At 46.1% G+C, this 120,131-nt stretch overlaps 5 protein-coding genes across 5 annotated transcripts; 2 read left to right on the forward strand and 3 right to left on the reverse strand.

Annotated features, from left to right (window-relative positions):
• Window positions 1-20,850: 20,850 nt before the first annotated feature.
• Window positions 20,851-31,077, reverse strand: CFAP20 (cilia and flagella associated protein 20). Its single transcript, XM_056862320.1, has 6 exons — window positions 30,891-31,077; window positions 26,384-26,463; window positions 25,378-25,489; window positions 24,190-24,378; window positions 22,206-22,316; window positions 20,851-20,856 (listed from the first exon to the last, which is right to left on the reverse strand). The coding sequence occupies exons 1-6, from the start codon at window positions 30,972-30,974 to the stop codon at window positions 20,851-20,853; spliced, it is 582 nt and encodes a 193-aa protein (XP_056718298.1). The 5' UTR covers window positions 30,975-31,077.
• A 9,610-nt stretch (window positions 31,078-40,687) lies between these two features.
• CSNK2A2 (casein kinase 2 alpha 2) lies at window positions 40,688-78,320 on the reverse strand. The gene is made up of 12 exons (XM_056862618.1): window positions 78,212-78,320; window positions 75,317-75,428; window positions 64,011-64,112; window positions 63,410-63,460; window positions 59,007-59,066; window positions 56,131-56,214; window positions 54,701-54,811; window positions 52,128-52,229; window positions 49,338-49,438; window positions 47,101-47,249; window positions 45,208-45,301; window positions 40,688-41,121 (listed from the first exon to the last, which is right to left on the reverse strand). Exons 1-11 carry the CDS (start codon window positions 78,313-78,315, stop codon window positions 45,225-45,227), a joined length of 1,053 nt encoding a protein of 350 aa, XP_056718596.1. The 5' UTR covers window positions 78,316-78,320; the 3' UTR covers window positions 40,688-41,121; window positions 45,208-45,224.
• A 712-nt stretch (window positions 78,321-79,032) lies between these two features.
• Window positions 79,033-97,470, forward strand: CCDC113 (coiled-coil domain containing 113). Its single transcript, XM_056862260.1, has 9 exons — window positions 79,033-79,178; window positions 84,209-84,338; window positions 85,201-85,362; window positions 86,913-87,068; window positions 88,498-88,578; window positions 91,191-91,346; window positions 92,691-92,798; window positions 94,365-94,520; window positions 97,365-97,470. The coding sequence occupies exons 1-9, from the start codon at window positions 79,033-79,035 to the stop codon at window positions 97,455-97,457; spliced, it is 1,188 nt and encodes a 395-aa protein (XP_056718238.1). The 3' UTR covers window positions 97,458-97,470.
• A 373-nt stretch (window positions 97,471-97,843) lies between these two features.
• On the reverse strand, window positions 97,844-109,484 carry PRSS54 (serine protease 54). Its single transcript, XM_056862321.1, has 7 exons — window positions 109,180-109,484; window positions 104,154-104,175; window positions 103,935-104,036; window positions 102,055-102,146; window positions 100,547-100,808; window positions 99,646-99,765; window positions 97,844-98,341 (listed from the first exon to the last, which is right to left on the reverse strand). Exons 1-7 carry the CDS (start codon window positions 109,482-109,484, stop codon window positions 97,844-97,846), a joined length of 1,401 nt encoding a protein of 466 aa, XP_056718299.1.
• Window positions 109,485-114,243: 4,759 nt separating this feature from the next.
• GINS3 (GINS complex subunit 3) lies at window positions 114,244-119,318 on the forward strand. The gene is made up of 3 exons (XM_056862261.1): window positions 114,244-114,450; window positions 116,200-116,433; window positions 119,043-119,318. The coding sequence occupies exons 1-3, from the start codon at window positions 114,274-114,276 to the stop codon at window positions 119,271-119,273; spliced, it is 642 nt and encodes a 213-aa protein (XP_056718239.1). The 5' UTR covers window positions 114,244-114,273; the 3' UTR covers window positions 119,274-119,318.
• The last annotated feature ends 813 nt before the right edge of the window (window positions 119,319-120,131 follow it).

Consider the following 120,131-nt stretch of genomic DNA (forward strand, 5'->3'; position numbering starts at 1 on the left):
CGGGGCCCCTACCTACACAGCCACTCACAGGAATAACAATGTAAATGGTTGATAAAAATTAAAGGTATATTTATTGGTGCTTCCACCATTAACAAAGTCCTTTCTTACATTATACTTCAATATTTATTCTTAATCCAAGCCCAACTTAACATTAATATTGTTCATTATCTTTAGTAATGCAAGTCACAACATAGAAGAAGAGTTGGTTTTTATACGCCGACTTTCTCTACCACTTACAATCACCTTCCCCTCCCCACAACAGACACCCTGTGAGGTAGGAGAGGCTGAGAGAGTGTGACTAGCCCAAGGTCGCCCAGCTGGCTTCATGTGGAGGAATGGGGAAACAAATCCAGTTCACCAGATTATCCTCCGCCGCTCATGTGGAGGAGTGGGGAATCAAACCAAACCCGGTTCTCCAGATCAGAGTCCACCGCTCTTAACCACTACACCACACTAGCTCTCCATACATAGACTCCATACCCAGACTAACATGGGGCCTCTATACTTGTAGGGGGCCTGGGCAACTGCCCAGCGTGGCCATGCATTAAGATGGCCCTGGTCACTTGCCACAACTAGCAGTCTTTCTGGAGTTTAAGCAGGGTTTACGTTTTGCTGCTCTAAAGGTATGGAAGAGCCTGCAGGGGAAAGTGGTCTTCAGAGCCGGCCTGTTTTATACAGAGGGTCATCTGGACAAAGTGGAACAGTCAGTCCTGGGGGAAAAGGGAGTTACAAGGAAGTTTTAAAAGGTCTGACTCTCTGCAGAGTACATTTCCCCCATTAAATACACACACCCGGGTTTAGGAGGCCTCTAGCTCACACATGGCTTCCCATAAAGGGGAGTCACAGAACCACTCTTGTGCTAAAGACTGAGGCCTGAATCGGCTGCCAGGATGCCCAAAGCCAGTTTTCCAGCCCAGCCACTCAAACGAATGCTTTTTAAACCTGTGGGCACCTTGGGAACTCTGACATAGGGCGGTGGGGGCAACTGCAAAAGGGTGTTTCACATGTGTTAGGTGTCCCTGGAACAAGACCTGTGTCTGGCAGCATCACCATGGTCATCCAAACAATTCATGCGCAACCAGTAGCCAGAGCTAAAGGAACCGAAGAAGAAGATTTGGTTTTTATTCGCTGACTTTCTCTACCACTTAAGGCAGAATCAAATGGGCTTACAATTGCCTTCACCTACCCCTACCCGCAATAGACATCCTGTGAGGTAAGTGGAGCTGAGAGCTCAAAGAGAGCTGTGACTAGCTCAAGGTCACCCAGCTGGTTTCATGCATAGGAGTGGGAAAGCAAATCCAGTTCACCAGATTAGCCTCTGCTGCTCATGTAGAGGAGTGGGGAACCAAACCCGGTTCTCCAGATCAGAGTCCACTGCTCTTAACCACTACAACACGCTGGCTCTAGGCAAGAACGTTAACCACTGAGCCACAGCCCCTCCCCAAGGCAGCACTTTGCAAGCTCAAGAGCCCAGCCCGCTTACTGCCAGTTTTTGCAAGCTTATTTTGGGGCGCCGAGGGCATGCAGTTGCCATGGTTCCTTATTCAGGACATCATCTAATTTAATCAGGGAGGCTTCCTGGGAGCATCCCAAATGGAATCTCTTGGGGAAGAGGGTATGATTTGGGGTGGTCCAAAGTTTATTTTGGGTACAGCTACCCCCCAGTTTCTTAATCTATTTTCCCCCAGGGGTAGCCTGGTTTGAAACAGCTGTTATATAGGTCCCCTTGCAGGATGGAGTCCCCTGAATGTGGAGGTCTATGATTTGTAGTGAACCAATCTTACGATTGGGCGTAAAGTCCTTTTTTGACGTTTCATCAATATTTGTGATTGAATACAATTCTTATCTCAATCAATGGATGACTCTTATCTTAATCAAATTACCTGCCACCGTAACAAAAGATAAAACAGTCCCCTTTTTGCTGGCAGATAGAGATCCGAGAACAACATTGGTGGTGGCCAAGTATCTCTCCACCATATTTTCCTTAAAAGAAATAAAGGCTCCCCATTTACTGCTCAAAACCTTTGGGTCAAGGGAGCTTGAATGACAGAAAGGAATATTTGTGATTGGATTTACAAGTGAAGAAGTAGGTTAAAGGTAAAGGTCCCCTGTGCAAGCACCGGGTCATTCCTGACCCATGGGGTGACATCACATCCCAACGTTTCCTAGGCAGACTTTGTTTACAGGGTGGTTTGCCAGTGCCTTCCCCAGTCATCTTCCCTTTACCCCCCGCGAGCTGGGTACTCATTTTACTGACCTTGGAAGGATGGAAGGCTGAGTCAATCTTGAGCCGGCTACCTGAAGCCAACTTCCGTCAGGATCGAGCTCAGGTCGTGAGCAGAGCTTGGACTGCAGTACTGCAGCTTACCACTGGGAACCAGCTTCAGTCTCCTCTGTCTGCAATTTGACAGGAGCTCTTTGGAACTTGAGAGCTACCATTTCTTGAAAAGCTGGTTGCAAGACGACAAAGTTACAGGTAGGAATGTTTGCCATTTGAATCGATGTAAAAACCACTCAACTACAATAATGACACCAAACATGATGTTCAAGAATCCAAGCAAAAACGTCCAATGAGCCAAACACAAATACAATTTCTGTGCACAGTTAATGTTTTGGAACACTAAGACCTTCCCCTCCTTTTGGGGGAAGGTTCAGCCTCTGTATTCGTCTGCAGGTCTCTGTGAGTTCTTCTGTCTGCATCCTAAATCGGCAAATTGGAAATCTGCCAAGTGAGTGCATGGAGTTAATATCTCCGGGTTTTGATACTCTTCTCCTCTACAGACACTGAAGTAGGGAGGAAATATTACACACATATATGCTGTGCCCAGGTGCCCAAGTAGGAAGTTCTTTGGGTGGTAGGAAATTACTGCAATTCTATCCCCCACCCCAAAAAAAATTTTTTTTCAACGTAAGGGCAACCGGCTTCAGCTATGACCTTAATGATAACAAAAATTAAAAGTTGCACTTTTTAGTTTTAGTGCCTAGTTCAAAAGGCCCTTGAAGAGGACAAGAATCCTGCTTTGGTTGTAGGTCTGATTCCTAAATGCCATGCTGAGCAGCCAATGTAGTGTTGTGCTTAAAGTGTTAGACTAGGATCTGGGAGAGCCTGCTTCAAATTCCCTCTCTGCCATGGAAGCTCGCTGGGTGTCCTTGGGCCAGTCACATGCTCTCAGCCCAACCTTACCCACCGGGTTGTTGTGAGGATAAAATGAAGGAGAAGAGAATGATGTTATAAGCAGCTTTGCTTCCCTATGGGGGAGAAAAGCAGAGTATAAATATCTAAAATAAAATACCTATAATGTATGCCTGCTTGGGATTTTGAGGATGGCACAGTATTAACTGGCAGAGCACTTCCTGATGGCGAGGGATCTTCAGCGGGAGAATATTTTGACTTCCGGGTGCATACTGTTGATGAAGTAAAAGTCGCCATTCTCCAGTAAAAATAAATTCAAAGGGAGACTCCAGCATTAAAATGCTAAATTAGAATTCATCCAGAGGTTTGGTACAATCTCCTGGAATTGCAGCTGATCTACAAACTACAGAGATCAGTTCCCCTGGAGATAAATGGCTGCTTTGGAGGTTGCGCTCTGTCTTTATACCCTGCTGACGTCCCTCTTAGGCTTCCATCAGGGTTGAACAAAACCTTCTGGGGTTTTTGGGGATGGGGTGGTTTGGTGTGCTTCCAAAGTTTGTCTCGAAGTAATGGGGGATTTTGGCAGTAGTGGATGGGATGAGATGCTCTCTCCTCAGATTCAGATTTATTAATATGGCAAAGCCATTAAAATGTTCATATCAGTTACAAATAGAATTAAAAGATAAAGTATCTAAAGCTATGGGATATATAATTCTTAAATAGATAAATAAATTAGCTAAAAACCTCAGATTAAAATAACATTCTCCATTTTAGGTTAGATTGCCTAGCCCCCGCTTTGCCTGGCGGATCTTGTATATTGCAGAGCAGAATTTAGCTACTTGTTTCATCGTCTGAGCTGACCCTTCCCAAAGGAGATTCCTCAGCCTCCCTTCCTCAGAGCTGTTCTTTGTTAGATTAAGGAGAGGGGGAATTAGCTTAAATCTTGCTTCCTCATAGAAAGAGCATCTGAAGAAAATGTGCGCAATATACTCAACTTCACCCGACTTACAGGTACACCCCCATTCTAATCTTGATAGCCTCTTGAATTTGGCTTCTAGCATTGCCAAAGGTAGGGCAGAAAAATCCCTTCTTTGTTTGTTTATTTCCAGGAATGACAGGTATTCTGCTGGCGCCAACATATACCTATTGCTGATTATGCTGTCTCCTCTGCCCCACAAACCTTGGGGGAGAAAGCAGGCCATTCTGCAGAACCGACCGCTTTCCATTAAAAATGTGAATGGCGATTCCCACGTTTCCTAGGCTCAGAAATGCGGCTTCAGCAGATTTAGCTGGCAACCCTCGGCACCTTTCACCGTGCCTTTGCCTCCATTCTAGCCCTGCCAAGCCGGCAACAGTTGCAAGCAGCATTAGCCACGCACAAGTGTCTTGGCTGGAGGATGCAAACTTGACTTGCTGTGTCGCCTTGGCCGGAGGCCATACTTTCCGGATCTGCAAGATTTGCTCGGCAGGTTTAAAGCCAAGATAAGTAGCCGTCAAAGAATCCGCCAGCTCAGCACAATCTGGCATGGAACGTTTAAAAGGGTAAATGAAACTGGGATTCCTTTGGATATCCTGTGGCTGTCTCCATCCTGCATGAGATTGGGTGGGGGAGGTGTGGGGACTGTGCCCCAGCTGATGTGATGGATGAGCTGGTGGAGGGGGAAGCTGAAATGGGAGAAAGTTTGGAGGTGAGGCAAGTCTTGACAAGTTTATTATTTAATCTTAATACAGAGAAGCCACATTCCCAGCTGGTGTGCTCAGAAGAAGGAGGAAGAGGAGGAGAAAGAACAGTTGGTTTTTATATGCCGACTTTCTCTGCCACTTAAGAGAGAATCAAACCGGCTTACAATCACCTTCCCTTGCCCTCCCCACAACAGACACCCTGTGAGGTAGGTGGAGCTGAGAGAGTGTGACTAGCCAAGGTCACCCAGCTGGCTTCATGTGTAGGAGTGGAGAAACAAATCCAGTTCACCAGATTAGCCTCCGCCGCTCATGTGGAGAAGTGAAGAATCAACCCCGGTTCTCCAGATCAGAGTCCACCGCTCCAAACCACCACTCTTAACCACTACACCACGCTGGCTCTACACCACACTGGCTTAACCACTACACCACGCAGGAAGCATGCAAAGCAGGGTGGGTGGGAGGTTTATCAATTTCCAGGCAGGGCCTAGAGTTCTCCTCAAATTGTAGCCGATCTACACACTACAGAGATCAGTTCCCCTGGAGATAAATGGCTGCTTTGGAGGTTGCACCCTGTCTTTATATCCTGCTGAGGTCCCTCTTAGGCTTCATCCCCAAATCTCAAGGAGTTTCCCAACTAGGAGTTGGTAACCCTACTGGGTAGGTGTTTTCAGATGAGAGTTGAGATTTCACGCCAGTGATTCCAGAAGGGGAGCCATGTTAGTCTGTTGTCACAAAAAGTAAAACAGGAATAACGTGCCACCTTCAAGGCTAACAAGTCCGTGAGAACATATTCGGGAATAATATATTGTTAGTCTTTCCACGGCCACAAGGATCCCTGTTTTATTTTTGATTTCATTGTGAAATCACATTGCTATTCCACCATCATCCAAATCTGCTGCCTTACATTGAGCATAGAGTGGGCTTTTCCTCTTTTGCACGCACATTCCTGCTCTTTCAACAGCATCTTGGGCTTTGAAAGCCAATCTGTGAAGTCATCACATTCTGCAAGCTGTTTCCCTAGAATTCCTGGCCGTGGGGAGAGAAGATAGAAGGCCTCCTTGTCTTGATGGGGTGACCTGCAGTCACTCTTTTTAGTGGAGACAGAAAGCGTTTTCTGTTGCTTCCCCCCTCGCGCTCCCGCCTGCTCATTCCGTTTCCCGCTGTTTGTCTTTTCCTCAGCCTCCATTGACTAAAAGTCCTTCAAGGAAGACCCTCTAGCTTTTAGGGGCTGGAAGAACATTGAGAAGATGAAACTCGGTAGGGGTGACGGGTGTGGTAGGAATGACACAGGCATTTATGCATAAGTAGCCAGATGGCATGGGGTGTGTGTGTGATAGAGCTGAGCTCGGGGGAAGGATATAGACTGGATTCCAGGACCGATTATTCCCTTTTGGGGAACAACAGAGTCCCCATTAATCGAGTCACTTGGAATGTATCCAAAGGAAGGAGGAATATTCTGCAGCAAACAATTCCACACTGTCTGGGCAGGAAGGGTTAGAGAAAAGGTCTCCGGATGAACCTTGCCCAATTTGGCGCTAATTTAGGTGGAAGGAGATATGCCTGAGGACAGCGAAGCGTCAAGCATCGATCCAGCTCAGCGAACCAAGGCTACATTCTGGTGCAAATTGTGTGATGGGAGCGCGGTTGTCAAGGGTGCCCACCAAAATAATTTGGAGGGGGTGGGTGAAGCCACGGAAAGAGGACAGTCCTCATGCTGAGCAGATGGAATGGTGAATGTGGCAGGGTATGTAAAAATCGGTACATTTGAGATTCCCCAAGGGGGGCAGGTGCCCCAGGTGTGTGTGTGTGCATATTCTACTTTTCCCCAACGTCCCAAAGCACCTTACAACAAATAGTACAGAGCCAGAATGGTGTAGTGCTTAAGAGCGGTGGAGTCTGATCTGGAGAACCGGGTTTGATTCCCCACTCCTCCACATGAGCAGTGGAGGCTAATCTGGTGAACTGGATTTTGCTTCCCCACTCCTACACACGAAGCCAGCTGGGTGACCTTGGGCTAGTCACACTCTCTCAGCCCCACCTACCTCACAGGGTGTCTGTTGTGGGGAGGGGAAGGGAAGGTGATTGTAAGCCGGTTTCATTCTCCCTTAAGTGGTAGAGAAAGTCAGCATATAAAAACCAACTCTTCTTCTACAACACAGGCAGTGGAACTTTCATTAAAAAGTAATCTGCCTTAAAAACGTGGAGCATTCAAGCACCTCCCAGTGCATCCATTCTAAAATGCCCTCGACGATATTTACAGAAAATGCCTTTGAATGCTGGCAACTCTAACCCTCTGAAACAAGGCTCTGTCAAAACACCGACCGAAGTGGCACCCTCCTAACCTTGGGGAAGGTTCCTGCTGTGACTGAAAGAAGAGGCCAAGGCAGTTCCAAGGCTCCTTTGGAGAAACGCAGAAAAGAAAGGGGGCGGATGCACAGTTGCTCTCCTGCCCCACTGGGGTTTCCATTGAGCTTCTGATTTACGAGATGCTGATGTTTGTCTGCTTTCCTCCCACCCCTCCAGCTTCCTGAAATTGCCAGCCAAATTAGATTTCTCTCTGTCTGGGAAGCCACTGCGCTGCTAGCTCTGACCCCCATTAGGAAGCTGATCAGCTACATTCATTATTGATTTTGCCTCCTGAGAACACTCTTTACTTTGTTCCGTGAATGAGGATGTGAGATCATGGGCTGTTCCATTCATGCACCCGGCCATTCCAACTGCACCTTCTTTTCCTCCCCTTGAACCGATCGTGGCCTTTTGGAGCAAGTGTCTTTCATAAAGGGCCTCTTTTGCCATATGCTGATTGTGTCCCCTCCCATAATGTTCTGATCCGAGGCCCTGGGTGGATCACACAGGAAAAGAGCTAGCACTCATCACAGGGTAGGGTTGCCAACCTCCAGGTAGTAGCTGGAGATCTCCTGCTATTACAACTAATCTCCAGCCAATAGAGATCAGTTCACCTGGAGAAAATGGCTGCCTTTGGCAATTGGACTCTATGGCATTGACGTCCCTCCCCTCCCCAAACCTCGCCCTCCTCAGGTTCCACCCAAAAAAACTCCCACCAGTTGTGAAGAGGGACCTGGCAACCCTATCACAGGGTTTTCCAACATGGGAATGCTTTTGCAATGAATACTAGAGGAATATATCAGACATGAACAACTAGGGTTGCCAACCTCTAGGTGATGGCTGGAGATCTCCCACTATTACAACTGATCTCCAGCAGATCAATACACCTGGAGAAAATGGCCGCGTTGGCAATTGGACTCTATGGCATTGAAGTCCTTCCCTTCTCCAAATCCTGCCTTCCTCAGGCTCCACCCCAATACCTCCAGGTATTTCCCAACAAGGACTTGGCAACCCTATGGTCAACCCATATGGCTTTTTAAAAAAGGGTGATCAGAGAAGCGAGAAAGTTGACTCCTACTTGCACACATGTGGAATAATGCACTTTCAATCCACTTTCAATGCACTTTAGCAAAATTGTTTGCAAGTGTAAGTATAATCCAGTTGCAAAGTGCATTGAAAATGCATAACTATGCACATGCAAAAGCACATGTGAATCACCCCAGATAACCAGCTGACCAGGTTCCAACAGTATAGCAGTGCCTGATCTGTGTGAATGGGGTTGGCCTATCAGAGCCAGGCCTCGACACAAATGTTTAATTTAATGCCTATATTTTAGGCAGTTTTATTGCATTGCTTGTTACACAGTTTTTATTGCATTTTAAAACAATTTGTAATCTGCCTTGAGCCTCAGTGGCCGAGTTACCAAGGAGACACTTTCTCCAGAACAACGCTTTATGACCCAAGCTCTGTCTTTCCACTGGAGTGAGTCAGCTGGGGTTGCCAAATATGGCTTGGGAAATTACTGGAGATGGAACCAGTGTAGGGTGAAGCTTTGGGAGGGGATGGACCTCAGCAGGATGTAATGCCATAGAGTCCACCCTTTAAAGCAGCTGTTTTCTCCAGGGGAACTGATCTCTGTAGTCTGGAGATCAGTTGTAATGCTTGGGAGAAATCCAGGCCTTACCTGGCCAGAACAGGCCTACGCGAACAAGAGCTTGTTGGGAAATTAGGTACCTGCAAACATTTTATAGCAGACAGGAGATTCTGCATGGGGGAAACAGCCCTACACTCTGATCCTATGCAAGATGACACTCAAGGCTGCATATGGCTGTCGCACCCAGGCTGGTCACGAACCCTCTGCACATCATGCCAGTGTGGAGTGGTGTTACAGCGCATGTTACAGTGAATGCTGTAACATCCTGCGTGTACCTGAGTATATCTATTTGTAAGAAAGCCAACATGTTCACATTACAAATGAAACCAGAAACCAGTACCTGGATAAATGTGGGGGTTCAATCACACGTTGGCTGTACATGTGTTGAATGTAACATGAGAATCACTCAAATATATAGAGGGGGGAAATTAAGGGTATGCTGTACACATGCATACACTTTAAGTTGTGAACAGGAATAGTGTCAGGCTGGGAGACCCAAGTTCTAATCTCTATGTATGAAAGCTCACTGGGTGACCTTGGGCCAGCCCCTCTCTCTCAGCCTGACCTACTTTACCAGGTTGTGGTGGTAAGGATAAAATAGAGGAGAGGAGAATTATATCATAAGCCTCTTTGGGTCCCCATTAGACGAAGGAGGTTTTTATATGCTGACTTTCTCTACCACTTAAGGAAGAATCAAACCAGTTTACGATCACCTTCCCTTCCCCACAACAAACACCCTGTGAGGTAGGTGAGGCTGAGAGAGCTTGAAGAGAACTGTGACTAGCCCAAGGTCACCCAGCTGGCCTTATGCGTAGGAGTGGGGAAACCAAACCGGTTCACCGGATTAGAGTCCGCCGCTCATGTGGAGGAGTGGGGAATCAAACTTGGTTCTCCAGATCAGAGTCCACCACTCCAAACCACCACTCTTAACCACTTCACCATGCTGGCTCCCATTAGGGAGAAAAGGTATAAACAGTAACTGGGTTCACTTTTTAGGTGGCTGAATCCTTATAACCAGTGTTGCCAGCTCCAGGTTGGGAAACGCCTGGAAATTTTTGGGGCAGAGCCTGAGAAGGGCAGGATTTGAGTAGGGGAGGGACATCAGTGGCATCCAAAGTAGCCATTTTATCCAGGTGAACTGATCACCGTTGCCAGGAGATCAGTTAAAATCCCAGGAGATCTCCAGCCATCACCTGAAGGTTGGGAACCCTAACTGATTCCAATTTAATGAAGCCAGCTCTCCAAGCCAGAAACTCCAGGCTCAGATTGCTGCCAAGTCTTGCCTTTTCCCCTTATACCCTTTCATTCTCTTCCTTCCTTTCCTTTCCTTTCCTTTCCTTTCCTTTCCTTTCCTTCCTTCCTTCCTTCCTTCCTTCCTTCCTTCCTTCCTTCCTTCCTTCCTTCCTTCCTTCCTTCCTTTGCCTGCCTGTCTTCTATTCCCTTGGCAACAGCTGGGACTGGAGCTGCTGCTGTCCAAGCAAGCTGTAAATCACTCCATCCCAGGGCTCTTTCTTTTCTGCGGTACAAAGGGAAGGGCCAGCTCAGCCTTTTCTTCCCCCCCAGCAAGCATTCCTGGTTTTCTGCTGAGAATCAGAGGGGGAAAGGCTTCCTTTCTTCCCCACCCCAGGCTCTCTCTCCTCTGTTACTCCTGTCCTTGCCAGGGCCTCAAGGGGACATTGTCTGCCTTTTCGGATGTGAGCCATCTGATAAAAGGAGCGCAGAACCAAGACGGCTTCAATTGCCATCTGGGGCTGGCTGCTCTCCATGGCGTGTGTGTTGTGAAGTGAGAAGGGGGTCACTAAGAACGAGCACGGGTACGAATTGCAGCCAGATGCTGAGGATTTGGGACAATTGGGGCCTTGTGCAGTTTCCACGTCCCCCTGCTGCACTTGTTCCAGAGAAAGGGCCAGCCGGCTGATTTGCCGCTGATAGACAAGCTGACTGCCAAGTGCAGGCACAATATGACTCTCCATCAGGAGATTGGCTCATGCAGTGCGGTTCTCAGAAAGTGACAGGCACAAGCAAAGGAAGGGGGCGTAGGGTTGCCAACCTCCAGGTACTCATCTAAAAAAAAATTGGACTCTAAGCGGCCATTTTTTCCAGGGGAACTGATCTCTATCAGCTGGAGAACAGTTGTAATAGCAGATCTCCAGCTACTACATGTAGGTTGGCAACCCTATTTCCAGTTATGCATTTCCAGTTGCACTGGTGCTCTAGGATTCATGAATCCTAGAGTGTTGTGAGGTGTGGTGCCATCACTTCTGGTTTTGTTCCAGAAGTGATATTGCGCACCATGCTGGCAAGCTCCCCCGCTCCCCACTGGCCTATCAAGTAGCACGTGCCGGTGAGGAATGGGGTTCCAAAGCCTCTTGTGAGACCCCCCCTGCTAGCTCTCCATTGCTGCTCAGCTGGGTGGCGGGGGGGGGGGGGAAATCAGCATCACCAGCAATGCCACAATGTAGCTTCCAGCATGACCTGGAAATGACCTCAATTAATATGGTGATGTTCTAGCCTACACTCAAAAGTACTCTGTGGTTAAACCAAAGAGTTTGGGGCGAATGCTAGAGCATCACTGGTGACATGATGTCATCATTTCTGGGTCACACTGGAAGTGCCCCTACATGGCTCTCCAGAGTAGACCTCTCGCTCAGCATCTAGCCAGGCCAACTCTGCATTCTCCTAGCCAAGGTAGGGAGCTTCACTTACTTTGAAAGGATAGCCCTCTAGCCAAAGCTCAAGGCTCCTTTGACCACCGGGGGGGCTTCTCTTTACCTTCCAAGAAAGAGCCTGTGGCTTGCCTAGCAGGCCTGGAGATTGCACAGCCGCCCTGCACCCCACAGAAAGTCTGCCCAGGAGATACCCACAGGTTGCCAAGACTTCCCGCCCTCCCATCTGTTGAGGGTGAAGGAAGTAAACAGCTGTGGTGAAATAAGAAGCCTGAGAAAGCCGATGGCATGGTGGGAAGGGAAAACACATTCTGGCACAGGTGTTGCCAGCAGCTAGCCTCTGAAAGCAGAAGCGAGAGCCCTTTCCCCAAGCCTTATATGCTGGGGTGGTGGACTGGGGGTGGGGGGTTTGCCATTGATTATTAAATGCAGGCATCAAGTTCTAGGCAACCGTGATTCCTGGAAAAAACAACAACCACCAAACACCCTGGCAACCAACTGGAGAGGCTCAAGAAAGTCCTACTCCACTTAGGCAGGGGACGTGCCCAAAGTCATGTTAAATGGGACATTAAATGAATGAGGACCTTTCTTAAAAGCCCACAAACTAAATGTTGTAAAGCAAATACTTTAAAACCGATCTTGCAGAGTGAATGAAAAATTCCCACCTGGCCATGCTCTCCCGTGAAATTCATCCTGCCCCTTCCCTGATCTTCTTTTGAAGGCGACAGACCATCCTGCCAGGCGTTGGAGTGAAAGTAAGACCGGCAATTGAGGATGGATCCCACTCTTTTAATGGGCCTTGTTTGGGATTGCTAGTTGTGTGTGTGTCACTGTTTTTAACTAATCTTATAAAGACCTTATTTTGGGGTTGTGGATATATACCTTGCCAAGAGCTCCATATCCTTCCACCGATCTCTATGAATAAACCTCCAAACGTTGCCATCTCTGTTTGGGCTTAGGTGCTTAAGCAGATGGGGAAGAACAAGGTAAAACTCATGCTGGACAAGACAGAGGTAATTCTCTTTGGTAAGGATGATGTTCCTGAGGGGGCTAAGCTACCCACAGTGTATGGACTTGATTTATCCCTGGCAGAATGCACAAGTGGAGCCTTCCTGAAGAGAGAGTCCTTCAGGGATGTGGGACCTAGGTCATGAAGGGCTTTAAATGTATGACCAGCACACTGAGATGAACTTGGAGACAGTAACCCTTGAAGATGTTTTAGGACAGGTGTTATCAGGATGGTCCTGGCTGCCTCATTTTGTACCACTTCTGGGGGGCTTAGTCACTGCAATGTAGTTAGGTGTCTTCTAGATGATGAAGCCATCCAGTCCCAAAGCTATGGACATTCTGGTTTCAAGCCCTAGCAGAAATTATACAGCACAGGCAGCTGAAGATCTTGCAGTACCCCAAGCAGTTGACACTGTGTCCCCCAATGCCCCTCGTTTGCCTCTGATCTAACAAAAACGACCAAAGCCACCAGAGCACTGTTGCCTTCACCCCTACTCTACTTTCCAAGCACCTCAACAAAACATAATGGGCAAGTTGGACAACCGTGTCAAAGGCAGCTGAGAGATTCAGCATTTCCCCTTATCTTTTTGCAGGCACAGGCTGTCCACAGGGATCAGGATGAATGATGTTGTCTCTGTTCCAAAGCCAAACTGAAATGGGTCAAGAGCAGATGCGTCATCAGGAACACCTGACGTTGATCCGCCACCGCCCACTGAATCACCTTTCCCCACCCCCAAAAAAACAGCAAATTAGAAGCGAGGCTGTAATTGGCCGCGGGATTTTTAGCTAGAGAAAGGTTTATTTTTCCAACAACAGCTCAATTATGGACACCTTTAAAGGTTTAGGGACTATTCCCTCAGCCAGAGATGTAATAATCCTGGACATAGGAACTGTTATTTTCTCCTGGCTTGATATCACTGCCCATGAAGGGTGGGGTATCTGTTTTGTAGGTGGGGGGCATCCTGTCTACATCATGAAAAATGACAAGACGGTACCAGTCGGGTTGGATCAGATAACCTGATCAGTTAAGAATTGTGCAAAAAAACCCTGCATAGCTAATAAATGAATCATCCTCATCAGAGGGGGTGGGGGGAGCTGGGCTGAAGTGCCATCAAATTCTAAACTACTCTGCAAATTGGGCTGGAGGAGATTCAGCTGATATAATAGTAATGCAGAATATGCCTTTCTTATGGCTGTCATAGTCACTTTGGAGGCCTCTGTGATGTTTTCTCTTTGATTTGGAGCCGGTCTTCCTAGCTCCTCTATGAACTATGGTGGGGTTGTGGCTCAGCGGTAGAGTATCTGCTTGGCATGCAGAAAGTCCCAGGTTCAATCCCCGGCATCTCCAGTTAAAGGGGCTAGGCAAGTAGGCGATGTGAAAGACCTCTGCCTGAGACCCTGGAGAGCTGCTGCTGATCTGAGTAGACAATACTGACTTTGATGGACCAAGGGTCTGATTCCGTATAAGGCAGCTTCATGTGTTCATGAACCCAGGGCTGTGCTAGAGAGAGGAAAAGGACACCTGGGTACAATCTGGAGTAGAGAAGTGAAGCAGGGTGTGTGCGGAAAAAATACTTTTTTGGGTGAAAGGGAGTATTTCCTGAAATGGGAAAATTGGAAACTGGGGGAGGTATCAGTTTTCATACAAGATTATATTCATTTCAAACATGCAGTGAGGCAAATAGGGTTGCCTGGTCCCCCTGGCCACCAGCGGGGAATGGGGGGTAGTGTTGCCAGATCCAGGTTGGGAAATGCCTGGAGATTTGGGGATGGAGCCTGGGCAGCACAGGGACCTCAGTGGGGTGCAATGCCACAGAGTCCACCCTCCAACGCATCCATTTTTTTCCAGGGCAACTGATATCTGTAGTCTGGAGATGAGCTGTAATTCCAGGGGATCTCCAGGTCCCACCTGGGGGCTTGCATCCCTACTCAGACAACTAATGATAACAATGATAATTCCTGTGTATTATATAGACCTATACAATATATTTTCAAGGATATGTTTATTGTTTCACGTGTAGCTAATTTTGTTCACAATTGATATAAAGTGTGTTATGATGATGATATGCCGTTGAAGACTTCAGTGTTTTCGATGTTGACAAAATTCAGCTTGATTTCCAAATACTGCATTTATTCAATAGGAAGATGAGCTTGCATGTAAGACCACCACTTTAAAAATATTATAGACAAAGAAAAAAAGTATTATTGAATATTACTGGAACAATTTAAGATCCCTTTCTTTTTTGCATGGCATATCTGTGAAAATAAACCAGCCATGCATTTGAATAAATACTATTATATACGAGACAACTTCTGTCCCAAGAATACTGTCTCTTTTCTTTGCTACAAAATTTGATTCCTATTTCTAACCTATTTCAATTTTTCCCCTAGTACATGTATTAAAGGGACGTAGGTCTTGGTCTCCCTCTCTCCCTTTTGTTTTGCTTGTCAAAAACATTTGAAATATGCCAAACAGTACAACTTTATATGGTGCCATATAAATTATTCATATTATTCATATTAGTTTAGGTTTTGATCAGTATTTCATATATTTCAATCTCCCCTCCCCCAATTTCCATTTTTTTCAAAAGGATTTGGAAAACTATGGCTTCAAAATTGCTGGAAATGTTACATCTCTGCCCCTGAGCATTTAGCGGCATTCCAAGGTGCTGCAAGAGAGCCAGTGTGGAGTAGTGGTTAAGAGTGGCGGACTCCAATTTGGAGAACTGGGTTTGATTCCCCAGTCCTCCACATGAAGCCAGCTGGGTGACCTTGGGCCAGTCACAGTTCTCGCAGCCCCACCTACTCCACAAAGTGCCTGTTGTGGGGGTGGAAAGCAATTGTAACCCACTTCAAGACTCCTGACAGTAAAGTGCTGTATAAAAACCAACTCTTCTTCTCTCCCCCAGAGTTACCATTCATATTCTCAAAAGCCCCCAGAGCCTTCTGGAATCCCACTGGATCCATTCCTCTGGGCTTCCTTTGTAGCTGCCTTACTTTGCCTGGTGCAGAAAAGCAGGCAGCGACACCTGCTGGCATCTAGAAGAACAACGCAGATTGTCACAGTTCTGGCACCACACATCATTAGTACTTCGGCTGCGACTTCCGGTGGTGCCGCTGGAGAGAGCACTCCATTTCCCCAGGCTGTCCTGGGAGAAATCCAAGTTTGCGTTATTTCTGGGGTACATAGATACCCCAATCCGACCCTTGCAAGTGGGTTGGAAAGCAGGAACTCCCTGCAGCCCGCAAACGCGGTTTGACCTCCTAGGTACTCTGAGGGGGCTTTTTTAAGCCCCTCGGAGTCCTGGACGCCGGTCCTGCGAGGGCACTAGGGAAGGACATCGCCAAAACGCAACTCTGGCCTCAAGCTCTACCCTCCACCACCTTATTACCAGCATAAGGACTACATAAAGAAAAGAACCTCACCTCTTGACACCCAAGTGAGTACAAAGAAATCTGCGTCTACTTACTGGAATATTTGAACAGACGGGGGGTTGATAAGAACATTTCTGAGACCCCCATTCCTCCTTAATTCGAACTGAAAAAGTTTGATCTGAGTTAGTCATCGGGATTAGCGACAGGACCTTTATCAAATTGATCAGCCTAAACCATAACAAAGAGTCGGAAGGATACCTTTTAGATTGACAAGAACTATCACCAATGAGAAGGTCCGAGGGAAGGGGAGGGTGATCTTTCTTCCTGATTTTCCGGCGAAAAGAATTTCCTGCCACGTTTGTAGTAAGGGAGCGCCTGGAACGGAAGACTCTCTATAACACCCTCTCTATCATCGGAACTAAAACAACAGGAAGTAGCTGTGGGACTGAATATACGTCGCACTCGAGTTACATTGAAATCATTCCTGAAGGAATAACCATCGAGAAGAGGCGGTAGAAGGTCCGCAGCACTTGCAACTTCCGGTATACTTCCTGATTAACCCGATCTAGAGCGACCGAAAAAATTCACTGGTATTTTAAAACTTTAAAATGCAATTTTAAAGCCAATTTCGACTCTTTTCAACCCGAAAAAATTATTAGGCTGATGTTTGAATTACCATCTTTTAATCAGCACCTTAAAGGCCCTGTCTGTGGACATGTATTTTACCAGCTTTTTTTGAATGTAAATGTCTCGACCCCGCTCTGGCTCACTACACAGCCCTGCCTATACTAAACTAAGGGACTCTTTACAAACCTCGACCATGGAAAAAAAGCTACAGGATATGCTAACTAAACAAACTGAGGCAACAAATAAACAGTTTGAACAGATGTCTACACAGATGGCACAGTTGACTTCTATGATGACAAATCTTGGTCAAGCATCCCAAGCTATTAACCATTAGTTGGATGTGGTCACTGGAGACTTGAAAGAAGTAAAAACTCAAATGACTGTTATGAAGACAGATATGCAAGCGATGGATGTATCAATTAAGAAAGTGATGGATGAGCACAAGGATACAAAGAAAAAATTAACAAGCCAAGAAAAACAGATTGAAACAATACAAACTGATCAGATGGCGGCAAAAAATCAAATGGCAATGATGAAATGTGGGACATGATATCGTTTTAAATAAATGGGAAAGACTATGGTCCAAAGATCTAAAAGGAATAAAAGCACAGTCAGTGCGAGAAAACATTTATAAAATGATGTATAGATGATACTTAACACCCAAGAAAATTGCAAAGATTTATAAAACGATGTCCCCTACTTGTTGGAAATGTAACAAAGAAATTGGTTCCTTTTATCACATGTGGTGGACCTGTGACAAAGCCAAAGACTTCTGGGACATGATCTATAATGAATTGAGATTAATACTACAAAAGAATATACCCAAAACACCAGAAATGATGCTACTGAGTATGATTCCAGACGACTTAGCAATACAAAGAACTTTTTTGATTTATGCCACAACAGCTGCGAGACTGCTTTATGCAGCGAAATGGAAAGGGCTAGAAACTCCTGAGAAAAAAGACTGGATTGTTAAAATGTTTGAAGTGGCAGAAATAGCAAAACTCACAGCTATTCTAAATGAAGAAAATGACGTTCGGTTTTTGGGGGAATGGGGGGCGTGGATGCATTATTGTGAATATGAGTTAAAAATGGGAAGAATGGAAGAATACTTTCTAATCTGATCCAGAGGATTATTTCTGATTTTCTTTATAATGATTAAGTATAAGTATATTTACTAACAGACTATGGTTTTTTTTTTCTATATATGGTATTGATAGTTTATTAAGATTAGATTACCTACGACGGGATGAACTTTTTATTAAGAGGCAGATAGAGGTGAAGGGGAAGTCAAAAAACTTTTCCATTTTTCTTTTTCCTTTTTTTATTATATGATATGGAACTATAACAACTTTAAGTTAGAATTGAAATTTGATATTGTTATAGATGTTGTTCAATGTAATGGAAAATTTCTAGTATAAAACCTAATAAAATTTATATTAAAAAAAAAAAAAGTACTTCGGCTGCGGCTTTTGAATTTGAAGCTATGGAAAAGCACAAGAACAGGAAAGCTCTTGCTGCTGATTTCAAGGCCTGGGCCAGAGCCAACCAGCCAGCCAACAGGCCCACTGGATGCGCTCCTTCATCCTGCAGGTTTTCCCTGCCAGGAACAGAGGCCTGCAGAATTCTGCTTACCCTGCAAACAAAGGGAAGAAACAGATCTAGCAAATTTGAGTCGCTGTACTGGTGAGTGCCATAGACTCAAAATTGGTATGGGAGGGGGGGATTGTGGGAGCAGCTTCGTGGCTCAGTATTGGAACACATGGATGTGGCGCCGGCCATGTCAAAGCTTAAAGGGTGGCAGAATACATAGGGCTTTTTTGGTCCCTGGAGGTACAGATTTACATTAGAACACCTGGGTTTTGTCTGCCCAGGTTTCTCTTCTTCCTGGGGCTATCTTCCTCCTCTCTTACCCAGAAACCTGGTCCCCAAACAAACCTCCTTGTATTTGATACACCTGGATCCATCTATCCTGGGTCCATCTATCCAAGATCCTTTTCCAGAAGGATCAGGGCTATAGAACAAACGAAGAAGCTAGCAACAACAGTTGAAGTGTGTTCATGCAAAATATGACTATGAATTTAAATGAAAATTTGGCTCTGGATAGGAAAGTTCTGGGGGGCGGGGGCGAGTTCCAAAATGTTTTGGACTTTGGAGTTCTATTTGACTTTGTATCTTCAGCCTGGCCAGGTAACATCTGATGAGAAGACTAAAGTCTGAATAAGTATACTAGAAGAGAATTCACAGTGGGTAGCCGTGTTAGTCTGTCTGCAGTAGTAAAAAAGAGCAAAAGTAGCACCTTAAAGACTAACAAAAATATTTTCTTTAAGGTGCTACTGGACGCTTGCTCTTTTCTACTAAGTATACTAGGTTAGCTATTTTGTTTTTATTATTTTCTTCCCTGTTTTGCACTGTTTCTGTATTTGTATACTTTTGGATATTTCTTTTAATAAATCTTATTAATTATACTCCTGTGGTATTATTTGGGTTTGGGGGCTTCAATCTAAACCCAGCATCTTGGCCTATTGTGGCTACAGCTACCAAATCAATTGCTTGTGGAACTCAACTTGCAAGTGTCCTACCTTGAAGGGCTGACTTTTTGATTGACACTCAGTAGGGCTACTTGGTCCCTTGGTCTCTCAGCTGAGGGTTTGCTTAGAGTGGCTGGTGGCAGCTTGTTACCCAGGGCAGTGAGGACTGCGCGTTTTGCTACTGACCTTCACCCCAAAGCCTTCTTGGGGAACCCGGGGGGCTTTGACAACATACAAATATGTCTGTTGCTTGGATTCAAGTTCACCCCCTTTTCTAGCACTGCAGCCCTGTAGACCTCACTCTCACACACACCCATGCACATCTTGGCCTTCTCAGGCTGAACACCATCCCTGGAAATCCAGTTGCAGACAAGTGCAGTTTTACTTTTATACATTTGTATTTCGCACACTTACTGCATTGAGAGACAGGCTGTGTGAACCCATAAAGGCAGGGAAATGCTCCTCATTGAAGGACTGCCTAACCTGCAGGGCAGCCATGCCTTGTCTGCATAGGCAAAAGTATCCCATTTAGGTAGCCCAGAGAGAGCATGGAGAAGCCAGACCTCGAGCAGCAAGAAGCTGCCAGAAGCACAAAGCCAGTGCCCGGACCAGCTACAGATTCAAAAGGCAAGGCAAAGCCCTCCATTGCCCACCTCCTCTACAATCTGGGCTCTGCATGGTGCAGTCCATAAACCAGTGAGTCAAGAATCATAGAGTTGGAAGGGATCACCAGGGTCATCTAGTCCAACCCCCTGCACAATGCAGGAAATTCACAACTACCTCCTCTCCACACATCCCCAGTGACCCCCTACTCCATGCCCAGAAGATGGCCAAGATGCCCTCCCTCTCATCATCTGCTTAACGTCATAGAATCAGCATTGCTGACAGATGGCCATCTAATCTCTTCTTAAAAACCTCCAGCCCTTCAAGTACTTGAAGATGGTTATCATATCCTCTCTGTCTTCTCTTCTTCAGGCTAAACATACCCAGCTCCTTCAACCTTTCCTCATAGGACTTGGTCTCTACACCCCTCACCATCTTTGTTGCCCTTCTCTGGACACATTCCAGCTTGTCTACATCTTTCTTAAATTGTGGGGCCCAAAACTGAACACAGTACTCTAGGTGAGGTCCAACCAGAGCAGAGAAAAGCGACACCATCACTTTGTGTGATCTGGACACTATACTTCTGTTGATACAACAAGATGGATGACACTGCAGATCTGAGGTCCCTTGCTTGGGGAACAGCTAAATTCTTACATCTGCAGCACAGGGCCCACTTGAATAAACTAGGACCAGAAATGAGACCAAGCTGATGAGAATGATGGCTCTCTCTTAACCCCCCCTTGGCAAGTGACCATATGGGGCATGCTGGCAGAGAGCAAAAGACCAGGCTTACGAGTCAGAGAAGAGCAGACACCATGGCCAGCCTTACAAAGAGAATCAAATATTTAATAATCGCTTCTGGAGGGAGAGCAGGCCACACACGTTTATAGCAGATATCAAACAACACATGAAGAGCAAAAAAAAATATTAAAAATAAAATAAAATGAGGAAGCAGTTGGCCTCCGAATAGGGCACAAGGGGTTCACCAAAGATCAGGTCCCGCAGATCCACAGGGGCTGACCTTAAACCAAAAGCCTGATCAGGGGTCATTCCTCACATCGAACAATGACATGGTTAGCGGGGTCCTGCCTCAGAGTTAGAGATAATAGCTTTATTAAATAACAGTTATTCTATGCAAATCAACACCTAAATATTGTAGAATTAAAAAAAAGGTTCCACCCGTCTTCAGAGTTCATCTCTTCGATGGCTTCCCAAAAAGTGTCATCATTGCTGCGAGCGGGGAAAGAGGGGGAGGGAGACAAGGTTAGCCGGGATTTCTGCAGGTTATTCTGAGGTATTCGGAATCCAAACCCTCCAGCCCTTCCCCTGGGACACAAACTACAACGCTCTCGATCATTTTTCTATGGGAATGGGAGTTGTGTGGTCCAGGGCTCTGGGGTCTGAAACCTGACTCTCCAGGTTCAACTGAGCCACAGTGATTTGCTGAAGGGTGTCCTCACAATAAATATAACAGCAGCGTCATTGCTGGTCCACGCACTTTTGGGTGAAAATAAGGGGATCAGCTAGGGTAGCCCAGGGCTCACGGCAGATAGTGGCAAGTAGCCACCTAGAGGGACTGGCTCAGCTGCTCACACTCCTTAGCATTTGCAACTATGTGTTCCTGTCCAAAGCACCTGGCATGGGACCACAGTCATCTTTACAACGGCCTTGTGAGGTAGGCCGGTATCATCCCCTCCATCTAGACCAGGCTTGTCCAAACTGCGGCCCCAGGGCCACATGCGGCCCAGGACGGCTATGAATGCGGCCCAACACAAAATCGTAAAATTACTTAAAACATTATGAATCAGCTATCGTTAGTGTTAGTGTATTTTATGTGTGGCCCAAGACAATTCTTCGTCTTCCAATGTGACCCAGGAAGCCAAAAGATTGGACACCCCTGGTCTAGACAGTGGCTTGCCTAAGGACCCCCTAATGATATCACGAGCAGAGGGAGCAAACAAGCTAAGGGGTTTAATGTGCCATTCAGGTCACACACCACACTTTCTTCAATTGAGTCCCATTGAGAACTGGAGAATCTGAGTTCCAGATCAGTTTTTAAAAATATGAAAGCAAGCATGCAAATTTTGGAAATGGCTGTCATCAGGAAAAAGTTTGGGGGTCATTTAAAGAATGCAGACATTTGAGAAAAGACAGTGGCCGGAACATTCCCAGAGGGGAGGGGGGGTCCCCCTTTTGGCACATATGGGACCTAAGTCCAATGCTAAGCCAAACTCTGCTTAGAGTGGAGCTTCCTACCCAAGCTAGCTTGGGGAATAATTCCTTTCCCATTCCAAAGATGACAACCAGTTAAAAGCACAACCACCCACACACACGCAAAAGACTTCTGGGCTTTGGGCAGAGAAACAGCCCAGCCAATGTCCAGATTTCCAGTGCCCAAGGAAAGGACTTGGAGGGTGGGGGGAGATGACCTTCCTGACCATACTAAGCTCCACCTAAAGCTCCAGGTTAAAGAAAATTTACTCAGCTGTCTCTACTCTGACAGAGCTATCTGATAAGGGTTATGCCAGATTAGATCCCTTTTCTCCAGGGCCCCTCTTCCCCCAAATACGCCCGCTCACCTTGGCCTTGTTTTGGACAGGGATGTACAACTTGAACTCAGCCGGAAGCTCATCCTCCGAGTACAGCCTGTCTGAGAAGTAAATTCTGCGGATGCGACAGTTTGCATGGATCTGAAAAGTTGATCGAGGTAAGAGAGGTGGCAGCAGCAGCCCCACACACCCCTTTTCAAAACAGCCTGGCAGACCTTGCTACACATCAAGGCAAACTGCAATATTCTTGTGCCAATTCATTTCAAGCAGCATCAGAAGGGGAAACTTTAACCGCATTGTCTGAGACGGCAACCCAACGTGGGCTGCAGTTCAGCCAAAGTGGCATCACTGAGGCAGCCATTGAAGAAGAAGAGTTGGTTTTTATATGCTGACTTTCTCTACCTTTAAGGAGTCTCATAGCAGCTTACAATTGCCTTGCCTTCCCCTCCCCACAACAGACAGCCTGAGGCAGGTGGGGCTGAGAGAGATCTCTGTGACTAGCTCAAGGTCACCCAGCTGACTTCATGAGTAGGAGTGGGGAAACAGACCCGGTTCACCAGATTAGCGTCCGCCACTCATGTGGAGGAGAGGGGAATCAAACCCGGTTCTCCAGATCAGAGTCCACCGCTCCAAGGCATGGAAAAGGTCCCCCCTATTCAGCGCTCATTTCAACACAGCAGGCCAAAGCTTGCCACTGGTCCACTGAGATCAGAGTGGCGGTAGCCCATCCATGCCTTTCCCAGATCCTTCTTCACTGGAACTGTCACGGCCTGGACCTGGGACCTTCTGCCTGCCAGAAATCGGCTCTGCCACTGAACTGGAGGCCCTTTCCCAATCCATCCTGGCAAGGACTTTGGCCTTGCCGAGGTTGAAAGCTGACCTAATGGCATGTATCCAAGCATGCAGCTTCCCCAGATAATTAACAATTCTCTTTATGGAGGAGGGAGTGGGGATTTCCGTTGATCCTCCCCTCCCACTGCAGACCCCCGCATTACCCCCTATGCTGTTCCTGACAATCTGCTGGCCACCAGAAAAATGCATTGGAGGGATTTTGTGGGCCAGCAAGCAGGGGAAACAGGTATGTCCCGCTCTACAAACTCCACAGTTGGCTGGATACAGGCCAATACAACTTCCAATTTAATAATCAAAATCAATCACTGATAGTTAGACAGAACACCTCTCCTTAATATTCTTATCACCTCTCTAATGTTCTTTTTGGTTACAAATCACACACCATACACAAAATAGCCTTAAGCGGATCCTTCACTAGCAATTCTCTCATCAATCAAGTAAAGCTTTAGTAGTTTAACTTACCAATTAATGCTTGCTGTCGTAAGAACATAAGAGGAGCCCTGCTGGATCAGGCCGGTGGTCCACCTAGGCCAGCATCCTGTCTCACACAATGGCCCACCAATTACTATGGATGGCCAGTGACAGAGAACTGATGCCAAGGCCTTCCCCTGATGCTGCCTCCTGGAATTGGTATTCAGAGGCTGACTGGCTCTGAATGTGGAGGTTCTCTTGAGGAACCTGGCTAGTAGCCACTGATAGGCCTATCTCCCATGGATCCGTGTAATCCCACTTTAAAAATCTACACCTGCGGCCATCACTATATCACTGGCAGGGAACATCACAGTTTAGCCACTCGTTGAGTAAAGAAGCATATCTGGGTTCCCTGCAGTCAGCTGATCTCCCCAGCATCTGAAACCTGACTCTGCAATGGGTCTTGATTACACGAAGTTGCCTTATACTGAATCAGACCCTTGGTCCATTGAAGTTAGTATTGTCTACTCAGACTGGCAGTGGCTCTCCATGGTCTCAAACAGAGTTCTTTCACATCGCCTACTTGCCTGGTCCCTTTTAACTAGAGATGCCGGGGACTGAACCTGGGACCTTCTGCATGCCAAGCAGATGCTCTACCACTGAGCCAAAGCCTTCCCTACCTCAGTGCAGGCATCTGAGCCAGTGACTGTAAAACAGCCTGGGAAAGGCCTCCAGGATTGAGGCTCCTCACCTGGACTCTCAGGGTCTCAATATAGTTGGTGCCGTATGCGCGGCGTGTGAAGTCAGACAGGTTGAACTGAATCTGGTTCCAGCCATCGTCCAGCCGCATGGGCATGGTGCAGATAAAGGGCTTGACACGGGTCGTGCTCTGGTAGTTGCTGGCACGGAATCGCCGGCGCACATTTTTATCATCCAGAACCTAGTGGGGGGGGGAAAACACCACACCCTGAAGAGGAGCCCTGGTGTGAGGCTGCCTGAGGCAGAGGCCCAGCTCATCTAGGAAATCATGGAGCTCAACCCAGAAATAGGGCGGCTGGTTCTGCTCAACTGCCATCGGGCCCCTGTGAGGAGTTAAAAAAAAATCCAGGGTGGGGTCATACAACCTTTTGCAGACCCAAGGAAACCTCAGGTTTGCTAAAAATACATTAAAATGAGATGTTACAACCTCCTCAAAAGTCAAGAGTGAGGTCTGTGCATGCAAAGGCACTGTGAAAAATAAAGTATCAACAATGGATGTCAAACAGTGCACCTGTCAATAAGCGGGGCGTGGGAGTCAGAGACAGAGGAAAGGAAGGGAGACAGACCACAGGAGCTTGGCTTGGGAGGGGGAGAAAAGTAAAGCTGGGAGGGGTGGGAAACGTTATAAGTTTGGGATAGAACAGAAGATGGGGGCAGACTGTGGGGGCTGCAAAAGAGTAGGGAAGGAGAGTCTGGAGAGAAATAAAAATGTAATCCAGTGAAGGAAGAGGTTATGGGGGGAAAAGAAGTAGAACAGGGTTGGGAGGCGGTGAAGAACCAAGTTGAAATGAAGGCAGTGGAGGAAAAAGAAGAGCAAGTGAAGGGGGCAGGGGGCGGGAGGCACAGTGCAGAGAGGGGGTCAGGGGAGGGAGGAACAGGATTTCCACTCCTCTTCCCCATGAGTCCTCATGGGTCCCCTTCTTGTAAATTACATAATAGGTCATATCTGGCCTGGGCCTCTGCCTCCTGAAAGAAGTCCTGACTGTGTTGGCTAGCATTAAGTTAAAGATTGGAAAGCTGGCTTGGGCCTTCAGAAGCCTGCTTGTCAGCCTACAGCTTCACCGGGCAAGTCACCCTCTGTACATAAAGAACAACTTTCCTCTTGGGGTGGAGCTGGAAGACCAAGCACTTTGTAACACTCTGATCTCCACCCTCCCAAACCCACACACAGCTCACTAACCTGTACTTCAAACGTGAAGTATTTTTTCAGGTTCTTGATTATCATAACCAGAAAGGGCAACTTGATTCCCAGCGTCTTCTTTGGGTCAGCGGGACACGTGATATACGTGGTACTGGACGAGAGAGAGAAGAGAGAAAGACTGCACATTAAAATCTATTTATCAGCCACTGCAGCTCTCGTGGAAAGGGGCAGCCAGAAGCGGTCTTTCCGCCAACAACCTGTGTTGCAGAACCAACTCAATCGAGACCCATGTTTGGTTCTTCATGCATTTGAGCGCTCAGTAAGTTTGCTCAGTTTGGGTGGGTTTGGAAATGTGTGGGGACTTCCAGCTTTCTTTCTTCCATAAAGGTCCCACTTTTGACCCCCCAATTTCCAAACCTTTAGAACCATAGTGACAAACGATATCCCAATTTCCAGGGTTCTGCAAGAGCTGCCACAGAAGGACCAGTTTAAAGAAGATATGCTTTGTTTAGCTTGACTGAATAGGTTACGAAGGTAATGACATTTCTAGTTTCTAATTGGATGGAATTCACAGTAGATTAGTAGTTTAACCTACATGCATGTGTAGAATCTGTTTCTGCGATAGTTGTGATGTTTCTGTGAAGTGTTATCTGGTAGCAATATTTCTATCACCAATCAATTAATATAAAGATGCGTTACTAATTTCTTACTGTTATCTAATTAGGAACGTATTATGTATGCTTCTGTTACATTAAACGTGTTTTCCTACATTATTAAGTAATAGGTAATGGGTTTTGTATTCACAAAAAAATCTAATACAGTTTTAACAGCATTATTTATTACTGTCATTGTTATCTAATGATGTTATATTTTACATGATTTTTCAGAGTAGTGAATGATTACTTCTTTTGAGGTTTATGCTTATACTAACATAAATGCAGTTTTATCTAATTTCCCCCTTTCTTTCTGTCACTGTGTGTGTTAACTGCATATGTGAAACATTCAATAGTAAGAGAGTAAACAGACACTAAGAGCTCTGTCCTACCTGACATTGGTTCCTTCAATCTCCAGCACCAGTGACTGGATATCATTATCCGTGATTCTCTTGATGTGGCCATTGCGCACCTAGATGAAGGAGGAAACAGCCCATCATCTCCTGAGCAACAAAGATTTTTGTCTCAAGGAGTGTCTGTGATGTCTGCCAGGAAAAGAACAGTCATAAATGCTCCCAAAATCGAGCAAGACAGTCTGCACCTTAAAAAAACAGAAGGACCAAGGGTTGACTGAATTGGAGAACAGAATTCCAATTGCAGCCTTTAAAACCATTCAGATATTATTTATCACCAGAAGCCTAGACTCAGCACCAGATGAGCTGTTGTAGGAAACAATTCAAAAATCAAAGCGCCAGCCCAAAGTAGGCACACGCTCCGGTTTCTACCCACTTTACTGATGAAGGTGGTGGGTAGGGACAGCACACAAAGCAGGGTCTTTCCTGAAGATTAGGTAAACTCATGTGGGAGCAGGAAGTCCTCCAGACACCCCAGGCTCTTCCAGTTGTGTCCAGCAATGAATTGGCTGCCAGTGCAGTTCTCCTAACACTGGTGATGTACAGCCCTTTCTGATTAACAGCCTCGTGGTTGCATTTTGAACCAACGAAAGCTCTCAAACAGCCTTCAAAGGCAGCCCCATGCAAAGTGCATCACAACAGTCTAGCTAATATGCCATAAATGCCAGATTGCTGTGGACAAATCTCACTCTTCCAGAAAAGGATACATTTGGCAAACTAACTGACCTTGATTAAAAGGGACTACACAGCACAGATGAGATCCAAGCTTCCACCTGCAAACATATAACAATACACTCCCAAACCACGAACCTGCTGTCTCAGAAAAGATGCAACTCTACCTAGTACAGGCTGATGCCACAGCCCCCAACCATATCATCTACCAGCATCACCTCACTTTTGTCTGGACTGAGCTTTCACTTACTGGCAACCAGTTCGTTCTCACCTCCAGCCCTCAATTTAAACATCTACTGGCTCACACCATGGCTGACAAATAGGTGTCATCTGTATAGATAGACCAATGGCCTGACTCCGCTCTTGGAGGGGAGTGGGAGCTGTGGCTCAGTGGCAGAGCAACTGTTTGGCATGCTGAAGGTCCCAGGTTCAATCCCCAGCATCTCCGGTTGAAAGGACCAGGTAGGAGGTGATGTGAAAGACCTCAGCCTGAGACCATGGAAAGCTGTTGCCAGTCTGAGTAGACAATTCTGACCATGATGGACTAATGGTCTGATTAACATTAAGGCAGCTTCATGTGTGTTCAAATAAGAGGCCACAGCTCAGTGGCAGAGCAATGCACATGGGGGGGGGGCTGTTTCTAGGCAGCAGAGCATCTGCTTTCCACGCAGAAGGCCCCAGATTCAATCCCCACCACGTGCAGAGATTCCACAGTAGGTGATTGCTTCAGATGGCAGCCAGGTGGATCTGCAGTAGAACAGTTAAGATTCCAGTCCAGTAGTGCCTTAGAGACCAACAAGGGAAGGGAGCTTTGACCCTTGAAAGATTACAATCTGAACTCTTGTTGGTCTCTAAGGTGCTGCTACTGGACTCAAATCTAACAGTAGGTGATGTACAAGATCTGGAGAGCTGCTGCCAGCCAGAGTAGATGATACTGACCATGACAGACCAATGGTCTGACTCTGCCTAAGGGGGCTTCACAAGGCCGCATACTTGTGCCTACTCCCCTTCGACCTGTACTGATTTTAATACACATTACATCATGTCTGGAGGGTTAAAGAGACCATGCGTCTACTCTGCAAGCCATCATATGACATGGGCTGGATTAATAGTGGTGCAGAAGAAAGTAGATTCCTTTGAAATGTGGTGTTGGAGGAGAGTGTTACAGATACCGTGGACTGCCAAAAAAACACAAACAAATCAGTGGGTTATAGATCAAATGAGGCCTGAACTGACCCTAGAAGCAAAAATGACTAAACTGAGGCGATCATATTTTGGTCACATTTTGAAAAGACAAGAGTCACTGGAAAAGACAGTCAGTTTGCAAGACCTGAGCAAGGCTGTTAAAGATAGGACATTTTGGAGGACATTGATTCATAGGGTCGCCATGAGTCGGAAGCAATTTGACGGCACTTGACACACGCACAGGGCCCCTGCCAAAGTGGAGGTGCGCCAATCTATGAAGTCTGCCCCCACAGCAGAAGAAGAGACCCCTATCAGCGTGACAAATGCACGCCACACAAATGAACACCACACAAGCTCTCTCCCTCTCCCGCACCACCTTGCCTTTATTCCTTAGGTCGGAGCTCCTTGATCCATTGACCTTGAGAAGCGTAAATCTAATGTCTGAGGGACATAAGGACTGAAACAAATCTTGCCACTGACTTTGTAGCCTTGGGATCCCTGTCACTTAATAAAAAAGGCATTCTGAAATATAGCCTCATCCTACAAAAACCTTAGATGGTCTTTGGGTCAAAGTATCAGAAGGACCACCACCTCCGGTCTGAACCTGCACAATTTTGATTATCCCTTTCCAAAGGCCTATGTCAAGCGCTTGAGCCTACAAACATTAGGTGGATGATGACCAATGAAAGGCCCTTCTCTGACATGACACTCTGAATATGGAACTCCTTCCTCAGAAGCCAATTTTATTAAATTTACTTATTACTTCATGAAGAGACACCAAGTTAAATATTTACCCAGGCATCTAATGGCTGAATTGGCGGTTCTTATTTGTTTTCTGCCACTAACTTATCAACGGTTGTTTATTGTTCTCTTATTTCTGCTGGTATTGAATTTTACAGTAATTTGGATTTTAATACTTCAAGCTACCTTGGAGTTTGTTTCCTTTATCCCTTAGAAGCTCCTTGATCCATTGATTTTGAGCAACATATATCTAACGTTTCTTTCCTGACGTTTCGCCAGCAGCTGCGGCAGGCATCTTCAGAGGAGTAACACTGAAGGACAGTGTCTCTCAGTGTCAAGTGCGTAGGAAGAGTAATATATAGTCAGAAAGGGGTTGGGTTTGAGTTGAATCATTGTCCTGCAAAAAGTATCAAAGGTAATGTGCTAATCATTGTCCTGTAAGTATCAAGATAATGTGCTAACGAGGGTGTGGTATGTGAATATGGAACTATTGTATCCTGAAGTGATCTGTTAATGTGTGAAATCCAAAGCTAATCCGCATGGCTATTGTGGACTGCAGTCTTTGTTAGTCTGGAGGTTTTTCAGGACAGGAAAACAGGACACAGGGTCTTATTCCAAGACACTGAAATACTGGACAATTCTAACAACTATTTTGTCAGATTGCACAGAGAAGCCATTGAAATTCATAAACATCAGCACAACTTTAACAGAAGAGAGTTTAAGAATGAATAAGGCTTGGCTTCCTGTCCTGAAAAACCTCCAGACTAACAAAGACTACAGTCCACAATAGCCATGCAGATTAGCTTTGGATTTCACACATTAACAGATCACTTCAGGATACAACGGTTCCATATTCACATACCACACCCTCATTAGCACATTATCTTGATACTTACAGGACAATGATTAGCACATTAGCTTTGATACTTTTTGCAGGACAATGATTCAGCTCAAACCCAACCCCTTTCTGACTATATATTACTCTTCCTACACACTTGGCACTGAGAGACCCTGTCCTTCAGTGTTACTCCTCTGAAGATGCCGGCCACAGCTGCGGGCGAAACGCCAGGAAAGAAAATACCAAGACCACGGTCACGCAGCCCGGATAACCTACAGGAGCCAATCTCCTATCGTTTATCGTTCCCTCTGACACTCCATGACTCTTAACCCACTTACTTAAAGCACCCAGACAGCAAGCCTGGATCTAGGTAGACATTCCTTCCCCCAGCTTCCCTAGCAGTCTGGATGCCGATTATTACCGGGAGATCTTTTGGGCCTGTGACACCACAGAGGGGTTATCATTCAGCCCAGCTAAACAGAAGGCTCTAGAACACTGGTTCCCAACCAGGGGTCCATGGACCCCCAGGGGTCCGCGAGAACTAAATTAAGGCCCGCGAAACAAAGTTATAAACCCATAATAAATTAATATTTTCAATTAAAAGTTCCCTATTATAAATATATATATTCAAATATTATTCTAAGCCTAATGTTTAGCTAACAGTTATGATTCAAGTTTATTTTCGAATTCTCGGAATTTTTATTTTGAACCTCGGGGTCCCTGCACCGAACAAAAAAGTCCTAGTGGTCCCTGGTCAAAAAAAAGGTTGGGAACCACTGCTCTAGAAAGACGAGGAGTTGTCAAATGACAAGTATAAGCGGGCAACACATAAGTAGGGGCCGCCGCCCCCCCCCCCGCCCGTCCAGCCTTTGCAGCAGAGGAGCAGGGCAAGGCCAGGGGCGCTGGTCCCGCCGGGCAGGGGAAGAAGCTGCGTCAGGAGGACGCCTGAGGCAGCGGGCCCTGTCCCAAGCAGCAGCCCCGCCCCCACCCGCCCTTCACGAGGGCTAGAAACTTGCTTTCCAAGACAGCGCTCCCCACCCCCACAGCCACCTTCTTGTCCCAGATCTGCAGCGGCTTGCTCCCGATGCTGTAGAGTATGGACAAGAAGCCGCTCTGGAACGTGTTCTTGAACATGCCGCCGAGCCGGGCCGAGGAGGGGGGGGTGGCTCCGCGCGGGCTCCTGCTGCCGCCGAGCGCGGCTTCCTCGCTCTCAGCCCCTCAGGCGCCGCGCGCGGAAGGAGACGCGGACGCGTGTGGACCCGGCGCCGCCGCCGCCGAACAAAACCGAGACCGCTCCGCCGCCACCGTCACAGCGCCGCCGGCGTAAGCTACCCCCCGGAACGGACTACTTTTCCTGCCGGAACTCGTTCCCCGGTCGAGTGTTGTCGCGACGCGTGCGTGCTTCCAAGGCGACGGGGAGGCGGGACGAAAGAGGAGGCGGCAGCCGGTTGCCAAGACCACGCCCCTCCTTGGTGCCGCGCGCGGGGGGGGGCCTCGCTCGCTGAACCGCGCAGGCGCAGTAGAGATCAGTCAGCCTGATGGGGGACGGGGGAGGTGGTTCGGTGGTCGCATGAAGCTGCCTTATACTGTACCAGACCCTTGGTCCATCAAAGTCACTATTGTCTGCGCAGACTGAGGTCTTTCACATCACCTACTTGCCTAGTCCCTTTAACTGGAGATGCCAGGGATTGAACTGGAGATGCCAGGGATTGAACTGGAGATGCCAGGGATTGAACCTGGGACCTTCTGCATGCCAAGCAGATGCTCTACCACTGAGCCACGGCCCCTCCCCTAAAGAACATACACATATGTAGCTGCCTTATACTGAATCAGACCCTTGGTCCATCAAAGTCACTATTGTCTGCTCAGACCGGCAGCGGCTCTCCAAGATCTCAGGCTGAGGTCTTTCACATCGCCTACTGGCCTAACTGGAGATGCCCGGGGATTGAACCTGGGACCTTCATGCATGCCAAGCAGGTGCACTGCCACTGAGCCACGGCCCCTCAGGCCTTGCCATGTCACAGAGAAGGCTCCCAGGTGAAGACTGTGGGCGTCCCACACACTGCCCCCCATTTGACTTTTGGCTGCACTGCTTGGTGGGCTTTCAGCATTAGGGCAGGCGGTTGCCAACCTAATGGGGACTGGAGTTCGCCCGCCCATTTCAGCCGCTCGCGAGACCACAAAAACCAGTTCCCCTGAAGCAAAGGCAGACTTCATGTCAGCACAGCCCTGCAGAGCTCCCTCCCCTCCAGGAGGAATCCCCCAAGCCAAAGCTGGCAATGCTTCACGATGGGTAGCCGTGTTAGTGTGTCACTAAAGGTAAAGGTCCCCTGTGCAAGCACTGGGTCATTCCTGACCCATGGGGTGACGTCACATCCCGACATTTCCAAGGCAGACTTTGTTTACGGGGTGGTTTGCCAGTGCCTTCCCCAGTCATCTTCCCTTTACCCCCAGCAAGCTGGGTACTCATTTCACCGACCTCGGAAGGATGGCAGGCTGAGTCAACCTTGAGCCAGCTACCTGAAACCGACTTCCGTCAGGATCGAACTCAGGTTGTGAGCAGAGCTTTTGACTGCAGTACTGCAGCTTAACACTCTGCGCCACGGGGCTCCTAGTCTGTCACTAGCAGTAGAAAAGAGCAAGAGTCTAGTAGCACCTTAAAAACTAAGGGAATTTTCACACATGCCGAATAATGTGCTTTCAATGCACTTTGAAGCTGGATTTCGCTGTGTGAAATGGCAAAATCCACTTGCAATCGTTAAAAGTGGATTGAAAGTGCATTATTTTGCATGTGTGAAAGTGCCCTAACAAAATTTCTGGCAGGATATGAGCGTTCGTGAGCCACAGCGAGAAAAGAGCAAGAGTCCAGTAGCACCTTAAAGACTAACAGAATTTCTGGCAGGGTTTGAGCTTTCGTGAGCCAGGTATCTGAAGAAGTGAGCTGTGGCTCACGGATGCTCATACCCTGCCAGAAATTTCGTTCCGTTTTTAAGGTGCTACCGGACTCTTGCTTTTTTCTACTGGCAGTACTTGTTAGAGCCCCGCCTCCTCGCGTGTAGGGAGCAGAGGAGGACTCCACCACTAGCCACTGTAAGGAAATTGCTCAGCTGAGGCGAAGATACAACTGCAAGTGCAAGATCTTTAATCAGAGAACTGCATTATCTCAGATGTAGCCATTTCACTTATAGCCTGCTTTCCTCTCTGAGGCTCAAGACAGAATATGCAATTAAATGATAATGCCATAGAGAATATAATACGCTGTGAGGAAGGCACAGCTTGCAGCTCTTAAGGGAAAAGAAATGCAGAGTAGACTATGTGTAGTATGTACTGTCTATTTCCTACTATCTAATTTCTGCATCATTCAATATGTCACGTTAATATTTAGTTTATTTCAGCTTTGTCTCAGATTTCTGCAATCCTAATCCTATTACATTGCTTAATGGATGTCCCATCCTGTTGACTGTATTGATTTACACTGTAACCCACCTTGCGTCTCAGAGAGAAAGGGGTACTATTAAGTAACAAACAACCCATGTTTCCGTGCACATGGGAGTTTAGAAGGATCCACAGTCATCCGCCTGGTGAGGTTCCACTTCTATTGGGGTCTTTCTGCTGCCACCTTTGTTGTCTTTTGCCAAAGGATAGCATTTGAGCACCCTTTTATCATGCCACTGCTTAAAGGCTCCACCTCTTTGCCTCATCTCCCAGCTACTGTGTGGACTAGCTTGTATGCTGCTGGGATGATGAGATCTGCAGCTGCCCCCTCTGCTTACTTCTGGTAAGCGTGACTGATTTAGGCTTGGGTCGAGAGATCAGGCAGCTGGCATTCAACTTTTTAATAAAGTAATGAAAGCACACACTCGATCTGTTTAATCAGAAATCTGAGCAAAAATCAAACTGAAAAGTGATATAATTGCAAATCCTCTTTTACTACAGTTGTACATAGCCTGTAAAATGATTAGAATAAGGACAAGCTATTTATTCTTGATGTTTTATTATTATTTTTTTAAGTTATTTTGGACTTCCCCCCGCCCTCACCCTCAGCCCTAAGTTACACTGTTTGGAAATCACCATTACCTTGCTCTCCTAGGATGATGGTTCCACCCCTTCATTCAGCCATGTGTGCTCAAGATGGCATCCATGGCTTAAGCCCTCACATTAACTGGACGGAGCTGGAGAGCAGAACAGAGTAGATCCTAACAGATCTTTGTCTCAGTTTTCAGAGATTTTATAACCTCTTGTCTGAGTGACCCTCTCCTTGTGGGTCATTCCATCTCTTCCTCCCCAAAAGGAGATACCGTCTTAGTTGTGGGTTCCCAAATCTGCCTCCTTGATGTAAAGTTCTCATCTTCCTCTGGCCAAAACCATCTGTATATCCATAGCTCTGAATTGCCCTGTGCCTCTGAAGCTCACTTTTTCTCCTGTAGCTTTCCCACTGCTGTCTGTGGCCTTTTGAGCACATAAAGAGTTCAGACCCAGTTATTGCAACTTTGATGTGAATCCTGGGGATGTAGGGCATTTCTCCACACGTGCAACCAGTACATTAAAAATGGATTACAAAATTGCAAAAACCAAAACTAGATATGTATCTGTTTATCTGAGGGAGGCTGGTGGCACCTTAACAATTAACAAAATGTATTCCAGCTTGAGCTTTTGGGAGTCAGAGCTCACTTCCTCAGATGTATTACAGTGCATTTCCATTTGGTTTATGCATTTATATTCATAACAGAAAGGTGGGGGAGGAAGATGTTACAAAGAGGAGCTGGTTTAAAACAAGACTCCATAAAAAGAGTAGTCAGTTCACGCGAAGTGGGTGAGGATTACTCCAGACTGTCATTAAATAGGCAAAGCAGGGTTAACATAAAACCTTAATAAGCAGATATGACAAAATTTACAGAGGTATAGCTGAACTAATAGCCATCAATAAGGGATAGGATATGCAAAATATTGGCACCTATCCCCCGTTTCTGTTAAGCGTTCAGAGCAGGGGTAGTCTTGAACCAGCTATATATACAGCTGTTCATCTCAGATTATTTATTTATAATATCCATAGAATATGGCACCCCTCATGTTTAATAAATGTCAGAGCCACTCCTGTGCTTGCTTCGATCCACCAAGTACAACAAACAGAACTCCTATCCATGCTAGAAAATAGGTATAATCTTCCACAGCCTCCTCCGCTGCAACAGCGAAGGGACTGCCTGATGTATAACAGAACAAAAGGTAAGGTACAAATGATTTTGTGCTGGCACTATAGGTTCATCAACCAGTAGTAAACCACTTCTTCCCCTCTGCGGGGTGCATGTAGATGAAGCTGTCTTGGTTGGAAGATGAATGGCTGGGACAAAGATGTCATGTCAGATAAATTGTAGACTGGCAGCACCAGCTCACATAGTGTGTGAGATATAACCTTGTTTGTTCAAGTAGGGCTGCATTACCACATTGCTCATCGCTATCTACAAACATTATTGGACAGCACCCAATGAAAAAAATTAATGGATTTCAGGCAGCTAGATCTCCGCAAAGGACCCTCCAATCCTACAGGGATGTATCTGTAATGGCTGGGAATTGGGAAATGAAAAAGGGCACTTTCTAGGAGTTGCGATGTCCGTTCAGCACAACAGACTAAAGGACGGAGTTCAAAGGGGCATGAGACGGTGGGCCCAAGAAGGATAGAGGAAATCATAGGCTTTGGGGGTGGACATGCAAGCATGACAACTGCTGTCAAATATCCCATGACACAAGGTAGCCTTTGGATCTGAATGCCAGCAGAGAACAGCGGAGAACTATTTGTGCAAGGGTAGAAGGGTTATGTGCTTTGTCCTGTGGCGAGAAAGCGCAACCCACAGTATACACAGGACTGTCAGGGTATGCTCTGCATTGCCACCCGTCAGTATTGTAGAACGCATACCAACCTCTCTGGTTATGCCACTATTTAGGTCTAATTAAGTTTATCGGAAGAGAGCCAGAGTGGTGTAGTGGTTAAGGGGTGTTACTAGGATCTGGGAAACCCAGGTTCAAATCCCCACTGGCGCCATGGAAGCTTGCAGGGCCAGTCACACACTCTCAGCCCCAACCCTGGCTAGTATTTGGATGGGAGACCTCCAAGGAATACCAAGGGCATGACGCGGAGGCAGGCAATGGCAAACCGCCTCTGAATGTTTCTTGTCTTGAAAACCCTTTGGGGTTGCCAGAAGTCAGCTGTGACTTGACAAGAAAAAAAAACAAAGTTTGTCATCTGGCATCTGTCAATACCACTGTGATTGAAAAGCCTTCAGGATGCCAAGAAGCAGCTGTAGAAGCCCAATAGCTGTAAAGAAGCAGGGATACATCTTGGAACACAGTAGGAGGGACCTCCACTACTTCTGAGGATCTGCATATTCATCCTTTTTCTCTCCATCCTTGTCAGCTATCACTTTAATAGGCTCTTCACCTTTGCAATTGCGACAGCATTGGGTCAGTTCTGAAGCTGCTCGGGATCAAAGAACAGCCTTGTGTACCTGGTTCAACAGGGCTTTGATCTGTGACCTGAGATGGAGACATGGAAACTACTGCTGGAGACCTGACTCCAGCCAGTCATGATGCTGAAGGTTGAGGTGCTAAGGCAGACTGGATCAACTGGGCCATTGATGCTAATCAGGAAGGCTGTGTAAGCGAGAAGCATGGTTCCTCCTGGCTTTCTTGGAAAAGTTAGTAATGGGGTGGGGGGACCAAGTCAGGAATTATGCCCATCTGTAAGGGGAGGGTTCCTCTCACCCATTTTGGCATTGCTTCAAGAAAGGCCATTGTGATATGAGTGATAGAAAATAAGAAATGCCAAGGAAAAAATAAAATGGGGACTGAAGTACCTACCTACATTAAAAAAATAGACAAAAGAAAAGGCTTAAATTGTGTTTTTTTTTAAAGTTAGATGTGAAAAAGATTCTGAGGCAATTTCCGCAGAGAACCACTACAGACAGAGCTGAGTGTGATGGCGCCACTCCCCTCAAGGCATGCTCAGAGAGGCAAAAACTCTCCCTTGAGGAAGGAGGCTGAACCTCTGAGCTAGCGTTCTGGAACTTTCTGAAGCTCCTTCTGCACCAGTGCAGAAACCATTTTTTGGGACTGTGTAGAGACCATGGAGAATAACTATTATTCTACAACACTCCCATTCTTTCACACAACCCATCACAAACAGAAGATATAACAGACCACCTGCACCTCTGGCAAGAGGAACAAAACTAGAACCTGATGCAACGTTTTAAAATTTTTTTATAACACTTTGCTTAGCTTAAGGAGGAGGGGCCCCCTGTTCCTTCTAGAGCAATGTTTATTTGATGGGGTGGCATGAGGGGGAACTTCAACATGGACTGGTGGCAAAACATTCCACCTCCTTTGTTCTGTTTCAACTGCCACTAAAATGTGTTAATCTGTAAAGGTGCAAAATTCTTGTTTGTTTTTATTGCAACAAACTCTCTAGAACTGCAACATAATTATGTCTCTGCTAATTCCACATGAGGAACAGTCTCCAAAAGAACTAATAATTTGCCAAGCAGATGGCAAATTCTGAACTGTTGTACCAACATTTAGCTGTAACAATACAATGCACGAGGGAAGCGTACTTTGTTCCCAGTGGGAAGGGGCAAGGGTTAAGTGAACAGACTTGTTCAAGTGTGATTCTGGCAGAAGAACTTTCCCATATGATGATGCACGTACACAATGTCTTATTTAAACTGAGCCACTTAGGCATGCAGTCCCACTCGATTCGAAACATTAGAGGGACTTCAATGCCATGGAGTCCAATTGCCAAAGTGGCTAATTTTCTCCAGGTGAACTGATCTCTATTGGCAGATCAGTTGAAATAGCAGACCTCCAGCCACCACCTGGAGGCTAGCAACCCTATTAACAGGTAAGCACAAATTTGTTGTAGTTAACGCAGAACCGGTCACAGACTCCTTTGCAACATGCATGGCCAGATACATCCGTCTGAGTTTTCTAAATACAAAAAGTTTGCAAAGCCTTGTGCTAGATTAGACGTTCTGATGGTAGTCCCCTCACCAACCCCCAGCACAGGCAGTAAAGCTGTGTACTCATGTCTTTCAAGTCATGGCACTGCCATCAGAGGAAGCCAGAATAATCTAGGGGAGAACACAAATATTGTAACTCCTACCCACTTATGGCATTCAGCAGATTGAACATAGAGCTATTCACCTGGGCCGCATCTTGCTTCCTATACATCAGAGGTGGGGAACGTCAGGCCCGGGGGCCGTATAAGGCCCGCGAAATCCTTTGGGCTGGCCCTTTGTGGGTCCTGGCAGATCTCTAGCTCAGAAGGATCTAAGACCAGCGATCCGCCCCCCTCCCGCGGACAGGAATAGCCTCTATTCAAGGCAGAAGTGAGTTTGTCTTGCTGAGAAAGGGAACCTCCCCCCCCCCTTGAAGAAGAGTCGTTAGCTATGGAGCTGCTAGGACCGCCCAACAAACTGTGTCTTGTGTTTGCTGCCCTGCCTGAATCTCTCGGGCCCAGCTGGGAAAGGCAGAGCTCAAAAGCGAGTCGCTCTACATGGCAGATACTCGGAGCTGTCTCCGGTTGTGCCTCTTGGCTGAATGTTTGACCAAATATAGCAGGCTATTTTTAAAGTTGATAATTTTGTATGGCCCGCGAATGATGTTCTAAATATCTAAATGGCCCTTGGCAGAAAAAAGGTTCCCACCCCTGCTATACATCCTTACTCAGAAGACACCACAGATTAGGTTTCTGGCCTGATTTCCAGCAGTTCTTCTGTCTGTATTATGTTGGTGCTTTGTGGCTTTATGGCATGGTTCTATTGATTGGTAAGACCATATTGCAAGGAAGGAGGCACAGGAATTAAAACAGATTCATCAAATACAAATGGCAGAGGCAGAAGCTGCACTAAAGCACTTGCTGATTTGCTTATTCTGTAAATACGTTATCTCAACCCCCCCCATTTCCCTAACGATCTTGTTTCTACATCTTTCACACATGGTCGGTGGAAAGCAATTTGCTTTCGAAGGGATGGATTATACTAAGCCCAACAGAGGTTATTCAGTTTGAGTGACTGCGTGTCATTGCAATTTACCTGACATGGGGAAGAGCTAGTGAAGTTAAGGCTTCTGAAACATAGGAGCAGACCTGAGGTCCATTGGGCTGCGTGCCAGAGACATCTCCCTTCTCTCAGATTCTCAGGATGCACATTTATACTACCATCACAAAATGTGTCTCAGGGTCCATTAAGCCTATTTGAACCATTTCTCTTAATTCCGCACAATTCATTTTGCCTGTGCCAACCAGTGGGAAGGGCCAGACCCTTTGCAGAGCCAACTTGAGGGGGCCCAAGTGGGGGCTTGCTGGCTGCGCCTGTTAGATATTAAGACTTTTGCTGAAGGCTTATGTCATCACCACTGGAAGCTTTAGCCAGTGACTCCAGCTTCTCAAACTGCACCAAAACAAGAAGGGCTAAAGCCAAAAGAGGGAAATCTGAGATTCTGCAGCCAACATCACTGTCCAGGGCTTTTCTGGGCTTCCAGAGAGACACAGCTGAAGACAGAGATGACTTAACAGTCATGCGGCAGTGGGTGTGAATGCAGCATAGCTGCATTGCTTTGCCCAGACACGAGCAGAGTGCAGTTTAATTCTTCTCTCTTGGAGATACTAACTTGGCCATTACAGCACTTCATTTCCAAGTAGGGCAAGGAGAACAAAGCGGAGTGTCCCCTAATGTAAGAGGGAGGGAGGGAGGCAAGAAACTGAACAGAAGTAGAAATTTCCTCACTAGCTCCAGACTGATGCCTGCCCACTGCAGCTACTTGGTCAGAATACCCAGAACATGCAGGCCAGCATTTGGTAGAAATCCAAAAACTCAAAAGCAACTTGGCACTCCAGTAGACCCCATGCTAGACTGTGTGTGTTAAGTGCCATCAAGTCGCTTCCGACCCATGGCGACCCTGTGAATCAATGTCCTCCAAAATGTCCTATCTTTGACAGTCTTGCTCAGGTCTTGCAAATTGAGGGCTGTGACTTCCTTTATTGAGTCAATCCATCTCTTGTTGGGACTTCCTCTTTTCCTGCTGCCCTCAACTTTTCCTAGCATGACTGTCTTTTCTAGGGACTCTTGCCTTCTCATAATGTGACCAAAATACGATAGCCTCAGTTTAGTCATTTTAGCTTCTAGGGTCAGTTCAGGCTTCATTTGATCTATAACCCACTGATTTGGTTTTTTGGCAGTCCACCGTATCCGTAACACTCTCCTCCAACACCACATTTCAAAGGAGTCTACTTTCTTCCTGTCAGCTTTCTCCATTGTCCAGCTTTCACACCCATACATAGTAATAGGGAATACGATGGCATGAATTAACCTAATCTTGTGGCCAGTGACACATCCTTACACTTCAGAATGCTAGACTACCCCTGTGCATTTCCCCAAACAAAAGCTGCACAAAAATAAGGAACCATCTGTTGCGGGGAAATTACTACAAGGGATGCTGGAATTGCCTCCTTCACTCTCGCTCATTTTCTTTTGTTTCTTCCCCTTATGATACTGGAGTTGCACTATCCTGCTGCCAAGGGCTTACCGGGCCCAGAGTGGGGAGGGGATTCTACACAGTGGAAAGTCTTGGCTCTAAAACATGTTTGACTACAACCAATGATTTCATATGCATCTTTTTTACAGTGATTATGCTTACCTGAAAACTCAATAAAAACTGTTTTTAAAAAAACCCAGCTCTCTCTACAGAGAGATTCCTTAGCCTAGCCCAAAAGAAACAAAACAGCTGATTACATACCCAGGCAGGTTCCAGAGAAGCAATCCTCAGGGCACAGTTTCTTCCATCCATAATACTCTCCATACTTTTAACTTTTAAAACTTTTATTCAACAATATATAATAATTTTTTTGTTATAGAACTGTCCATCATGCCACAGAGCTTCCCCCCTCTCTCAGCCTGTCAGACAGGAGCCATTTTATCAGAAGGTGGGCCGGGTTTAGGGGAAGGGCACCGAGGTCGGAGGGAAGCCACACGAGCCAGCCACAGTTCTGCATACCCTTCACAACGCCCATGCTTTCTTGGTCAGGAGGAAGTCAACAGGAAGTCAAAGACACAAAGTTTTGTGTTTTTGTATGCTGTTGGGTGCCGTCAGCTGCCACCACCGCAGTCCCTGTTCCCATAACCTGCCACTGGGATGACTTCTGGAAGCTGCACACCACCATCTCTGTACACAAGCGGATAAGGCGTTTGATTTTGTTCTGGTTATGGAAAATTGGGAGGAACAGCATCAGACAGACCTAGGGAAAAACGGGAAGCGAACATCAAACACAAAGCTGGGACGGACAGCATTGTGTAGCCAGAACGGTTAGTCACACGAACAAGGGCACAGAGGCGAACGTACGTGCATGCATCACCTAGTGCCTGCTGGTCCAACCCCTGCCCTTTCCCCAAAGAGGCCCCAACAGCACAGCGCCAACCTTTCTGCCAGGGCTTCCTTTCTGCGAAGAAAGTGGCAACGTCTCTGTTGGAGCTGGCCAAAGTTGTGATGGGACTGAGTAAGCTCAGCAAATAAGGCAAGAGCTTGGAGTGAGAAGCTCAAACTGTTCTCATCCCAAATCACATTTTTAATTGCCCCTCTACACTCCTGCTTCTCCGCATGGAGTGCAGGATCCAAGTTTGAGCAATAAAATATCTCCTCTAGGCCCTTTCTAGGAAAGCTAGACTTTCCCTGAGGGTTCTTTCTGATAATTGTCCAGGACTATAGGCAGGAAAAGGTTAACGCCTGACGTAGAAGGCAGGATTAACAGAGTTGGAGAGGAACCCAATAATATCTTAAGAGATTGCTTATATGCTTATTCTAGAATGACGCTTACTAGAATTATGCTTATACTAGAATTTCCGTTTTAAAGAAGCAAATTCACCCAGTAGCCTGTGCATCACCCTTTATTTGATGGAATTCAAAGACTGGACAGAAGGTAACACCTCAGAATCTGCTAATACACTATGGCACTAGGGGCCCTGCGCAAAGACAGGACTTGCCCCTCACTGACTCTCGGGCATGGTGTGTCAGTTCTCTTGACAATAAATAAAAGGAACATCGGTCATTTCAGCATCATTTTTCCATGGACAGCACATGTGTGTTATGTGCCGCCAGGACACGTCCAACTTATGGGCGACCTTATGAATCAATGACTTCCAAATGACGTCCTATCATTAGCAGCCTTGCTCAGGTCAGCATGCAGGAAAGAACTGTTATGACAACTGTCCCACACCTAAAGTGCGCTTGTGTGTTTTGGGGAAGTCTTTAGAGGACTTGCTGTAGGACACACCTGCCAAGAGTGGCATTGGTGTTATGGAATCAGGATAGGCTTTTTTTGGGTAACGTGTGCTAAAGTCACAGAAGCCAGAGAGGGGCGAGGCTTCAGGGAGATGCAGAGTCCTTCTCATGACTGCCAAAGCCAAAATATACAAGTGTGTATAACTTACACAGGACTCACAATCTTGCTGTTCTTAGCACAGAACTGTAACTATTTTTAGGCATATGGTACACACCGCCCTGTTCGCAGTGCCTCTTGTGGAGGCATAATCTTGGAGTGTGTGAGGCACTACTGGACAGGAGGTACCATGGGCACAAAGCTAGGCCTGGACTCCAGTGTCCTCCTCTTGTGCTCTGCCAGTAACTTCTCTCCACCTCAGTGGCCTGGATTGGCAATTGCCACTGGCCACAGTGACCAGTGGCAATTGGCTACCTATGTATTGTGATGCACATTGGGGTGGCATGTGTATCTAAAAGGGGTGGAAAACACATATGGGGGATGCAGAGCCCCTGAAGATCTCTCTCCCGGGATGTGTATGTGTGAGATCACAGCAGGAAGAAATGCCATGAATTATGCTTGAAACTGAAACAGTAGCCCAACTTTTCAAGTATGCCCCCTCTCTCACACAATTCCCATGCCAGGTGTTGGTGAGTAGGTTTAGTTTAACCGTGCAAAAATATACCTATGTAAACAACACACACTGATGCTCAGAACAATCTCTTTGGAACTACGGACTACTGGGTGTGTGAATAATCCAGCCACTTCATAAAACCTGTTCTACATTTCACTGATTAATGAGGATACTTTGAGGACTGTTAGACACAGCCTCTTTCAGCCCCTATGCGAGCAACTTCCATTGTGCAAACAAGACTGCCTTTCCTTCCCTGACGGGCATTCTGAGCAATGCTTTCCTTCTCCAGGAGAAGCCAAACATTGGGGAACACAAAAATCATGGGCTTTCCAAACCATGAAGCCCATTAAGATTATATGCAGCAGAGAGAAAAAGAGAAGTTAACATAACGCGGGCATGCTTTTAGGCCTCCTGCACTGGAGCACAGTATCCTGTGCACAGGAAACAGGGTTCCAGAACAAAAGCTCTGTTTGGCACCACGAATAAAGAAGATATCTGTGCATATTTATACTACTTAGCCTGAAGGCACTGTTTTATAAATACATCAGGAATTGCAACAGATTGTTATTGCTTCCAAGGTGATGGCAGAGGGTGATGGCAGAAGGTGAATGGATTAAGAATAAGCTATGATTAGAGGAGAGTGACTAGAACCTATCAGGGAAACCCCACCCTATGGCTACCAGAACCTTCTTGCAGGGGTCTAGTGAAAAGAAGCTCTGCAGAGAGTGAGTGCATCGCTGCAATACTTGCTGCAACAAATGCATCCTAAGAAAACAGCGACTCACCTAGAGGAAACAGTTAGGCCCCCATCAACAAGATACTGCAAACTAAAGCAAGCAGCTCAGCATAAACTTGGTTTGAGAACCACCATCCAAATATTCAGAATAGAAAAGATTAGAAGTGCACCCTACGCACCAGCACACAGGAGGCAGATGAGTAGTATTTAAGTTACAGCCATCCTAGCCGTAAGTCTTGGGGGACTTTGGGGCTCTTATAACTCCAAGACCAAGTCTCACTGGCCTCCGTTTAGCACACTGGGCTGGAGCAGAGAGCACCAACATCGGCCGTCAACCACTTCGCACTCTTGTCTCCCATTTCCACAGCTAATACACTACTCAATGCCTTTGCTAACCATTTAGGTTTAAGGTGGAGGGTTCCAAGCGGGTTCACCTCCTAAGCACCCCTGCACAGTTCCTTTCCTTCCCTTCCCAGAGACTAGACTGAGGACAAGACAAGTTTGTATTTAGAGAGATTTATTGGTTCCAGTGAATTGTACAAATGGATCTGACCTGATATCAGTGCTAGCTTCTTGTTCTTGGGACGTGGAATGTAAACAGATGTTTCAAATAAAGACAGTCTAACCTTATTACTTAAATTAAATATTTAACAATGTAATAGAAAGGAGGGGAGGAATCTGCATTTAGGCATGGTGACAAAAACCTGTGGATTTAAGTCTGAGGTCACCAGAATCGCATGAGATAATCCCCACCCTCCAAAAAAATAACTATGGGGCTCAGAAAGAGACCCAAATGGAAAAAACAATAAGCAGCATCTCACATATCCCTTCCCCAAAGGAACAGCTCCAACACTGGACTGGCATGTAAAAAAACGCTACAGGAATCTAAACCCTGGGTACAGGAGCTGCACACCTGAACAGTCCCCTCTGCTTCTGGCTTCCAAAGTTTCGTGCTGGCCTCCTTGCCCGCATGGCCTCTTTACGCCTCCACACACCATGAAGCTGCTGGAATCGAAGCAATCCTGCATTTGCACATCACTGGGAATTAACAACACTGGCTTTTCTAGCTAATACATCTTGCCGCGCAAGAACTACAGGAAGCTCCTTTAGCTTTTCTCCTGCTGAAGCAGGTCCTTCCTTACAAAGAAGGGGAGAATGAGGATTCTCCCCAACTGAGGTCTGTTCTAAATGAGTTTTGAACAATACCAGCTCGATTGACCCAAACCATTTCCAAGATGTGCTGTTTAAAACTGGGGGGGAAAACAAAAAAATTGAGACCCGGAGGAAACGGGAGTGACACCCACCACTTGTAGGGCTTGCTTTTGCTTATGCCTAATGACACAAGGGCTTGTTTCAACGGGGTGCATGCTACATTCCAGTGGGGGGGGGGCAATCAAAAATTTGCCTGACGGAAAAACAGAAAAAAATGGCCAGTTAGGAGAGGAGAAGGAAACTGCAGAATCAACCCAGAGCCCACTGGTGTGGCACACACCCTTGTATCCACACAGGTCTTGCTCACTGTCTGGTGCCAGGGCTTTGGTAACACAAGGAGAAACTTAGGGTAGCCATAAGTGCTGGAGAGAGATGGAGGCGAAGCCCTAACCCCCCTTCAAGACGAGGCTTCTGCTGAACTCATGGGTTTGGTTCACCCCTTCCCTGGGGGACTGAAGGGTGTGTATTTGTAAACCTCTGGAATTACCCGTCGTTTCCCAAACTTCATCGTGCAGCTGTTAGGCCACTGGAGAGCACAGAACTGTCGGAGCTGGGCTGGGCCTGCTCCTTCACAACCGGATCTGCAGGAGAGGAGAAGAGGTTACTGAGATTCACAGGCCAGCACCTGTGGTTCGACCTTTCGGAGAGGCCAGAGGTTTTTCTGAGAGTAACCCAAAGAACCCAGAAAGCTTCTTCCAGCCTTAAGTGAACCCCAGCACGGCTAAGTGTGTCATCTTCCTCTACTCCCCCAGGAGCTCTGCCACACCTGACATTTTTTTCAGGGAAACTCAGTGCAGCACTGGTGTAATCCTGGTTTAAAGTGGCGTTCACCAGTGCTTTGTCATGCACTTCTGAGAAATGTGTCCCTCTTGGCAGACTGAACATTTAGCTGAGGCATCAGGTGACGGGATATCACTGGAGCAACAGGCATGTGTGAACCAAATCTCAGGGAAAAGAGAAAATCTCTACTGTAACCATATTCCCAATGATATGACATGCCTTAGTCTAGATGTGTCAAACTCAATTGTTATGAGGGCCGGATATGACATAAATGCCACTTGGCCTCGCCAGTCCATGCCTCGCCAGCCCAGATCAAGAGTGGGGGTGTGTGGCTGCTTCGGCTGGCTCACGGGCCGGTTAAGAGGTCTCAAGGAGCCAGACCTGGCCTGTGGGCCTTATGTTTGACACCCCTGCCTTGGACAGTTTTTCTTGCCTTAGACTATCTCTTTGTGCATTCTAATTCTGTAATCCTAGCCCTACTGCACTTACTGGAAATCTTCACTGTACATTTGGACAGATTTCTGTATTTTGTAATCTGCCTTGAGTCTCAGCAAGAAAGGCGGGCGACAAATGTTGCAAATATGATCAAAACAACCAACAGCTTAAACCGGCCCATCAAAATCTGGGTCAACTCTGGACCCTGTAGATATGGGCTGGGGTTCCTGTTCTCGATAATATGACAATGATCTGGTCAGAAAAGTCAACTCCACATACACCTACTTGATATCACTTTACCATCCCTCCACAAGAACAACGACACTTTTGATACGTTTGAGATTTTTACATCCTGCTTTTCTCCCAATCAATGGGACACAGAGTGACTTCCATCAATTAAAACCAGCTAAAATCTCAGTTCAACAGAAAAATAGGTAAAACAAATCAGACAATAACCTCCATTCATGAACCATCAAAAGCATGACAGAGAAGCTCTTTGCAGACCCTCTGAAATACCTGCAAAGTTTGGGCCTTGCTCACATCCTGATGGAGCCCCCGTTCCATAACAGGAGCAGCCTTGGAGAAATCCCAAGCAGAAACAGTTCTTACTAACCTCAGTGGAGCAACTACTGATAATTTCTGGCCTGATGACACTTGTGAATTTACCACTATCTCTCACCCAACCGAAACAAAGTCTAGTCATGTAGAGCTGCATGACTCCACTCTCCACATGCCCCACTGGAGGGAAAGAGGATGGAGAGAAACCTGACCGTTTTGTTTATGAAGCTCTGAAGTGCCATCGCTAGTTGTGTGTGTGTATGGAGAGGGGGAGAGAGACAGAGAGAGGCAGAGAGAGAGGCAGAGAGCGCGCGCGCATTCTTCCTGGACCTCTAGTCAGAATCTTCAGATTTGATTTTAAAAGATTTTCACAAAAATCTACATCAGGTTTGTTTGTTTGTTATTCCCATGAGTTCTGGAGATCATGTGCAAAATTATTCCTGACCTTCTTACACCCAGACTGTTCCTTCCTCAAAAGGTCAAAATACTTGGGAAATGGTAGTAAACTGGGATAGCTCATAACTTGACTATATAGCAAGTATAAACAAGTGCCTAACGGAATGGTCCCCCACCCCCACCCGTGATGGTGCTCCCACAGAAGGCTTACAGAAATAGGGGTGCTCCATAGCTTCTTTGGCAGTCAGCCTCTGTTGATGGTCATATCGCAGGAGTTTGTCCAGAAGGTCCAAGACTTCAGGGCTGACCAGGTGTCTGTTCTCACTGTGGATGAAGTTCTCCCAACGTTTTCGTGAATGCCTGCAAACAAAGTGGGGAAGTCAATCTGTTGTGCTGAAACTACCCCCAGGGGAAAGAGACGCAATGGTGGAAACCAGGAAAGAGACCCATCATATTTCAAACATACTCCTAGCTGAGGCAGATCTGGATCACTTAGAATCATAGAGTTGGAAGGGGCCACCAGGGTCATCTAGTCCAACCCCCTGCCCAATACAGGAATTTCACAACTACCTCCCCCACACGCACCCAGTGATCCCTACTCCATGCCCAGAAGATGGCCAAGATGCCCTCCCTCTCATGAACTGCCTAAGGTCATAGAATCAGCATTGCTGACCCAAAAGTTAAAGATTTACATTTATTTTAGAAAATTCTGCAAGTTTTTTCAAGGTTCTAAAAATGCAGACATTCCCATGGGTTAAAGAAGCAAATTATGTGATTTTTTTTTTTTGGGGGGGGGGGGTCAAGAGAGCTACAGAGAGTCGCTGCTTCTCTTTACAAAAATTATTTGTCATTTATTTATGTAAAGATCTGTATGTATTGGAAAATCAGTTACACAACTCAATTCAAACAAAGTTACATGAACACAATACAGTTTTCATATATCTTTGTTTAAACTGTTGTGCGTTTAATTTTATAAGAAAACTGTTTAGACAACCACATTTTATAGGCCTGGGGCTTGGGCTTTTAATGTACTATTACAAGCACAAGCCAAAAGCTCCATAAAATTCTGTTTTCTAATTAGTTCTCTAATAAATATTTGGAGGAATCAACTGCTTTCCTAGTCCAGGCTTTACGACTGCACCACCATCCCAAGAATATCACAACTAGGGATGCTTAAAAAAAAACCCTGTGCTGAATTGTCTCCCACATTTTAGGGTTCCACATTACTGGAAATCCATACTGAAGAAGACACCATCATGTCAGAATTTGGAATTCTTCAGAAAGTATGTACAAACAACTTATATATAAACCGCTTCAAAACTATGTGCCAATATTATAAACAAATTAAAAAAAAGTTTTTTGACACTCAAGGTATTTGGCTTTGAAGAAGTTTCTTTTTCAGGTTACATACTACCAACGTTCTGTTGCGTTCCTGTGAAAAAAGAGTTTTAAAAAGTACTTTTTTTCCTTTCAAGGAAGCAGTTTAAAATTGAAAACAGATTTGTAAATCTCCAAGGAATTTTGTTGCTGTGTGAAATCTGTTATCTAGTTGCCCAAAGTTTGACGCTGGAAGACAACTGGAGAAGATCTAAAGTAATATTGTAGAACACCACCACAGAGGAACTGAAGGAATCTGCTCATCCCCAGTTTCATCAGAACTGGAGACAGGCATGTCAGTATACAAGAGACGCAAAGAGCCACTTTGGTCCAGACACCCTGGTCCAAAACCAAAAGTCACCTAGTACCTTTTATCAGAACCAGCCAAAAGATCACAACCTACCATGCAAGCTTTCAAATGCTCTAGAATGCTTCAATAAGCTGGACATTCGGTTAAAAAAAGGAGGGGGGGAGATGTTGCCTCCAGGCACAATGGCAACGATCCAAGTCTGCAGTTGTAGCCCTAAAATGGAAGATGGGACGTGCTACAAGCTAAATTGGATTAGATGGTGCAAAGAGAGGTTTCAAGTTCCACCAATGACTGCTGGGCCAAAGAAGGGGGGGGGGAAGCAGCATTCGCTCTTTGTGACTATAAGAAGCAGCAGTTAGTCAGCCCTGATTCAGATAAACAGGTCCCTTGCCAGACAGAGAGAAAAAGAAAAAATTGATGGTTCTCCCATGAACAAAGTTGGAGACCTAGTAGTGCAACACCTTCGAATCCATCCCCAGCTTTGCTCATCTAATAGAAGTCATGTTTTTCTTTTTCTCTCTGCTTGGAGAGGCACTTGACTAACTGTTACCTTTTATATTCCCAAAGGGAGAATGCCACACAATGGTACAAGAGAGTAAACACAGAACCAAAAGCTCACACAACAGCGTTCAGGGCTTGGAAATGCACAGGCTATAGAAAGGAAGGAAAGCAGCATCTGCCAGTGAAAGGGAGACGCCCAAACATCACACTAGCCGTACCACTCTCTGCCCCCTCCCTAAAAACAAACCCCAACAACTTACTGTCCCAAGATGTCATTGAAGTGTGGGTCCAGTTCTATGTGGTACTTCTTCAGATAACCATATAATTCATCTGTACCCAGCACCTTCGCAATGCGAACCAGCTGTAATAAATAAAGAGAAGTGAATAACCAGCTAAAGGAACACATGCACGCACCTACTACTTTGGAGTTGACCTCTCTAAACCATTTTGGCTGGCTGGCTCAAATGCTCCCAGTTCAAGGGTGATGAGCGGATGCTGGGCAAAGGACACCCTTTTCCTGGACCTGCTGTGATTGCCAGGAAAAGAAATTTTCTAAGCACACCTTAGAAATTCTCACACCTGCAATAAAAAGGGGCAGGACAGCACGGACTCAGCCCCCACCTGTGCTTCTGGCAGACATTTCAGGGCATCTAGAATAGCTCTGCTGGGTGACTGCAAGCTTGGCTTGACTTAAAAAACCATGGATGGGGAGATCAGAGGAAAGAAATGAGCTCAGCATCCCCTTGCTGGACAGGCAAGCCACTACCATTCAATGGGAAATGTCACATCAGCCCATCTTTTTCACTTGCCTGCTTTTAGCAGCTGCGCACGGAAGTGACCTTTGGACAATGCCCACTGAAGGACCAGATGGAAATCCACAAGGAGGCCGGAAATCAGGGTCACTGACTCAAAATTAATGCTAGCCTCTCCCACTTTTCAGGCAGAGACAGCTGTCGAGCGGTGATTCCCCAACCCAATTTCTTTTTATTTGGGTCAGTTACCGTGGTTTAATCTGTAATACGCTACGGTCATGGGGCTTATCTACCGAGCGATTGAGGCAAGTCACTCCTGCGACTCAACTCTCCAGGTTAAAACACAGCTCGACGCTGGAATCAGTAACTATGTTCTGCCTTGGTTCTGGGTAATCTTGGGCAGAATATGCCTTGCTGTTCTACTTCAAATCAGGCATCCTTTTTTTTCCTTTTGTTAATTCAGATTTCTCTTTTAAACTGCTAACAGGAATAATTTTCATTAAGATATCTAATATATTTTAAAATATATTTCTAGTTATTTTCATGTTATACTCCTCACCCGGTCATTTAATGCAACTTCAAGTGGTTCATCCACTTGTAAGGAATCCACTTAAGATTCAATAGCCGCTAATACATATGGACACTGAAGCTAGGGTTCGGTGCACTCTGGAAGCGGTAAGCTTGCCCACACGACAAAGCCAGAGGAGAGCTCGTGTCCGCTTGCTTCCAAGGGAGGCTCATCCCCTCTGCTGGGCCCACAGCCACACTGATACAGCTGCATAAATCCTAAAGAGAAGCCACTGCACGGCACAGATGGGAGGTTCTCTTAGTGAGAGTCCAGAAAAAGGGTTTTCTCTACTGCCCCCTCCACTTCTGCCACACCCGAGTGCTGGCAAAGAACCATGAGAGCCAGAAGCTTAAATGCAATTACAAGAATTCTATTGGTAAGTCCACACAACCATACCCTGGAGCTTCATGTCTGTCCACTCTCAAAGTAGGACTTTATTTTAAAGGCTGCTCTGCGCATTGTACTTTTCCGGCATCCGCTTTGGAAGGACAAGTTAGCAGAATATGCGGTGATGGTGAAACTGACGAACTATGCGAACAGGCCAAGCAAAGAATTTCAAGACAGATGGAAATTATATTCAAGACAAATGGAAATTATATTCTATATATATTTCTCAAAACCTGGTGTGAAGTGTATGCGTATTGAGAGGATATGATTTTCTACATCAAAATCTCAGTGTAAATAAGAACAAAATCAAGAATAATGTTATGTTTTATATAGATGTTAGATGCTAACCAGCATAATTAGGAGATAATCAAAATGATTCAATCAATTTGATTATCTCCTAATTATGCTGGTTAGCATCTAACATCTATATAATTATAATTATGTGACTAATTAAATCTATGTTCTATATAATGCTTAGAATATTTTGAACAAGAACAATATTTGAACAATAAATTAGCTAAAAATATTTAGAAGTTATCAATATGAATATTTAAGGTGTGTGTGTGTGTGTGTACATAGAAATATATATATATATATATATATATATATATATGTGTGTGTGTGTGTGTGTGTGTGTATATATATAGAAATATAAAACTAAAAACACATAGGGACTGGTCTTAAGCTATGTTAAGGTAGACTAGAGTAAATGAATGTATGAAAGTAATTCTAATTGTTCAGGTCAAAAGTACACCTTGCAGCAAATTCAGTTAGGTTACTAATATTTGGTTTTTGTATGTTATTATTCTGTATTGCTCTGTTTGTATTACGTTTTCTATTTTTATTATTTCTGTCTTATTTTTATTATAGTTTAATAATAGAAACAAGTTTGAAAAAAAAAAAGACCTAGAATGCCAGTGCTTTGGTTCTCTGGCCTGAGGCTTGGCATGCAGAAGGTCCCAGGTTCAATCCCCGGCATCTCCAGTTAAAGGGAATAGGAAGTAGGTGATGTGAAAGACCCCTGCCTGAGACCCTGGAGAGCTGCTGCGGGTCTGAATAGACAATACTGACTTGGATGGACCAAGGGTCTGATTCAGTAGAAGGCAGCTTCATGTGTTCATGCTGGGAGCACATTCCATCTAAGCTTTTAAGGAAAATACCTTAGATTGAAAGGCTTATAGAAAGAGGTATGAACTGGGACCTCCTTTCACCTCCGAAAGCTTAAGATATTTAACAAAATCCCATCTAGATTCATCTCCACAATGGGAATGGAAGGGGAACACCATGTCAACAGCCACCCATTCCCCTTGCCCAACAAGATGCCCTAGTGTTGCGTTTCTCACCTGGTCGTAGTTGTCTTGGCCATGGAAGAAAGGCTCTTTTCGGAAGATCATACTTGCTAGCATACAGCCTAAACTCCACATGTCTAAGCTATAGTCGTACATCTGGGGAAGGAAAGATCAGCAGTGAAAGACAGGTGCATTTTATACTTAGTTGGCTGCACACATTTCAGTCCCTCAGAAACCCAACTTGACTTTCAAAAATAGCTACAGCACCAGGTTCCATGAATGCTATACAAGAATATTTTTTTTTAATTCCCAGAAAGGAACTTCTAGTGCAAACCGGGGCTCCCTGGATCTCCCTCCTACTTCTCACAGAGCAGAACTGGTCCTGTCCATACTGGCTGCCACCAGCTGCCTCCAAGGAAAGCCCAGAATATGTTGGAGCAGCTTTGGATCAGGAGCGTGTCATTTGTTTGTCGGTTTGTTTTTCATGCTTCTAACCCACCCTCCCCAGCCAGGCTGGGCTCAGGGCGGGGAACAACATTAACATTTTATAATATAACAATAAAACATATAAAACCATTCCTTAATTATTAAAAGATGGCCGCCATATGCATACAGTGCCCACTGCAGTAAATGTAGCTGACCCCAAAGCAGAGCAGCTCAAAACTGGGTCAGCTATCCACTCCCAATAAGTTGATTGTAGACTAAAAAGAGGGGGGAAGGGAGGCCAGTACTGATCTCACCTGCAGCTGACCTCAACTTTACACATAAGTTCTAGCCCAGTCTTACTGTTCCACATTACCAGCTCTTCTCTCAGGGCCAAACTACATGTTATGTGGAAGATCCATGACTGGATCATGCGTGTGATTCCCCCCACTCCTTCCAAAGCAGTGAAGGGGCAGTGCAGAATTTATTGGCTCTGGGGAAGGTGCGTTAACCCTTTCCCCGCATCATGTTTTCTCTGCAGAAATCATCCCTGCGAAGGTGCTATTAGCTGTGGCAGGAGAATAAAGGCTTGGTGTGAGACAGGTGTCTGTCTTTTTCACCAATGCAACGAATTACAGCTTCCCTCCCTCTGTCGACCCAAGCTGCTCTGCTCACTTAAAAGTCCAGGGATCTTCTCCCACTGAATACACGATGAGGGTCATTCACACATCGTCTGCCACAGCATGACCTCTGCTTTTCCCACTGTTCCTTCCATCTTGTGATTATTTCCTTCCCTAAACTACAGGTTCAGGGTGTGTCATTTGCCGAGCTGGAACCCAACGATATAGATGGGCAGAGCCCGAGTTGCTCATCTAACTAGACTGAAGAGAGACGGTGCACTTCTTTAATGGATGTTACTAAGGTAAAGGTAAAGGTCCCCTGAGCAAGCACCGGGTCATTCCTGACCCATGGAGGTGACGTCACATCCCGACGTTTTCTAGGCTTTGTCTATGGGGTGGTTTGCCAGTGCCTTCCCCAGTCATCTTCCCTTTACCCCCAGCAAGCTGGGTACTTATTTGACCGACCTTGGAAGGATGGAAAGCTGAGTCAACCTTGAGCCGGCTACCTGAAACCAACTTCCGTTGGGATCGAACTCAGGTCATGAGCAGAGCTTGGACTGAAGTACTGCAGCTTACCACTGCGCCACAGGGCTCTTATATGGATTTAGGTCCAAATTACACAAAACATTTCTCCATCAGCTGGGCTTCTGGGTTTCCTTAACTCAACTCTGATCTTCTAATGGTCACACGGTGGCTGTTGGGAATAGATCAGGGTCATGGGGTGAGAGGGGCTTTAGCCCCCTGCCATTTCCCAATCCAAAACTGCCCTGCAGGAAGGGTTATTTTGCCCCACTGTGGGGGCTGCGTGTGCAGTAGAAACTAAAACCCTGACCAGACTCGTGGAGAAATGTTACTGTGTAGTTTGGACCTTAAAGGGTGTGCCAAAAGGGCCATCTCTGTCCTGATGTATTGCTTCCCACTGACCTAGCTTTACAGTGATTTTTTTTCCAATCTGGTTATTTTGGCACTTTCTGCCCACACCCACTCCTACAATAGCAGTGATGAAGGTCCCTTTGGCAACCACAAGTTGCCTCTTCAAATATGTTAAACGAAATGTCCAGAAGAGGAGAATCTCTGCAAACACATTGCAACCTCCTGCAAAGGGCAAAGAAGCTGCCTTGTCCGAGACCAGGTGAGCTGATGGGAAAACACTTCGTCACTGCTGGAATAAAACGACACTAGGAAGGACTCGGGTAGGATCAGAAGCTGGTACTAGGGCGGCCCGATTGATCAGCAGAGTGTTCAATCTATTGTACTATCCTATCATGTATGACGAGGGTAGGCAAAGGGCTTTCACCACTTCTAGAAACTGTCCTGGCTGAAATTCTAAGGGGCAGGAGAGATGCAACCATCAAGAACATCTCTTTGTTTGCTCTTCATTTGTGTCAGGAAGCTACCCCCCAATTTTGCCAGATGGTGGCAAAAACACTGATCCCAGCCACTTTTTGCTGCCCCTTCCCTATGTGGGGAGGGTTCTGTCTCTCTCTTTCCTCGCAGCTTTTGGGGCCTGTCCTGGCACCCAACCACCAGCACAAAGGCAGGCGTCCAGACTGAGGTGCAAGAAAACCAGCAGAAGAGTCTTACTTGGTAGTCCACAAGGAGTTCCGGCCCTTTGAAGTACCTCGAGGCCACGCGGACGTTGTATTCCTGAGCTGGATGGTAGAATTCTGCCAAGCCCCAGTCTATGAGCCGCAACTATGAATACACCACACAAGGCGGTCAGTGGGTCTGGTGGACTCTTTGGCCAAATGCACAGCACTTACACAGAATAAGAAGGTTCCCCCCACTCCTTCCAAAGCAGTGAAGGGGCACTGATGATATAAATATACCCCACTTTTCTCCACCTTTAAGAAGTCTCAAAGCAGCTTATAATCACCTTCCCCTCCCCACAACAGACACCTTGTGAGGCAGGTGGAGCTGAGAGAGTTCTGAGAGAACTGTGATTAGCCCAAGGTCATCCAGCAGGCTTCATGCTAAGGAGTGGGGAAACCAACCCGGTTAATCAAATTAGACTCCGCAGCTCATGTGGAGGAGTGAGAATCAAAGTGGTTCTCCAGATTAGAGCCCGTTGCTCTTAACCACTACTCCAGGTTGCTGCTCCGCTGCTTTCACCTGCTGTGCCTTGTAAATGCCGGTCGGATCACCTAGTGCCCAGCTGGCTTATTTGCTAAGTAAAAGGCATCTGTCTAAAAAAGGTTCACTGAATGCTGGGAAACAGGATTGCGCGCTGGAGCACCACAAACAATGCAAGACACCTGTCCCCAGGCTGAAAATACAGGGGTGGCGGCAAGGGAAACGCCCCAAACCTCTGCAGAGTTCACAAGTGTTGCTTGCAAACATAGCTGGGCTCCTGGCCTAACTCACATGGTCATTCCTAGCAATAGCCTTTAACGCACAGAGGGCTCCTGACCCAGTTGGAAACCCAACCAGCCAAGCGGGCTGCGGTTCACCAAACACCAGTTCTCAACAGCTCTTTCTGTGTAAGGATATTAGGCAAACTATGGAAAGTAGAGAAAGTTTTTTAAAATGGTGTTTTCTCCTCCATTAATGCCCCAAGAAACATTATTGGAAAGCAACTGTTTTAAAGCAAGGAGGGAGGTGAAACCTTGCTGTAATGTGTGCCTTTGGCAACTGCCTGGCTTTCATAAAGCATGAAATCTGGCCAGGAGAACATGAAAAGGAATTTTAAAAGTCTTGTTGGCCACTGAGAAAAAGGTGAAGGAGATGGGGGAAACCTTGACTTAGACTGAATGTTTTTGTTCACAGAATGCAAAAGTTTCTACACGTCTTCTGACCAGACACATCACAATGACTGCTCCTTCATATCTGACATCAAGCAAACATGAGTTCCTGCAGTGCCCATGCACGAACTGTGCTGGGAAAAAGGCCATCTAACTCTCCCTCCCCTGCATAGCCTTAACCCTATAAACCTGGGGGTGCAGAAGAGGTCACAGACCCAAGCCTACAACAAGAACCCAACTATGCTTTCTCCAAATGCCTCCTTGCCGCAGTACCTTTTTCTGTTGGTGGTCTATCATGACGTTGTGAGGTTTCACATCTCTGTGCATGATCCCCATGCTGTGACAGTAATCCAAGGCCTGCCAGAGAGACATACAGGTTAATGCCCAACACAACAACAAGCCCCAAAACCCAACTGTTACCATGTACCGGTTTCTCTCTACAGCCTGGGTGCAACCAATAAGGATGCCACCCTTCTACAAAGTACATGTCATCCAAGAAGTTAATCGGTCCAATCGGAAAAGCAACACTGAGCATGCATCTTGAATTCTAAATATGCAAGACAGACTTCCATTTCTTCCCTGACTTGCACTCCTTTAAGCTTTTGGACTCCAAAAATTGGGTAAAGCTTTCCAAGACAGAGTGCTTGTAACAAGGGATAGTGACCTTTCCACAAGAAGCCATACAATCTGAACACAAAGGATTCTTGAAAGTACCCAACCTTGGAGGCCAATGAAAGACCTCAGGTCAAACCATGCAGAAAGGCAATTGCACTAGAGATCTTTCATGCCTTTCGCCAGCGTCAGGAATATTTTCTACCAAGGCAGTCCACTAGTATAGTGGTTCCTATATTCAAAACCGGAAACTGATCTTGTCTCAGTTGCCACCAGCTTCTTAGCATCCTTGATAATGCTGCCAAATTGCATACCTAATGTTCTCAAACCAAACTGGAGGATTGGGTTTCTGAACGTTCTGCCCTGGAGGAAGCAGACTTCTGTAAGGGCAGATCCATCATGGATCATTGCTATACACTCAGTTGTATGATACAAAGATTGTTTGTCTCTTTTGTTAATAATAAAGCCTTCCACTTCTGAACATACTGTAAAGCACACCTTTTGCAATAGTCAGGGGCCACTAATATTCCTAATCATCTTGTTCAGATGCAGGTTCTCTACCAAGAAACTCCGCATCATGCACATCTGTCCTTGAATAGCTGCTTGACAGACCCAATTCAGGGCTGTATTCTCATACCTCTATTTTTTTTTAATGTATGTCAGTGATGTCATTTTTTTCACTAAATAAGGACATTTCTAGTTAAGGCTGATGACCAACCACTTGCAGTCTTACTCTGTACAGACAAGATGATTCTATTGGCACATAACAGAACTGGCCTCAAGCGACACCTGAAGAAATTATGTGACTACTGAAAACAAGATCAAGTAGCCTCCTTCAAGGATCAAGGTTAGATCACTCAGACCCCATTCCATCAGCAGAGGCACTTTCCTTTGGCAGAAGCAGCCTGTTTCCCAACACAAGAATGCTTGGAAGTCTATCCTGCATCAGGAAAAGTCTCCTTCCACCAGAGGAAAGCCAGATTAGATATCTGGGATCCAATCCATGTATCTTTCTGCAAGAAAGAATTGTGAGGTCCAAATCTAACACATCAAAGGCATCAGTCAACTCAAAAGCAATCATCTGCTTTAAAGCCAGGGAAACACTGCTCATGCTGCCTTCTGAGTTTTAGGAGCTCCGTGTGCCTTCTCAACTTTTACACGGGGCTGAAATTGGCAACAGGCATGTGAAACTGTCAACTGATGAAGAAGTACAGAGCTTCCAAGATCACCATTGCTCTTGCCCAGGAAACATGTCAATGGCAAAACTTGTTTGCTTCCTTCATTTATATAATCACGTTTCCACCACTGCATTCAAGGTGTTTCATCATTCACAATTAGGCTTCCAGTGGTTTCAAATTTCTGTTCTGATCAAAGTTAGGTATGCCACGACATGACTGGTTAAAAGTTCAGTTTTCAGGTACAATACAGAAGGTTGTCCAAGTTGCACCCAAAACTTTGCCACAGCTATTGTCTAGATCAGCAGTAGCCCCCCCCCCTTCCCACCATGGCGATCTCACTGCACAATCCACCAGTTGCCCAGGGACTGCAGATGTGATGGGAATGAACTCTGGCTGCTGTCATCAACCAGGGCTGCTGCATATGACTTTTAAAATGTTTTTTGTAAGTTGCCTCAAGGATCACTTGATCAAAAGAGGGGGGGATATAAATCTCTAAAACATTAAATGGCCTCTACAGATATCTATGCTTTAAACTTGGGGTAACCCAAAAGGGGTCGCCATAAGTTGGCTGTGACTTGAAGGCACTTTACACACACATACACACAACTCAGATCCATAAAATCATGAATAAAAGTGTTTTTTTTGGGTGGGGGGGGTCAGCATTTTCCCCCTTGCTGTTTTGCTAAGAACACTCTTGTTTAACAGACTGGCCTATATAGAATTCCAAGAAAATTCCATGGCAGGCTTGCTTTCAAGAACATTTCTATTCTTTCATATTCAAACAGCAGCATTACTGGTCAAAATCTAGTAAATTTAAAGAAAGCTTTTTATTAAATCCAGCTTCAGACAATGGAATGGACTATAAAATTTGGCAGACACAACCAATTTGATGAAAGATTTTGCCTTTGAGGGTCATGCAGTGTCGCAGATCTTGACCATCATATGTTTTCCTGGCACTTTAATGTGTAACCTGTTGTAGGAGTTACTCCGGACTGAGATTTCGAATGTTAGCAAGCCATTCTGGAGTCATTCCTTACAAATATTGGCTAGTTGGGCCTCACAGTACAAACTGATTTAACTGCTCTTGGATTCCAACAAATGTTTAACATTGGAAGCTATGAAGTACATGTAGTTTTGTTGTGTGGGTTTGTTCTTAATTTGTTCAGAACGAGGGGCTGAGTCCACACATGTGATTCATTGCTCTGTTTTCATATAACAGTGTCTATATTGCTAAGCAGTATTGTTATATACACCATAAATCAATCTGGCTTGGCTCTTTCTCTGATGCATACATCCCTACCCCAACACAATCAAACACCAAGATCTGTGATCCTTGGATACACTGCCTCAGATACTCACCTTGAGCAATTCATACATATAAAATCGAATATCAAAGTCTGTCAGGATCTGGTATAGTTGCTGAAATGGATTTGAAAAAGAGAGAAAAAAAGTCAGTACTGTACCTTTTGTGTTGACATTCACCACCCTGCTCTAAAGGTCTGGCAGGAGGACATACTTTGTCCTCGGTAAATTTATGGAAAAGGTTGCTCGTGACATAGGGTTGACAGTTCCCTCCTCCAAGAACAGAAGTGACAGCAACGAAGAAGAAAAACAGCACTACTCTTTAAAGGGTCAGCAGCTGCCATAGGCTCAAAGCACTTCTCTCCACTAGTTGAGAGAGTGCATTAAATTTCATGCAGTAGTCCGGTCCTTAATAAGTGGCTACGGATTTGTCAAGCCTTTTGGACATAGTCATCATTTTTTGACCCCTCCCCACCCCAGTTTGCAACTCTTCGCACAGCAGTTTGGAAAACTGATGTTAGTTCATGGATCCAACAAAGCCAGCCCCACAGAAACTTCTGCCACAATAAAGCTGATTTGCCTTTCAGGTGCCGTGCCATTCCCCCACCCCCCACCACTCCTTAAAGGATGCTTTGCTGACACAAAAGTAATCACTGTTTTATGATAGGTTTACCATGTTTTCAGCAGAACCGACTGCAGCCAAAAGCACTGCAACAGCCCCCTTCGTGACAGCACATGTACAGGCCCGTCTGCAGTTTGCCAATGAACATCTGAATGACCCAGAGGAGAACTGGGTGAAAGTGTTGTGGTCAGATGAGACCAAAATTGAGCTCTTTGGCATCAACTCAACTCGCTGTGTTTGGAGGAGGAGGAATGCTGCCTACGACCCCAAGAACACCATCCCTACCGTCAAACATGCTTTGGGGGTGTTTTTCTGCTAAGGGGACAGGACACCTTCACTGCATCGAAGGGACGATGGACGGGACCATGTATCATCAAATCTTGGGTGAGCACCTCCTTCCCTCAGCCAGGGCATTGAAAATGGGTCGAGGATGGGTATTCCAGCATGACAATGACCCAAAACACATGGCCAAGGCAACAAGGAGTGGCTCAAGAAGAATCATATTAAGGTCCTGGAGTGGCCTAGCCAGTCTCCAGACCTTAATCCCATCGAAAATCTGTGGAGGGAGCTGAAGGTTCGAGTAGCTACACATCAGCCTCAAAATCTTACTGACTTGGAGAGGATCTGCAAAGAGGAGTGGGACAAAATACCTCCTGAGATGTGTGCAAACCTGGTAGCCACCTACAAGAAACGTCTGACCTCTGTAATTGCCAACAAGGGTTTTGCCACCAAGTACTAAGTCATCTTTTGCAAAGGGATCAAATACTTATTTCACTCATTATAATGAACATCAATTTCTGACTTTTGTCTTCTGGGTTTCTGGGGGTTTTCCTGTTGTTATTCTGTCTCTCACAGCTACAATAAACCTACCATTAAAATTATGGACTGGTCATTTCTTCGTCAGAGGGCAAACGGGCAAATTCAGCAGGGGATCAAATACTTTTTCCCCTCACTGTATGGCTGCCTTCTGGATTTCTTTGTCCATCTCAAGATCACCCTCAGAACTTCAACTGAGAGGTAACACGATGTCTGCAGTACTGAATAACTTTTCTGGCTGTCTACGATACACCATTAAGGTGTCCCAAGACTCCTTTTTGTTTAAGGTTACATGTATTTGTATTAAAGTCAGACAGAGAGGAATTGCCAGAGCCTCCTATACTTCCAATGAAGCACTCTATATGAAACTGACTATATGTATTAAACTTCTGTAACAAAACCATGTTTGACTCTTTTTTGCTAGTCACAAGAGTTCCATAGGGGTAGTTTTGTTGGTCTTCTGTAGTGATGTGAAGGTCTGGGGGAAAAACAAAAAATCGGGGGAGAAAAAAAAAATCCTTATTTCCCCTTTTCCTTGAGGCCTTAAAAATTCTGATGGAAAAATTGGGAATTTGGGGGGAAAACTCCTATGAAATATATTTTTTTTAGAATGAGAGATATGCTTTTAAGGTAAGGTAGGCAATGCTGTAGACATATGCAGCTCTTAAATCCATACATTTTTCACCTAGAAAGATATTTAACCTTCATAAGGGGAGCATGCACGGCTTTCATTGCCTTCTGTTGTCCCTTTGACCTGACCCTTTCCTTGTGGCTAGACCGTTTCACCTTTCCCTCAAACCACTATAACACAATACCCACAGATTGGGTAATAAGTAGCGTATTGCCCTATGTTGCTGCAGGGCAAAAAAGATCAGAAGAAGGTGGGGCAGAACCTGCAACAAAGCCTCAGAGGAAAACTGTGAAAGTTTCATTGAGAACTGAGCTCTCTCTAACCAGCAATCACAGAAGGAAGAAAGCAGCATCTAGCTGGAACTAAGGTACATGTGTTAAGGTAGCAGAAGGTGTGTCAGCTTGTAGTTTTATCTTAAGCATTCAGTATATTTGAGATTTTGCTTGTAGAAAACGAAGGCATTTATAACATTTAAGACCTATAAATATGCAAAATAATGGCATTTAATAAGCTGTTATAAATAATGCATTTTATTTTGTTAAAGCAGTAAAATTATCTTCTGTCTGATAGAACAGTAAGTATTGCATATATTTCAATTTCCCCCAAAGTTTGCATTTCCCCCAGAAAAAAATGAAATGGAAAACAGTCCCCTCCCCGGGTGGCTTCAAAATTTCCAGAAATTTTACATCTCTAGTCTATTACAGCAAAATAAAAGTGAAGTCTGGTGGCCACCTGAAACACCTACAAAGTTTAATCCTGCTTAAGCTTTTGTAAGCCAGGCCTTGCCTCCTCAGATGCAGATAGTACGGAAAATCTTTCTGCACTAAAATGACAAAAGGAGAGGATGGATAGAGTCGTAGCAGCTGCTTTGGTTTTATTTAGTTCAAGTGCATCAATGATATCCACTGGTCAAGGGGAAGACTTTCCCTGACAAGCCTGGCCAACCCAAGCCTAAACCTTGTTTCTCTACAGCTGCAGTTCCATTCACCTACTATACAAAGAAAAACCCAAGCACACCATCCCAACAACACTGCTGTAAACAGAGTATCACAGCAGCAGGATTAGCCTGGAAATACAGCAACTGTTGCTACACCAAGACAGACTAGCTGGAAAATTAAATATAATCTTCTCTTGCACCACACCCTTTGAACCTGCACCACAAAAAAACCCCGACAGACTGTTACGTATATGTTCTACAGAACATTATGCTAATGTCTGAGGCACTGCACAGTTCATTATTCCACAAAACTGAGCTGCATGAGGGCCAATATATTGAAGCATGATCCAGGTAAGACAGAAGTACCATTGGTCGGTAGCTTAAAAGGCAGGGCTGCACTCCCCCCTAAATGAGGATGTCTGCAAGACTGGGGTGCTGTTAGATCTGTCATACCTTGGCGACCCAGGCACTGTCTTTGCCATGAGCCATCTTCCACCAGCTTAGGCTGGTGTGCCAGCTACAGCCCCTCAGTAAGGAAGATGGCACGGCAACTTATCCATGTTCTTATGACGTACAGGTTAGATTACTGCAATGTGCCCAACATGGGCTGTCTCTAAAGACTAGAAGCTCCAATTAGTTTAGAACACTGGTTCCCAACCAGGGGTCCATGGACCCCCAGGGGTCCACGAGAACTAAATTAAGGTCCACGAAACAAAGTTATAAACCCATAATAAATTAATATTTTCAATTAAAAGTTCTCTATTATAAAAATATATATTCAAATATTATTCTAAGTTTAATGTTTAACTAACAGTTGTAATTAAAGTTTATTTTCAAATTCTTGGAATTTTTATTTTGAACCTTGGGGTCCCTGCACCGAACAAAAAAGTCCTAGTGGTCCCTGGTCAAAAAAAGGTTGGGAACCACTGGTTTAGAATAAGGCAAAGTGAGATTAATAACTGGGATGTTCCAAGACGAGGAATTTTTCCACCAATGCTAGAAAATCTGCACTGGATATCCATTTGGGGGCTGGTGCTGCCCCATCAGATATTCTCTCCCCACCCCCACACACGATGCTTTTCCTAAGTGTAGAAACAGCGGGGGGGGGGGAGCTCCAAGGGTTGGCTCACTGTGCACCCAATTCAGATCAAGGCCTTGTGGCAGTTTTTAAAAGGTTACAAATACTTCTAAAATGGCATTGGGGGGTGGACCCATGCCCACCGTCACTTATAGTTTGGCCCTCAGATGCAGCATCCTAGATGGTGCACATACTCTCCCTGCTCCAGGTACAATACTTATTATTGTTATTTTTGAGTGGTGTTTTGCAGTTGAAGGGCAGGGTAGATGTTTATCAAATTAAATAACATAAATAAGGCCAACCAAATCCTTGTATTTCAACATTTCCCCTCCAAAGGTTTCCAAAGGAAGGGAGGAAAAGAAAGAGAAAGACTTACCTTAAAATCTGTATTATTGATGTATTCAAATACTAGAGCTGGAGTCTTCGACTGTAAGACAGAAAAAGTTATAGTTAAGCCACATCCTTCTATATATGTCTTCCCCAATTATTCTATGTTTCCACTAGAAATGGCCCCCAAGACTAAAAGAGTAATGATGAAGTACTAGTATAAGCTTCACTTTCTACAGTTACCTGCAAGAAATTAAAAGCCTCAGTTTATTTGGATCATTATCCCAACCTAACAGCTCACCAGAGGGTTAAAAGAAATGCAAAATTGTTAACTTTAAGCTATTCAAAAATTAACACAAAAATCCCAAACTGAAAAAGTGCTACATCTACAATGCTCTGTAAGAAACCCATCTGATCCCATAGCCCACTTATGAAGTCAAGCCAAACTATTCAAATATCCCCACCACATATTCATTTAAAACATTTTAATGCCATCTTTTCATGCTCCTTAGGGTTCCCCAAGGTAGAGAACAATTAAAAAAATTAAAACAAGCTTTTCAATACAAAGTATAAAAGCAATTAAAAACAATAATGAAACAGACACAGTTAACACACACGCACAGAGGAAGGAAGGTCATATAAGCACATACCACTGGATCCTTAACAGTGTCGACCAGTTTGATGATGTTGGTTCCACCTCGTAAGTTCTCCAAAATCTTAACTTCTCGTTTTATCTTCTTTTTCTTCACTGGCTTAAATACACAAGAGTGATAAGAAGTGAGACTTCTTTCTGTAGGCTAGACCTATTTGTGAGAGCATACCACTGTTCATTTCATCCAGCCAGGTTTCAGTTACACAAGCCAAATCATCAACTTCGTCTTACACCAAGACAAAACAAATGGGAGGCTTTATATTCCTAACTGATTTTGCATTGCACATCATCCACACAGAAATGGGGAGGGGGGAGCAAGAGAACCTCTTTATTCACATGACTGAGAGCAGAAAAGAGATTGGACAACTGGCAAGCGCCATCTTGACTCTCAAAACAACACCCACTTATCAGATGGCCTGAACCATTTCAACATCACCATCCCTCGGATGGAAGCTGCTGGGTGACCTTAGGCCAGTCACACACACTCGGGTTAATCTATCTCACAGAGTGGTTGTGAGGACAAAAGAAGAAGAGGCTTTCGGGGAGAAAAGCAGGGTATAAGTAGAAAGGAAGGAAGTTAACAAATACCAGCACATCTGTGCAAGGCCAGGCTTCCACACTGAAGAGTTACACTGGAGGGATTATGCCTGAGGGTACCACAGTGGCAGCACAGTAAAGAGAAGAAAAGCATCTGGACAGACAAGGAGCTAGCTCAATCCCAGGCCAGCAGATGGACTGAGCTCCAACCAGGGATCAGGTCTTAACACACGTTCACTGTGGCAATTAGATTGTCTTGCCAAAGGCTGCCCCATGGAGGGCAGGATGGCTCAATGTAGGGGAAAGGGAGAGGTGAAATCAATCACCCTCTACCATGCATAGATGGCATGAACAGGTAACAGACTAATGTTGTTTTCAACAGCTGCTGTTACACTGTGGCTGGGTGAATAGGAAGAACTCTGTGGAGCAGGAGGTAGGGGTTCTAGTCCTGGCCCCTTCATTTATTTTATTATTATTTATTATGTTGCTGGGCCAGACAGCTAGGAGTCGATTTTGCCTTGTGATCACTGTCTTCCTATGGTGGGGCTCAAACCACTGACTCGTGTTTCTTATGTCAGTGCTTTTCCCTGCTGAGCTATCAGGTAGACCCTGGATCTGTCCCCTATGAGCTGTGTGCTGTGGTTCCCCTACCTGAAACTGAAAAGAAAGGATGACTCGGGGGAGAGAAGGGCTTCTTGCTTGGTGAGCCCCAATATGTAATCTCCAGTTTCTATTCTTTGCTTAAAACTCCAGAGTAAAAAAAATAAATTAATAAAAGGTGCAACATAAACATCAGCATTCTTGAATGAGGCAAAATTGTAAATTCCTAGGCTATCAACTGATGATTATCAAGCAATCAGTTCAGTTGACTTAAATACCAGCCCTATCAAAAGTCCATGGTGTTTGTCACCAGATAACACCTCAAAATATTTAGAAACCCAGCAGTGTTAGCATGACTGCAATAAAAAATTAAAATATATCCCTTTAACAGTGATACTACCAACTAAATCAACAGCTGCCGTGCTCATTATTCCAGGTTAATCTGCACTTTGGTAATACAATAAGTATAGCACCCCAATTTCTGCTTATGTTAATAAGCTCTTGTATCTAAAGTAGGAGACACACACAGACTGCTTTCTATAAGAAGTATGTGCATATAACAGTAAGCATAACAAACATAGCACCCTGATTTCTGCTTTTCTTATGTTAATAAGCTCTGGTATCTAAAATAAGAGACACACATAGGCTGCTTTCTATAAGTAAGAAGTTATGGGCATATAACAGTAAGTATGAGACAGACATTTAAACTGGCATTAAGCAATGCACTCTAACTCATGAAGACTGATGGTTCTTTTAATGCTGAGTCTCTGGAATGTGGAAACAGAGTCAAGCAATTGACATACCTTTTCCCTACAAGCCTTCTCCCCCTGACCAACGCCAACTCAGCTCCCTGGTGTTCCAGAGACACAGGCCAGAGACCATTTGTGGGTCTGTGACACTCAAGCAAAATTACATCTTTGCCGCAACAGCATCCACTTTTCCAAGTGGTGAAATATCTCAATCACATGAACCCTCCTCAGGGCTAAGGGTGAACCCGGGGTAGCCTTTTGTAACTTGTTTACTAAGCACTGCTTATCTCCAGTGCCATTCAAGACATTCCTGGATTATGAGGATTACAACAGACTGGTTTTGGGGCAGAGAGAGAAAATGAGAAGGAAGGGGAAACCCTGTTAGAATCAGAGTTGGAAGGGACCACCAGGGTCATCTAGTCCAACCCCCTGCACAATGCAGGAAATTCACAACTACCTCTCCCCACACATTCCTAGTGACCCCCAATACATGCCCAAAAGATGGCCAAGGTGCCCTCCCTCTCATCATCTGCTTAAGGTCATAGAATCAGCATTGCTGACAGATGGCCATCTAACCTCTTCTTAAAAACCTCCAGGGAAGGAGAGCTTACCACCTCCCAAGGAAGCCTGTTCCACTGAGGAACTGCTCTAACAACTGTTGTTTTACTTGGACCTCTGGGCACTTGCTAAATTGAAGCTGAATAGGTTGCTCCAGTTTTTTAATGCAGCAAAATCACAAAATAAATAAAATAAATTAGTTTCAGGAGGGTAGCCACGTTGGTCCACAGTAGAAGAGCTAGATTCAAGTCCAGTAGTACCTTAGAGACCAACAAGGTTTCCAGGGTATAAGCTTTTGAGAGTCAAGGCTCTTGACAAAGGGAGCGTTGATTCTCAAAAGCTTATACCCTGGAAATCTTTTTGGTCTCTGAAGAGCTATTGGACTCGAATCTATGGTATCTGAAAATGTTATAAAAAATACTGTTGGCACTTTCTGTGTATTCCCACCAATGTATTAAGAGTTTGAAAACGTTATAAAAAATACTGTTCGCACTTTGTTTGGCCCCTTTAGCTGTGAAGACATCTTCCAACCATTTATAAGCTGTGGTATCCAAAAACCCTGTTAAAGCGGTGTTTCTTATAACATTTTCAAACTCTTAAAACATCGCTGGGAATACAAAGTGCGGTAACCCCCAGGATGTCAGTTGCTGAGAGATATATAGATTTAGGGCTGGGTGCCACCCTACCCTCTTGTTTACATTCAAACCAGGTGAGACTGCAGACAGTCCCTACAGGTATCAATAATCTATCACATTTTTATCCGGCGTTTCCTCCAGGGAACTTGGGGCAGCAAAGTTCTCTTCTACTTTAATGTTATTTATAGTCCACCTTTCTCACCAGGATTCAAGGATCACAGATCCCTACACAAGTCTCCATGCCAGTTTCATACACTGAGCAAGCTTCTCTGTGCCACCCTTCCCATAAGAATGCTGCGGTGGCCTGTTCCATAGCTTTTTCGGGAACAGTTTTAGAAAGAGATACTGGCATACATTCAAGCAGCACCCTCACCCCATCTTTCACAAGTTATGGAAATTGGTTTTATTTCAGAGCTGCTAACTTGAACTAATTAGGCAGCAGTGGTTTATGGCAGTAGATCTATGGATTTTAGACCATCAACTTCGATATAAAGATTTATTTGGGCTGCTTTGTGATTTTTTAAGCTAAGCTTTTGACTGCCAAACTGTTTTTTCTTGTGCAAAGTTGGTACAGAAATATTTTTTAACAAATAACTGACCATGGCGGTGATATCCAACCTGTGATGGATGGGCTTGCGCTCCCCTCTCAAAGACCATGTTTGCAGACTGAGGGCGCTATTAGATCCAGCACTGCTTATCAACACAGACATGGCATCCATAGCTTGAACCTTTTACCTCCTCCAGCTAGTACGCCAGCTACATCCTCCCCTGGAAAAGGACGACCTTGTCACAGTTATCCATGCTTTATTAATGGTAAAGCTTGATTACTGCAAAGCACTGTAGATTAGATTACCTTTGAGGGGCCTCGCAACATCAACTAGTTGAGACCCACCACAGCAAACGTGTTTCACCTGTATTACAATACTTTTTATTGGCTGCCAGTTTGCTTCTGGGCATGACTTCAAGCTCTGGTTTGACCTTTAAAGCCCTAAACCTCTGAGACTGGAGTATCCGAAGGACCTTATCTCCTTGGAATCTGCCTGCAAGCTCAGACAGTCAGTGAAGGCCCTTCTTTGGGCATCCCCCACCTTCAGAAAGAAGTGATTAGAGAAAGGACTATTTCTGTAGTTGCGTCCGTTTGTGGCATTCCTCCCCAAAGATGTTTGGTTATTTCTGTTATTTATGTCTGTCTTGTTCTCCTGAACTTGTGACGGTTAGTTTATCTGTTACACTTTCTGCAGCTGCTTTTAAATTGCTATTTAAACCATTCTTTTAAAAGCTGGTACCTAAATAAGACGGACAGCTACTGTTTATTTTATTAATTGTAATTTTAATGTTTTATCGTTGCTTTGGATTTTATTAATCTTTGTAAGCCACCCTAATGATCAAGTTGGATGGAAATGCAGGATAAAAACAACAAATAATGTCAGAAATCTTCATTACTTACAAGGATTTCAACCAACAGGTTTCTAGCAGCCACCACAGTAAACAGTCACATTCGATCCATAGTGATTCTCTTTAAAAGTTTGCCTCGGTTGTCCATAACCATATTTAGCAACACTATTCCAAAATCCACCTTTCCCCATCCTTTCCATAGATTTTATATCCAGGGATAAACTGCACCCATGTTTTCTTTTAGAATGCACACTGCAACTGTCCTGTCTCTCAGAAAAGCTCATACAAGAAAACTGCAATGAAAACACTTCTTAGCATTAATTGGTTTTGTTGTGGAGGATGCTGGAAAGATGCTCACGCCTGAACCACAGTTTTTACCAATTGAAATTGACGTCTAAAAATAATAAAGCATTGTTCTGAGGCAACAAAACATGTTTTCCATTAAGGGTACATGTAATGGGGAGCCACTGAGCCACTGACAATCTTAACTTCCTTACAAGAGTACCTGTATAACAAGCATCTATCAAGTTTACAGTCCAGTAGAACCTTAGAGATGAACAAGATTTTTGGGGGTATGAGCTTTCAAGAGTCAAATCTCTCTTCATCAGCTGACGAATACAGCTAGTTTCTGAAACTACATGCAACCACCAAAATAATCTCCACTTGCTTATAACAAACTGTCAGCAGCCACCAATTTTTCCAACCTTCAAGTATTCCACCTTACTTTTTCGATCTCAAAAGTACACACTGGATTTATCCCAAAAACGAAGGGAGCTCCTAGTTGAGTTAAATGAATTTACAATTACTTACTTATCTAATAGTATATGCATCACAACAGTTTTCAGAAAAATTGCTTCCACATATATTCACTGCTGATTTGATTAGTGAGTAACTGTAGAAAGATCCAAGTCTTTACCCACATGTTCTCTCCTATGTAGGATAATTCAGTGTTGCGTACGGAGAATAACATTTTTAAAATGTAGAAAGAAGGAACTCATCAGGGTGTAAGACTACGGAAAGATTTATGACTTGAGGAAGATCTTACCTTATTTAAAGTGGCTCAATATATCAGTAGTAGTATAACCAATTACCTCATACTGGATCCTTGCCATCCTAGCTATTAAAATCATGCAGGGAGAAAGTGGAAACTCTCCTAGGGAAGATTATTAATATGCCATTCTCCCAAGGGGTATTTCCTTCACAGCTGAAAGAAGATGTGATTAGACTTCTCCTTGCATACCCAGAATGTGGGAAATTGTTGACTTGTGCCCAGTCTCCCCTTTTGGTGCAAGACGACTGAGCAGGTTATAGAAGATAAACTGCCCATTTTATCTGGATTTTGACTCGTTTTTTAAAACTCATTTTGACCCATTTCAGTCTGGCTTCAGGTCTGGACTCAGGACTAGAACATCACTATTGGTCTTGGATGACGATCTCCGGCTACAATTTCAATAAGAGCAATCTGTATTTGTGTGTGTGTGTGTGTGTGTGAAGTCACATCTGACTTATGGTGACCCCTGGTGGGGTTTTCAAGGCAAGAGAGGTTCTGAGGTGGTTTGCCATTGCTTGCCTCCATGTCACGACCCTGGTATTCCTTGGAGGTCTCCCATCCAAATACTTATTTATTAATTTATACCCTGCCCTCCCCGACACAGCCGGACTCAGGACGGCTTCCAACAACAATAAATACAAAGTAATATTAACATTAAAACACACAGCTGAAAACTTTAAAACTGTAAACCTATTCCAAACACACAGGTGGTACCCCAAACTACAAAACTAGCTCATATGGATAAGATGTCCTCAACAGAGGACGTTGGCCTAAGGATGACAAATCTCATCCGGAGTCAACTCTGCTTAGCTTCTGAGATAGGCTAGCCAGATCAGAGCAAGAGCAACTTATAAACGCTGATATCAGATTTCCCAGGCAGCATCTTACATGGACAGCCACAATATTTTGGTGGATAGAGTACAGTCATCATCTGACATAAAAGGTAAAGTTGGTGTTGTTCTTTCCTTGTTGGTAGCAATGTTTCCAAGGAGAGACAGGACCAGCTAGTTGGAACCTAGTGTGTAAGGGTGCCCCAGGGTTGTTTTATCCCACACTGTAACGTTAACCCACAGAGTGGGTTGTCCCCAAGACGCAGTCAGCCAGTGTTAACTTACTATCTAAGCCTCCAGAAGCAGCTGTGACAGTCCTGGGCCAGCATCTTGTGGACACGGTCAAATGGCTGAGAGAAAACATACTGAAACTTAATCCAGACAAGACGAGTGTGATGCTGGCTGGGAAGGCAGAGCGTTTGGTCGGTATGAGAACTTTAGTTAAGAATTTGGGGACCCATCCATAGATAAATAAGTTGGTGCTGTTGCTAAGGATGCCTTCTTTCAGTTACATGTTCCTTGCAAACTGCCTCCTCTTAGACTCTGCAAACTGAGCCATTCTTTTCTATGTTACTGTTAACCTCCAGACCGGACTACTGTAAGAAACTCTACATGGGACTACCTTTGAAGACATCTCAGAAGCTTTGATTGGTACAAAATGCAGCAGTGAAACTTCTGTCAACCGCTTGGAATATATAACTTCACCACAGTGTCAATTGCAAGGGTTATATATTTGCTTCCAGGCTCAATTCAAAATGATGGTTATCACCTTTAAAGTCCTTCACAGCCTAGGAATCTCATACTTATTGAAGCACATCTCTTAGTATACTTCCCTGTACCACCCACATTCTTCAGACAACTTTCTCCTTGTGGCGTCCTCTTTTAGGATTGCCCATCTGGCAACAATCAGGTTGTGGAATTTTTCTGTGTGCTTTGTCCACTCCTTGCAATGTGGGTGTGGAGGGTGCTTTCACTTAGTGCATTCAGGAAGGATTGTAAATGGTGCCATTACAGAGGATGTTTGGTGGAGTCAAATGTTTGGCAGATCTAGCTGTGCTTTTTATCTGGCTTATGGACTGTTAACACTGTTTTTATGCATTTGCAACTTGTTGCTTTGCTAGCCACTTTGAATTTTAAAAAATTAAAAATACATTAAATCTATTTTTCTAATAGCAATTAGTGGTCCCACAACATGGATTAAAAAATCCACACAATGGGGCCACCTAAAGCTAAGACAGATATTTCTACAAGCCAAGAAAAACCCCAAATTTGCAGAAAAACCTTAAATTTAAAGGGGGGTTAATTAGCAAAAATAATTTAAAGTCACCAATATCTTGCAAGACTATATTACGAGATCATGTCTGCCATTTTGGGTTTGCATAGTAAACCACAGACAACGATCACCTACACAACTCAAAATGGCAGCCATGATCTTGCAAGACAGTTTTCAGAGATCTTGGCACATTTAAACTATTTTGTGTATTATTGAATCCTCTTGGGGGAGCTGAAAGTAGAAACTAATAAGAAGTGGGAGAAAGAAAGTAGGGAGGTGAAGAATGGGAGTCAGAGCAAGTGAGGGAAAGCACAGATAAGAGAGGGAAAAGTGGAGATAGAGCAGGAAAGACAGGCTGCAGAGGAATATGGGGTTTCTCTTCCCCTTTAAGTCCCCCTGCTTGTTGATTACTATTTCTGGACCAGATAATCATGCTACATCCACTATGTTGGGTGTTGTGCATGTCTCAGATTCTATTACTATGTCAAAAAGCAAGATAGTAGTTATATATACAAAGTGCTGAAAAGTTATTTAGAACCTTCAGTAGACTCTGTAACCCAGATCTGGATCTCAGAAGCTAAACAGGGTAAGCCCTAATCAGTATTTGGATGGGAGACCACCAAGAAATACCAGGGTCCCTATGCAGAGGCAGGCAATGGAAAACAACCTCTGAATGTCTCTTGCCTTGAAAACCCTGTAGGCTGCAACTTGACGGCCAAAATAAAAGACTCTGAAGAAAATCGGAAAATGGAGTCTGGGTAGACCACTCACATAAATCAACTAGGAAAATTTTCTCTAGATACTAGATGTGTTTACTTGGAGATCGGCTCTGACCAATAAGAAAGCCATGTTCAAGGGGAACTGCTCCCAGAAAGGTTCATACAACTTATGGCTAAGATTTAGCCAACAAAAAATCCTACATAGAGCATGTTGTACTCCAGGAGGTCCTGACAGCAGAATTTCTTAGAGGGTAATAAGTGTTGGCTCTGCATGGCCTGCAGTGCTTCAAAAATGCAAATTCAATGGAATAGCCTCCCTTTCTCCAGGCCTCTCTGTCATCTCCCCTCACCGCAAGACTTCAGACTGTAAGCTCCTTGGAGCAGAGCCCTGCCTTACTAGCTTAAGAAACTCCACAACACAAACTAATGCCTTAAATGCTGCCCTCAGTTGCCTGGTTAAAATGTGTGTTCCAACCCTCTGATTTAGCAATACTGCATACACAGCAACAGGACAGTAGCAAAAGTGCAGAAACACACCAAGCCCAGGAAGTTAACTGCAAATCAAATTTCACAAGAGCTTCCCCAATTTGTAAGAAGCTGCTCTACACTGGCTGGGTCAAGATAAGCACGTTACTCTTGCAAAATATTTTGAGGAAAACCAGTGAGCGCACTGAACTCCGGCACCTTCCATCAAGGGCACAAAGGCTGGGCTTGGAGAAGCATCAGAATCTTCCAAGTCATCACGAACTGCTGCCCTAGAATCAGCATTTAAGACGACAACAAGCAGAGACTACTGCATACAAGCCCAGTAAACTGCTGCTGCAAATGCAAAAACTGCTTAAATGTTAATGTCCATTTTAAGCTTTAATATTGTCTCCCTATGGGAGGCAGCAACCACACCAGTCCTCCACTCCCAAACACATAGAATTTACTATCTTTCACACTGTTGCCCTGTCCTTCCTCCAAGGGGCTCTGGGTGGCACATGTTCTCTGTCACGTTCATCTCCTCAAGGTGCAACTTAGATATCATAGTACTACCTGGAAAAGGGGGACCAATAATCAAGATTAGGCTAGGGAGTACTTCTTCCAACAGAAGTTTCTTGGTGAAACAACAGGTGACCAATTGATAAACATTCTTGCCATCTGCAGGACTAACAAAGCAGTGAACAACGACTGCATACCCACAACAGGCTTGCAGTGCATGTTGCTTCTCAGCCTAAGCCCACCCACTGATTCATGGCAGATGTGAGAATTAAGCTGTGGCTTCTTTGCTCACAGCTCATTCTCTTAATGAGCCAAGAACAAATGAAACCTCATTTCAGATACATAGCCTACCAATTGAGACACAGAGTTCTAGTTCTGAGCGACAGCACAGAAATGGACAGGCTCATGTACAATTTACACCCAACATTTCTTAAAGTACAGTACAAGGCTAGACGGGAACCCAGGAGCCCTCTTCCACAGGACAGCCCCAGCACAAAAAATGACAGATTGCTACCATATATCACCTAAGGCTCACCACTACAACCTTTTAAGTACATTATCAGAGACATACAGCCGCTCCTTGAAGACCATCCCTTCCTCCTCACAGGCCTTGGAGAGCAGGCTTGGCCATTCTTTACAAATTCCCAACCTGAACAACTAATTTCCAGCAGACCTCCCAACAAAGACCACCAGCCCCTCCCACTCTGATGTCCCTCATACCTACTCAAGCAACAATACTGTAGGACTCATCATATTGCTCATTCACCCGCACATCTTTTAACGTCATAGATGCTATCATGTGCTAGCCATGCCCTTCAGCCATTAACTCAGCAAACTGGAGCCTCTAAGCAAAAGGGAGGAGAGACAAGCCACACATTTAAAATGGAAACGCTCAGCAGCCAAAGGGGAGCATTTCAATCTGCCTGGACCTTCAGTAACAGACTTAAAGGTTCATGAGGTTCAAAAGGAGATTCCAGAGAGAAGCTGCTGAGTTGGAATTACCAGGCTTGGATTCAATGGGGACAGGCAATGCTTAGCAAACTGCAGAAAGCAATTACCATTTTCAGGTTTGTGCACACTACTCAGATTTATCCTAATTTTATTTATTTTGCTAATTCATTAACAGTTGGGCTCTAGTGGTCTAGGCCCCCCCACTAAATGGAAACTTACTCTTTTGACTGGATCTTGTTTTCATCTGTGTCCTGAAACTTAAGACCACTGATGTGCATCCAGGGATAATGTTCTAGACTCTTCTTGCAGTAACTCCCCCCAACCCAGTCCTTCTCCTGTTAGTTGCTTTGGGTATTGCTCCCCTTCTCCCTGCCAACCGGATGTTACATTTCATGCACTTTGAATTTTTTTTCATCTGACTCACAAAAGCATCCGCCACAATAAATCTGTTAACATGCCACTAAAATCTGCTATTTTGTTAAAATGCTGTTAGACCAAATGCAATACAGTGATAAACATGCTTCCCATCTCATTTTAAGCTAAGCTGACTAGCATTAGCATGTATTACATTACTACCAATAACATCCAAATTTGCTTGTTCAAAATCCATCCAGGTGGTCACCTATGACATAGTTCTCACCAGGATAATGCACATCATCGAAAAATTAATGGAATAATTCCCCTGCAGGCTTTGCACTACTGTTAACCTAATTTAATATCTGTCCTGCCCAATAGGCTCCGCCATTTACTATTTTAATGCACAGGGTCAGCATATGTGGTATGATTCAAACACAAGGCATGATGCTGTTCCTTCACAAAAAGGGATTTATGCTGCAGTTTTAGGATTCCAGGACAGGGAGGGAAATCACCAAAACATTGCTAAAAAACAAAGATACAAATCAGTGGCCCAACTCCCATTCTAAATGGTTCAAGATTTACACATTAAGAACAATCTATTACGCAGCGGTAGGAAAGATTATACGACACTGTTGCCACCTCAGAGGCACCCAGCAAAAACTCACCTTAAGAATTTTCACAACCACTCGCTCATTGTTGGTGATGTTAATAGCTTCAAAGACTTCACTATATTTCCCCCGGCCGAGTTTCCGAACAAGTTGGTAATCGTCTTGATTACTGCAGACAGTGAAAAGAAAAACAAGCTTTAGAGTTACAAACTTGGAATTCTTTCCTAACCCCTTCCAGTTAAGATTCTTTCCAGATGTGGAGAGCAAGATTTTACTTCAAGACACCACGCTCTGTGAATTACTACTACTGGACAGAAGAATCTTCATAGCTACCATCTCAGTATTAAACCAGATGCAGGGGAACCGGGGGGGGGGGGAGAGAATTAAAATCCTCCAAGCTAAGAATTCTCAACACTTGCTATCCATCTGTAACCATGAGATCAGAATGAGAATCTGCCAACAGCTGCTAGAGTCCTTTAAGTCAGTCAGTCGACATCTGACTTGACTTATGCCACAGAACTGACAGAGACTGTTCAGAGCTACACATTGGGGGCAGTGTGCTCTACATAACTCTTTCTCTCTTTCAAGGATCTTGAGTGAGGAAGACAATTCTCTACAGAAGACATTTCCCTCTTCCCTTTCCTAAAAACATCCCAACAAGGCTGATGGCAACAGGGAAGGACAGAATACTCTCCAACCAGCCCATAGGATAACATTCCTGGTCAACACTGCCAATTTCCAAAGCCCAGATCAATCCAACTGCCACTCTCTTTCAAATACAACAAGGCATTCAGATTAACTAATAACATTCGAACTTAAAGGTACGCTTTAAGCCTGAATGTCATGTCTTCAGAACTCCTGCATTAACTTTTGCCAACAGGCAGAAGCATAAGAGTGTGCCTTGGATCTATTTTTCAACAAAGGGGCACACCCATGCCTCAAGAGATGTTTCCCACATGGTCTGACACTAATTACTGTGAATAGGTGCAAAAAATAGAAGTAAAACTTGAGAAGGAAAAAAAAAGTAATGCTCTACACCTCAGTTGTCACACTGGAAAATTTATTCCTTGTTAGAAATATAAAGTGATCTGCCTCTGGCAGAAGATTTCATCCTTAAAAATATTAAGGTGCTTTGTTGGATCAGACCAGTGATCCATCTAGTCCACCATCCTGTTTCACACTACGATCAACCAGTTCCCTTGGAGGGACAACACATAGGTCACAGAAGACGAGGACTTCCTGATGTTGCCTCTGGGCACTTGTATTCAGAGGTTGACTGCCTCTGTACCTGGAAAGTTGCTTTACTCATTTACTCATTCTAGCTACTAGCTATTGATGGACCTATCCTTCATGAACCTGCCTAAACCCACTTTATGATTATGGCCCTCACTACATCCGCTTACAGTGAACTCTACAATTTAATTATTTGTTGAGTACAGAAGAATTTCCTTTCATTCACCCTGAATCTGTCACTCATCAACTTCACTGGGCGCACTGGAGTCCTAATATTATGGGAGAGGAACAAAAGGTTCTTTCTATATCCACTTTCTTCACCACAGATCTACTCTTCTTCTACTTAGACACCCAGATCAGATCTGTCTTAGATGCTGGAATAGTAATGTGAAGCTTAGATGCAGCCACTTGGGGCTTTAAGGGAGCCAACCTAAACAATGAATAACTCCCATGTTATTCATGGAGCCTTACTCCCAGGAAAGCACTAATAGAATTGCACTGTCAAAACTCCTATACTCGATCCAGTGGTTTTATCTCGTCCAGCCTCCTGTTTCACACACTGTGGCCAACCAGTTGCCCTGGAGAGCCCACAAACAAGGCATCAGAGATGAAGGTTGTAGCTCAGTGGTAGAGCATCTATCTGCTTGGCATGCGGAAGGTCCCAGGTTCAATCCCCGGCATCTCCAGTTAAAGGAACTAGGCAAGTAGGTGGTGTGAAAGACTTCTGCCTGAGACCCTGGAGAGCCGCTGCTGGTCTGGGAGTGGGGCTGTGGCTCAGTGGCAGAGCATCTGCTTGGCATGCAGAAGGTCCCAGGTTCAATCCCCAGCATCTCCAGTTAAAGGGACCAGGCAAGTAGGTGATGTGAAACACCCCTGCCTGAGACCCTGGAGAGTGGCCGTGGCGCAGTGGTAGAGCCTCTGCTTGGCATGCAGAAGGTCCCAGGTTCGATCCCAGGCATCTCCAGTTAAAGGGTCTAGGCAAGTAGGTGATGTGAAAGACCCCTGCCTGAGACCCTGGAGGAGCCATGGAGAGGGGCCGTGGCGCAGTGTTAGAGCATCTGCTTGGCATGCAGAGGGTCCCAGGTTCAATCCCCAGCATCTCCAGTTAAAGGGACCAGGCAAGTAGGTGATGTGAAACACCCCTGCCTGAGACCCTGGAGAGCGGCCGTGGCGCAGTGGTAGAGCCTCTGCTTGGCATGCAGAAGGTCCCAGGTTCGATCCCAGGCATCTCCAGTTAAAGGGTCTAGGCAAGTAGGTGATGTGAAAGACCCCTGCCTGAGACCCTGGAGAGCAGCTGCCGGTCTGAGCCTGCAATACTGACTTGGACGGACCAAGGGACTGATTCGGTACAAGGCAGCTTCAGGTGTTCACGCGTGACCGCCCCCCTCCCCATACCGACACTGGATGCATCCTAGCATCAGACGTTTCCTGCCTCTAGCCGTGGGGGTGGGGGTCCGAGCTCCCTTTGGGCAGAAAGCTCTGCCTGAGCAGAAAGAGGAAGCAAAAAAGGTGCAATGGTGCGAACGCAACATTTCGGGGTGGGGGAGCAGGGAGAAAAGCGCCCGCCGCCTGGCAAAGAGGGACGGTGCCCATAGGGGAGAGCCGGCTAACTGTAGCACGCGCCATCCCCGCCTGGCCGGCTCGAGGGAGGGAGGGAGGGAGCCCCGAGGCGGGTGGGGGAGGGGGGAAGGGAGGGAGAGTCAGGCGGCCCCTTCTTACCCCCAGGTGGGGACGTGGGCCTCGTAGTCCCAGTAGTCGCGGCTCCTCAGGCTGTTCACCTCAGCGTAGACGCGGGCCCTGCTGCCGGCGGCCGGGCCGGGCATGGCGGCGGCGGCGGAGGAGGAGGAGGAGAGGCGGCGCGGCGGGGGGGTGGCGCTGCCGCTGAGGCGGACGGGCGGGCGGCAGCGGCCCAGCAGCAGGAGCAGAGAGAAGGCCGACGAGGGCGGCGCCAGGCCGCTAGGAGGGGCGCGGCGCGGAGCCGAGCCGGCGGGGCCGGCCTGCTCGGTTCCCCCCCCCCTTTTTTTTTACTCGCCTCCCTCGCTGGTTCACTCGCCGCCGCAGCGGACCCGGAAAAGGAGGCGGCGGCGGCGGCCTTGGCCTCAGCGGCGGCGGCGACACGCCTCCCGGCCCAGCCCCGCTCGGCAAGAGAGGCAGCCGCTCAGGCCGGTGCGGGCCTGCCGCCACAGCGTCCCCTGCAGCGCCGGCGGATTCCTGCAGGCTGCGCGCGCAGCCGACCCACTCGTACGGACGCCCCATCCGCGAGCTGGAACAGCGGCTCCTTCCAGCGTCAAAAAAAAAAAAAAAAAGACTCCTCCGGCCTGCGCGCGCAACCAACTCACCCACCCTTTCAGCGCCGGGGGGGCGGCTCCGGATTGCGCGCGCAACCGACCCTCCGCGCGCTCACCGGCCGGCGCCATGGCAACGCTTCGATTGGCCGTTCCCATCGGACCCTTCTCCGCGTCGCTTCCACCACCTCCCGAACGTCTGAACGCGCCAGACGCGTGACGGAAACGGGCGCCCTCCGAAGGCGCGCATGAAAGATGGATGTCCGCCCGACAACGACGGACGACGAGTCGGAGCGCGGAAGCGTCCACACGTGGGAGTCGAAGGAGTTGGGCGAGGACCTCCAGCACGACTTGGCCCCGCTCTCCCTGCCCGAGCTCCGCAGTGTGGTGCAAGAGCTGAGGTGGGCGGCGGAGGGGGGGGTGTTATTGACTTCCATGCCAACAAAAAGGTTCAGCTGTCCATTTCCAACGTGTTGCACTAGGACTCTGCCCAAGGAAAGTTACTGGGCGACCTTGGGCCAGTCGCACGACTCTCAGCCCAGCCTACCTCATAGGGTTGTTGTGAGGATACAATTGAGGACAATGTAAGAATCTTTGGGTCCCTTCACCTGTATAGCCCAGGCTAGCCCGATCTCGGAAACGAAGCAGAGTCACTCCTGGTTAGTATTGGGATGGGAGACCACCAAGGAATAAGACAATGGCAAACCACCTCTGTTACGTCTCTTGCCTTGAAAACCCCATAAAGTGTCGCCATAAGTCAGCTGCAACTGGACGGCACTTTGTGCACTTACAAATGAGTCAATAGTAGTAGAAAAGAGCAAGAGTCCAGTAGCACCTGAAAGACTAACAAAAATGTTTTCTGGCAGGGTATGAGCTTTCGTGAGCCACAGCTCACTTCTTCAGATCTGAAGAAGTGAGCTGTGGCTCACGAAAGCTCATACCCTGCCAGAAAACATTTTTGTTAGTCTTTCAGGTGCTACTGGACTCTTGCTCTTTTCTGCCACTGCAGACAGACTAACACGGCGACCCACTGTAAATGAGTCAATAGTAAGTTTTTTAAATCCACACATTCTAAAGGGACGGGACATTTTTCTCCAAGTCTGTTGGCCCTGGCTATTGGGCACCTCTGCTTCTGGCTAGCTAGTACATTCTTACCTCTCTTGCTCTCTCCAGTACACTTCCTTCCGCTCATTTAGTTTTGTTTATTATATTTTTAACCTGCCCTATCCCAACCAAGGCCAGGCTCAGGTTGGCTTACATTAGTTAAAATACACTGTTATAACACGCTGTTCTCTATCTACCACGTTTATCTCCCACCTGCGCACTGTTACCTCCTATCTCTCTCTGTTTGTATGATGCATCTTACCCACCTGTCACACATGGCTCTCCCTTTCCCCGTTGTATTCTCAAAACAACCGTGTGAGGTAGCTGAGGTGGAGGGAGAGTGACTAGTCCAGGATCACCCACCAACCTTCATAGTAAAGTGGGGATTTCAACCTGGGTGCTCCTGATCCCAGTTTTAACCATTACTGCACACTGGGTTCCTCAATATGTTTCCAGCTTACTTAGAGAGAGCAGCATCACGCTGGGATGTATTGGAAGTGCGGGGGAATGTTCTGGCAACTAGGGCAATTTCCATATTGCATACAACTGCTGAGGAAGAAAGTCATGGCTCAGTAATTAAGGGAAAGTGTCCCTTTATACAGAGACAAAGTTGTGAAACTTAGCTGAAATGTGGTACTGGCTAAGGCAAACGCAACTTGGCACACTTACTCTCATTTAAGCAGAGTTACCTGTGTCTCTTCTTTGGACAGGTTGAAGAAGAGTTGGTTTTTCTATGCCGACTTTCTCTACCACTTAAGGGAGACTCAAACCAGCTTACAATCACCTTCCCTTCCCTTCCTCACAACAGATACCCTGTGAGGTAGGTGGGGCTGAGAGAGCTCTAAAGAGCTGTGACTAGCCTAATGTCTGGCTTTGTGTGTAGGAGTGGGGAAAACAACCCAGTTCACCAGATTAACATCCACCGTTCTTGTGGAGGAGTGAGGAATCTAACCTGGTTCTCTAGAAGATTAGAGTCCATCACTCCAAACCACCGCTCTTAACCACTACACCACGCTGGTAACTGCTCGGGTGCTGGGTGACTTCAGAGTGTCAAGGGCCAGTTCTTTTTGCCTCAGCCAGCATCATTTTAAATCAGACTTGAGTCACAGAATTCCTTGTTTTTCAAAAAAGAAATTTGTTGGGTTCCATGAGCCATTCAGGAATGGGAGCTAAATGGTTGGAATTCATACTGTGCTTTATACTGGTTGGAATTCATACTGTGCTTTGAGGTGGTGTGAGCAACTTTGACCTTCAGTGTTAGAAGGAGGTCCACTTTATTACCTTCATAATTTCTCCCAGAAATGCTGCAGGCATATAATGAAGTCCAGGCATGTACTTATCAGAGTAGGTCACTACAAGCCTGGTTTATAATCCATCACTGCTATCGCAGACTGCAAAACAAGTGAATCCCTGGCAGAGATATCAAAACTGATTCAGAGCCGATTGCTTGAAAAGACAAATTACAAAAAGGCAAGGATTAAGTCAGGCCTTGACAGATTTTCTTTTTGCTTTCAGAGCCAGCCCACAATTCATTGCTGAAAATACTAGGCACCCCCATGAAATTTGTGGGCGTTGTGGCACCCCGGCTCTTGGGATCTGTCATTAAGTATTGGTGCCAAGACTGGCATCCTTATCTATGCCAGCAGACTCTCGGGATCCTTTGCCAATCAGAGCTGACAATACTGGGGCTGTCTAGACGGACTAGTTGGTCTGACTTTCATATGATCTTGATATGACCAAGCACTAGAAAACACTTATGCATTTTACATATAAGGAACAGAGAGAGGCACTTGAAGCGAATTCTCCCATACACACTGACACAAGCAGACACACAGCGTCCATCTCACTACACAGCGTGGTGTCGTGGTTAAGAGCGGAGGTTTGGAGCGGTGGACTCTGATCTGGAGAACCAGGTTTGATTCCCCACTCCTCCACATGAGCGGCGGAGGCTAATCTGGTGAAGTAAATTTGTTTCCTCTCTCCTACACATGAAGCCAGCTGGGTGACCTTGGGCAAGTTACAGCTTTGTTAGAGCTCTCTCAGCCCCACCTACCTCACAGGGTGTCTGTTGTGGGGAAGGGAAGGTGATTGTAAGCCAGTTTGAGTCTCCCTTTAAGTGATAAAGTTGGCATATAAAAACCAACTCTTCTTCCTCCTCCGTCTCGTACACATATGTAGTTGTCATGCACACACCTCATCTGTTCTCGAATACAGTAGCGCCACACTGGTACTCAATACACAAACAGCAGCCGCGTCCTGTTCCTTTCACAAAGAAAGGCATAACAGCACCTCTCCTTCCCTCTGTCTCACAATCATAAGCATGCACTGGCTGCCAGTGATGGCCATTTTACTCTTAGGCGGCAGGCTCTACTCTGCTTCCATCTGGGGCACAGCTGGCCCATACTTTACTTCCCATTGATTAAAATGGGGATGTTGAAACCTCATCTTTATATAATGAGAATATATAAATAATGAGATTATATAATGAGAATAATATAATGAGAATGCAGAGCAGGTTTCCACCAAGCCAGTGAAAGAGAGCTCTTATGTGACATACTTACAATTTTAACATTATCTAAATCATCAAAATGAGTACCCAGCTTGGTGGGGGTAAAGGGAAGATGACTTGGGAAGGCACTGGCAAACCACCCCGTAAACAAAGTCTACCTAGTAAATGTCGAGATGTGACATCACCCCATGGGTCAGGAATGACCCAGTGCTTGCACAGGGGACCTTTACCTTTTTAAATCATCGAGAGGAGAAAAAAAGGATGCCACAAAAGAGATCCTCACTGATTGATAGGGTTGCCAGGTCTCTCTTTGCCACCGGCGGGAGGTTTTTGGGGCGGAGCCTGAAGAGGGAAGGGTTTGGGGAGGGAAGGGACTTCAATGCTATAGAGTCCAATTGCCAAAGTGGCCATTTTCTCCAGGTGAACTGATCTCTATTGGCTAGAGGTCAGTTGTAATAGCAAGAGATCTCCAGCTAGTACCTGGATGCTGGCAACCCTACTGATTGAAGCAAAACAAGAATTCACAACAAATGTTACATCCTGTTTTTAATTGTTATACCAATTATAATTATAGATTAATGTAAACCATTCTCCTTGTGCTTTTTATGTACTGACTGAAAACTGAAAAACAAATATTACATCTGCGTGGCAAGTCCTTGTTTCAGGGATTGGAAGGGAAAAATCTGTGGCCCCATTCTGTATCCTGGCCTAGACAAAAGTACACTGAGGAAGGCTCTTATGTTTAAATATTTCAAAGATGGAGAAAAATCAGGGGAAGGCCTTGCCATTTTTAGTATTTCTCTAAAACCATTTAGGGGATTTAAAGGAACATCCTAGTGAACCCAGGTAAAATTTATATCCTACATTACTAGCCCGAATGTGCTCCCAAAGCTGTTATGGTATAATGGCTGCACTAAGGAGGTCCCCGTGGCCAGTGGCGGACTGGCCAGGGTGTCAGCTTGCCCAATGGCAAGTGGGCCCTGTGGGCCCCTGATGAAGTGGGACCCCTTAAAAATTATACAATATGTTAAAAATGTTAATGACCTTTTACTAGTTTGAAAATATAATTGATTTATTTAAAATTATTTATTTAAAATTTAAAAAATAATTTAAAAATTCAGTTATAACAATCTGTATTTACATTTAGTATCTACTGTATACTACCAGTAATATGTACAATATGTGTACACTGTAATTACTAAAAAAATTATTTCACAAAAATTTTAATTGTACCTTTTTTCCACTTATGTATTTTTTGAACATTTTATTTATTTCTTCAAAAAATTAAATGATAGCCTTATAGTTGTGGGTGGGCCCCCTTTGTCTCCTGGCAACCAATATTTTTAGACCCAGTCCACCACTGCCCGTGGTACAGAGTGGTAAGCTGCAGTACTGCAGTCCAAGCTCTGCTCACGACCTGAGTTCAATCCCGATGGAAGTCGGTTTCAAGTAGCTGGCTCAAGGATGACTCAGCCGTCCATCCTTCCGAGGTCGGTAAAATGAGGACCCAGCTTACCGGGGGTAAAGTGTAGACGACTGGGGAAGGCACTGGCAAACCACCCCGTAAACAAAGTCTGCCTAGTAAATGTCGGGATGTGACATCACCCCATGGGTCAATAATGACCCGGTGCTTGCACAGGGGACTACCTTTACCCTAAGGAGCGGAATACCTTGGAAGGCATTGTGTGTGCCACTTGAGGATTTTTGAACACCATTGGCATCCCTCTGGTTTGAACCACAGAGCACTCATGTATCTGTAAAATCACACAATGTATACAGACAGCTAAGTTCTTCACATAAACTGTCATTTCCTTTCAGCCATGCCAATGCCACGCTCAAACTGGAGGCAGCCATGTTTGAGAAATTTTTCAGTCGGATGGAGCCAAGGGAAAGCCACTTGGTGCAGGAAAGACGTGGCTCTTCACTGGATTCAGAGCAAGCACCATTTGTAAGCAACAGGGTTGTTTGGCAGGGATTGATATTCCTATTATTGTAACACAGGATTTTTGTAGCTTTGAGGGTGGTTACTAAATGGATCTTGCTGCTTTTCTCCCCGATCTCTGCAAAGCTGCAGGTCTGACTCATGCATGCTCATCTTGCTTTGGTTCCCCACCCCCCGCACCCAATTCTGAGATTGTCTGTTTAACTCCATCCATTTAATCCTGAAATATTTTATTCACTCTCTCAGTTTGGTTACAGTGGTCATCATTTCACCTAATATTTTTTTCAGTTCCTTCCCAGAATCAAAATCATTAGAGACATTTCTCTTAGCTCCTAATTTGCACTGTATGATTATTTCTTGTTTCCCAGAGAATCTGGAAATAGTAAGAAACAAGAGAAAAGCATACAGGCTGTTTGCAATTAGCAGCCGATCATGTGCTCTTATTGCTGCCTTAACATCTGCATTTTACGCAGCTAGCTGTCAGTCAGTCATATCAATCTATTTGTCCTTTCTTCAATGCGCTAATGGTGGCATATATGGTTCTTCATACCCCATTTTTTTCCCTTATGCCAATCCAGCCCAGGATCTAAGAATGAGATGGGCCCAAGGTCACCCAATGGGCTTAGCTGAGTGGAGATTTGAACCTAAGTTCTCCCAATGCCAGTCCAACACATTAACTAGTTCACCTCCTCTGATACTACCAAGTCATCATTGCATCCAGTCAACCACAAGTCCTGTCCAACACCTCTTAATGACCCTTTAACGTCCAACCACAAAAGCCTCAAAATGACATTGTTCAGCAAGCGCATTCTGTGTGACTTCGGCACTAGACCTTTATGCTGTTCCTTGCTTTCCTTTTGGATTGCAGCCACGCAGCAGGCGCAAATCTAAATCCCGCATAACAGCAGATCGACTGGTGTGCTTGACCGTGGAGCAGAAGTGCGACTTAGCACAACGGGAGCTGGAGGAGGCCAAGGATGACATTCAGCGAATGAAGGAGAACTCAGAACGGATTTTGCAAAACTACCTGGTATAGCTGTCTGTGTGCATTTGGGTTGTACTATATTCCTCTTTATTCTGTCTTCACTTGAGGGCAGATGCACTAACATCAGGGGTTTGCCATTTCTGGCCACGCAGCTGCTGCTGTGTCTGATGAGGCAGGCTCGGTACCAATGGAGCTTAAGGCCAGAAAAGAGCTTCAGTTAACTGAGCTTGTAGATAGTCTTTATATATTTTTCCCTTTCAAGTAAGCATGACTTATAAAAACACATTAAAAGGTAAGGCTTTGAAAGTCCCTTATTTTTTTCTGGGATTTAGTACTCATCCTTTGAATCCACAAACACAGAGAGGGAAGAGTTTTAGGCAGCCATTCATGGACACTGAAAGGCACTGCTGTCTTCATTCTGGAAAGGATGTGTCATTTCAAAGATCCAGTCGATGGCTATTGATCGGGGAGTCGCGTGGCTTCTCGCAGCGTGCCAAACAGTCTCCTTCAGGAAGTCAACAAGATTAGCTTTGACATTATTATCCAAGCTGCTGGGTGGTTTTGCTCTTCTTTTTTATATGTTAAAGTAGATCAGAATACCTGTTAGTGCTGACAGAAAAGGGCTCCTTTTGGGGTACGTGGACCTAGAAACAGTATCTGCAGATTCTTTCTTTCTTTCTTTCTTTCTTTCTTTCTTTCTTTCTTTCTTTCTTTCTTTCTTTCTTTCTTTCTTTCTTTCTTTCTTTCTTTCTTTCTTTCTTTCTTCCTGCCATGTTGACAGAGGCTGCAGTCCTAAGAATGCTTTTTAGGGTAAGCCCCATTGAATGAAATGGGACTGACTTTTGAGACCTGCTTGGGACGCTCCCATAGAAACAGCACCCATAAAGTTAACCACTGTTTAATGATGCTTGTACTGTTGCTTGCTCACACAAACTCCCAGAAGAAGAACCTGGGCGACCCCAGTATTTAATAAGTTTCCTGCCTTTCAATCTGGCCTTCTTACTGCCCCTTGTATCGCCTGTGGGCCGTCAGCTCCATGATCATGGGCAAGATTACAGGGCTGACTGAAAGGTGATTAACATTGGCATCCTAAACAGCATTATGCCCTTCTAAGTTCACTGAAGGAACTTAGGTCACCGGTGGCACAGATAAATACTGGCTTTCTCCATCTGCTTCTTTAAATCAGAGGTAGAGATGACTGTAAATAGGTGCCACTGTATTGGCACACTATATCAAGAGCCAGCATGGCGTAGTGGTTAAGAGTGGTGGACTCTAATCTGGAGAACCACTTCTACACATGAAGCCTGCTGGGTGACTTTGGGCTAGTCACAGCTCTCTTAGAGCTTTCTCAGCCCCACCTACCTCACAGGGTGTCTGTTGTAGGGAGAGGAAGAGAAGAAGATTGTAAGCTGGTTTGATTCTCCTTAAAAGGTAGAGAAAACCAGCATATAAGAATCAGCTCTTCTTCTTCTATATGCGTCCAAGAGCTGCTTGCTTCTGGCTCAGCTTCCTGATCCATGTGATTGTAGCTTCTCCCAAGAAAATGAGCAAAAAGTGATATGTTGGTATTTAACAATGTGATTTGAATTCTGCAGGCCGTCCTGGAAGAAACAGACATTCGCATAGTTGACATCAAGAAAGCCATAGTAGACTTTGAAAGAGACATAGTCAAAACTATAACCAAGAAGAAAGGAAGTGTCATAGCTTCCGATAAGGTGCTGAGATACATGGAAGAGAAGATCCGCTCCAGGGTCAGTGGAATAATTTGGCTTTCCCCCACCTCATTTTTCTCTCATAAATGGTTCCATTGATGTCTGTGAGGTGGAGACAGGCAAAACCCTCTTGCAGCCATCGGGTTACTGTTAAACTAGGGCCGTCTTGGTACTCAGAAATGGGGTGCGGACCTGAGAGGAAAGGGATGGAATTGGCCTCCCCCTCTTTTGAAGGGTGGGAGCTCGTAGAGTTAGTCGCAATCACCTAACTTCCAAATCACCTCAGATCTTGAGCTAGAAAATGCACTGACGGATTGCCAGGGTCCAGTAGCTCAGACCTATGACATCTGGATGAGCAGTGCCGAGGAGATAGGCCCTAACACTTTATTTTGTTGTAAATTTAAGATGGAGAGGAGCTTTTCTGCATCTGTAGACGGGTGGTGGTTTTCAGTTGAATGCTGGAAATTTAGGTTACGTGCAAAGCTGATCTTTTTCTGTTTCTGTGAGCAGCTTTGAAAGGTTTTCAAGGCCCCTTCCCCACCTGTGTTCAAACAGCCTCTGGCTGGAAGATATTAACCAACAAGGAAGTTTCTTGCAGTTTCTGGTGCAAAGTCCTTTCCCATCAAGGTGTGAAATTAAAATTTGAGCTGGGGCCTTTTAAGTTGTGGCCCCTTCAGGATACTACTTCTCAATACTTAGCATTTTGCTTAAACTTGCCTTGGAAGTGTAGTTGATTTGGTTCTTGCCATATCTTTTTGAGAACGTGAGGGGACGGAGGCCTCAGAGGCAAAAAAAAAAACGGAAAATTGTCTTTACTGTTACGTAATTAAATGTTTAATTGGTAGGGTCAAATGCTCTTTAATCATTGTTTGTTGGCTATATAGGCTTAACATGGATTTATTTTATTTATATGAGGCAATATCAGTAATTGTTATGTTCAATAACCAATGGGCTCTTTGGACAGTCCTTGCATGAGAGAAAGTGTAATTTAATTTCTTTATATCTAATAGCCAAGGTTTAGCCCAATGCAGATCAAAAAATCTGCACAGCAGGACCAGCCACAGTTGTGTGTGTTAAGTGCCATCAAGACGCTTCCGACTCATGGCAGAATCAATGAATCAGTGTCTTCCAGAATGTCCTATCTTTGACAGCCTTGCTCAGATCTTGCAAATTGAAAGCTGTGGCTTCCTTTATTGAGTCAATCCATCTCTTGGTGGGTCTTCCCCAGCTACAGTTCTACAAATCCCGGGAGTGCCGAGGTGTGCAGAAAAATATATGTCTAAAAGGGACAGGGGGTTGATAGTGCCTCAAATGATAAGTGCAATATCTGCAGGTGTTGTTAAACAGGCCTGTGGAGTTTGAGTGTCATTTGGGGCGGGAACCCAAAATGTTATGCAAAAATCTGTCCCGCAGTCAACCTGCACCTGCAAGTACTGAGAGAGGGTTTCAGTGACTTTTCTTTTTTCAGGATGTCCTGAAGGAGAAGATCCGCTTGAAAAACGATTCCATGAAAGTCCAGAAGAAGAAAATGCAGCTGCAGCTCAAGCAGGTATAAATGCACCTGTTATGTGATGCTTTGGAAAGTGCGGCTTGACAGGTCTGACCAAGTTATGGAATCCTACCATGAATGTGCCATTGTTGTGGCTCAGTGGCTCAATGGTACAGCATCTGCTTGGCATGCAGAAGGTCCCTGGTTCAATCCCCGGCATCTCCAGTTAAAGAGACTAGGCATGTAGGTGATGTGAAAGACCCCTGTCTGAGACCCTGGAGAGCCGCTGCCAGTCTGAGTAGGCAATACTGACTTTGATGGACCAAGGGTCTGATTCAGTATAAGGCAGCTTCATGTGCGTTCATGGGTTTTATTTTAATGTTTCGTTAATTAAGACCGTCTCTGTAACTGGGGCATTGGAATTATCACCTTAGAAGAAGCCAAAGTCGTTGGTTCTAAGTGTGCCAGGGGGTACCAGAAGTAAAGAGAAGGTTCTGTGCTCAGATGACTCAGGCAAATAAGCCAAGACACAGTAACAGGGAATGGCAACATCTGCAAGAGTTTCCAGCCAATATGCTCTGGGGGAAAATCCCTTCCCAACCGCAAATGTGACAATTGACCCCAAACAGATTTTATCAGATACTTTAGTGTCTGATAGTAGTGCCAGTTTGATGAAGGGAACCTCCACGTTCAGAAGTAGTAAACCTCTGAATCCCAGTGCTAGGAGGCCTCTGTGCGCTGTTTGTTGGCTCTCCAGAGTAACTGGTTGGCCACGGTGGTCGGCCTGTGTGTGAGACAGATTCTGGACTAGATGGACCTCTGGTCTGATCCAGCTGGTCTCTTATGTTCTTATGACACAGTCGATAGAGTGCCCAACAAGGTCCATAGGGAATCCGAGTTCCAGTCCCCACTCAGCCAGCCATGAATTTCACTGGGAGACCTGGGGTCAGTAATTCTTTCCCACTTAAACTTGCCTCACTGGGCTACAGTGAGGATAAAAATGGGGGGTGGGTGGGATAGTGAGCTCATTGCAGGGAGGGTGAGATAAAATGTGGTAGGTGGGAGAAAAACTGTTCAGCAGACACTACCTCTGAGCCACAGTGATGTACAGCTCAGGCATCGGCTGTGAAGTTACAGAATATGTTGTGCTTGCATCTTGCTGTGTAGGTTCCCATCACTTCTCATGGCCAAGGGTCCCATCTAGTACAGGTGACCCTGGGAGGCTCTAGCAAAGGAGGCAGGAGTGTGTAGAGTGCTTTTTGGTCTTCATCTTGCACATCAGCAGCAAGAAGAGAGAGCCAGCTTGGTGTAGTGGTTAAGAGCGGTGGTTTGGAGCGGTGGACTCTGATCTGGAGAACCGGGTTTGATTCCCCTCCTCCACATGAGTGGCGGAGGCTCATCTGGTGAACTGAATTTGTTTCCCCACTCCTACACACGAAGCCATTTGGGTGACCGTAGTCACAGCTCTCTTACAGCTCTCTCAGCCCCACCTACCTCACAGGGTGTCTGTTGTGGGAAGGGGAAGGGAAGGTGATTGTAAGCCGGTTTGATTCTTCCTTAAGTGGTAAAGAAAGTCGTCATATAAAAGCCAACTTTTCCTCCTCTTCTTTTTATACCTTGCCAAGGCCACCAGGGGCTCAGCAGATCCAAGTCCGATACATCCCACTGAGCCATTCCTGGCTCCTTCAATTTCCCCTGACTGTCAGTATTCTCATGGCACCTTTTCCACGAAGTGAGTGTCGCAGAGATTCTAATGGATCATGCCTATGACCCGAGTATTGCATAGCTGCTTCCCAAAACCAGGCTGCCACCTCCAAGATGTTCCCCCCTCAGCTGGATATTGCCGTATTCCCTCCCAACAGCTGAGATGCATATTTTTCCTGAATCAAACCTGGAAGACATTTTTTACTCTTCCATCTAAAAATTATTACTTTCAGATTGTGCTGAGAGGTTTTTTTTTTTTAATTGCCCGTCTTCTGTGTTACTGCAGTCACTGTTCTGAGCTTAACTCCCAGATGGAAAGAGGCAAGGTCAGAGTAGTGACTCATACAGAGGCACAACAAGCACCCTCCTCTGATGGGTGATCCAGAAAAGATTGCTTCAATCATTCCTCATGTAGAAATGGGGCAGAATTACCCATCAGGGGAAAGTCGATTGGAAGCAAGCAAGCACAGAGATGCAGCGGGCCAGCTTCCTCTTAGGGGTGGGGACTTTGGCCTCTCAGTAGCTTCGGTTAATTTCCTTATTATAGTATACCTCGTTTGCCTGGACAATTGGTTTTGGATTTACTTCATTATGGTAGTAGTAGTAAGAAAATTAAGCTGTGGCCTACTTCTCAACACTTTGGGATCATTTTCTGATCGCCAGTCTAAACGGCTCCAGTCCTCTCTGCCTCTATGTGTTTGTTGATCCAAAGCATTGCGTTTCCTCTTGTTTTTGCTGAACTAAGTTACTTGTTCTTCAGTCTCTTCTGCCGAGACAGGGTGACAAAGTAAAACACAGCAGAACTGCGGCTTGTCAAGTCTGTAGTTTGTGTTCCAGGGGTCTGGGGTTTCCTGTAGCCTGCATTAAACAGGCCCCAAAGTCCTTAAAGGGCTTGTTTAAGAGGCAGAGGCCTGCTGGTACTTGGCTTGCTCAGTCAGTGACCGTCAGTATTCTTGGTTGTTTTGCAGAAGGAAGAGCTTGGGGAGGCACTTCACGAGGTTGATTTCCAGCAGCTGAAGATTGAGAACGCCCAGTTCCTGGAGAAAATTGAGGAGCGGAACCAGGACCTACTGCGGCAGAAGATGACTGCGGGCAACGCCCTCCAGATCCTCAGCTGCTACAAAGTAAACTGAACTGAGATTTCAGCTCACTCCTGCCCTCTGGCTCTAGAGACCCAGCTTAAGATGACAGCTGGAAGAATCCCCCCCCACACACACACACACCCAAATCAGAGGCTTCCATCTGCACCAAACATTAGGGGTGTAGCCATGAGCTCTGCTCTACTGCCAGCCAAGGAACAGCCCTTCATCCCTCAGTGTTTGGAGCCGCTGTCTCTCCAGCTGTATTCTGTACTTTCTTCTGGCTGCCAGGGTTGCTCCCTGAAGGAGCATAGCCATGGGCCCCAGGGGCCTTCAAGAGCTGTTAGGCATGTATAGTGGTCCTCTGCCTGAGAGCCGGTGTGATGTAGTGGTTAGAGTGTTAGACAAGGATCTGGGAAACCCAGGTTCAAATTCTGACTCTGCCATGGAAGCTTGCTGGGTGACCTTGGGCCAGTCACATGGTCTTAGCCCTAACCTACTTCATAAGGCCTGGGAGGCAGGACCAGTTCAATAATGAGGAGAAAATGGAGGTGCCTCCCCTCCTTTTGCACTGGTCCTGTCTCTCAGACTTTCTTCCATCACTGATTCCAGAGTTGGTTTTGCTTCCTGAACTTTCCCCTACTGCTGACATGGTACTGCTTTTTGGTGTAGGTGGTCGTTGCACGGTAAGCCAGATGCGAAGATCAGGGGTTTCCAGTTCCTTCCATTCTTATGTAGCAGAGAGGACTGCACCAGATGTAGTTTTTCTCCCTCCTTGATGACTAGCTGAAAATGCTGTAACACCCTCTTAAGTACAGCTGCTAAAGGATGAAATTATGCATGGTTTGGAGAGAGTGGACAGGGAGAAATTTTTCTCCCTCTCCCATAATACTAGAACGCGGGGTCATCTGTTGAAGCTAGAGGGTGACAGATTCAAAACAGATAAAAGGAAGTATTTTTTCACACAACGCATAGTTATATTGTGGAACTCTCTGCCCCAGGATGTGATGGCTGCCAACTTGGAAGGCTTTAAGAGGGGAGTGGATATATTCATGGAGGAAAGGGGTATTCATGGCTATTAGTTAAAATGGATACTAGTCATGCTGCATGCCTATTCTCTCTAGTATCAGAGGAGCATGCGGTGGAACACAGGCAGGATGGTGCTGCTGCACTCGTCTTGTTAGTGGCTTCCTAGAGGCACCTGGTTGGCCACTGGGTGAACAGAGTGTTGGACTTGATGGGCCTTGGTCTGACCCAGCAGGGCCTTTCTTATGTTCTTATGACCCCTTTGCATATGATCTGGGGACATTATTGATTTCTATGAAAGCTCAGCAAGGATCCCCTGGTTCAGAATTTCCCTTCTGCTCAATTCATGTTGTTGTATTTCAGAGGAAGCTACACACCGCGATGGCAATGGCTGCCCGCTTGGTGAAAGACATCAATCAGAGAAAGGAGTCATTGGAAAAAATTGAGCGGGAATTCATCGTTGTCGAGGAGGTAGGAACCAAGGCAGGCATGTGTGATGTCAAGCCAGTTCTCAGATTTTTGGGGATATCTCTTAATCGATACTAAGGGAAGTAGCCCTGTATTTAAAAGTCTAGACAGAGGTGCCCAGAGCAAGACTCGCTGCCTGGCAAGCTCCTGCTTCCAACTCAGTCTCGTGCTGGTTTACAGCAGCAGCAGTTTGAGCTCCATGAGGTTGTGCATCCACGTGCCAGCTGCATTCTTCAGACCTTCTCCTTGTGGAGACCTCCCTTAGGACTTTCCATACAGCAACAGCCGGGTCACAGGCTTTTCCTGTGGGTCGCCCAGCCCCTTGGAGTGGCCTTCCCTCATTTCATTAGATAGTTTACTCCAGAGAGCATCTGGTGGAGGGTAAGCTGTTTTGGCAGATTTGACCGCGTTCCTTTTTTGTTTCATGTGTTCTTGATTCCGTGTTATTTTATTAATGTTATTTTTAACTCTGTGCTTTTAAATCTGTAATCTGTGCTTTTTAATTCAATGTATTTTTAATCTGTGCACTTTTAAAAAGTCTTGTTAACTAAGACTGTTGTGTTTTGTGTCCCTGAAACCTGGTGTTGCATTGGGTTACCAGCTTTGATTCTGAAGAGATAAGGTGGAATATAAATGTTCTAAATACATAAATATATGAGAAGTACAGATTTGCAAGTGTGATTAGCATCCAGTTCACTGGCTTAATGTTTGTTTGCATTTTGCTGTTTCCAGACGTTTATCTGGCCCTTACTTGGTCAGAGTATACATCAAACATGTTCTAGTAGAAAAATTACTAAAGTGAAACCTTGGCATTGCCTAGAACAACTTTGAACATATGAAGCTACCTTATACTGAATCAGATCCTTGGTCCATCAAAGTCAGTATTGTCTACTCAGACCAGCAGCAGCTCTCCAGGGTCTCAGGCAGAGGTCTTTCACATCACCTACTTGCCTAGTCCCTTTAACTGGAGATGCCGGGGATTGAACCTGGGACCTTCTGCATGCCAAGCAGATGCTCTACCATTAAGCCACTGCCCCTCCCCAATTTTGCTTGCTTACTGGCCTCACCAGGAAATCAAAATATTAGAGTTGGTGTACGTTAACTTTCCTGTTCATCACGTTTGCAAAAAGCTCTGTGGAGATGGTTTCAACCCAAGAGGGAATCAGAAGGTAAGCGACAGAGACTCCTTTAGGAAAAGGTCAACAGAGGGAGCAGATGCCCAGTTGACTCCTTTGGGTTGTGCATTCTGAATAAGAAGCCATGTCTTTCCACACCCTAAGCAGAGGATGGGTTACTGCTCAGGGGTCAACAAAGTGCAGTGTTGAGCACTAGCTGAAGGAGGCCAACCAGTTTTCAGCTGTAGGCTCTTTCCCCTAAGGAAGGAACCCACCTGAGAGCCAAACTTATCAGATCGTCTTCCATTTTTCTGTTTGCTGTAAAAGGGAGATTATGGTTCTGCTCCTCCTGCAAGCATTTTCCCAACCTCAGTTACGCATGCCCCAAAGCTGCTGTTAAAATGCAGGCGCCAAAGCAAGAGCTTTGGGTCGAAGCCATTTTGTTCTCTCTCAGGAGCGGACGAAGGCGGAGATCTTAAATAAAAGACTGAGGAAACATCTAGCCTACTACAAAGTGCCTCCTGTCCTCGATTATGTCCATGAGAAGATAGCAGTCCATGAGATGGAAAAGACCATCAAGATTTGGGAGAGGAAGGTGGAAATTGCACAGGTATGGTTATCCAGCCACGAGGTTGTTGCTTTCAAAAACATAGCCAAATCACAGCTAACCACAACATTACTATGCCTCCGTCCTGTCTCTGGTACTGATGTCCAATGTAACTGAGTGTCACTGTGCTGATAGTTGAAGAGGGGCAAAGTTCCGTATCGGGAAAAAATACATGCATAGGGAGGGACCACAAGTGGAATCAATGCAGGCATAATGTTGCTAGGATTAAAGTTGTAGGGAATTGAGCAGAGGCAGCACCCCTGCCTTAGAAAGGATGTGCTGCCTTGAGCAGAGGCAGCACATCTTTCCCTCGCTTCCAGGCAAAATTGAACATGCTGGTTTTGATCCGTAAACAGGCCTGCCTCATCCCACTTGAACCTGCCCATCGACAGCTGATGCTCTCCTCTGGCTGGTCCTGCCAGCACCAGAGAAGGGGTCCTGTTCTGTGATAGTTTCCATATTGTGCAGATCTTCCCTAGACATGTTTGCTTTGGAGAGCCAGCGTGGTGTAGTGGTTAAGAGCGGTGGTTTGGAGTGGTGGAGTCCATCGACAGCTGATGCTCTCCTCTGGCTGGTCCTGCCAGCACCAGAGAAGGGGTCCTGTTCTGTGATAGTTTCCATATTGTGCAGATCCTCCCTAGACATGTTTGCTTGGGAGAGCCAGCGTGGTGTAGTGGTTAAGAGCGGTGGTTTGGAGTGGTGGAGTCTGATCTGGAGAACCAGGTTTGACTCCCCACTCCTCCACATGAGCAGCGGAGGCTAATCTGGTGAAGCGGGTTGGTTTCCCCACTCCTCCACATGAAGCCAGCTGGGTGACCTTGGGCTAGTCACAGCTCTCTTAGAGCTCTCTCAGCTCCACCTACCTCACAGGGTGTCTGTTGTGGGGAGGGGAAGGTTGACTGTAAGCCAGTTTGATTCTTCCTTAAGTGGTGGAGAAAGTCGGCATATAAAAACCAACTCCTCTTCTTTGTTGGTGGAAAGTGCCATCAGGTTGCAGCTGGCTCATTTCGAACCCAGTGGGGTTTTCAGAGCAAGAGATGAGCAGAGGTGGTTTGTTATTGCCTGCCTCCATCTAGCAACTCTGGACTTCCTTGGGAGTCTCTCATCTAAGTACTAACCGGGGTTGACCCTTCTTAGGTTCCAAGATTTGATTAAACCGGGCTACCCATCCGTGTCGGGCTTGGCGTCTTTACTGTACTGTAAATACCAGGCTACATTCACCCTGTTTACCCGTGCTTGTAATAATACCAAATTTGGATGGTATTCTGTTGATTTCCAGTTTATGCTTTTTACTGCTTTGTCATTTTTAGTTTGCTTTAATAGTATTATTTTATATTAAATTTGTAAGCCTAGTGGTGTTTTTAACAGGAAAGCAAGGGGAGAAGGAACGTTAACCCTATAGGAGCAACTCTGAATATCCCACTGCATTAACTGGGGGATACCATAAGTGTTTGGGACTTCCCACTGTGGCAGCCAGTAATACTGTGATCCTGCTGAATTCAACCCATTTGTGGTTTCTCTCTTGAGGATGGAGGCAGACCCAGCACTGCCGAAGAGAAGAATAATGTGGAACAAAGGCACCAGGCAGACTTAGGCCGTCATGCCAGGGCAACTCTGAAGGCAGGCTTACGGTGACAACTTCTAGGGACGCCCCTATTGCCTTAGCTGAGTTAGAAACCCAGGCCCTGGTCTTTGCTACCTGTGGTCCAGGTGATCTTGGGCTCCTGCTGCTGGGTAGTGTGAGATCTTAAGATTTTCTGGGCCACGTGGGAGAAAAAAGCAACCTGGATCACAACTGCCTGGAGTGGGTTTCTACGTAGGATTTTTTTTTTTTGCCATCAAGTCACAGCTGGCTTATGGCAACCCTGTAGGGTTTTCAAGGCAAGTGATGTTTCAAAGTGGTTTGCCATTGCCTGCCTGCGTGTCACGGCCCTGGTATTCCTTGAAGGTCTCCCATCCAATTACTAGCCAGGGTCAGGGCTGAGTGACTGGCCCATGGTCACCCAGCAAGCTTTCATGGCGTGGGTGGGGATTTGAACCTGAGTTTCCCAGGTCCTAGTCTGACACCTTAACCGCTACATCACACTGGCTCTTTGTTTTCTACATAGAATACTCCTCTTCAAAGCAATTCCAGGAATGCAGCTGCTGAAGGAAAGGTGCTTCCTTTCCCCCACCTCATTGGATTGTTTTTCGAGACAGGGCGTGTTTCTTAGAAGCACCATAGTTGGGCCACCAGTGGCATTCTGTTAATGCTAAGGATCAGTTCGCCACAGGAAGCCAGCACAGTGTAGTGGTTGAAAGGTTGGACTAGGTTCTGGCTGACGCAGGTTCGAATCCTGGCTCTGCCACGGAAGCTTGCTGGGTTACCTTGGGTCAGTCACGCACACTCGGCCAAACCCACCTCACAGAATGGTCGTTGTGAAGATAAAATGGAGGAGAGGAGATCATTGTCAGCTGCTGAGCCCCCACTGCGGAGAAAGGTGAGGTATAAATTAAATAATCAATTAAATGTAAGTGTTGGCTGAGATTCCTGCCCAGTGGATGCTGCCTTCATATTTCACCTTTCGTTTGGTGCGGTGGAGTCTGATTTGGAGAAACGGGTTTGATTCCCCACTCCTCCACATGAGCAGCGGAGGCTAATCTGGTGAACTGGGTTTGTTTCCCCTCTCCTACACACAAAGCCAGCTGGGTGACCTTGGGCTAGTCACTCTCTCTCAGCCTTACCTACCTCACAGGGTGTCTGTTGAGGGGAGGGGAAGGTGATTGTAAGCTGGTTTGATTCTCCCTTACATGGCAGAGAAAGTGGGCATATAAAAACCAACTCTTCTTCTTCTTTGTGTTCTGCAGATGGCCTTGCTGAGCTACCGTAGCGTTTGGCAGAAGGCGAAGATGGCCAGTCAGCAGCTGCAGGTTCGCCTCCCAGAACAGGTGGCCCACTGACTGTACGATGGGCAAGGAGCGTGGCATTCTGGCATCAAGAAAGCAAGAGCTACCGTGGCACTGCTTATCTCTCCCTGGCCTTCGTTTTGCCTTCTTCCTGACAAGGCCCTCGCACCCAAGCCTCGCGGGGTCCGACATTGTGATTTTCCTTCCTTTTCTGCACTCATACAAGGAGTTATTTGTACAGTTAACACCTGGCTGTGTTTACAGTGGTTTTCTGCTTTGGGGTCATTTCACACTAAGTGGGTCAAAGGGTGTAAAGTTTAATAGCTCAAAAGAACTTCCTCGTAAAAAAGACAGATCAGCACCACAGGGCATTAATCTTGGCCGTGCAGATGGGAGATTCCCTTGGTGCAAAATCTAGTATTGAATCCAAAGCCCCCCACTTAAGCAGTCACCGAGCAAGTCAGAAGATGAAGCAGGAGGCTCACAGCAATGAGTCCCTGAGGCCGAACTCTCTTTGCTGTGGAAATGGGGAGCAGCTCCCCACTGTAATAATCATAGTAGATTGGATTATCAGACTTGCCCAGTAACCTAGCTGACCCATTTACAAATACTTCTGTGCTCCCCTCTTGTAGTTCTGCATCAGAATTGAGAGGCTGATCTTCTGAAGCGTCTGAGAAGTTAAGGCCGGCTAAAATGGGTACCGGTATCCCTCTGGGCTCCTCTGTTGGGGTCCAGATGGCAAAGTGTCTGTTGCCGAGGGTGGGATAGATGGGATCACTTCCTTTTTCCGTGGTGGTCACGATCCAGTCGCTGTAATAGGACAGCCTGGTGTAAAGGAACGGCCCGTAGCATCTGGTGCCCCCTTCAGTCAGCACTCCTTTCAGCACCCAGTGGCCTGTTTCTTTTGCTTGGCACATGATGGGGTTGCTGGGATCTCCCTTAGAAAGAAAAAAAGGCAGACAATAAAACTCTTCAAGAGTTCTTCCCCAGAAAGCAGATCATTTAACATTCACAAGTGTATTAGTGGGATCCCTTAATCCAGACTGGTACCCTTCCCCAGTTCATTCCTCCAGACTGCAAATTCAGGCACAAAGATTCCAAGTGCATCTTAGGATACAGTCCCAGGATCACCTTTTAACCTTCTACAGACCCTTGGTTTACATCCAGCAGTATCGTTTACAGAAGGCTCATGTCTTCATCATTCAACAATTGCCACAGGAATGGCTAGGCCTGTTCCTGCCTCCATTGGCAAAAAAAGGCCACTCTGTTAAAAGGATGGAATATTTCCCATGCTTTCAGTGCAATGGACTTTTCCACAGTTGCTAAAATGGAGCATGTTTGTAGGAGTAGAAAAATGTCAACTTCTAAATGTGTTTTTTTAACGCTGGTTGTGTTAACCATTTTGTTAACACAACCAGCGTTAAAAAAACACATTTAGAAGTTGACATTTTTCTACTCTTGCAATATATGCTGGTTAAATATATATGCTGAGAGCCCCATGGCACAGAGTGGGAAGCTGCAGGACTGCAGTCAAAAGCTCTGCTCACAACCTGAGTTCGATCCCGATGGAAGTCTGTTTCAGGTAGCCAGCTCAAGGTTGACTCAGCCTTCCATCCTTCCGAGGTCGGTCAAATGAGGACCCAGCTTGCTGGAGGTAAAGTGTAGACGACTGGGGAAGGAAATGGCAAACCACCGCATAAACATAGACTGCCTAGGAAACGTCGGGATGTGACGTCATCCCATGGGTCGGTAATGACCCAGTGCACAGGTTACTACCTTTTATATATATATTTATAATATATATATAATACAAAAGGAAAAAAGGGAAGGGAAAAACATAGATATCCAATTTGCATTTAGAACTAGAAAAAACACAAATTCAGAAAAAACCAAAATGAGCAGACTACATTACTTAGCTTAACAACATCATTTTACAACCAAATAATTGCCAGTTATAAAATAAATAAAAAAATATTCAGGCAACTTAGGCGTTTAATGTAGCAAAAAAATTATAATAATAACCCTTTATATCTATCAAACATATTTTACGTCTCTGCCATCAAAAAGTTTATCTAGATCTAAAATTAAAATATCATTACCGTTTAATATTATTTACTTTCTTATCTTGTTTTTGTTAACCTTAAGCCTCTACCTTTACCTTTTTAAAATATAAATACTGAGGGTTAAAATATACGCTTAGGGCCGCTCTGTTGGATGAGCCCAATACCCTTGGCTTCCTCACCAGGCATCCAGCTGCGTTGTCTCCCTCCCTGTGGCTGGAACACTCTGTGCTCATGGTTCGTTTCAGAGGACAGCGGTCAACGTCATCCATGGAGAGCTTCCTTAGAGAGTCCCTTCCTGTCTGGACCAAGAGGTCAAGGTGTGAGAGAGGCCGCTTGTTCCAGGTTGACAAGTGAACACAGCACACCCTTCATGGTGCGACCAACAGCCAGTTAGAGGCCACCGATTATGGTAAAAGCTGCCCTTTTGGTCACAGGCTCAGAGGGGAGTGGCTCACTCCAGTACCTGCCGGGAGTCTTTGGTAAAACACACCATGGTAGGAGCCTCCTGGAATTATTTCTGAGAGCAGGAGTTCTGCACCACTAGCTTAAATCAGATAAATGGTCATCTGGTTCATTGAGAAGTCAAACAGGGTGCCTGTTGTTCAGAGGGAGCACCTTCACATGGGAATCAACATTGGGTTGCTTTTGGACCTCTACTGGCTGTGAAGGTAAAAAATGGGCCTAATGCGAAATATAACTCCTTGGGCTCTTCATAGGAAGAGTGGGATAAAAATGTAACAGAGAATGGTGTAAATGCTTATGCCTTGGATGAAGAAGAGTTAGTTTTTATATGCCGACTTTCTCTACCAGTTAAGGAAGAATCAAACCGGCTTACAATCACCTTCCCCTCCCCACAACAGACACCCTGAAGGTGGGGCTGAGAGAGCTGTGACTAGCCCAAGGTCACCCAGCCGGCTTCATGTGTAGGAGTGGGGAAACAAATCCAGTTCACCAGATTAGCCTCTGCCACCCATGTGGAGAAATGGGGAATTCAAACCCGGTTTTCCAGATCAGAGTCCACCACTCTTAACCACTACACCTCGCTGGCTCTTGGACTCTTCAGTGGTGCCTGCAAAGAGCAAGTTGCTCACCTGCATGAGGATCCAGCCAGCCTGCAACCACGCAGCCCTCCAGAGCAGTCACGGGGAAGTCTTGGTGGGGGAAGCAGATGGGCTGGGTGGTCTCGCTGAACTCCAGCAGGTTGGCTGTCTTCAGAAGGGCGATATTGTGGGCAAGGGTGATTTCATCAAAGTCCTCATGGAGGAAGATGGTGCTGATAGGCAAAGTGATGCTTTGGCTGCTTTTCAGATCTGTGACACCTGCCACAGCAAAAGCCTGGCTCCTACACAAAAGAGAGGAAAAGCAACAAGTACAGTTAGCCAAAGGCTTTGCTCCTGGGCCCTGACACCAGAATATTGGTTCATCTGCGTGGCTTCTATGCAGTCCCACATTGGGGACTGCGCAGGCACAGGCCAGCCACGGATAAGATTTGTCAGCTTCTAGCAAAATCTAGAGAGAGTGCTCCCCCTGCCCTTGGGGCATGCAATCTCCCCGCCCACCGGTCACATGACCCAAGGGGGAAGGAGCACTCTTCCCTCCAGTTCTCTTTCTGCCACCACAGAGCGAGAACGTGTTAGCTTTGTCTCTAGCCATGGAGTCCAAGAAAGCTCCACTTTTCAAAAAATGTACCTCTTGTGATACCAAGATGGCGAAGACTGATCCTCACCTTGAATGTCTCCTTTGGGAGAAGGCCACATTCCTACAATTTGCAAAAGTTGCTCCAAGCTCACCAACAAGGCCTTGAGGGTTTGGTCGACTCGCCTGCCCTCTCACCTCTACAAAGAGTCTCTTCGTCCGCGAGGTCAACCTGCTGAGCCTGGTCCTTCGACCGGTAAGCCACAGTCCGAAGCGGGACCCCCAACAAAAAAATCCAAGCGGGGTGGCCCTTCTAAGAAGCCCTCGTCGGTCATTATTCATCCGGCAAAGTTTACTGCTCCGGATTCGCAAGATGGCCGCGGCTCTTCGCATCATGCTTCCCGCTCCAGATCACCTCGGCGCTGATTGCCTTCGCATTCGCCAAAGTCTCTTCGACGCCGATCACCCTCGATATCTCCTCGACGCCGATCTCAGGCCAAGTCGTCTCATCCCTCGGCGTCACTCGCCTCCAACGTAGCTGCGCAGCAGCCCATTACTAGCAAGGATTCGCCTCCTCATTCCCTAGCTACCCCCTCGGTTCCGTGTCGGAGCAGGGCCCAGGAAGACTCGGCTGAGTTCAAACAACACCTCCTTCATCTCTACAAAGATGTGCCTCCGGTGCTTACAAAGTCCCCACAGCCAAACGATAAGGGGCCTCGGGCAGAATCTGCAGAGCTCCAGGATGGTGCCATTCAGCCACCCCCTCCTGTGAGCACCCAACGAGACTCTCAACAGTCAGTCGAAAAGACCCAAGTAGAGTCGCCGAAAGATTCGTCCCATCTTGAACCTGGCCAACGGCCTCGGCGTCGATCGACTTCTTGACGCCATTCTCGAAGTCTGGCTTCGTCCAGATCCAGTTGGCGTTGGTCTACTTCGCGCCGCCGCCACCCTACCCGTCGGAGCCGATCCTCTTCTCGACATCGTTCCGTCCGTTGGAGTCGATCCGTCTCCCGCAGACGCCGGTTGTCCTCTCGTCGGAGCCGATCTACTCATTGCAGCCGTTTATCTTCCATAGCCCTGATGTAGGCCCTGTGGCCCTCCCCATGATAAAAAGCATTCTCGAAGTGGTCCGTACCAACTGGGCTAAGCCTGCCTCAGTCCCCTCGTCCACCAAAAGAGTAAAGAATCTATATAAGATTTGCAGGGAAGGTGGAGAGTTCCTTTACCAGCACCCCCCCACCTAATTCCATCATAGTGGAGGCCTTGCCTGGTAAATATAGGTCAGGAGCACATTCCTCTCCGCAGGATAGAGAGGGTCGTAAACTGGATACCCTTGCTAGAAAAATTTACACTTCTAGTGCGGTAGGCCTCCGCATTTCCAACTTCCTTGCTGTCATGGCCAGATATCAGTACTCCCTTTGGGATCGCGTATCCCCTCAAATTTCTGTCCTTCCTGATGACCAGCGTCCTTCGGCGGTAGCCATTCAGTCAGAAGGCATGTCTTTAGCAAGCAGCAGCTCACGGCGGCACGCCATGTGGCGGATTTGTCCAGTAAAGCCATTGCGTCTGCCATAGTTATTCGCAGACACGCTTGGCTACATCAATCTGCACTCCCCTATGATACTAGGTCACATATCGAGGACCTTCCGTTTGAAGGGACGTCCTTATTCAGCGACCAAACGGATACCTTCCTGGAGCGCTTGAAAAAGAATAAAACAAATGCAAAGTCCCTAGGGACTTTGGCCGGCAAGCCAACCAGCCTTCCCGCCCATACCATTTTCAGGGTTCTTTTACACAACCGTCATTTCGCCCATCCTTTCCTCTCCCTCAAAACGAAAGGAAGTTCCAAAACAAACCTAGGGTCCGCAAAGGCCCCAGAGGGTCTCCAGCTCGTTTTAACAAGCCAAAACAGGCATGACTAGACGTGTCCGTTAGTTTTCTTGATCGCCTGTCTGCTTTCTACCATGCTTGGTTTTCGATCACCAACGATGTCTGGGTTCTGAAAATAATAAATGTTGGTTACTTCATAGAGTTTGATATGTTACCTCCATATAGACGGTTGGGCCACTCTCCAACACTGGCCCCTGACCTACTTGTACAAGAGGTTGACAATCTCCTCTCCAAGGGACTATTGTGGAGGTTCCATATTCCGACCAGAACTGCGGGTTTTACTCCCGCTTTTTTCTCGTGGATAAAAAGGGGGGAAGAGCCCTATCCTGATCTCCAGGACCTTAATGCCTTTATTAAGACCAGAAAATTCCGTATGCTCTCGCTCCCGGAAGTGCTTCCCCTCCTGGACAGGCATATGTGGTTCGTAGTGTTAAATCTCCGCGATGCTTACTTCCACATCGCGATTCACACAGAGTGTCGCCAATACCTGAGATTTGAATGTAACAGAAAATGTTACCAGTACAATGTGTTACCATTCGGGTTGCCTATGGCCCCCAGGACCTTTACAAAGTGCCTTGCGGTTGTGGTAGCTCACCTTGCCCTGAAGGGTTGTGTAATATTTCCCTACCTCGACGATTGGTTAATTGTGGGTCCATCTCAGTCGTAGTTGGCCACACAAGTCGATTTAGTCCTTTCAGTCCTCAACAACCTGGGTCTTTTAGTTAATTTTTCCAAGTCCAAACTTGTCCCTGCACAAGTGCAGACCTTCATTGGAGCGTGTTTGGATGCTGAGCAAGCCAGGGCCTTCCTCCCTGTACAAAGAGGTCGCGCCATTCAAAAACTGGTGACTAGGTTCACTAGGAAACGTTTTCAAACAGCCTATCATATACAATAGTTGTTAGGCCTCATGTCCTCTACCACAGCTGTGGTAGAGTATGCACACCTCCGTATGCGCCCGCTTCAAAATTGGTTCCTCCGGGCGTTTAGGCTCAATGTAGATCCCCAGCACAAACACCTGTCTATTCCCAGATACGTCATTTCCTCCCTACAATGGTGGGCACATGATATCCTCTCAGGCGTCCCCTTTCATTGTCCTTCCTGAGAGGCACCTGTTCACAGATGCTTCCCTTTCTGGATGGGAGGCTCATTGTGGTAACCTTACGTCACGGGGTACATGGTCGCACCTAGAATCCCAGTTGCACATAAAATTATTAGAACTTTGTGCCATCCGTCTCGCTCTGTCTTCATTCACAGGGCACCTGGACAGACATCACATTCAGATCGCTACGGACAGCTCCACCACCCAGTATTATATAAACAAGCAGGGCAGCACAGGGTCCGTTTCGCTCTCCAAAGAGGCCAGCAACATTTGGGAATGGGCCATAACTCACCACACTACTCTCGTAGTGATTCACATCGCAGGGAAGAGCAACACGTTAGCAGACGCTCTTGAGTCGCCTTCCCAATCAAAAGCACGAGCTCACCTTAAGCAACGACTATCTCCACCAAATATTCCGACAGTGGGGTTACCTGCAAATAGACCTCTTTGCCACACACCTCAACTCCGTGTGTCACAGGTTTTATTTGAGGGCGGGAGGCAGCCAGGGCTCACTGGGGGATGCCTTTCAAGTAATTTGGAACGGGGCTCTCTTCTATCTCTTTCCCCCATTCCCTCTACTTCACAAGGTCCTGGCCAAATTGAACCACGACAAGACAGATGCCATCATTGTCACTCCGTTTTGGCCCAGGAGGTCGTGGTTTGCAGTGCTCATGTCACTTGTGCAAGGGAACTACATCCTTCTTCTGAAGGATCCCTCCCACTCCCCCCCAGATCTACAACTCGCTGCCTGGAGGGTGCGGCCCCAGGGCAGTGGTCTGACAGGGTAGCTAAGGTTTTACTACACTCCTTGAAGTCCTCCACACAGCGATCCTATGATGCTAAATGGAGACATTTTTCTAATTGGGCTAAGGTCAAAGATGTTTCGCCAATTACTTGCCCACTATCTACTGTGTTTGATTATCTGTTAACCCTCAAAGATGAAGGTTTATCAAATTCATCCATTAAAGTTTATTTAGCCGCTATTTCGGCTTTTCATCCGGATATCAACTCCTTTTCATTTTTTTCTCATCCCCTTTCCAAGAAGTTTTTGAGAAGTCTCACTAATTTGTATCCTCCCGTCACTCCTCCCGTTCCTCAGAGGAGATAGTCCTCTCACAGCTCATGAGACCTCCGTTTGAGCTGTTAGGCACCTGTGAACTGGCTCTACTTTCATTTAAGGCGGCCTTTTTGGTCGCAATAACCTTGGCAAGGAGGGTAAGCGACTTATCGGCGCTCTCACATTCACCTCCTTATACTAAGTTCCACTCGGATAGGGTGGTACTGAAGCCAAAGATATCCTTTTTACCCAAGGTCATATCGGCCTTCCACCTTACACAGGACATTGTCCTCCCTGTTTTTCCCCTCACCCATCCTCAAACGCTGATAGAGCGTTACACTCCCTTGATGTCCGAAGAGCCCTCCTTTTTTACATTAAGAGGTCTCAGAACTTTCGTAAGGATAACCTTTTTGTTTGCTTTGGGGACACCGTAAAGGTCGTTGTGCTTCTCCTCAAACCCTCTCAAGGTGGATCACGTCAACCATTAAACTGGCCTATGATCTTGCTCACCAAGAATGCCCTCCTATGATTAAAGCGCATTCTACCAGAGCGTATGCGGCTTCCATAGCCTTTTCTTCCAAGATAGATCTCCGGGACATCTGTAAGGCTGCCACCTGGTCCACGCCCTCCACGTTTATGAAACACTACGCTATGGACGTGGACTCAGCGAGAGATGCAGCTGTGGGACGTGCCGTACTGCAGTCTTTATTTCGATGACTGTCCCACACCCACCGTCCTGGTAAGCGAGCTCGCTACTCTCCCAATGTGGGACTGCACAGAAGCCATGCAGATGAAAAAGTTTCACTTACCTGTAACTGTTGTTCATCTGGTGGATCTTCTATGCAGGCACACATCCCTCCCTCCTTCCCCGCTGTGGGACCTTTCCGCTAGACCGGTGGTTGGTTCCGTGGCAGCAGATTGGAGAACTGGAGGGAAGAGTGCTCCCTCCCCCTTGGGTCATGTGACCGGTGGGCGGGGAAATTGCATGCCCCAAGGGGAGGGGGAGCACTCTCTCTAGATTTTGCTAGAAGCTGACAAATCTTATCCGTGGCTGGCCTGTGCCTGCGCAGTCCCCAATGTGTGCCTGCATAGAAGATCCACCAGATGAACAACAGTTACAGGTAAGTGAAACTCTGTTTTTCCAACCAGCTGTGCCCTGGATTTCTAGCAGAGCGCTCGTGATTGAACACATGAAGCTGCCTTATACTGAATCACACCCTTGGTCCATCAAAGTCAATATTGTCTACTCACACCAGCAGTGGCTCTCCAGGGTCTCAGGCAGAGGTCTTTCACATCACCTACCTGCCTAGTCTCTTTAACTGGAGATGCCAGGGATTGAACCTGGGACCTTCTGCATGCCAAGCAGATGCTCTACCACTGAGCCACAGTCTCTCCCATAAAAATCAACTCTTCTTACAATTACCTTCCCTTCCTTTCCCCCAAACTGGCACCTTGTGAGGTAGGTGGGGCTGAGAGTGTTTGGAGAGAACTGTGACTAGCCCAAGGTCACCCAGCTGGCGTCACATGTAGGAGTGGGGAATTGAACCTGGTTCTCCAGATTAGAGTCTGCTGCTCTTATCCACTATGCCAAGCTGGTGCTCAGGTATACTGAGTGAGAAATTCTGCTTTCCTTAGCACAGAGGTGCAGTGGTTATTGAAGAGTCATCACCTGTGGAGTATTTGCAAGCAGAATTGTGAGAGGGGAAAAGCAGCTTGCCTAAGGTGGTTTTGGCAAGGGCAGCAAACCCCTTCCCCCCCAAAAATCCAGAATTCTGGCCTTGGTAAAATTGCCAGCTTTTCAACTGGCCCTTGACCAGCAGGCTTTAGCAGGCAATGATGCTTTTTCCCATGCCATGAAAAGCGTCTGCTGATTTTGTCCCCCTGCACCAAAGCAGCCATGCCAATTAGGTTCTGGCCCCTTGACAACTCTATTGCTTGCAGTACAGAATTGGACCTCAGCCACACAGAGGGCAAGAATCAAGTTGATGGGGAGTCTCCAGGGCAGAAATCCATTGCTCTCGTGAAAAGATCTGTTCACCTGTGTAGCCAGTCCCTTTTAAAATCAAGTTAAAATATTGGCTTGGTGTTTAAGGGGTGAAAATAGACAAGATGCTGGACGATCTGTTAGTGAGTGTGGAATCTATGGTATCATGTCCCCACAGCACCCCTTCCCAGGCACTGCCCTTAAATATTCAGGAATTTCTGAAGCTGTGATTGGCAACCCTGGGTGTACTCAGCTGCATTTAATTCCCCACCCTGCTCTCCTCAGTCCTTCCAGCCATACCTCCTCCTTGTGGAGTTCCCCACATTTTACTTATCAAATCATGCCACAGCTACCAGGTAAATGGAAAGAGAAGGGTGTGGCTGCAGCAGTGGGGAGTGGTGACAAACCAGGCTTGGTTTTAGACGGATACGGGGGCAGGAAGGAAATCCAACTAATCCATCATTGTAGTCCATTACTTTGGCTACTGCTAACCATTGTGAGAATGGAGACAGCAGAAATTGAACAATATTAGGGGTGGACAGGAGTTCCGGCTGCATTACAGGAGACTCAGGCTGCCCCCCTTTTTTATCTGGTTCTTCTACCTGAGAAAACAGTGTGACCGACTGAGAAACAACAGGTGCGTTCCCCCTGCCCCACATCACTGCATCTCCATGCTGGGTACTGCTCTACCAGTTGCACTGCTGTCCGTCCTGCAAGCTGGAAAGTCACAGGAGCCCTAGGAAAAAGACGCTGCAACTGCAGAGAGGAACAACCACCTTTCCACTGGAGGCTGCTGCTTCCGCCCACCTTGCTGGTGGTATGTGTGGTGTTGGGGAATGTCTCTTTGTGAGGTTCAAAGACTGCCTGTAGAGAAACAATGGAGGCTAATGGGTAGGAGCGGCAATAGGGATTACCTGTGGCCGGGTGCCTGCCAAGAGATGCCCCAGCCAGGCTCCCCCACCTCTGTTAAGGATGCAGTGACCTAGTAGTGCCCCCTGGTGTCTACATTTGGGGAATCCCCAAATGTAGGAGGAATCCCCAAATGTAGGAGGACAAAAGATAGAGGCAGCTGTATCAATTCACAGCACAGTGTGTGTGTAAAGTGTCATCAAGTTACAGACAATTTATGGCAACCCCCCCACCGGCAAGGGGCTTTCAAGGCAAGTCAGAAGCAGAGTGGCAGACAACATTTGCATATAGGTATCTGAGTCGAAATGGAGTATATTTGCGAGGGTCCGTGCTTACCTGTATGGCATACATGGTCCCTGAGGTCCCCTTTGCAGTGGAGCTGTGGTTCCTGGTGGGTGTTTGGGTCTGGCTTCCTAAAGCTGGCGATCCATAAGGGATCTGAGAGGACAAGAATCTATCTTCCTACTTTCTTCTCATTGGCTCTTGGTTGTTTTTGCAAACTGCCCTTTCACCGAATTCCCCACCAGTGTGCTCATAGCGCTTTAGCGATGAGGACAGAACAAAGCAGCCCCAGATGGGATGAGCCTTGATGTATGATCTGCATTCCTTTGCTGGGGTATGTATCTTTTGACTGGCAGCTCAGTTGGACAAAACCCTGTCTTTCTCATGGCACATGAGTGAGTGGCTGGGAAGCCGTCAGCTGAGGCTTTCCATTGATTCTAACTGCAGTATTTTGATATACTCCACCTTCCTTGCAGGCATAAAGTTCACCATCATGGGTGGGACCAACCTCTGACTGAGTGGAGGATCCCACAAAATTCTGCTCCTTCCCTGCCATAGCCTTCAGCTCCAACAATTTTGCTGCTCTCACGAGCAACATCTCTTTGGTGCCTGCCAATGCTCGTGCAGCATTTCACCAGAGTGATCCAATATAATGCTTTGTGCTGCCGGCAGAGGTGAATCAATAGTGATCCTTTCCACATTCAGCTTAGAGTAAACCAAGGATAGAATGACACCTGTAAGAACTATTGTTAATTACAACCAAGCTTCTTCTAGTGGGTACTTAAGGAAACTTGATCGCATTGGCAACAACAGGTCAGCTGAGTTTGTGTTTTGTTTGTACAGAATTCTTCACCTACCTGTTCTGGAAACTGGACGCCACGCTGACTATCCAATACTCGCTCAGGATGCATCCGACGGCAATGTGCTTGTTGTGGAGATCACGCAGTGACACCACCCAAGGGAATTCCCCCGCAGCTACAAATTCTTGCTTGGAATTTGGAAGGGCTATGAGCTGTGAGCCACAGTCTGCATCTAGGAGGAAGAAGAGGCGGGTGAATTCTCTTGGACCAACTGAGTCCACCTCACTCTCCACAGGTCCTCCACCTTTTTCCTTCTTATATCCAAGGTGTCCTCCAGTGCAGGAGCAATTGCAACATTTCATGTTGAAAGAATGCTCTTGAAAATAAAGGAGTCTCCGCTCTCATGGCTGCAGAAGAAGCCTCAGATCGGGAAGGGACTTGTAATAGCCAGCAAGGAGAATGGCTTTACCACTGTGGCATAGTGGTTGAACTAGATCAACAGGGACCTGAGTTCAAATCCCATCTTTGCTGCCTTCTATCCCCAATTCCTTTCCAAGACCTTTGTCTCCACTTAGGGGCGGCCAGCCTCCAGAGACCAGATGGGACCTGGAGTTCTCCTGGAATTATGACTACAGTGATCAAGTTCCCCTGGAGAAAATGGTCACTTTGGAGGGTGGACTGTATGGCATTATATCCTGCTGAGGGCCTTCTCAATCCTCTCCCAAACCCTGCCTTCACCCACAAATTTCCACAAATTTCCCAATTTGGATTTGGCAACTGTATCTCTGTCTTTCCCTCAATCCCTAGAGTTCACAAGGCTCTCTACAAGGCTAGGCCCAGGAGTTTCACTCACCAACTAGAGAAGAGGGCAGGATCGACAGGTACAGGAGAAACAGGCCTCCCCCCACGTGACATCCCTGTCAAAAAGAGGCAGAATGCAGAGTTGACCCAGGCATGCCCCAGTACCTTTTTCCTGTTATCAGGGCTGACTATCCTCCCAGGAAGGAAGAAGCAGGAAGAGGAGCATCCAGAAAGGAGCTGTCATTTTCCCAGTGGGCATTTGCCCTCCACCCTCACCCTACCCTTAATTTTTTATTTACACATTACACAGCCAAACAGCAACATGCAAATTGTGTGTCCCTTCATATAATTTTGCAAACTGTTTTCTTTGAAATCCAGGGCTTCCTCGGGATTTTTCTTATTGGGGTTTCTCAATGATGAGATAAACAGCAGCAGACTACCTCCCACAAAAGACAGTCAGCCATCCACTGCCAGTCCTCCCCATTAAACGCAGCCATAGGGAAACATTGGGGGAATTGTAGACCATGCAGTCAGTTTCAGGGGATGAGGAACTAGCTATTCTGGCAAGAGCCAAAGGTTGACTGAGCATGTGTGCCAGCATGTGCCCCAGAATCCTCTACAACGCATGGGGTTCCAAGGCAAACGTGCAAGGGTTCCTTGGAAAACCAGCCAATGGGGGGTAGTGAAGGCAGAAAGTTTGGATGCCACTGCGATCTGGTCTAATCGTAGGTTGCCAGGTCCCTCTTCGCCACCAGCGGGAGGTTTTGGGGGTGGAGCCTGAGGAAGGGGAGGTTTGGGTAGGGGAGGGACTTCAATGCCATAGAGTCCAATTGCCAAAGTGGCCATTTTCTCCAGGGGAACCGATCTCTATCGGCTGGAGATCTCCGGCTGGTACCTGGAGGTTGGCAACCCTATCTAAATGTAATGGTGTGGCTTAATGGGAAGGGGTGTCTCTCCTCCCATTCTAGGTTGAAAGGTGAATTGCTCATGGCAACTGGAATAATAGGAGGAAGTGAAGGTTCTGCTGTTTGTTCTGTGGCGCTGTTCTGGACTAGTGAGCCTTCCTAGAAATTCCATTGTATTATTTTGCCCCTTCTGAAGAGCTTTTCTCTCCTGCCAGCCTTCTCCAATTCCATCTCCAAGTTGTTCTGCTAAGGGCAAACACTGATGTTTATGCCTTCTTATACCACAGGATTCTTGGCTTGGCCTTGTGATGTCTGCCTTCCTGCCATTACTGGGTATGCCAACACCATCTGTGTTCTGCCAAGGCTGGCGCTACATCATAAGTCAGTATTAGGTCACAGTTGCCATGGTGCTTGCAATTCCTTCAGATTGTCCTTCTTTACCACTGGTGTTTCTTTCTATACTAATTCCAGCTCTATGGACAAGCCCACACAAGTCAAAGAACATGTCTAGGAAGGTACTTCTCCCTTTTCCAGGAGCTTTGAGAAGAAAGGAGGGGGTCAAACCTTTTTGTCCTGCAGCCAGTTCCTCCACTGTCTTTGTGCCAGTCTTCTTAGAAGGCTTTCCTTCTTTACAGCCAGCTCATTCTAGGACCCATAGCAGTGCCTGCCTTGTTGACTGGGAGAGGGGAGTGTACTTTGGACAACTGGTGGTTTTTTTGGGGGGGGGGGTATTAATTAATGCTTCTCCCATGGACTCCACAGCCCAGCACCCTAATCTCAATCCCCCTCCTCTGCTGGTTTGTCACTTGGTAGCAGCACTAAACCATCCACTGTTATCAACATTTGTACTCTTTTTTTAACACCAGGAGGAGGTTCCTGAGAACATTAACCTGCCAGTTGCTATTGGAACCTTCACACTGGTAATACAAGCATAGAGGAACCCTGAGCATTCCAGAATTTACAACTAACTGAAGTTCTGGGAGACTTTTCAGCTGAAGATGTGTTCTGTCTCTGTGTAGGATGGTACTTGCATTAATCCATTTACAGAAGAAATGTAATATGAAACAGCACATCCAGATTCCAGTATCTGCTCTGCATGCAAGACTGCTGCTTTGCGTGCAAGATTTGCTGTTTTGAATTTCTATCCTTCACACAAGATCTTTTGCCTGCTCTGCATACAAGATTTTTTATATTCTGATCTGTATGTAAGATTATTTTTCTGAATTTCTCTATGTAGTTTGTAGCTTTATAATACAATACAGTGGATTGTCTTATTTTTTCAGTTAGTGTGCACTTTGGCATTTTTGTTTTAGGTATCTTACATATGTATATATGAAGCTGCCTTATACTGAATCAGACCATCGGTCCATCAAGGTCAGAATTTTCTGCTTAAACTAGCAGCAGGTCTCCAGGATCTCTGGTGGAGGCCTTTTGCATCACCATCTATCTGATACTTTTTTAAAACTGGAGACGCTGGGGATTGAACATGGGATCTTCTGCACTCTACACTGTGGTTTATTATTATACCAAGTTAAGACCGCTGGTCTATTAGGTTCAGTTTTTTCTGGTCTATTAGGTTCAGTTTTTCGCATCACCTCCTACATGACAATTAAAAAAAATTGGAGATGCTGGGAATTGATTCTGGCACCTTCTGCATTCAAAACAGATGCTCTACCACTGAGCTACACAGCCCCTTATTTAAGCTGCTTTGTATGTAGTTGGACCACTGGTCTTATCAAGGCCAGTACCTGTCTGCTCTAACTAGCAGCGGCTCTGCAAGTTCTCAAGGTTTTTCACATCACCGCCTGTCTGATCCCTTTAAGTGTAGAGGTTGGAGAATCAACCTGGGACTTTCTGTATGCAAAGCTCTACTGCTGAGCCAGAGACTCACACCTGAATGACTGACTATGGGATTCACAACAGATCTCCCTTCCCCTCATTTCTGTTTGTAATTCTGACTAGAAACGTTTCTGCCAAGTATCCCATGGATCAGATGCAGTGGGCTCTAGACAGAGGTTCGTGTCAGAGTAAAATCTTGTTAGTCTTTAAGGTGCCATTAGACCTGTTTATTAGGATCCAGTGAAAGCCGCCAAATAGATTCTCCCTCTGCAGACAAGTATCTGACAAAATGGGCTCTAGACCACATAAATTTGTGCCAGAATAAAATCTTGTTAATCTTTTAAGGTGCCAACTCTCAAAATACTGATCTCCATATTCATTTCAGTATTCCTACTTTTATTGCATTTTCCACTGTACATCTTATACTCGGTGTTTGCATCGTTGCTGGTATTATTCAATTTTGTATACCCAGTCCAAGTGCACTGTTCCTTCGATGTCTTAGACCGTATGATTACTTTCTCCCCCTCTTGTACTCTGTAATCCACCTCACGTCTCAGTGAGAAAGGCAGGCTGCAAACAAGCCAAATAAATGTGTATGTTGACCAGTTCTTGCTACAATGGGCAGACCTGTTGAACATCTTAATCTCATGCCACATTGAAACAGTGTGACTAACACCCCTTCTAAATCCACTAAAGTCAGTGGGTTTAGAGTTGTGTTTCTCTTAGGGCTGTAAGGGACATCATTATCTTTTGTCAGTCTGCACTGAATTATCAAACAGGAGTCCAGTGGCGCTTTTAAGGGATTAGCAAAATGTATTCTTGCCTCTGAGGAAGTGAGCTGATGGTTGAAAGTTAATGGCAGAATAAACCCTGCCAGTCTTTGAGGTGCCACTGGACTTCTATTAATCAGACTGAAGAATGGGGTGAACATTTTAGAGGCAGATAAAATTATGCATGGTATGGACAGAGTGGACAGGGAGCAGCTTTTCTCCCTCTCATAATACTAGAACTTGGGGTCATCTGCAGATGCTGGAGGGTGAGAGATTCAAAGCAGATAAAAGTATTTCTTCACACAACGCAGAGTTAAACTGTGGAACTCCCTGCCCCAGGATGTGGTCACGGCTGCCAACTTGGAAGGTTTTAAGAGGGGAGCGGACATGATAATGGAGGAGAGGGCTATCTATGGCTGCTAATCAAAAAGGATACTAGTGATCATTCATTCTTATTCTCTCCAGGATCAGAGGAGCATGCCTATTATCTTGGGTGCGGTGGAACACAGGCAGGATGGTGCTGCTGCAGCTGTCTTGCTTGTGGGCTTCCTGGAGGCACCTGGTTGGCCACTGTGTGAGCAGACTGCTGGACCTTGGTCAGATCCAGCAGGGCCTTTCTTTTGTACAGTATTTTTTGTTGTTCAGTCTCCCGTTTGTTTGTTTGTTTGTTTTCGCCACCACAAACCAACGGACGCGAACCCTGCAGGCAGGCGGCGGGCCCTCAAGCACTTCCGCGAGCCGGCCTCACCCTCTCTGCGCATGCGTTATCCCGGCGCGGCTGGCGCGAGGCGGCTACGTCACCGGCCTCCGCTTCGCGCCCTAACGGCGGGAGAGCGATGGGGGAGGCCTACGTGCCGGTGGAAGCCGGGCTGGGCCTCGAGGAAGGCTTCCTCTCTTTGGGAGACATTCTCATGTCCCAAGAGAGGCTCCCGTGCCGCGCCGAGACCGTCCTGCCGCGCCTGGCCGCCGTGCTTGGTAAAGCAGGGCCCGAGCCCCGCGCTGCTGTCCCTGAGGTAACGGAGTGGTGGTACGCGAGGAACTACATCTCCCGGCTGTCCCGTGGTGGATATGATGACGTATCGATCCGGGTTCTCGAGAGGGATAGGCGCTTGGTAGCGGGCGGGCTTGGCTGAAGTGTTACGTCCCCGCCCGTGTGGAACCTTGGGGGCGTGGCCTGAAGTGCGGAATGGCTGTTCTCAGCACGGTCTGATTTTCTGGGGATGGAGGAAGTGGGGGGAGTCTGCAGTGGCCATTTATGCATGGGACGTTTTGCCCTGGATTTGCCGCTCCCTAGATGCACATTTCCCCTTTTTAAATTTTCAAAACTCTGCCTGAGGGATTTTTTTTCGAGTTTTGAGAATTTGTTGACTACAGTCCACAATAGCCATGCAGATTAGCTTTGGATTTCACACATTAACAGATCACTTCAGGATACAATGGTTCCATATTAACATACCACACCCTCATTAGCACATTATCTTGATACTTACAGGACAATGGTTAGCACATTACCTTTGATACTTTTTGCAGGACAATGATTCAGCTCAAAACCAACCCCTTTCTGACTATATATTACTCTTCCTACACACTTGACACTGAGAGACACTGTCCTTCAGTGTTACTCCTCTGAAGATGCTGGCCACAGCTGCTGGCGAAACGTCAGGAAAGAAAATACCAAGACCACGGTTACAGAGCCCTACGAGAACCAATTTGAGAATTTGGATGGGAAAAATGTGCATCTAGAGAGCAGCAAATCCAAGGCAAAACCTCCCATGAATAAATGGCCTACAGTCTGGGTGGTGATAAAAGGCGCGGACGTGTGTGTAAACTGTATACGTAAATTAGAATAATGGAATCATAGAGTCGGAAGGGACCACCAGGATTATCTAGTCCAACCCCCTGCACAATGCAGGAGATTCATAACTATTCCTCCCCCCCCAACACACACACACCCAGTGACCCCTACTCCATGCCCAGAAGATGACAACAAAAACCCTCCAGGATCCCTGGCCAACCTGGGAATAGCACCATCCTTGGCTTGAGGGAAATTAAGTTGACTTTGTGCCACTTTATTCAGGTTTTGTTTATAGTGAATGAAAAATCACATGCAATAAAGACTGACTGTTTCCATCATTCCTTTTCAATTGTGGTGGCATCTCCTAGTCAAGTTATGGTGTCAGTCCTTAGTGGTGTTTACAAAGTCTGCCCCCCCCTTCTCTGTTGTGGTTCTGCTCTCAAATATGGGTGGCTCTGCTGATTCAGGGGTTCTTTGTGGAGAGGAGGGGTGTCTTGAGATTTCTCCCATGAAAACATTGCAGACCCAGAGAAAAAGCTTTCAAACCTGTCATATTGACAGGACAGATGTTGCGTGGGAGTTACATAGCCAAATCTGCTCATGAGGTACCAAAACGAGCAGTGTGGAAATTTCTTGGAGTATATTTGGTTGTGAATTTGCTCTGGTCTCTGTATAAGTTTAGTGTGATAGCTTTTAGAGTGATTTGGGGAAAGACTCACTGACAGAACACCTGCTTTGTATGTCGAGGGTCCCAGGTTGAGTCCTCATCTCCTAAAGGATCAGGTCATGATGTAAAAGCTGTCTACCTGGGACAACCATTGCCAGTCAGAGTAGATGAAACTAACACTGATAAACCAATGGTCTGACTAAGGATACAGCAGGCGTCATATGCCTCTTGGTAATATTAAGAATATTTGAGCATTTTGTTGCTTGTCCCCTTTTATCTTTCTTGCTGTCTGGTCTTAAGGGCACAAAGCTGGAAATTCCTCTCTGGTTGGCAAAAGGCTTGTATGACAATAAGCGGAGGATTCTTTCTGTGGAACTGCCGAAGATTTACAAGGAGAGCTGGCGGACGGTGTTCAGTGCAGACGCCAATGTGGTTGACTTGCATAAACTGGGGCCCTTTTACTATGGATTTGGCTCCCAGTTGCTGAATTTCAACAGTCCTGAAAATGCTGAGATAGCTCAGACCATATTGCAGGTAAAACCCTGAACCTGGCAGAAGATGGCCAGTGCTGCTTTTTATGTTCTGTTTGTTTACTTTGCTTTGTGCTGTTGGCATCTCTATGTCCTACTTGACTGGGCCGTTTAAGGGTTGGTGATGTTATGTACCCAAACTGCATACTCAAATTGTCTGTGCTGTTACAATGGAAATTGGGCATTTTAGGATTTAGTGTCGCCCAGAAAAAGAGAGGCTGTTGGATTGTGAGAACTGTCAGCATGCTTTTTCTGATGCAGTGCATTTTCTCTGTCTCTTTCTATTGATCCAGCTCCCACAAGTGGGTAAATGCAATATTTGGGGGTGGGGGCTGCATTTGAAAGGCTGTGCATTTTTCCCATCCTAACAACTCACCAAAATGTCCCTAATGGCAAAGTTAAGTGAAATAGATTGAAGTCTGCCTAAATCCGAAAGTATGTTCTCTTGAACCTAGAGGTTCATTCCCGGCTATAAATGCTAAGCACAGCAGTTTGTGTACACAGAATGGTGAGATAAGTTATGGATTTCAGCCAGTTCCCCCTCCTCCAATTCCTTTGATGTGCTGAAGGGAGGGCGTTGCTCTGCCCCCCCCCCTCCCCAGCAGCCTTCACAAGGTCAATTTTGTTTGGAAGTACTGAGAGGGAACTAGAGAGTTAGAACAGTCAGTATAGGCCATGTTCCTCTCAGACAGAATAAGTGGAGACCAGTTGGCTGCTGCTTCAAGCACCTTGCATGATTACAGTGGGACTCTCTTCCTCTACATCAGCCTGCCAGAGAACCCTTGTGTCTTGCATTTCGTCAGACCAGATATTTGGACAGGTTCAAGGACTCTCCCAATTTAAATTTAATTATTTATATCCTGCTTTTCTCCTCAGTGGGGACCCTTACAATAAAAAATTGCAACAGAAATAAATACGGGGGTGGATTCTGAATACAAAGCAGATCTTGCTTGCTCCTTCCCTCTATTTCAAAGAAGAAGAGGAGGAGTAGGAGTTGGTTTTTATATGACAACTTTCTCTACCACTTAAGGAAGACTCAAACCGGCTTACAATTCCCTTCCCCTCCCCACAACAGACACCCTGTGAGGTAGGTGGGGCTGAGAGAGTGTGACTAACCCAAGGTCTCCCAGGTGGCTTCATGTGTAGGAGTGGGGAATCAAACCCAGTTCTCCAGATCAGAGTCCACCACTCCAAACCTCTGCTTTTAACCACTACACCACGCTGGCTCTTAACCACTACACCACTGCTAGCAGATCTTCCCTCCAGCTCTAGGCTATAGTCCTGAGACCAAGAACATTTCACCGTGTTCCTCTGGGCTCAGCAGGAGAGCTGGCAAGAACTGGTTAAGTCCTCTAGGAGAAGGCAGGGCTGAAAAAGAAATCTGAAGATCATTCTGCAAAGGTGGACCCTTCCTGGTTCTTTGGCTCTGCCTTTGCAGTTCCCAAGCTCCTGCTTGAGAGCATCTTTCCCCCTGCCCTCCCCCAGCATCTTCTTCCTCTCTTCCTCATCCTAACATTTCTTGCCAGTGGCAGTGTTAGTGCAGATGTATTTTGCTGGTCTTCTTTGGAATGGAGCAAGGTATCTTCACCCAGCAGGCAGTGAGACACCCTGGTAGAAGCCTACATCAGTCCTCATTTGCCTGCACTGGCGCTTGGCCAGCAAAAAGGATGCCTGCATCTCATTGCCTGTGGAAAAACTGTACCTCCTAGCAGCCAGGGGAAAGGATGCAAACAAGGGACATTGTGTCCCTCAGCATCAAGGACAGTCCATGTTGGGGGGTGGGGTAGGCTCTTTTCTTCAACCATGGCAGTCATCTCACAGCCATAAAACACCCATTCTGGGGAACACCAGCACCATCCCCATGATGATTGGTTCCCCAGTTACTTCTTGGCCAGTTATCTTTCCTTCCTTCTTCATTCCTCCCTAGTCAAAGGTGAATCTTTACTGTTGAATCTCACAAACAGGGTTAACAAGATTGTGGTGAGGGATGCCTCTGGTATTCTGGCCGTGGAGCAGAGATGCAAGGCACACAAACCAGAGAGGAGAAGGATGCCTCATACTTCAGAGGATGCAGTTTTTCCTCGAAGTCTCGGTCCTGTTTTTGCTGTCACAGGAGAAGCATGTGTAGATGCTCCTAAAGCCATGGGCTTTGTTCTCTGCTACTGGAGTGGAACCAACAGGAGAACCGACGCCAACAGGAGCAGAATGTAGTGCCCTCCTCCAACATGGCTCTGGGATGAATTACTCCACCACAACCATCCCTTCAAGAGAGAGGCTTATGCTTTCCCTTCCCTCTGATTCCATCTTGTTAGTTAGGGGTATTATGGGAATTCCTATTGTCCTTTTGTCTTTATCTGTTTCTCTTCACATTCATAGGTTAGTGGTGTGATGTTTTGGGTTTGTAAATTTTCCATGCTAAATTAAAGTCCTAAAACCAAGCAAGTCCTTCCTGCTGGAAGTGGCTTCCAGGTTTTTTTTTGGGGGGGGGGTTCACGCTGCTTTCTTCGAGAGCTCTTTTGCTGCCTACTTTACTGTTTGCCGACTAGAAGGAAACTTTATGGTAAAATCTCTTTTCTGTTCTTCCAGTCTAAGTAATTTTGTTTCTCCTGTTAGACATTTATTGGCCGTTTCCGTCGTATTATGGACTCATCCCAGAATGCTTACAACGAGGACACGTCTGCGTTGGTGGCCCGGCTGGATGAGCTGGAGAGAGTTTTATTTCAGGTTGGCCAGAAAGGTCTGAACGACTTCCAGTCCTGGGAAATGGGTCAGGCCTCTCAGATCACAGCATCCAGCCTGGTCCAGAATTATCGGAAGAGAAAATTTACTGACTTGGACAGCTGAGAGCATGAAAAACATGAAACTTTCATCCAGGATATGTCGCCAAGGTTTATGCCCAGAGTTACATCAGTGAGGAACATGTTAGGAACATACTTGCTCGTACTAGGAATTAAAATTAATCCTGGTAGCATCCTTGAGATTAGTCCAGAATAAATTTCTAAGAATCCTGCAGTGTGCATCTGTGTGTATCTCCTGAGGATCAGCGGGACAAGCTGTGCTTCGTGGTTGAACAGATGCAAGCAGCACAAGCAGGCCCCTTTGTTGCAGAGTCATCGACATTTTAATTATTCTAATGCAGTTGTGTTGTAATCTTTAAGAAGGAAGTCTAGAAATGCAAAGCAAAACTTCTTAAGTTTGATGACTCTGGGAATCACTTGTGTAAATCATTGTACTTCTATTTTGCTTTTAAGCACCAACCAGTAAAATATTTTTTTGGTATGAAGGAAAGTTAGTACCTAGAAGTTTTATTGTGCCTCGTATCTTCTCTGAGTGATGTCCTTGCCAATGTCTGTACTTGCAATTAACTTACAATTACAATTGTAATTAACTTAATTGTCCTTACTTTCACACCCGGAGCTGGAGCTTTGTGAATGGAGGATGACTACAATCTTTCTAGGAGTGCATACCGATAGCATGCTCTGCTTGTTACCCATACTGTCAGTTCAGTCTTGCAGTTAACGTACTACTGTGTAAAGCTTAAGACTGGGGGAAGTGGTTGTACCCAGCTGAGTTGAACACATGAACACATGAAGCTGCCTCATACTGTGTTAGACCCTTGGTCCATCAAAGTCAGTATTGTCTGCTCAGACCGGCAGCGGCTCTCCAGGGTCTCAGGCAGAGATCTTTCACATCACCTGCTTG

Source organism: Euleptes europaea, chromosome 17 (genome assembly GCF_029931775.1).
Source record: "Euleptes europaea isolate rEulEur1 chromosome 17, rEulEur1.hap1, whole genome shotgun sequence".
Lineage (NCBI taxonomy): Eukaryota > Metazoa > Chordata > Lepidosauria > Squamata > Sphaerodactylidae > Euleptes > Euleptes europaea.

What these genes read in the sequence shown, in the direction of transcription:
- PRSS54 (XM_056862321.1), bottom strand. Translation starts at nt 109,484, where the DNA reads ATGAAATGTTGCAATTGCTCCTGCACTGGAGGACACCTTGGATATAAG. An exon ending in GCGTCCAGTTTCCAGAACAG is followed by an intron (nt 104,176 to 109,179) that starts GTAGGTGAAGAA and finishes CTGGGATTCTAG; the next exon opens with GTGCGACCATGTACCCCGTG. An exon ending in TGAAGCGGGCGCATACGGAG is followed by an intron (nt 102,147 to 103,934) that starts GTGTGCATACTC and finishes TGCAATGAGTAG; the next exon opens with ATCGGCTCCGACGAGAGGAC.
- GINS3 (XM_056862261.1), top strand. Translation starts at nt 114,274, where the DNA reads ATGGGGGAGGCCTACGTGCCGGTGGAAGCCGGGCTGGGCCTCGAGGAA. An exon ending in CCCGCGCTGCTGTCCCTGAG is followed by an intron (nt 114,451 to 116,199) that starts GTAACGGAGTGG and finishes TCTGGTCTTAAG; the next exon opens with GGCACAAAGCTGGAAATTCC. An exon ending in TAGCTCAGACCATATTGCAG is followed by an intron (nt 116,434 to 119,042) that starts GTAAAACCCTGA and finishes TTCTCCTGTTAG; the next exon opens with ACATTTATTGGCCGTTTCCG.
- CFAP20 (XM_056862320.1), bottom strand. Translation starts at nt 30,974, where the DNA reads ATGTTCAAGAACACGTTCCAGAGCGGCTTCTTGTCCATACTCTACAGC. An exon ending in TGCAGATCTGGGACAAGAAG is followed by an intron (nt 26,464 to 30,890) that starts GTGGCTGTGGGG and finishes TCCTTCATCTAG; the next exon opens with GTGCGCAATGGCCACATCAA. An exon ending in ATTGAAGGAACCAATGTCAG is followed by an intron (nt 25,490 to 26,383) that starts GTAGGACAGAGC and finishes TCTCTCGTCCAG; the next exon opens with TACCACGTATATCACGTGTC.
- CSNK2A2 (XM_056862618.1), bottom strand. Translation starts at nt 78,315, where the DNA reads ATGCCCGGCCCGGCCGCCGGCAGCAGGGCCCGCGTCTACGCTGAGGTG. An exon ending in GCCCACGTCCCCACCTGGGG is followed by an intron (nt 75,429 to 78,211) that starts GTAAGAAGGGGC and finishes CACTGTCTGCAG; the next exon opens with TAATCAAGACGATTACCAAC. An exon ending in ACACTGTTAAGGATCCAGTG is followed by an intron (nt 63,461 to 64,010) that starts GTATGTGCTTAT and finishes TCTGTCTTACAG; the next exon opens with TCGAAGACTCCAGCTCTAGT.
- CCDC113 (XM_056862260.1), top strand. Translation starts at nt 79,033, where the DNA reads ATGGATGTCCGCCCGACAACGACGGACGACGAGTCGGAGCGCGGAAGC. An exon ending in AGTGTGGTGCAAGAGCTGAG is followed by an intron (nt 79,179 to 84,208) that starts GTGGGCGGCGGA and finishes ATTTCCTTTCAG; the next exon opens with CCATGCCAATGCCACGCTCA. An exon ending in GGATTTTGCAAAACTACCTG is followed by an intron (nt 85,363 to 86,912) that starts GTATAGCTGTCT and finishes TGAATTCTGCAG; the next exon opens with GCCGTCCTGGAAGAAACAGA.